Source organism: Electrophorus electricus, chromosome 4 (genome assembly GCF_041902795.1).
Source record: "Electrophorus electricus isolate QZ-2024a chromosome 4, ASM4190279v1, whole genome shotgun sequence".
NCBI classification, from domain to species: domain Eukaryota; kingdom Metazoa; phylum Chordata; class Actinopteri; order Gymnotiformes; family Gymnotidae; genus Electrophorus; species Electrophorus electricus.
In genome coordinates, this window is record NC_137500.1 from 23,684,540 (window position 1) to 23,810,000 (window position 125,461).

Consider the following 125,461-nt stretch of genomic DNA (forward strand, 5'->3'; position numbering starts at 1 on the left):
CTCGAGCTCCAAGCCACCTTTTGAGATAGACTGTGTGTGCATGCAAACATCCAGCTTGTTACACTCTAGGAGCTAACTGCTACCATGGAAAGGGATAAAAATATGTTCTATGAGAAGACTGAGGTGACCAAAAGCATAACATGACTTGCTGAACTTTAACAAATTCTAAATACATGGAATTTGAGCAGTATATCAGTTGACACAAGATCAGGAATGGGCTCATTAGGGAAAGCCTGTATTGGAAGTGTTGTCTGTTGGCTGTGAGCTAAAGATCGCTTTGATTCATCCCACTCTTGCTCTCTCTGTGTTTTTCTAAATGCATTTTTTTACTCCCCTCTCTGCAGCTGGTTGGGCTGTTGTTATAATGTGTGCTAGCCTGTCTTTCCAAAGGGAAGCTCCGTGTGTGTGTGTGATCTGCTACAGAAGTGAATATACAACATCCATGTGTGGGTGAAAGGAAAACTGAAGGAAATGTTAGAACACATTCCACGTAATCTGACCCCTGACGGAATTTTATAAGCATTCTGTCCTGAAATGTTCCCTCTGTCTTTGACTCCACAGAGAGTTATCAAAGTGGGCTCTGACTAAGCAGTGGCGTGATTTGACTCAGACGCATCCCGCTAGCGAATCAGCTCAGCCAGACCACCAGTGACATCCCCGGCTCCTGCAGATTTCACGAGGCTGAACTCAACGGGAGTCAGAGCTCACAAATGAATCAGATGCGTAACTGGTTAGCAATGAAACCAGCATGAAAAAGGGTTCCCAAAAAAAAACCCCAGCTGTATGTGATTCTGGGTGAAGCGTTAATAAAAGTTTAAAAGTTATTCAGATTCAGTGACTGTTTAAGTGTGAGACCACAGTGAACTAGAGTTCAGATAATAAGCTCTATCATTTAGGTGGTTGTGGTTGTGATACCCATGCCCGCTAAACCAGACTTCAATTCCCAGAATTCATCTGCCCAGCTACATCCACTGTCACCTTCACCCTACTAATCACCTGCACCTGTTCCCAATAACCCCATTACGTTGTGTATATAAGACTGTTTGTGTCCATGTTCCTGTGAAGTCTGCTATATTTAGTCTTTGTGACTCCAAGCTGTTACATGAGTTCTGTTATTTATTGTTTACCTATTTGCTTTTCCATTATCCATCTTTTGGACTTACACTGTTTTGGATTTGTTTGCTGGATGGTTTACTATTTGATATTCAAGCCTATGTTTGTTTATCTGCATGTGCCTTTGAATTGCCTTTGTGTCTTAGCATACTTTCACACGAACTTGCAGCACGCTTGTCTGAGCTAGCCTGTGGTTAACAATGTTGGGGCAGTTATTTAGAAAAACCAATCAGTTAGAAATAATGCATTTTTTTCTTCAGACTATAATAGGTAACCATACCTTGTTACTCCAAAGTTACTCTCTTCTTTGTACTTTGCAAATTACTGTGTTACATTGTATTTTATTACCCATAGCACTGCTGCTTGAAGGGTGAGTTAGTGATCTGTAATTAGTTAGAGCAATTAGGACATAAACTAGCATGAAATAGGGCTCTTATTATGGGTCGAAGCCATAACCAGTCTGACCAACAGTACCAAATGTGTCAGACACGTGGTGGTAAGGAAGCAGTGTGAGAAAGTCATGAGGAATACGGAGGAAAATCAGCCAAAACTGAACATTTACGTACACCAGAACACTCCACCGTATAATGGGCCTGCGGTAGGAGGTGGGGCTAAGAACCCAATGCATCAGAACCTCAAGAGGTTGATAATGACTGTGCTCTTGCTACATTTGATACCATAGACCATAGGATCCTGATCGAACTGCTTCTACCTATGCGATATTGCTAAACTGGGAAAGATACTATCTCTTAAAGGTACTGAAAAACTTATCTATGCCTTCACAACCTCAAGGCTGGACTACTGTAATGCTCTTCTGACTGGTTTATTAGTAAATCACTGTGTAAGCTCGAGTTGGTTCAAAACACAACAGCCAAAGACCTGTGTCCTTTCTCTGAACTGTTCCTGCCCTGATGACCTCGATTTCGGAATGCGCTCCCTGATTCAGTACAGGATTAAGTACGTGCTCTCGATCTGTACTGAAATGTACCTTTCACACACTTTTGGCTATATTCTTTGATATTTACTGCATTTACAAATGCAATTGTTCCCAGTTTTACAGCTATATTAACTCTGTTATCATCCCTACTATCCTATCCCGACTCTCTGAGCTGTTCCTGCTCCTTCTGGCTCTGTGATACAAGTGGAGGCCAAGGGAGGTCAGGCCTCCTTGCCCACCTGCCCCTGGACCATTCCCTACCACCATGAACTCTCTTGTTTGCAGCGTGCCTGATAAAAAAAACCCTCACCTTCCCTGAGTTGGTCCTGAACCAGACCTGGACCTTGGACTCTGACACACTTATAATCAAATCCAGACTGGACAAGTTCCTATCTGCCCAAGCGTCTGGTTTATCTTTAATGATATGTGCTATCCCTATAATCTCACATCATGTTAGCTGTACCATTTTAATGTTACGCGTTTTAGAGTACTGCCATAATCGTCCCAGACATAAAAACACTATTAGTAATATCAGTGTCATTGCCTTGCTTGTGCTTTATTTCTCTCTTCTGTTTTCTAGCTTATTATTGATTATTTCTGCTCGTAACATTATGCTAGCCATTATGCTAGCCAGTGTCTACCAGAGGTAGCTGGGTTCACCCTTTTGAGTCTTGGGTCTAGAGGTTTCTTCCTTACAATCTCAGGGAGTTTTTCCTCATCACTATTAACATTGTCTTGCTCCCTGGGGGCTTGGACTAACATGTATAAAGCTGCTTTGTGACAAGAGCTGTTGTAAAAAGTGCTACATAAATAAACTTGGATTGATCAATTGACACTGAATAAAAACACCAAGGATGGAAAGAGCACAAACCAACAAAATTCCCTGTTATTGTTTTTTTCTTATCATTCCCAATTCTTTATCCGAGAGTACTTCACTTTGTACTTCATCAAAGAAGTTTTGATTTTATGATTTAAATGAAAATCAACAAGACTGGAATATGCTGGGTATGTGTACTGAGGGACGAGGAAGTCTATAAAAGAGGACAAAGGGTGATTAATTAGAGAGAAACAGGTGTTGCACATTAGTAGTCAGGAGAAGGTGATCCACTTAGTCTGGGAGTCTTGCTGGAGTGGGAGAATCTGGGTATGGCAAACTCAGTGGGCTGGGAAGACTTCATAACACCCATCAGGAAAATGTTGGGAGACCAGCTGATAAATATCCCTTTTTGTATGTTTTGCATGATTTTTCTTATATTTACTTTAAACTTACAGTCAGTTGCTTGTAATTATTTATTATTATGGTGGACATAACGTATCAGTTCTCAGCTGAACTACATAAATAATAATTACATTAAAATGTTTTTTTTTTTAATCCATTGTGATTGATCCTAAATGGCTGTTCTAACTTTTTAAAGTGAATGGTTTCTTCAGAGGACGTCTCCCACTGCATCTCCATCTTTGTCTCCATCTGCATCTCCACCTGTGACTCCATCAGTGCAATATGGCTGCATCTCTCCCAGACGGCACTCAGCACTGCTGGCGCATCGTCCACCCTGCCCAGATGTGGATTACAATGAGAGCTTCACTGCTTATGAGAGTGTTTGAGTGGGTATGAGCACACCTGTGAGTGGGTGTGAGCATTTGTGTAAGTGGGTGTAAGCATGTGTGTGAGTAAATGTGAGCACACGTGTGTACTACTCTGAGAGGAGCAGGGTGAGAGCCCGCTGCAGGGGAGTGGTGCTCTCCTCCTTAGACACGCCAGGAGTCCGTGGCCGAGCTGTAATACTCCCACAAGCTTTAATGGTCCTCTCTTACTCTCTGGGGCTGTTCTGAAAGCAAACCTTTTTCAGTGCTTAATGTACGACTCATGTCAAGAGGGAAATAGAAACCAAGCCCAGTCACTCTCCAGGTCTCAGGTGCTGGTGAGAAGTCGCCTGGATTACAAAGAACAGCTGAAGGAAAAACTGGTGAGTCGTGGTTTTGCCTGCGAGCCAGTCGGAGTCTACAGATATGAATCAGCTTCAGGAGGTGAGATTAATCACAGAAAAACAGCCAGTGTTCTCTGGTTTCTGGTCCACTCCTGTTTTGATAGGGGCTCCAGCACATAACTCCTCCAGACTTGCCAAATCTAACAAACAGCGGATATAACTGGGACAGAGGGAGAAAAATAAATTCATATCACCGGGACACTCCTGTTACCTTCTAAAATGGAGAGGAATAGTGCCGGACACTCCCGCCTGCATTAGCAAATCTATCTGATCTGGAAGCACCTTTGATTTCTGCATTTCCGCATATGGTTCTATGTGAATCGGAGGAGGTGGGATGAATGATTCCAGAGAGGATTTTTCCCTCCTTCCAGGCTGGAAGTTATTGAGCGTTGAAGCAGCTGCTGGAAATTCTGAGTGCATCCAGCATGGTGCTCCATGTCCCTCAACCAAAATCAATAAATCACAGGCCTCATATCTATCTCTGTAGGCCTGCCAGACGTCATCTCATACACCCACCCATGGAGAAATTCCTTCAACATGAGGTGCACATCTTTGAGACATCTTCCCCTAAAAAGGTTGAGTACAATATATCAAAGAAACTCAATATCACTTTGCATCACCACTGTGTATTGCTTACAAGAAGGTGGGTGAAGATCCCTGTTCACAAGGAGGAGGGTGATCCATGTTCACAAGGTGGTGGGTGAAGATTCCTGTACACGAGGAGGTGAATGAAGATTGCTCTTGCAGAATCCAGCACAACAGTGGAGTGGAGCTGATGCAGTTATGTCTAGGACTCGAGTACATTAATTTTATAATATACAAAATCATCATCATCTTCTTCCTCCTCATCATCCTCCTCCTCCACCGCATCATCATCATCACCATCCTCCTCCTATTCCTCCTCCTGCTCCTCCTCATCATCATCAACATCCTCCCCCTCCTCATCATCATCCTCATCCTCCTCATCATCTTCTACCTCATCTTCTTCATCATCATCCTCTTCCTCCTCCTGCTCCTCATCAATCCACCTCCTCCTCCTCCTCCTCATCATCCTCATCTTCATGAATGTCAAGGTCACTTCGCAATATATAAGGAACAACAAACAACAGTCGTAGGGTATAAAACAACAGTCATGGGGTATAAAACAACAGTCGGGGAATATAAAACAACAGTCATGGAGTATAAAATCACAGGTATAGGGTAGAAAAAACAGCCATGGAATATAAAACGACAGGCATAGGGTATAAAACGACAGGCATGGAGTATAAAATGACAAGCATAAGGTATAAAACAACAGTGAGGGAATATAAAACAATAATCATGGAGTATAAAACAACAGTCATGGAGTATAAAACAATAGGCATAAGGTATAAAACAATAATCCTGGGGTATAAAACAACAGTGAGGGAATATAAAACAACAGGCATGGGGTTTAAAACAACAGTCGTGGGGTATAAAACAACATAACAATTGCTTTGTGAATATAATTGTAATTATAATGATTAAGACACAATTAACTGGGTGACAGCCTATGACACTCTAGTACTGGCTTTTGGATACCATTTGGATTTGGATACCAGAAGGGAAAGGAAAGGAAAGGCAATGCAAATATATTTATATAGCACCTTTCAAACACTGCGGCCACTCAACGTTTTCAACTTTTCAGCATCGCAGAAAGATGGAGACGACAGCCTAGACATAGGAAATTTTTGGAAGCCATTCTCCACAGGCCCGATTATGGAGCACTGCCAGCTAATCTGGAGCAAGACCATGAAGAGCTTTAAAAGTGATGAGAAAGGTCTCATATTTTACAATGTCATGCTTGAGATATGTAGGAGACTGAAAGCATTACAGAGCACGTTTTTCAAGTCAAGATCATAAGCCCTGAGACCAAGACAAAGACCAAGACCAAACCAACCTTGGCTTCAGACCGCCAAGACAAATCCAATAAGGAGACTTTTAAATAAAAACATTTTTTTTTTAATATTAAGGCTGTATTCCCAAACCGCATCATCTAAGATTAAAGACCTAGTCCAAGATTGTTTGTATGGTCGGGAAGCTGTTTTTACTTCAGGTCTAGCACTTCAACCTCAATCCCCAGCAATGCCATGTGCCTCGTGTGTGTGAGAAACTCTCAGTGCATGGGAGATATGGTGAGATTTATGGTGTGGTTTGATAAGGGAAAGACTTGCTACAAAGCATCTGAGGGAAGGTATGTAGCCAGACAGTGTCCTCTATTCACAGATGTAATATGCCCAAAGTTGACTACCCAGTGGAGCGCTCCAAGAGTCCTAGCTCACACTCTGCTTGTGTATACGCATTTTGATTATATATAGCTATTAATTTTGCCTAATGGGAGACCGTCATATCAGTCGGTCTGAATTAGGTCCCGAGAGCGTGCTATTATCCAGATGAGAACCAGCCTGGGTCTGTGCCGGAAGACTCCTTCTCCTTCTGCTTTCATGTTCCCTTCCTCAGAATGCGACGAAAAATCATTCTGAATGGTCTCACCAACATCTAAAGGCAAGGCCTCCATCTCCGTTACAGAGCCGCCGTCTTTATTTTCCAGATAAATTCATACGGCCCGCTCCGAGCTGCAAATCACATTAGGCTGCTGGGCTTGAAATAGCTTCCCCCAACCTACACCCACATATTTGGCCTCTTATCTGTCTTTTCCCCTACTTTTCTCTCTCTCGCTCTCTCTCTCTCTCTCTCTCTCTCTCTCCCTCCCTCAATCTCTTCCTCTCTCCTTTCCTCTCGCCCAATGTGTTATACAGCATTCCTGGAGCTCAGTGGTCCATGATGTGATTATGCAGTTCTGTCAGTTTCGTTATGAGAGTTCAGTGAGCATGCAGTCTTGTGCTTCTGTTCAGCGGGCTCTCCGTTCTCTCTCTCTCTCTCTCTCTCTCTCTCTCTCCTTTCTCATGGGTAGTGTGGCTGTACAGCAGTGATAGCAGTTGGAGCCACATTCAGGTCTCTGTGGAGCCATTTTGATTGTCTCTGTCCTCTTTTTTTGCTTATTTAGGCAGTTTTGTGAGTTTTACGCTGCCAGTCTAACAGTAAGAGTGCTGTCTACTGATTCATGCTTGTACAGCCATCTCTCTCTCTCTCTCTCTCATTCTCTCTCTCTCTCTCTCTCTCTCTCTCTCTCTCTCTCTCTCTCTCTCAGCCACCTGCTTTAACTCTCATTTCTTTCCTCTCTCCATTTGTGTCTTCCTTGCATCTCCCTCTCTCCCTATTTTTCTTCCCTCTCTCTCTCTCTCTTTGTCTCTCTTCCCTCTCTCTCTCTCTCTTTCTCTCTCTTCCCTCTCTCTCTCCCTTCTCCCCTCTCCATGTCTCTCTCTGTCCATCTCACTGGGGCCTGGCAGTAATTACAGGTGGTGACTTTTGCCATGTGTGCCCAGGCTTCCTGCATTCCACAGCTCTGATTTACCAAAGCCTTCCTTGTGTCTTTTCCATTCATGACTTCAGCTATTTTTATTCTGTAGTCATTGAAAGGTTCCTCCCCACCATCTAGTTTTAATCCTGGCACCAGCCTGCCTGTCTTTCAGCAGTTATTTCAGCTGTCAGTCGAGGTTTATTTACGAAATAGTTTTCATGTGTGAATCGTAAAGCTTTATATATGACAGCAGTGTACTTGTTTAATGGCAGGAGAAAGTTTAGCCTAAATGTGACTCCAGCTCCATAGTGTGTGTTTACATGGTGAGGACCTTTTCAAGTTTAAAAGGCTGTTGCTGCTTCACAGTTGTATGTGGGAAACCTCCTCCTGATTCTGATTTGAGACCAGTTTTTTCGCAGGTATAATAGTTAAGTAGGGGCTGGGAGAACTGACGGTGTGTGATTTATAGGATGGTGGTTATGGCTACTAGCCCCTGTGCTGCAAACCATGTTACAGTCTTTCAGTCAGGGCCAAAATTATTAGCAGAGGTCCATGGACACAATGGTGGATCTGTGGCTCAATGGCAGGGGCTTTTTCCTGCTAGCTTACCCCATGGCAGGGATCCAGAGGCCAGGTCGCGTGAGCACAAACATAAGCACAAATCACATGCACTAGCAAAAATCACGTGGACCAGCACAACCATGCACACTACCACAACCACAGATACTAGCGGAACCACATGCACCAGCAGAAGCCCATGCACTAGCACAACCATGTACTCTAACAAAACCACAAATACTAGCAGAGGCACTAGTAACACAGGTGCTACCGCAGCCAGGTGCACTAGCACAACCATGTGCACTAGCATAACCACAGGCACCAGCACAACCATGTACTCTACCACAAACACGTGCACTAGCACAAACGCGGGCACTAGCACAAGATGCAACAGCAGAAACACAGTCCCTAGCACCGAAGCAGGTACTAACGCAGCCACATGCACTAGCACATCCATATGCACTAGTACATGACAAGCACAAGCGCAAACGCAATCGCACACAAGTCGGTCCCCAGTACTGCTCGACTCCCATCTGCAGGACAGATGTTCTGGGCTCCCACCTCCCGCCTTGCCCCAACACTGACCCATTCTGACACCACATCCCTCCCCTTTTGCCCTGCCCTTATCCCTAGGTGGAGGAAACCAGATCTGCTTCAGAAGCACAGTAAAATGCACAGACATGAAAGCACAATAGCCACTCACTGATGTCTGTCCTGGGGGTTGTAGATCAGAGCTGGGTATTAATATGCAGCTCTGACTTTCCCATACCCTGCCGCCCCTTCACTACACTATAGAACAGGAGAATTCCCAAGGCTCCAAAACCAGATGCACACAGTGAACTACATCCTGGCCTCGTGCTGAACCTCTATAACATAACGTGTCAAAATATGACCATCTTATGAAGTTGCAGGAACCCCAGTGCAGGAGTGTCCCGGAGCATCCTGGTCTCTCCTGCTGGGTCTGGCATCCTTGCACTGAGCGGTCCGCTATGCCTTTCAAACACCTGGACTGTTTAAAAGCCATAATTGCTTTCAGTCCTGGATTGCCACCATCAGAGTAGCACCCACGATCCCCCCAGGATCTCTGGAGCTTCTAGCCACAAACTCCACTGACTCGTTCATGTTTAGCATTAGCCTTTTTTTGCTCAGTAAACAGTGTGAATCAATGCAAAACACAGAGGAGTGGAGACAGACATAACACCGCTTTCAGGGTTTTTATGTTAGCACATTCTCTCATTCGCTATCTCCACCGCTGTACTTTCCTTGTTTCTTTTTCTTTTTCTCCCTGCCCCCCCTTTATCTGGGCTATTCCCACAACTCCTGCTCCAGCAGTTTTATTGGCCACCATGCTACAATTCAGAAAAGGTGAAAGGTCAGGGTCTGGGCCTTGGTGCAGTGGTTAAATGCCAGGCACCTTCAGTGCAAAGAATCCTTAAAAATGCCAGCTAGAACAAAAGTGTTAACATGGCGTTGCGTATGAGTATCAAGTATGATAGATAGATAGATAGATAGATAGATAGATAGATAGATAGATAGATAGATAGATAGATAGATAGATAGATAGATAGATAGATAGATAGATAGATAGATAGATAGATAGATAGATAGATAGATAGATAGATAGATAGATAGAGTTCAAGCAGCTGAACTGAAACCTGAAATCTCTTTTGAAGTGAAACCGTGTAAGTTAGATCAAACAATTTATACAACAATAATAATCATATCCTCACTAAATAAATGATGTAAATAATCTAAAACAATGCAACCACAGTTTTAAGTAAACGTTTTACTTGAAAAGCCTTAAAAAGCACACAAATAAGCAAAGGATTCAAACCAAACCTGATGGTCCAAAGATAAGGTAATAATTCAACTTAGCATTAGCACATGAGCCCGTGTCTGCTTTGTCACACGGGCGGTGGCTCCACAGCTGCCCAGGTGCAGGAATCCAGGCACTTTAAATGGAGGAAGTGAAGTTTACCACAGGGCGAGACTCCACAGGAGCGCTTGCCATTACTCCGGGGTATGGAACGCACGCCAGCCACAGCCAGGGGAGGAATTTCCTTTGTTTCCAGAGGGGAAAAGGAGGCGTGTGGGAGTCAGGCTGGCCAGGCCATTTTATCAACTCTCATTTGGCAGCCATTACCCCTCCACTTCCCCCCAGTGCTTTTATAATGTGGATGATAAATTTGAGTGTTTGTAGGGAAAAAAAGGTTGTTATGGTTTGTCACTGCAACAACACTTTTTTTTTGTGGGAGTCATTGTTGCGAATCTATAAAAAGTCGGATGATTGATTTCAGATTGTAGTTATTCGTCACTTTTATAAGGCGGTTGCTTTCTGCTTAAATATGGTACTGGAGAACGAGTGTTGTGCTTTCTGTGCAAAGGAAGAAATGATGTATTGCTTAAAAGCTGGTCTGACTCAGGCTGAGAACTGTAAAATGACAGACCACAGCAAAATCTGATGCAAGTCTGATGCCAAGCATACTGACATGGGGCTGCACTCTGGCAGAGTCCTGCAGTGTGCTACAGTGAAACAGGAACTGGCTAATAAAGGCCAAACCTCAGCAAAGTTAAACATCCCAAAACTCAGAGGCTAATGGTCCAAAGTCAAATACCAGTGATTGAGTGCTGCAAACATGCAAGAAGGATTTCTTGACAATTCTTTGGAAAAACCACACCACCTCTAGTTCTGTGTTAAACTTCAGCTATCATTTGTCTAATATTATCATGTTGGGAATACCTCTTGTATAAAAATCAGTCACTGCCTCACTCTCAGACATGTGTATTCTGTTTGATGCATGTGTGTGTGTGTGTGTGTGTGTGTGTGTGTGTTGCTGGCATGTCCTCACAGACATGTCCTCACCCTGGCTGTCTGGATCGAACTTGCCTTTGGTGACTAAGCCTGTGTAATCACTTCCCATAAGATCATGCTGCTGATCTTCCCATCAGGCCCTGTCTCACAACATCAAGGTGACAACCCAAGCGAGGAGAGCCTGCCACGTAATGAGCCGGAAAGTCATAGCAGTGTGAATCCAGTACTGAACTCTGAAGTATTGAAGTCGAGCTGCTATGGGTTTGTAGTCATTCGAAATTAAAAAAGCTTTTTTGGACACAAATGAAATCTACAGTACAGAATATCTGCCATAGCATCAATAATATCTGCACGGTTGCACATGCAGATGTACAAGATTGAACTGAAGGGCTTTTGTTTACCGTTTATTGTTTACATAACCATACAAAAGAGATTTGGGAAAAACCCTATAAAATGATGACTTTAAAGCATGTCTTTTTCTTATTTGTTTTTAAAATTATTACACCTCAGCATACACAGTACCTTATATTAAAATCATATAGGTGTCAGATACAAAGTTGTAAGCGAGTGAAAGGGGTGCACAGATGAAAAAATACTGTCCTTTTTACCATAACTAACACATAAAGTCATGATCATATGTGATTTTTTACAGACTTATTGCATATGGTTTTGTAAAAACCGCCTGTGTTGTCCTGTCCAGCACTGGCGGCGGAGACAACGTCCTTGGGGATGAACTCTGGACCAACAGTGATTAGAGGCAGTGCAAAGTGACCTATAAAAACATGCTCTTCTGTCTCCATAACATTCCCAGTTTATTACATCTTCCAAAACCAGATGTTTTCTGTTTCCAAAAAACAAACAAATAAATGACAAGAGAAAGTGTCCTTAGTTCTGAAATCCCACTGTCTGATGTTGCTGTGAGTCTCACACAGTCCAGGCTAACGCAGGCTTAGCTGACCCCAAGCACACCATCCGATTTCTTTGCGTTCATGATAGAGATGCAGTTGTACTGCCTCCAGCAGTCCTGGGAGACTCTGGGAGACTCCGGGAGACTCCAGCTGATATAAAGAGGTCTGGACGTCACTGGGGTATCTGAACAGTACAAACAGCAGCAGCATGAGTCCGAGGTCCACGTGCAGGATAGACGTACTACAAACTTTCCCCAAGTTTTTATTTCTCTTTCTCTCTCTGTTCCTTTCTTCATGTGGTCTGGGCCTATCAGGTTGGATATGGTATATAGAAGTGTTTGCCTCCCAGCAACAGGTAGCTCTTGAGATTTGGGGGAGATAAAAAAAAAAGAAAAAAAGAAAGCACACCATAATACTATTATTATCCTCTAGTGCTTCATCCACCTTACATCATCGCCCTTTATACTCGGCTGAGGGCCTCGTGTGTTGTCCGGGGCAGCACCAGGAGTCATGGCAACTGCCCCTTCTCATTCAGGGCTGTCAGAAGGGCAGGAGAGAATGACGCAGCACTCCGCGTCATGTCGTAATCCAAACAGGAGTTCTTTCCTGCGTTCCGATGAACTTTGGTCTTTGGTTGAAAGGTGCTGTCGGATGCTGTCGGGGATACACTGTCTGGTTCAGCGCAGACCCTCTTTGGACAAAAATGGCGTTCTGTTGCCTTTGTACTTGTACTGAGCAATGACCGAAAAATTTACACCAAGATTCAATTTTACTAGAGCAGAGAAGTGGAGGCAAAATGCCAGATCAGTGGCCTCACTGCTTGGAATTTATTAGTGCTTAATAAACAACCCACTTGCCTGAACCTGCATGTCTATAGTCTATTTTAAAGCCTTAGCTCCTCTGGCCAGGAGGGGTCCATGTTTCACAGGTGAGAACTATTAACAATAATTTCTCTCTTTCCCAGCAGGGCACCTGTACAGATTTTCTTCATCTTCGTCTCTCCTCCGAGTTGCTGTGCTGGAGGACCTCCAGTGTAAATGTGCCAATCAAAGCTTGGGCATGGCCAGGGGAAGGAGGGAAAAGAAACATCGGCAAGGACCGTGCGGAGCATGTCATGCGCGGGAGTGCACGCTATCTGTTCCGCTACACTGAGCCGCATTATCGGAGCTTATGCCGGCGCCGCAGGTCGCTCGCAGACCCCGCGCAGCGGGGAGATGTCAGCGGGCAGATGTTAGCGCTAGTCCTAATGCCTGGGACATATGCAGGAAAATTCCAGTGTTCCTCGCGTCGCAGGAATTGTGTTTTCTCCCTCCATCTTCCTTTAATTAAATGCGCAGCTGAAGCCTATTACAGTCACACGTATTACCCTCCCCAACTGCCTAATGCATGGAAAACTAGATTCTTCCAGAGGCTAACTTTCAATTTGAAACCTTCTTTGTACACTGAGTAGTAGCTGTGATGGAGGAGGAGAACTCTTCACTAACACTCGCCATGCTGACGGTAGTGTTTCTGATAGCAGTGTTTCTGATGCCAGTGTTTCTGATGGCATGCTCTGTGCATGCTGCCTTTCAGCAGGTTTTTGCTCCAGAGGCTCCATGTGTCCCAGTGCTGCTCCCTGACGGTGCGGAATGCTGGTCTATTTAGCCTTCACACACAGGAACTCTGATGTAAAGTAATGTCTACAGGTTTACCACGAAATAACTGCCTCCGAGCTTTCTTTAGCCTTTAACTTCCTCTTCCCAAATAAACCGTGGTGTAAAATACAGACCCCCATGCAGATTAGAAGCCACGTACAAGATAGCCGTGTGCGGATTACATGCCTGTCATCTGAGGGTGCCTTGCTAATTACAGGGAATCGAAAAGGCACTTTTAACACACCAGCATCCACTTATGAAGACATCATCTTTTCTCTGCCATCCCACGCACGTCAAGCTCAAGAATGCGGTTTGATATCTGATGTATTGTAGTTTAATATCCCATCATTCCCTCCATTAGAATCAGGGAGTGTGGGACACATTATCTCCGCTGGGTACAATTTGTGGTGCAACACAAGACAATGACTGCCAGGGGCAGGCAAGAGCAGGGCTGGTGGCTGGCAGGCTGATGGGAAGTGACACAGTGGAAATCGGCGTAGCACCAGGGTCCCTAGCCCCACCAAGGCCCCACCAAGGCCCCACCAAGGCCCTCAGGCATGAGACGTGTCCAGGAAAAAGGCAGCGCTTAATCACAGCGCACGATGAGCTCAGGAGAACCTGTTTCCTGGCACAGCTGGGTCACTGGCCTTCTCAGTTATGACATAACAGCCTGTATCTACAGTACATCAGTCCGTCTTCCTCTGCTCGACTGGAATGCCTCTGCCTAATTGTACCAGAGTCATTTCCGTTTCCTACTAGCCAGTGTCACCGAGAAGGGGATGGGTTCCCCCCGGGGAGCCAGGCCTTTTCTTGCGGGTTCATCCTCCTTCGTCCTCCTTTCCTGTCACAGTTATAGCGACGAGATTTATGTTCACATTTGCAGCATTCAGCTCCTGCTCCTATCCAGAGAGACTTACGGCAGTGCCTAGCTGTCTCTGTGTAGCCCTTATGCAAGTACATCAGGCCTAAGTCTGAAGAGGTCATTACGATAGAACCTCGGCTGTCCCATTAGCAGAGTCATTCCACTGCGTGGTCCATTTTGGTACCCACACACAAAGTAAATCTACTTTGGGACAATGTTGTATATTTGAGCACTGGACAAATATTGTTTAATTGTTTAGATTAGCCTTTATTAACCTTAAGTATATCTTTAATGTATTCCATTTCATTTTCTGTTGTTCTTTTATCTTACTTTTTTCAATTTAATTTTAATCCTATTATATACTTCTGTAAAGTACTTTGTTTTTTAAAAAGTGCTACATAAAGTTTATTATTATTATTATTATTATTATTATTATTATTATTATTATTATTAATAAATAAAACTACATTTAAGTGAATTAGATCAAACATGACCATTCCAAACACGCTGTTTGTTATGGCCAGCTATTTGGAAACAGATCATAATGCCCATAATGGCTTGGCTGTCTGGATCAGGAGTTTTTTTACCCATCAGAACTTGGTCAAATGTTGTGTTACCAGGGACACCAGGCTCTCAGAGGGAGCACCGCACTGCCCAGGGCTCTGTTTTAGCATCACTGGCTAAAGTAGCCCAGAGCAGCCCAGAGCAGGTCAAACCAGACCAGACCAGGCCAGAAAAGCCCAGAACAGCCAACAGCAGACCGGATCAGACCGAAACAGCCGACCAGTCCAGAACATACCAGAACATCCCAGATCAGACCAGACCAGAACAAACCAGACCAAACCAGAACAGCCCAGATCAGCACAGTGCAGATCAGGACAGCCTAGAGCACCCCAGAGCGGGGCATGTCGTGATCTCTGCCAAGCCTTAATCGTCCGGCCCTGTGGTAAGCATAAATCAGCCCCTGGCATCCTTTCAGCAGACAGAAGCATTTGTGCTGCCCAGTGAGGAAGTGACCCACCCTTTCTCGTCTGCAGCACCAAGGCCCTTTCGATGGTCTGTAGCCGTTATATCCGAAAACAGTAGGCCCTCTGGAAACACACACAGCACACTGCACAGCAATAGTTCATCACAGACATTCACTTACTTATGTAGGGCAAGAAAACCCTGTATCCCCAAATCCACTAATAGCAGTCTATAAACCTCAGCTGGTTATGGCCTATGGTTAGGGCAGAGACACTGTTTTTTAAATACTCTTTAAAGACTTTCAGTAACCAGGTCCCAGACATATCAAACCTAGTCACAGACCAATGAGGATAGTTATGCTGATATATTTTAAATTAGCATTAGCAAAGTGTGGAAATGTGTTAAGAATGTCTTTGCGACGCAAAGACCTACAGTAATTACACTCTCTGGAGTCTGAGGTTATTCTCTGTTAAAATATATAGTTCTCTATTACGCATGACTTTCTAATGACTAATTACATGTCGTTTTACAGCATGCTTTTTCATATCATGGAGAGGTATCTGGCCTCGGGTTTCCATGCGAGCTGGGCTTCATAGTTAAGCAGTGTGGAAGGTTTTACAGAGTGCTGCAGTAGGACGATGTCACTCTCTTGCGACAGAGTCTGTCATGATGATGAGCCCAGGCGCTGGAGAACACAGGGAGTCCCTTATGTCACATGACTCTCCAGCCCATTATAAGGTGGGAAACAGAAGTCCCATTAGCGGCTGTCCAGACAAGGCGTTCATTTTAACAAGTGCTCCTTTCCGTGCATTTTGTTCATGCCCTCAGCCGTGCATGCTTGCTGCATCCAAATAAAACATGGGCCGTGGGTCTCCGCCCTCCCAGCGCCTGTTTTGCCGGACCGCCCTGATCCCCGCCGGGATCCTGTGCAGACGAAGCCTGGCTTCCCATCACGCCAGTCCAAACAGGCCCAGGCTGGAGAGGGAGGGAGCTGATGCCGGAACAGGCCAGCAGTGAGGGGGAGGTGGCCGTGGGTAGAAGGGGCCCGGGGTCTGGGATTAGTTAGCAGAAGTCTGACGGGGGTCCTGCACGGGCAGCAAGCTTCAAAGGGCCTCGCTGAGTGATGAGTGCGTAAGACGAGCCTCCTTGTGCCGGGTGTCGGCGTCTGTGGCACCGAACCCATTCCTGACGTTTAATGGACTGCCTTTTCATGCCCACACTTCCTGCCGGTGGAGATGCTGAGAAACACCAACACTGGCCAATCCATAATAACTAATTATAGTTGCAACAAATGACAATTCCAGGGTAAAAAATAATAATTGGTTTGTATATAATATACATTCTTCTTCAATCAAAGCTGAATGCAGCCAAACCTGACGATTAAAAAAACTTTGAATCTAATAAAAGATTAAATAAAGAAATATCAGGACAAAAACTATTCAGGTATCTTCACATCTCCATGTTTTCCATGTTTGATCTGAGAGCAGGACTTCAGTTTTTACAGGACAGATTTCACACAGGCCAGGCTGCAGGTAGGACCAGGGTAGGACCAGGGTCTGTGGCAGCGGTCCGCACTAGGCCAGGGCTTTGACCATCCCACCTCCCCTCCTGGGGAGACCCTGTACACGTGTGCCTCGACGGCTGACTGGGGGTCTGCCTCGGCCCACTTAGCTTACCCCGAACATAAATAGGCCCTTTCAACAGTTTTATCGTCCCTCGTGCGAGGTCTGCCCCGGGAGGTTAAACAGCTCAAACCCCCCCACCCACTACTATTTGGAGAGCCGGAGACGGAGGAACGTTTTGAAGTGTAATCCTGGAGGCTGACTCGGGCCGTCAGCTCTGATTAAGGACTGAGGATGAGGTGTTGATCAGGACCAGGTTGGGGCAGGGAACTGTTCTTTCTGCCATGCAGGAGACCCACCACACCGCTGCTCAGAATGTGACTGTCAGAGTCGGAGCCAGGAACCATTAACAAGGCTAAATTCAGACTTTTCACCGTCGCTAACACGTTTGAAGGGAAAAGCAAGCGGCTTTGTTGATCTCTCATTCCCATTTCGCAAAGTAATTAACTGCAAGCTGTTTAACTTTTTTACCTTCAAGCCAACCCTGAAGGGAGAAACAGGCAAACTATGTTGTGGAATCTCTAAGATTTTTCGCAGATGCGACGACAGCCTCTGGTGTGAAAGCAAACCTCGAGGCTTCAGAAGACACCAACAGCTTAAACAGACGGCCCAGACGACGTGTCACAGTGCGGCTGGTGTCATGCCACGACATGCCCTGATTGCTGCACGCAGCCGCGGCTGTTGCTCAGATGCGGAGCAGTGGGAATTCCGCGATGCCCCTTTTCTTGCCGTCCTGACGCATGCAGCGCTGTGACGGTTTGGCTCTGATTCACAGTCCCTCTTTGATTCCATGTCGCTTTATGACGTGCTGTGGTTTTTAGGGCAAGGTTTATGTGAATTTTTAAAATTGCCTGACTAATCACAACGTTGAGAAATTCAGTTCAACAAAGTGAAAAGAGTCTCTTAAAGTGACTAGTAAACACATTCCAGCAAATCACAATTCATCATTAAATTTGTTGTGTGGACTGGCCACCCTACAGGATCCCCGGGGCATGAACAGAGCATGGACATGGTGTGTGTTTAGGACATTGATTAGTACTCCTGCAAATGTAAAACTTTCACAGGGACTGACTGCATACAAATAGAGATTTAGATTTGTGATAGGCCAGTGTAGACCAATGGGGGAATAAGTGGGGTCAGGGGCGTGATGTGGGTGGGGCATGGGCAGGGCATGGATGGGGTAGGGTAGGTAATGGGTGTGTTGGGGGGGGTCTCACTCTCCTCTGCCTCCACGCACTGCTCACAGACATGTTGTTTTAGCAGGACTGAAAAGCTTTGTGAGAGAAGGGAAATCCCCTCTGAGTGACTCAGAGTTGCCCGTGTGTGTGTGTGTGTGTGTGTGTGTGGGTGTGTGTGTGTGTGTGTCCCACTTCACCAGAAAACTAACATGCCTATACTCACGCCCGCACACACAAACATGCACACACACAAACGCACACACAAATTTTCTCTCTCTGTCTCTCTCACTCTCTGTCTGAAATAAAACTTTATGGTGAACTGGCCAGTTAGTGGCGAGTGAAGAACCTTTGGTGGCGCCGCTAGTTGTGGACCGTCAGAACATATCCCAGCTGGCCAGTATACGGCCTGTTTAAAAACAAACTCCAGTGCATTAAAGGAATTAGGAAACAAAACTGTAATCGTAAGGACATAATTCACATGCACATGCGCACACACATACACACACACAGAGTTAAAGTGCAAATTCTTACAATTCATACAGCAAGCTGTCAGTCCTGCATGTGGAAATTTTGAGACTTGTATCGGACAGCTTCGGAATGCTTTGTCAGTGACACGTCCAAGAGGAAAGGCAAAGACATGGTGAATAGCAAGCACATGGGCAAATGAGCCAGTGTAGGAGACCTGGATCTAGTTCCAGGACGAAACAGCTATTACTGTGTTCACAAATCAAAGTCCTGGACAGCAGTGCTTTACTGGGGACACAGGCCAAGCTGCTTTTGGTGTCCTCGAGCTTACACGGTTGGCCATAGTGACATGACTAATTACAAGCTTACAGGGAGAGCCTGCCTCGGGCCTGACGCAGTTCTTCTATAAAATATGATAGATGAGGGAAAAAAAGCTGAAAGTGAACAGACTGTGAGTGAGGTCGTGCGACCTATCATCTTTGCCCCATCTCTGAGGTCTGTCTGCCAAAGCTCACAGCAATATTCTGGAATACAAGGCAAGCTACAAGACCAAAACAAGACAATCAAGATCAAAACAAGCCAAACAAGATAAAAACAAACCGAACAAGACAGAGAGAACACAGAACATGCGCGGAGACGTGACAGGGCAGAGACAGGAATAGGTAATTGCACCGCTAAAACTCTCAGAGAGGCACAGGCACCAGTACCAAGGGACTTAACCTGGTCTTCTGACTTCAAGCAAACTGGATTTCACATACCTTACTGAACCATGGTCCATAGAACGCGAAAGTGCACCTGTTCTCAATGAGACAGTAGCTGTGCTAAACCTTTGTTTAATACATGCCGGCCTGGTACGAAAGGAGCCAGTCTGTCTGATGTATGCAAAGAGACGCTGGAGTCTCTTTTTTGAATTCCTCTGTTTTATACTGTTATAGCTTTAATAATTTGCTGACCTCGTACCGTGAAAATTTAACTGTACTGAAATATAAGCAGGCTCTCTCTGTAGTCATGTCACTCTGTTTATTTGTTTTATCTTCCCTTAGTTAAATACTTAACAGTCTTTGTGGTTGACAGGTCTGCGTAATGTGTTAGATACATGTATGCTCTCACCAGGACAAATTCCTTGTATGGGTAACATACCTGGTGAATAAAGTGATTCTGATTCTACTGTCTGTTATCTCTATCAATTATAACCGTTTCATTATAACTGGCGACTTTATCGTCCAATTAGATAATACCAAGGACAACAATGCCAAATCGTTTTCTGCTTTATTTGACCATTTTGGTGTCTTGCAGCATAGGCCACGGTGCTGACTATAGATGGGGGAATGGGCGGGGCAGGGGCGGGGCAGGGGCGTGATGTGGGTGGGGCCTACACACACTCAGGACCACACTCTAAACATAGTCCTTACTCAGGCTCTTCACGTTTTTGACATTACTGTTTAGGGTTTCCCACTTTCTGATCTTTTTTGTTTGGTTTTGTTTTCTTTGACATTTCACTGAGAGCAGCTCTGTTTTGTTGAAAAAGGCACAGAAGTGAGATTATTTGCAATCAGTCTATGAAGGTTACAGCTCTGACACCATCCAGAAGGGCAAACTCTGGTACTGTACTTTTGGATTATTTCAGCCTATCATGGTGGCTGTCGTGGATGTCACAGTTGCTGTTGCACCATTAAAGACCCAGAAGACTTTGGGCAAACAGAAAGCTCCATGGAGAAACATTCTGAGAGTAAAAGCCCTGAAAAGAAAGTGCAGGAACGCCAAGTACAAGTACAGAAAAAACAAACTTCAAATCTGTAAACAAAGCCTTACTGCATTTAACATTGAATTAAACAGAGCTAGACGGTCTCATCTCCCTCCTGCTGTGCTATTTTTTAAATTACAGTCAAGTAATAACATAAATAATATCATTCTGTCATTATCCAGAAACAAAGTGGTGTTTATATGATAATTGAACAGAGTTTACAATAAAACACTTGAGGAAACAGTCTGACAATTGAAATCATCCACATGTTGTCCTCGTAATCTGCCAGCTGACTTTTTCAAACATACATTCAACTCAGTAGCAGGTGAGCAGTATTCAGTGGCTCAGTCCAATCAGATATTTTCCCTAAATCATGCAACTCTGCTGGCATTAAGCCCCTATTACATATTAAGCAAATCTTCCTTTTAGCAACATATTTGATAAACTAATTGAGTTTTTAAGGATGGAGAGGTTGAAAAATTCCATTCAGGTTTCCTGTCATATCGTCTGCCTTCAGCCCACCACTGTCAAACTACATTCCCCAGAATCCTCTGACTCACTCTTGATCCCCTAATTGCTAATATCACCTGTTTCTTGTTACTTCCTAATTTGTATGACTATATAATGCATCCTGTTCCTGTTTGCATTAGGGAAGTCTAGTCTTAGTGTTCCTCAGTGATCCCAGGCCTGTTTTATATACCCTGCCTCTCTGTTTGTTACCTTTTGCCTACTCCTGCTCTGTTGCCCATTTGCTCTGCTTCATGGACTTTGATTTTTGGATATTACTATTCCTAGTGGAAATTCCCCCATAACCTACCCACAAGCAACTCCGTTTCTGACTCCTGAAAACCTGAAATTTACAAACTTGCAAGACAACAAACTTTCTTATTACAGTTACGCAGATGTACTTGGCTTTCTCGCCTGAGAATCACAGTCCAACCAGATGCATTCCGTCTTCCATCTTTCCTCAGAAACTAGATGAAGCAGAATTTCCTTCAGTTAAATAAGAATTAAATAGAGGTAATGGTATTTGGCAGCAAAGTGGAGTGTCTCAAAACTAGCATGCATTTTAAACCTACGTCTCTGAGAACTAAAGACCTGCCGATTCTAAAAAAATTGAAGGCCTAGTCTGAAATCTAGACATTCTATTAGACTCAGATCTCACATTCACTGGCCATATCATAGCAATGACCAAAATAGCCTTACAACATCTTTAAAATGATTACTGGAAATGTCTTTTTGCTGGACTCACCCAAAAAACCGTTCAAGAGCTACAGCTAATTCAGAATGCTGCCGCAAGAGTTTAAACCAGGGTCAAGATGCCAGAGCACATCACTCTAGTTCTAACATCTCAACAATGCCTTCCAGTTAGTTATACAATAGGTTTTAAAGCAGTACTACTAGTCTAGGGATCACTGAACGGATTAGGGCCAAAACACATCTCTGACATGCTCAAATAGCATAAACACAGTAGATCCAGGCATACACATCAGCTAACAGAGCACAGAATTCAAATGGAAATGAAGCAACATTGAGCTTTTATTAATTCAAGAAGTTCTTCCAGAAAAACTTGAATATGGTCCCAAATATTTAGATGCTTTAATGTTTACATCCAGATTAAAAACATTTCTATTCTCTTGTGCCTATAGTTGACATCTAAGAACAGTGTGCTTCTGCTTCTTATTTTGGTATTTGATTGTTAATTTGTCTTTTAATATAGATTTAAGTCATTTTTTCCATGCTTCTACTAATTCTAATTTTTTACTTAATTTCATTATTTTATTATTATATTTTGATTCTGTTTTCTAATTATCCTTTCTATATATATTAATTGTCTCTTATATTTTCTTTTATTTATAAAGCACCTTGAGTTGCCCTTTGTATGAAATGTGCTGTGTAAATAAATTCAGTGGCTGCACTTGTATTATTTGAAAAACATTTGTTGTTGCTGTATTAAATTCCTCACTTTAAATACAGATCTTCAGATGTGCCTTCTCAGTCTAACCGTATCAGCTGTCCGACACAAGAAACCCTCACCAGGCTTAGAGATTTCAGTCGAACAGGTGCTGAACAGACCTGCAAGAATCCCAGAAGGAAAGCAACACTATCTTCTCCACTCAGACTAACCTTTCAGCCTGATGGATCTCCATACACAAATCATAATACTCTCGGTTGCATGCCGCATTATGACAGAACTTTGGCTTGACAAAACCATCCCACCAAAACGAATCACACTGACATGAAAGACACATTACTGCGAAGTCTAAATATCTGCAATGCTCCGCATACTTGGACAGTGTTTGTAAACACTGAGGATATTAATGGCCCGGCAATGTGGAGCATTTGGTGGGAACGCTGAGAAGGGCAGGGGGGAATGGGCCTGCAGGGTCAGGGTAGCCACCGGAGACACCTAACCTTGCTTCCCTGATGGCTACACCGGACAGACAGCAACGCCGCAGAGGAACCCAATGGCAAGTTTGTGGTTTTCTTCTCGCAGCTGAAAGCGCAGAGACCTGAAGGCGACGGCTTTCCTGCGCCCAACGTTTCTCTGTGGTGCCTGTGGCGCTCTTGCTCCGCACCGCCGCGAAAGTGCGCCTCACCTAGGAGCTGTTGCACAGCATGCTGGTTAGGATCGAGGCCAGCGGTGCCATGAATTCCACAGCGAGCCTCTCACATTGCACAGCTGAGACAAGACTGCAAACCCTTAGGGGTATAGTTCAGCAGCGATGTGTGAGCAAACGCACTGAAGGTCACTCTCGGTGTAATATCATGTTATCAGGAAGGAGAGCCAGCACACTGAAGTCTGGGTTTTGGAGCCGGGCTGGGATGGAGTATAAGGTCGGCCAGTCGGGGTGCTGTCACCCCAGCCAACGTGGGTCCCAGCGGGGGGGAGGGGCTAAACTAAATCCCCAGTGATTCAGTTTGTTGAACTACATGTGAGAACGTAAAAACGACCATGCTCCTGGGGGCTTGGCTGCTAGGGACAGATACTCATGAGCTTAGAAGCTCCAGACTTAGTTTCACTGCCCTGTAATTAGCCACGGGCATGACCAAGGGCAAAGTGTGGAGAAAGTAAGGAGAGAGGGAGTGAGATGGAGTGAGATGGAGTGAGATGGAGGCAAGTAGACAACTGGCTGAGTGGACAAGTGAGTGAGTGAGGGCAAGAGTATTCAAGTTAGGGAGTGAGTGAGAACATAAGGAATTGAGTTTGGGAGTGAATAAGAGTGAGAGGAATCAAGTTTGAGAGGGAGTAAGTGGGAGCGAGAGTGACATACAAAGTGAGTGAAGGATTTACTGAGTGTGAGCGAGTGAAAGAGAGAGAGAGACATGACTGAGCAAGCTGCAATGAAGAGTGAGAGGGGGTGAGGGATTCAGAGAAAGCGGAGGCGTGCTTGAGCACCAGGATAGAAGGACTCTCACCGCAAATTCCCCAGGAAGAAGGAATGCTTTGTTTTGCTGTTTCATAAGGTCATATTATGATAACCCTCCACGTGAAAATATTTATGTGCTCGGCAGACGACGGAAGAAAGGGTGAACAGGGAGATCTTGGCCAGTGGCTGTCCCCTGGAGGGACACTACACTAGTCAAAACCCCCACCCCCACCCCCCAAAACCTGGGAGGGAAGAAACCAGCCAATCTTAATATGGTAAGAGGTATTGGCCCCAACCAGACTCTCCGGAGAAGGGAAATGGATCCCAGACCTGTAATGATTTTCCCTTCCATTTTTGTGAAGCCCTCCAGCCCTGCTCTGAACGATTCCAGTGACAGTAGAGGCTCGGCATGGTTCCAGTCCTGCACACTACCCTGACGTCTCTGGTTTGTCTGCTTGGGTCCAGTTTCTCAGCTCATTCTCCAAACTGGATGGGTCCGGGTGGAGGATCGCTGCCTCAAACCCAAACAAGCCGCACAACGCTGAGACGTCTGTGAACGGACTGGCCCCATCGTATTCCAACAGCCACAAGAAACCTAAGCTTTGGGCTTAATTGAGAGGAAATGAAAGAGAACAACACTATTTGGGACAAAAGCTGCATGAAACCCAGGTGTCAGAACCAGGAACTGACACAGGGCCCAACACTGGAGCATGTTCACACACTCGAAACACTGAACGATGTTCACTGGTGCATGTTCACACACTCGAAACACTGAACGATGTTCAATGGTGCATGTTTACACTCCAAACACTGGAACATGTTCACACACTCCAAATACTGGACTGTGTTCACGTGTTCCAAACACTGGAGCATGTTCACTGCAGCATGTTCATGTGGGCTAGTTCAGAATCACTGCCCAAGCAGTTTACCACATGTATTCATTCCACTAATATACAGGCCTGTGTGCACCATCACTAACAGTAGCTAGCAGTATCAGACATGTCCGTTTTACATTCTGCATTTCAACCTGTGCACCGACGCACCCACCGTCCTGTAAGTTATTCTTATGGAAGAAAACAACAGCCTGTGCCAGTCTTACAGTGAGATGTAAACCCTCCTCAGAGCTCTGCGGAGCTCATGCATGGCTTGCGTTTCTGCATTGCACCATTTAGAATTGGCTTTAGTCTGTGCTGGCCATATTTGCACACCCTCAGCCCTGCGTTGCCCTTTGTCTGTCATCTCATAAGACCACAGGAACGGTCACGGCTGTCCGAATGACCTCGGATGTGCAAATTCTGTTTACCTCCAGCCATGATCATGTTTACAGTAGGTTTCAGACCCGAACTCGAGAGCTCATGTTCCTTTTATATGAATGAAGTGATCCAGTATTAATGGGTTCCTGTCTAACGGGTTCCTGACAGCCGAAAAGCTCTGCTGCTCACTGCTTTGAAATAAAATGCACAGATAAAAAAAATGTAAAAAACAGGCCCAATATAATCGTTTCTTGCCTTGCTGCAGTCATGGAGTGGTTTGGTCCTACGAAACATGTCATCAGAGTGAAACAAAAAGAACGCTGTATAAAAGAGGCAGTCATAGCTTAATAAAAGAGGCAGTTAGCTTAATGTGAGTGTCTGTGAAATCTTGTCGGGAAGTCTTCAGTGTGTCTGAAATCTTAAGTGTGAAATTTGATGTGAAATATTCAGTGTCTGTGAAATGTTTCTGGGAATTCCCTAGGGCCCATGAAATCTCTTCAGGAGGTCTTCTCCTGCATCCAAAGATGCACCCCTCAGGCTCAGTCCTGTCTGTACTGGGTTATAATTTATTGCTGAGATGTAGAACTGTGATCATTTGCCTTTTCGGTTCCTTCATCTGTCATTAGAGCAGTCCCCAAACAGTCATAGAGGTAAGAAGTCAATCCACTCACCACATTTAGAAAGCTATCCGTATAAATCACGCCTCTGTCCACACAATATATCACATCACACGACTGTTCGAAACATTTTTGATTATCCTCACAACATGGAAACACTTGATTTGTTTAGAATCCTACACAATTTCTGTTATAATTCTAATGTTTTATTATTCTAATGTTTCACCTTTTGCTTGTTCAAGATCCCCTTATAATCATTACACATAAAACAAACAGAAAGCACACACATAATAAGAGTGAAGATCAGAGGCATGTAGACATTACTTTCAAAAACAAGAGAACAGCGATGATAAAACAGACAAAACAGATATTTAAATGAAGGCAAGACAGGTAGGAGGCATAGCAAATAGACCTGGTAAGAGAGTTCTATAATTCGGGAGCTATTAAGTTCTATAATTCGGGAGCTAAATGATGCAAATTAGTGGATGGTGAGGTATAAGCAGAAGCATATGAATGGAGGAGATTAGCCAGGAAACCAAGACCCAAGCCATCACGAGCTTTGCATATAATGAGGAGCAGTTTACACTGAACTCCATAATAGGCAGCCAAAGGGCTGTTCTGGTCAGGTTTCTTAGAGAAGGTTAAGATCTGACCAGCTGCAGTCTTTATTTAATGCAACCTGTTGAGTACCAAGGAGGCCACATATTCTATCATGGACATTTTAAATGCACCTATGAGTGATTCTACATTTGCTAAACTAAAGAAAGTTCAGAGGTGTGCAATGTTACAGAGACAAAAAATGCTGTTTTAACTACAAAACTGATGTGCATGACGAATGTAGACATAGAATCAACGATAACTGCAAGGTGGCAAATTTTTACATTTTAATTATTACTGTACCATCAATGATAATACCAAAGCCAAATCAACTAGATATTTGGTGCAGGTTAAAAACATCTTTGTTTTGCTGGCCTTCAGTTTTGTAAAGTTTGTATTCATCCATGAGTTTAAATCAGGAATACAGACAGATTAAGAAGACATATTGCCTGTGCAGGGCTCATCTGTACGAGTGAAAGACCATGATGGCATATTATTTGCCAGTTTGCAGCATGTATTTAAAGAGTAGTAGACCTAGAACAGAGACCTGTGGGACACAATAACAATCTATTACAGAGGTGATGCAGGAGAGGGTGGGCATTGGCAATGTCTATGTTGCATGTATGACCAAGTAATACATCTTGAGATATGCTGTCAAAAGCAGCAGAGCTAAGACTGAGAAGCAGCAAGAATCCCAAAACATCTATCGATAATGTGCAAGATAAGGACTACTAACTCTGTCAGAAATTCCTTAATAAATGTGTTGGGAGTATAATCGAGAAGCATGTTAATAATGTCTGAAGTTTTGTTTTAGCCAGGGCTTTAGCCTGCCCCTATTCTTGACATTAATGTGTTTGTCAGCATGAGGATATGGTTTTTATCCAAAGTACAAAGCACTTTTGTAGGGCGCCCTGGACAAAGGTGTCAGCCACATGCTGTAATTGTGCATGCAAATATAAGTGTAATGTTGAAAGCAGCCTAGGTTTGCATGAGGTATACCGAATGGCTGAGGACAGATAAGCAGACTAAGCACTGATTAAAGCATTGCTGTAGCCAGACGTGTCAGAGTAGGCCAGGAACTGTACAGTATAGGGCCTGGATTTGTCTATAAAGCCGTCCCAGACATCCTCCAGTATCTTCCATAGCACGGACCTCATCGGTAAATCACGGAGAAGAACAGAAAGGCGGTACCATCTTACGTTTATTTGTCCGCCTATGTTTAAGCCGGAGATAACGGTTTATATAGAGAGACTTTGATAAGGACACGAGAGAGGAAAGATATCGGAGAGGGGAGAAGTCCAACATGAAGCAGAGACAGATAAAGGCTCCAGAGAGTCCAGTAAGAGGCTCAAAGTGTGTACCCTGTGCAGCAGTGCTGTCAGCTGTACAAAGTAAACCCAGGGCATGACAAGGCCTACATGTAGGGAACTTTACACGCTGCACAAATGCAAAACAGTCGAGCACTGATATAAAAATCATAAGCTATGGTATCGTTCACAGCAAACAGCTGCAGGCATTACCGCTCTCCCTTTTCCATACTCTCAGAGACTTAAAAGTAGTCTAGTGGGTAGATTACCAGCCAGCTAAGATCCAATGATTGTCTCCAGTGATTGTCCAGGCATTACGAGATTAACGTTTGGAAACATACTTGTGCACGGATGGCTCAAATCGACTTGGTCACACTGCTTAATCGGTCATTTACAAGGGGCCTGTCTCCATTTCTGCTGAAATCTCTGTTTTTCCTCAGGCTCTCCAAACACTCTGTTTTCACAAGCGTTATCCAGGGCCAAAAGCATCACAAGCAAGATGTCAGGTCATGAGGAATGCACCCGGCCCAGATTATGTCCAGTCCAGGTCATGTCTAGCTGTCTCGGTTAACTAACGCAACGCAAGCTAATCAAATACAACTCAAAAGCACACTCCTCTGCCATACAGACACCATTTCTGGCTACAAAGAGTCAAGGCACAAAATGTTTATTTGCACAGCACTCGTCATACGAATAACAATTATGGAGGTGAATTCAGTAACAAAGCTCATGACATCCTGAGATCTATCACTTCAGGAAGGCTTTAGTGAAAAAGAGTTTCATACAGAGCAACAGCCAAAATTACACATTGTTTACAACAAACACAAGAAAGCTGAACAGATGGAGCACATAGTGTGCTGCTGGGGGCTGGAGCAGGTCGGTGCCATCTCCTAAAGACCACCGAGCCCTGATCTTGTTCCCTGACTCTGTTTCTTATTTCTTGAGCAAGGCATGCAGGGTTTGGCACAGAGTTTCCCAGTCACAGGGCTGAGAGCTGTTCTCCATACAAACACCTGATTCCACTTTTACAGCGCAAATCGGACCGCGTGTGTCAAAGCTGCCCAAACGCTAAACTAAACCAGCTAAATCATGCTGTACAGTGCATTCCCAGACCTGCAACTGGAAAAGACTGTGCTAAAGAACCGGATATTCAGAGGACTGTTTTTCTGTTGTGTGATTAATGTGCAATTTAAACATACTCAGGTCCAGATGGAGAAAATCCCTTATTCTCCAGTGCCCCTCTGAAATGCACTCACCTATTAACCTTTGAATCTGTCATAATTTTAAAGGCACACTAAGTACCACACGTTCGTTAAGAAAAATTAAGATTAAAAAATTACATTAAAAAAAATATTTACTACTTAACAGTATAGGGTAATGACAATTTACACAGTGATAAGAAGCAAAGGCTCAGAGTTAAAATGCCTCCCTCTGATCCACTGGTCAGGGATTGCTACATCCGCACTTCCCAACACTCCTGACATGGACACCCATGGACGCCCATGGGCACCTACAACCCTCCGATCCATTCACAGTCCCCTGTATTGATTTCACCTGTACGTTTCCTCGTGTGATTACGCTATGTACCTATGTATGTTCCTTTTGTTTATGTTCTTTGAGAGTCTCATTCAGTTTATACTAGCGATACAAAGCCCTTCTGTTGTACCTGCTTACTCTATGCCTGTAGCTCCTTGCACGAGTATTCCTGACTCTAGCCTCTCTGTTGCTCTACATTTTCAGTCTGGCATCCTTCAATCCGCAGCTAAAGAACAAACATGAACCTTCCACGCACAGCTGGCTCTCGTGTGAGAACATCACAAAAGCCCCCTTCATGTATTATGGCTAAGAGGACAACAACAACTGAAACACGTGGGATTTTGGGATTTTCCTTAAGGGAGTATGAGGTGTAAGGGTAGGAGACATGAGAGAGTGTCCCTGACCCCTGGGGTTTCTGTGGGCCAAAGCAGAGGGTATGCAGCAATGGCTGTATCTCCGATTGTTTGTGCAGTTGTGGCCCTGTACGTATCACGGTTGCACGGAGGGGCTGGAGCAGCGAAGAAAAACACAGCATGGGCAGCTGTCCGCCAGCAGATTGGGCATGGAGAGAGGGGCGCTGCTTTCACTCCGAGTCCCTTTTCACCTCCGGCTCCAAAACTAACATTCCAGCATGCTGCACTCAGAGAGGGGGCGTGGGGAGAGAGAGAGAGAGAGAGAGAGAGAGAGAGAGAGAGGGAGCGAGAGAGAGAGAGAGAGAGAGAGAGAGAGAGAGAGAGAGAGAGAGAGAGAGAGAGAGATGAGAGATGACAGCAAATGAAAGAGTAAATCAGAGAGAATATTAGAACAAAAGGGATCAAATGTGTGAGATAACATGAGAAGCAGAGAGAGAGACTGAGAAAACAGGAGCTCCAGAAGGTGAAGCTATGGGTGAGGCAGCAGTGGAGGAGTGTAGGGCAGGAACCAGGCTTCAGAAGGATTTCCAGCTCTAGTTTGGAAGGCTGAGGACCACAGGCCCTCATCTGAGTAGACATCATCAATTAGCTGCAGTTAGTGAGCTGATGGTCTGGTGAACACAGAGGATGGGTCACTGCTTAACTGGTGATTAACTGGGTCGTCTCCTTTTACCACTAAACACAGCCAGGACACAGCCACTGGGAAACATACAGCACATCTTCATTCATCCAGCTCTGAGCTTCATGCATACTGACCACTTTACTGGAGTTTGAAATATTAGCCACCATCCCGATTACAGCAGGAATAAGACTGCTTACAGGGTGCCAACGCACTGTTCGTTTATGTTAGTTCAGTTACACACCAAGGCAATAATATGTAAAACCTGTGTAGATATTATAAACCATAGCTCTCTGTTTAAACTTTCAAGGTGAACTTCAACCTAAAACCTTAACCATGTTATGAGTAAACCGAATGAATACTGATTTAGCCAAAAGTTCTAACAGACACAAACAGATACGGACATCATAACATCTCTCAGAAAAATGACTCCTTCTCGGTCGTCAACCCTCTTAAAAATGCTACACAGTCAAGAACAATAAAATCAGTGGACATAACCTAGTCCATCGGAGACGAATTTCAGCATTTCAGGTTATAACGGCTACACGGGTTATTGGCTCTTTAGAAATCTGTTATGCTTATAATCCATTTCCATTTAGTAGAAAGAAAAAAGATTTAGCAGTGTGGGCTGTTTGCAGCAATGCTTTTAGATGATGGAGATTTTGTAATTGAGATTTCTGCATCAACTCTGTGGAGTATGAATCTTAAAGTCACACTAGGCCAAGCATTTGTGATGACAGCATCACACAGGCAAACGCAAACTCTGGCAGAAAAGAGGGGTGCAATCAGGGAGAGAGTGAGAGAGAAGAATCAACACAACACTACTCAATCATTCTTCGTTCTTTCATGGTAATCATGGTAATGACATGGTGAGAATGGATTTACTGCCTTGTTCTTTCATGTGTGTTATGCGCAATCAATCAGACGTCACAAAAACTCCACATTCTGCAACTAAACCAGATGCAGGCGTATTTCGCCATGGAATTCGGCACAGCTGGGCCGATCAAGAGTCTCCTTCCTTCCTGTTAAGAATAAACGATTACATGTCAGATATCCAAAAGTGCCCAGTGGTTAATCAACAGCGCAGCCATTTCAGGAGCTGGTAGCTGTTTTCATCTCCGTGTTAAAGCACACGCTCTCTGCGAGGCCACTGCTCACTCCCTGTCCCAGCCAGCAGAGCCCTGGAAGAACCAGGCCGGGATTTACTGCCATTTTTGGGTATGAGGTCACTCAGACACGGTCCAGGCTCCTGTCATCCTGCAATCTAATAAGTAATTCCTTGTGTCCTCCAAGGTAAAAACAAGATGAATTAACATCAGAGGTTTGAACAAGAAAACAGAAAGGAATCAAAGACAGGCCTGTTTTCTACTTTCCTACATTTTTAAAAATAAATCACACACACACACACGTCATCTTCATGACACCAGGTCTCATCTGGTCTCGGCAACGGAGGCAAAGATGACTGACAGCGAGGAAGTCTGACCTCACGGAACAATAACCGGAATGAGCTGCTTGGACAGTATAGTAGAGAAGTTCCAGAGTGGAGGAAAGAGCTTCATCAGGGCCAGGACCGAGTCTAGATGAGGGAGAATCATTCAGGTCTAAACACCTCTGAGCAGGCACAGCGCAATAAACCAGCCTGCTGGACAAACACAGGCTACCATGGCCCACTAATACGGCGCTCTTTTACCCTCCCCACCCACACACACACACACAGTTCTGGCATTTAATGTATCAACACTGTCTAGGAGGTAATAAAGGACGTGTGTTTCCAGTGAAGAGAAGAGCGGTCCCAGCGGCTGCCTCGCAGACGCATCCCGATCCAAAGGCCTTCTGACCAAGCCTGAGTTGACATGCAGTCGCAAAACCCAAACGGTCCCGAACCTGGCACGACAGCAGCCTGCATCGCACTCCTGTCACGCTGGAAAAACACCAATGCTTCCACCCACAATGGCTCTTTTGTGGACTCCGTGCCTCCATTCAGAGCGAGAAATGGAGGGAGAGAGACACGCGGCAAGCAAGACAGTCAGACAGACAGAGTGCGAGTACGTCTTTAGTCATTTAACAGAAGAGCAGAGCAGACGTTCGTGATCAGAAACCCGTCCCAGCCTTAATAGAGTCATCATGACATTTAGTGTAACTAGGCAACCACTGCTCTGCATCGAAACACTCTTCTTTTTTCTGGAAACGTAAACATCAGACTTTCCACACGCAAAATGCCAGCCCTTGGCAACCTGCCGCACTGACGAGACTTTCAGAATGGGTTCACAGATGTCACCTCATGCTAGACTTAGTTAAGAGCCCTGAGGTTTCAGCAGCATTTACATAACAGCTCCATACAACTTGGAACTCGCACGATTTTCTCATTGGAGATGGGACTGAAAATGACTGTTTGCAAACACATGACGTACTGACAGCCATTACTCTCAAGAGTATGAGGGTGCGGTAAAGAACTTGTGTGGTCTGTGCTTCCTAGGATTGAGCTCTCCTGGACCGAGATTGACGTCATCATTACTGCGATCTGTTGGAGGCACGCCACCATCTTAGGGGTCACCGTCCTAAGTGCCCCCCCACCACATTCTCTTTGTTTACTCTTTCCCTAACTTATTATCTTTTCATTTGGAGGCTTCCATCACTTGCGATAGCCATAACCGCTGCTGTTTTCTGCATCTTATCTACCATCAGGATGTCTGGTGGGTTCACAGCTACTTGCTCAAACGCTCATGATAATGGAGATGTAGCGAATTTAAGACAGTTGGTTATCTGCAGCACAGCGACACAAGAGGAACACACAAGCAGGCTGCTCTGAGAGTGCAACAAAAAACAGAGCTGGCCAAAGATTTCGAAAGCCCATGGGTGTAAAAGTGCTGCTCTGGGAGTTGTTTCTGTAGGTCCAATCAGTGCAGACGGGAAAGATTGTGATTTTAGATCAGACCCAATCGTATCTCGGCATGGTTTTTGTTACTTGTACTCCTGAATGCACTCTACGCAAAGTCTGGGGTTTTGTGTTTAGTTCTCAGGAAAGATGTTTTTGAATCCCACCCCTCAGATCACAGCTCAGACAGGAAAGCACCCTGAAATTCCATAAACTGGCAACTTCAATAGACAAATCCTATTGTACTGTGTTGAGGATAAGGAGGTTAGAAAAGGTGTCTGGGGTGACCTTTAACCCTAGGTCCAAAGTCTGTGCCTTCAGAGAACATGCCTCTTAAGGAAGGCAAAAAAGCAGAGCATCTTTTACATTGTCTTTAACAACGACCTGCAGGATTCAAGCCTGTTTCCTCACTCTGCTCTCCCAAGTTACAAGACAGTACAGCAAAACAGATCTCTTTAGCAAAAGCTTCTTCTCTTTGGCAATGTTAGAAGGGCACCCACTTCATTTTGGTGCAATGCTGCCACCTACTGGCAGAGGCTGGAGATGACCAAGCATCACTGGCTGATAAAAGTGAAACCATCAAAGTGCAACTGCAGTACTGGGGCCCCACTGCCCTGGAGTGTCAAGGTTTATCTGTTATAGCACACCCAATACTGATCTCATTAAAGGGCTCATAGCAGATGAAGCAGAGAGAACTGTGTAAGGCAATTTTACACACTGGACCTAAAGTCATGTCAAGCAATATCCAAGCAATCTCCAGTTTCTATATAATTTCTAAACAAAAATATGTTCAGGTTATTTTAACAAAGTACTTCTATCAAGATTTTAATTATTTAAATGGTCACAGACTATATTTATGAAAGTGAGTGATGTTCATTCACATCAACTTGTTTGTAGTCATTGCTCTGATGACAATTCATGACAACATGCCAGTAATTAGACAGAAAGGTCCAAATAAGTATACTTGTATATAATAAATGAAACAACTTTCACAGTGATCCTTTATTCCTGGTTTTATTAGTGAACCACACTGAAGTTCTGCATTGATCTTTAATTGATCTCAACTTTAACACAATTACTGTTTCACCACTAGCTTTGTACAACAGGTTAGTATTCAGCTCCAAGGTAAAAGCAACAAATAGCTTACAGTACGTCTATCAAGAACATCACTGGAATAGGAGATCAGCACAGCGGCAGAGAGCATCTACTTTGACTTCATGTGGGTCTACGAGTGGGTGGCACTGTACAGAGTGTGGAGAAGCCTCAGCATGAGGGAGCCTTCCGGAGGTGTGGAAAAGCGAGCAGCATGCAGGAAAAGACTTGGGACAGGAGAACATGGACGGTGAGGACATGTAGGACACATCAGAGAAGCCTAACTGTGTGGGGAGTCTGAGTGTAGTGTGTGGAGATCTGCCAGCAGTTGCGAATGACTGATGGCATTTAGCACTTTAGGGAATTATTAGGTTCTATAAGAAATCAAGAGACTGTGATTAATAGAGGTCATTTTAATTCTACGCTCGGCTAATATGGGACAGGTGCTGAGTGGACCTGTTTTGGTCTGACTTTGCAGGCTAGCAGTGAGCCGAGGCTTATGTCTGCATGTATGCGCGCGCGTACTTGTGTGTGTATGTGTGTGTGTGTGTGTGTGTGTGTGTGTGTGTGTGTGTGTGTGTGTGTGTGTGTGTGTTCAGGCTACCAGTGGCCCAAGACTGATCTCCACATGGTGTGTGAGCCAGATGACCTCGCTGGGCGTGGCCCCACCCTCATCGCTGGGCCGGATGGGGGCGGCCAGGTTGCGGAAGTCGTGCCGCATCTTAATGGCAACAGTGACGTCACCCTCCTCGCGCTGGGGGACCACTTTGATGAAGAAGCCGATTTTATTGGACTTCCTGAAGGCAACAACGCTGCAGGGGGAGTGGCAGAGATTTAAACACACCCCCACACCCACCACTTATTGTTTCTCAACACTGGATACCAGATGTACAATGGTGCTCAAAGGGTTGGGAACCCTTTAGAATTTCTAGTTTCTATATTTCTGCATAAATCTGACTTTAAAACTTCAGATTGTCACACAAGTCCTAAAAGTAGATGAATAGAACCAAATCAAACAAATGAGACAAATATATTACTTATTTATTGAGGAAAATTAATATTACATATCTGTGAGTGACAAAAGTATGTGAACCTTTAGAATTAGCAGGTCATTTGAAGACGAAATTTGCATCAGGTTTTGTCAATCATCCAATAGGGTAACAATCAGGTATGAGTAGGCACTCTAGCCAAGTCTGATCACAGGTTTGTGGAAGTGTATCGTGGCACCTCAGAAGAGTTGTTGATGCTCATCAGGCTGGAAAAGGTTACAAAACCTTTTGTCTGGGTTTGCAGGCATGTGGTGGGACCAAGGCTTATGTCTTAAGGGTTTGGATTCCACCAATCCAGTCAGACAGATTGTGTATAAATGGAGGAAACTCAAGACCATCATAACAGTCCCCAGGAGTGGACGACCAACAAAGCTTACGCCAAGAGCAAGGCGTGTAATAGTCTCGCGAGATCACAACGAAACCCAAGGTAACGTCTAAGGAACCAAATGCCTTTTGCGTGTTAGCTGAGGTTAATGTTCACAAGTCCATCATCAGGAGAAGACTGAACAACAATGGTTGCCGCTCTGCAGTTTGCTAAAGATCACACAGAACAATGTTTTGTGGATGGATGAGGACAAAACAGATCTTTTTGGTTTAAATGTTTAGTTGCAGTTATTGCTGCAAAAGGGGGTCATACCAGATACTGAAAGCAAAGGTTCACATACTTTTACCACTCAGATATGTAATATTGGATCATTTTCATTAATAAATAAACAGTCCATTTTTGTCTCATTTGCTTGATTTACTACTACTTTCAGGACTTGTGTGACAATCTGAAAAAGTTTTAAGTCAAATTTATACAGAAATATAGATATTTCCAAGTTCACAAACTTTCAAGCACCACTGTAGGCTTCTTCGATAAACCTCGATCACAAAGGCAGAGGCATGCATGCATGCTAAAATGGTGTGGTATTTGAGTGTTGGGTCTTGTTCCCGTGTGGTATTTGAGTAGTGCTTCTTACTCGGGGTCATCCTGGAAGTCCTGTGGCTCAGCCAGCTCATCATATTCTGCAGCTGCATCCTTCCCTGCTAGGACCAGTTCCTTCGCTGGCACCATAACCTGTGCGCACGAGCGTGCACCCCCCCCCCCCACACACACACATACATACACACACACACACACACTACTGTTAACCAACGCACCATGTTTAGCACCACTACCATTTTGCTCACTTCTACCCAGGAACACACAAACACAATCAGCAAACCATGTTCACCATCACTGCACTCGTTACTGATAGGCCTGTTCAGCACTGCTATGTCATTCTCTTTCTCTCTCTCACACACACACACACACACACACACACACACACACACACACACACACACACACACACACACTTGATATGGACATTAGCAGCAACTAAAGTAAGAATTTCTTGACTACAACTGGGCAAATGTCTCAGAACAAATGTGCTGTCGGGCCAGAGCACGCAATGCAGGCTCTCCTGTAGCTGAAGGCCGTCTGGTGCAGACTGGGCGCCAGGCCCTGAGGCCCAGGTTCTGCTTTCCTGAGAGAACCCTGCTGCTCTGGACTGGGAGGGACTCTTGGGTCGGACGGCCCCAAAGCGCACCTCTTCTGCAGTTATCTTTTCCCAGATTCTCATCCAACGATCTCCTGTGCAGGAGATTCGAGGCTCTGTACAGTGTTTTTTCTCCACTCGAGTCTGGCTCCAGGGCATGATTGGCTGTTCCCGCAGGAGTAGGCACAGCGGCAGGAAAACGGCTTCCTTTGGGTCATGAGCGTTCTACCCCACACACCGAGCTAAGGGAGCAAACGTCGTCTCTCTGCTTTTTCTGCTCAGTGTCACCTGCCAGAGGGCACCACTCTAATGGTAACTCTGGTAGTAGTTTCTTGCCCACTTTCCATGAGTTAAGCTCTTGGAGGTAGTTGCTTATAACCATTCCCCACTCTCAGCGGAGATTAAAAGGCAGTCAAGCTTTTTTCTGCATCAACCTCCAAATTATGGAACAGCTTACCTAGTTTTAAAAGATTGTCACCCATGGTAGACATTATTAAACCAAGCCTTAAAAAAATACTTATTTTCCCTGAGTCTTCAGCTGCCTAGAAGCATTTCCAATAGGTGTGAAATCTGACCTATACTAAATTCACTATCTACCAGCTCTCTTACAGGCAAGCAGACACATTGTTTAATTTTTGTTCCTATGGTATGGTACATTTTATACAGTCACAACAGACAATTCTCAGATTTTGCAGGAGGAAAGTTTTGCCCTCTGATATTTACGTTATGGCATTAGGATAATTATGATGTATTCACTTTCTCTTTTCTCCTCTACATAGCTTAATTTTTTGGGGGTGCTCATCTTTCGGCCCCTCCTGAAGTCAACGGTAATGAAAATTAGACTTTGCTGGCTAGTGTTTATACCTCGTGTGGTGGCTGAGTCTTCTACACTTTCACATGCAGCCTAACTTGACCTGCTATAACCCTACTAAAGCTTTAGTACCCATAATTCCATTGCTTTCAGCAGGCTCAGCAGCCGTGCCAGTAAAGGAGAACGTGCCGTCACCTTGGCCGTGCTGTTGACGTCATCGTGGTCTGCCTCCTCGCAGGTGAACAGGCTGACGTGGGTGATGCTCTCCACTGGGTTGGTCAGGGTTAGTAGCACCTGAGACTCCTGCCAAGCAAACAGTGGGAGAGAAAAACACATGCGCACACCATTAGTGGTGCAAGAATGATTGTTAAGCCTCATCACGACATGGTGCGCATGTCAATCCAGCACGGCATTCACGTCAACCGACCGCCGTAACATAATTCTAGTCATGGTGCTGGTCAGGACGAGCGCTTGCCTTCATGTGACGGAGGTTTGGAATGGACATGATTCTCACTTCAGGGATGTAGCTCCTGCCAAGCCAAATGTCATCATTACTGACTGCAGGCACAAATCACTGTTTGTGCAAAACATGAAAACCAGCAGGACCGCAACGAGACAAAGGGGATTTACTCACACTGCAACCAGCTGGATTTTGAACTTGATTGACGTCGGGTTGAACTCCGGCTTGCTCAGATTGTGCTCACATTTCTGACAAAGAGGACATGCAGCTGTTATAAGGCGCATTGAATTTATTTCCTTCTATTCATAAGCATATGTGCAAGTGTGTTTGTGAGGAGTGTGTGCAAGAGAAAGCATGTGTGTGTACAGACCCTGCAACGCAATGAGCGTTTCATTAGCAAGTGCTTGTGTTTGGGATGCAGCTGAGAGGCTCCCGCAGGTTGGAAATCTGGCAGGAGCAGCCTCTGGCGAAGTGTCGTCACTACACACGCACACACACGCACACACACGCACACGCACACGAGTAAGACTGAGTCTAGTCTGTACAATCTGAAACTTATAAATGTTAATTTCAGTTGTATTTCTATATTTTGTGGCATACCAAGACCACCCAGAAGTGCTTAGTGGTTCAGATTAAACTGACTGGTTCAGATTACCATGTAGGTAAGCCCTAGTGACATTTAACCACCCCGTCATGTGCTTTAGGAGGTGGGATTCAGCAGCCACTGTAATGAACTCGAAGCAGAGATGGCAAAATGTCAGTTTTTCGAATGCTACCCTATATTGAAACCTATCTGATATTTTTCCAGTAAAAACCACTGGGGAACTGTGTTGTTTCAGTTGTTTTGTGTGTGATATATTACATATGCTATTTTATAGATGTCATGCAATACAAAAATACAAATACAGATACAAAAATAACTAAAACGATAAGGTTTTGTTTAAAAGACTAAAGCATTTAATTTAATCTCTCGCTTACTGAATACTGTACTCACTCCTACCCTCCCTTCTTCTCTCCCACATTCAGACTAGCTGTCTCTACTTAGTACGGCTTCCTCACTCCCTCATGCAATACGGAAATTTACACTATAGTTCACCATTCTTCTTACTGAATGCAACTAATTCCACATCAACTTTATAATAACCTAAAAATGGTTCTTGTGAGTTTCTTGTAAATCGCTGTTCTACCCGCTACACACTAAACACACTTCAGGCACTGACTGAGTAGACATAGAGAGACTGCCAGTTCCACAAGTCTCTCTTCACTCGACCTCTGCTTAAAACCAACAGAAATTTGCCCTGATAATGTTTGCAAGGTTATTCATTATAGACAAAAAAAAGATTTACGCATAGTAAGTTGAAGTTAACTTATTCAAAATACTATCTACTTTAAAACTCTGCAGACTAACAAAAACAGCGTTTTTTTTCTATTTTTATGCAGTTTGAATATACTAAATCTAGAGAGTAATTTAACTTCATGAATTTAAAGAAGGCAAGAACTTAAGTCTGGTGGTTATTTCTCCTCTCTGCCTCCATTTCTGTCAGGTATTTGCTGTCTTTTCTCTTTTCCTTTACCTCGCAGTCAAATTGGAAACATCATCATTTGTTTTTTTAAAGAAGTGTAATGAACAAATCCCCGTTGGGCGTAGTGAACAGTGCTACAACAGTGCTATTTAGTCTCGTTTCAATGCTTTCACTAGATTGGAAGAAAACGCTACAGTTAAACTCTACAGTGATGTATGAGCTCTGCTCAAACTAGCCCAGCTGTTATCTTGTGACCTGCTAAAACTAACCAAGCTTTTGTCATGTGCTGCTGTGCTGTTTCCAGGCTTGATCTGTAACGGTATCAGACTGGATCCATTAAAGATGTCTTCACGGATATACAATCAGCATTTTTGCTGCATCGGACTGCTTTCCTGTTAGAGATGGCACTGATCTGATCCAAAATAATCGATGCCATCTCTAACAGGAAAGCTAGCCCCAAACTTGTTTGAGTATGGACAGCACCAACCTTCAGGGAGGCTGATCGGTCGGGTGTAGTAGTCTTCAGGTAGGGGCTCCACCTCATCCATGGCCTGTGCGGGGTCAATACTGACCTCCTTCTGCTCTTCTCCTTCCTTCAGACTACAACACCACACACAAAGACATACCCATGGACGGAAACGCACACAAACACACACGGATACACACACAAGCTTTTAGACTGCCCGATCACGACAGGATCCGTCAAACGTGAGAGATGTGAGTAAGTAAAGTGCGGATGAGTTTAGATCTCCCAGCACAAGGTTTAAGCCACAGCTAGGCCTCAGTGTCAGGATGTATGGTGCAATACACCTGTTTCTAATGGCTGACACAGGCAACACATCAAGATGTGCAAGACCAGGATGTAGGGTGAAGATATACAGTAACAAATGTTCCTCTGTATTAACAAGAACTATCATTTCAAGAACGACCAGTCCTGAAAGCCTGCCACCAAATTTTGTACAGGACATGCTGTCAAGTAAAAATATTTCCAATTACTAAATGATGTAATGTTTTTAAGGCCCAGGTCTCTGCTGCACAATAACACACCCATGACAAAACATATACTCACGATAAGCCATAGAGGGCGCTGATAGGCGCACCGGTTCTCTGCCGCTGGAGCCGGGTGCCCAGGCCATACTTCTCCTTCCACACAGAACCACAAACCATGTCATGCCAAACTAATCCATCGCAGTTCCAATCTCACTCAATCAATAAATGGACAGTGTGACCAAAGATAATCTGGCTAAGAACATATGAAAGCTGACAGCTAGTAACAGCATTTCTGTAATGGTTATATAATAGCTTTCAATAGTAATGATGTCAACCTTCTTAAGCTTGTATATTGAGAACTGTTATTGTTTTACCTCAGTTATTAGGCATAATCAGCAATGCTACACTGAATACAGCTACCTGCTCTAAAAGCAACAGAAAATAAGATAAGAAGCAATACTTAAATGCCTCCTGCCTTGTCATACAAAGAGCTCCTTTCAACATCACCCTCAAAACACAAAGCACCTAAATGTGCTTGTTAACAGTATGAAGGCTCATGTGATCGGCCAAGCCAATACGCAGCAGCTTGAGAGTGCTGAACTGAATGGAGGACAGAATGCCCTGAAGACTACATCCCATACTCCACAGAGAGAGAGAGAGAGAGAGTCAGTGTGTTAAACACAGACACACAGCATCACTGTCAGAGCTGGCGAATAATTCCCACTCACCACCACATGAATAGTGTGTTGCTGGTAGAGGGTGGGGGTGAGAGATGAACCAAAATATCAGCGTGCACAAGCAAAGGAACAAGAGAAAGAGAAAGCAGCAAGTGAAACAATCAGTAAGCAGCAGTTAAAGGCATACAGCAACACAGGACCTGCCCAGGTAATTAAGACAAAGGCGCTGTCACTAAATCAGGTGCACAGATCAATACAGGGTTAGAAATGAACCCACACAGTAGTTACAAGTGTTAATTAGAAAAAAAGATGAATGCTTAAGAGTCTCACATTAATTTACATTATGTTAATTTCACATCCTTAATAATAATAATAATAAATTGCAAAGCTGTGTAAAATTCAGAAGAGCTGTTTTAATGTTTTAGCATGTTAGCATGTGGGATTGTCATTAGTTTGCAAAACAAAAGATTGCAATGAAACTACAATACAAGCTTTTAACGAGCTCCTATAGGCTTAAAACCGACAGTGAAATTTTAGCTCTGTAGGAGTTAATTAAAAACAGGCGATTTTAACTTTTGCATTTTCTGGACAATGGGTGTGCTGGTGTTTTTGTGTGGGTGTGTACCGAGAAGGCCTGAGGCATGAAAGGACGTCTCCTGGCTAGTTTCTTCCTGTCTCTCTCCAGCTTCTCCCTCTGGGCCAGTTGCTGATAATACTCAATCAGCTTATTGATCTAGGCACCCAAAGGACAGAGCAAAACAGTGAGCATTTCAGGTTAGGACATAAGCCCATATATAAATACTTACTTCTTCATGTCTATACATTCTACAATAGGAATGTGAAAATATCATTTTTGCATCTTGTTGTTGTTATTATTTTGTTATTATTACTGAAGTCTGCTTGAGATTCATCCTGGTAACAAGCAGCTTTGTAGCTGCAGGGTTCTAGCCTTTCTTTCCCCCTTTCTCAAGTTTCTGCATGAACGGTTAAATATGTGTATTGACACTTATGCACCTTGTAACTCGATTGTTTATCCAGTAAGGCCTAATGAATAATGCACTTTTATGTATTGAGGTACTAATGAGTACTAATGAGATAAAGAGTTCTTTGTTTTCAATGGAAATGATTAGGGCTACTGTAAAAATTCAGGTCCTATCTATTACGTCCTTGAAAATCAGATAGAAACCAAGGTCTCCCAGACTTGTCATTTTAACAAATAATCTACAAAGCAATTTGCACTCTTTGCTGTCTGCTTTCTCCCCACTATGCATCAGAAATTAAGATCCACCACAGGAATTACACTGCTAATGATAAACAGATATAAAAGGTACAAGATACAATGACAAGTACAGCAAAGAGTAACACACTTTTTCACACTTTCCCAATTCTGGTACCATCATGATGCCACAGCTATCTGTGGTCTAAAAGCCAGGAGATAGCTCTCCCAATGCTGCATCCCAATGGGGGAAAGGGTCGGGGTCAGGATTAGTCTTCACTCATGGAGTAGTAGCAGAGGCTTTGACTCAGAGCACGAGCAGAGGTGGGAGGAGGCCAGTCTGAAACCTCCTGCCCCCCCCCCTCGTACCAGAGGAGTGCCTTCGTGGTGGCCAGGGTCTTGCACTTACCCTCTGAGTGTGAGGATTCTCTGGTTCCTGCCATCCTCCGCTGGCTATAGTACAGAAATGAAAAACAGAATTTCAGTATTTCTAACTCCTTTTACCCATCCCATAATGATTGCAGGATGCATGAATGCAATTGGTTTTCAAAGCCATGCCCCAGAACACACATGAAATAAATTTGCCAGTGTATGTATTTTGCAAATAAGTTGCATATTAGCTCATATTAAAAGAAGTGCATCAGCTATTTAAAAACTAATCTTTAATGTAGACAATTTCTTGGTTACAATGAATAAACCTTTGTACTCATTGGTAGTATGACAGTCTTTGCTTGCTCACACGCTATAATCTTTTACTGCTAACAGCAAAACAAGTACTTTTCAATATTTCTACCCTATTTATAACTTTAGGAAATATATAATTTTGCTTCATTAAAGTTAGCATGTTTAAATACTCAAATAGCAACAGATAAAAGATACAAAACCTAATGTGATGAGAGCATCTCCTTCCACTTTCTCAAGGCTGTCTGGGAGAAAAGGCCTTACCAACAGACTTGTCAGCCATGCCCACGTCTCGTGAAGTCCAGCGGCAGAACCCACATGCCAAGTAATAGGCCTTCTTCATGGTAGTCTTGGTCGGATCGTCGGGAAGCGGGGCAGGGATGTTGGTGGCACGTGTGGATAGGGTATGCATGCAACATGGGCAGTCAAAGCAGTTGGCACACCTATGAACATCGGCATCAAACAGCTGTCAGCGATGGCTTGACTACCGTGTATAAAGAAGAGACAAGCTGTCATTGCTGAGTTCTGAAGGCAGCAAAACGTTTTTAAAATTCTGAACCCATGAAAAATGAAAGTTTACCTGTTCTTTTTGAGCTTTGCCTCGGCTGAGGGCATGTTCTCTAAACAGCTGGGACAATAGTGCGAATCCACCTGCATAGACACAAAACAATCGATCTGAAGACATTGCCACTCGACAATTAGCTAACCTAGATAGACAGGATAACTCTCGTCTAAGTTAATTGAAACAGCAACTTGGAAACAAGAGCTAAGTGAAAAATTCGATAAATCAGGCTCTATTTCAAATATTTGTTGACCCTAACTTAGCAAGACATCACAAGCTGAGCTAGCTAACTGGCAAACTCAGTAGCTATCTTTTCGCCGGGTGTGGTGATGCTGGTCAACATCACAAGCTCGTTTTTGAACAATCAAAAATAGCTTGTTCACAAGCGAACATGTTTATTTAGATTATATTTTCGTCAAGTAATACGAATCGTTTTCTGTCGAAAACAAAAGTTTACGGGAATCATTTTCGAAAACAAACCAAATGTTACTTGAACGTTAGCTAGATAGCTAACTATGTAGCCATCATAGGCAATAAGACAATAAGAGGCCAAGTTACAACGGACAAATGTCAAGGCCAATCGGATAGCGAATTTCCTACATATTGTGAGAGTGACACATAAAGAAACCAATACAATAACAGGACAGTTCAAATGTAGGCGGGCCAAAGCTGACTTTGGCCGCTAGCTTTCAAATTAGCACGAGCCATAACAACCTCGTAAAGGCATCATTGTCGATCTGAAAACCTCAATCACAATACTTACTTCATGTGACACGCACTCCAGAGAACGTAATTCACTACAATATCGGCAAAAATACAATTGAGAAAGAGGAGCACGAATTTTCTTTTCACCACGAACAAGATAAACCACCCGCTCTGGCTGCAGAAGAGACGCCATCTCTGAATGAGGCCTTGTCGCCAAACAGCGATCACGTCCCGTTCTGTTGTCTTTCCCGCAGTCCAGATCCTATAGCGCCTCCTACTGGTTCGTGTCCTAAAAAAAGGTATTCAGTGTGCTTGCACAGTTACGTGGCATGTTTCGGCCGCGCAAAATACAACATAAATATCGTTCAAATATAACGTTATTACAACATATTGTGTATAGGGTACAGCATTTCTAGTCTCAGTCACACGTGCAGTGTCAGGAACCACATAAGCGAGTCTATCGTACTCCGAGCCGTGGCTCTTTGAGTATGTTTGGGGTAAAACGGAAAATGGTGTACATTTTTTAATGTTATTTATTTACCCAACTATAATCAGGAGTTTATTAAAGAAAAATAAAAAAGTGGCGTAGACTGTTTTATGTGCATTATCACAACCAGTTTACATTTGTTAGTTCAGTCCCGATAAAGCCGGTGTATGTGTGTGTGCGTGTGTATGTGAGTGACTGCGAGAGAGAGAGAGAGAGAGAGAGAGAGAGAGTATGAGAGCAATCCTACTTTAATACATTCAGTGAAGAATTATTATACTTGGCAAGCTTTTTATCAAGAACAATTTTATTAACACTTTTAATGGTAATGTATTAATGTACTTATATGTTTGTTTTTTGGAAAGAACACATCGTATGATGACTTAAGATCAGTCAGTGTAGTGGAATGATTTGTTCCATAAACATACGACGAGAACAGACTCAAGGTGTTGAAAGACGATAAAACAGGCTGAGCTCGCTAATGTCTCTTCTTTGGCAACACAAACCTTTTAAGCATTATTATTATTATTATTATTATTATTATTATTATTATTAATGCGTTATGCATGGTGGGGTTTAATTCATTCTCGCTCTAGCTAGCAAACGCACGCACGCACGACCCCTGAGGTACTATTGCTTATTGCTAATGTGTCACCGAAGAGACGTTGAAAGAATTGGCTAAGGTACCTTATATTTCCTAAATATATGCAACGTTTTAAATGCTATTTTAGCTCATTGTATTTGGCATGTCGGTTTACTGAAAGACTAGACCAGGAGTGCCCAAAGTCCAGTCCTGAATATCCATCACCTTGCGGAGTTAGGCCCAACCCTAGTCTTGCACACCTGTATCAGATAGCTCTATTAAGATGCTACCGAATTACTCAATTATCTTGATTAATTGAGTTAGATTAACTCTGCAAGACTTTAGATCTCCGGACTCGAACTTGAGCACATTTGGATTTGGCTCTCGTTGTTATTATTAATTTAATTTCAAATTAACCTAGAAATAATTGTTGGCATATTTTATATCAGGGAAAACAGACATTCAAAACCTTAGTAAACGTGAGTGAAACTGCTGAAATAACACTCATTAAGTGGATAAGGTTGGAAACATCAATCATGTTAGTTCCAAGACTACAAAAAGTGCGTCACGAGCTCCTGTGGTTTTTTTAGGAAGCGGGGAGTCGTATGAGTACAAAAGGACACATCATCTGGATGATTTAGAGACGCGGGCTAGAGCGAGTGTTCTCCCAATGGAGACTCAGAAGCAACTCTGGGTCTCTTTTCTGATCCTTGTGGGTTTTCTACAAGTTAATGGAGGATCCAATATGCAGGTATGGAAATGTCTAGGATAAACTGATGTTCAGAGTATTCTAATGAATGTTTAGTTAGCCACACTGAGTATAACTAATGGAATAGGTGTTGGAAATGGAGTGCTGATAGAGAAATATAATCGAAAACTAAATCTTATATAGCGAGTTAAGGGTTAAAATGGTTTTTTTAATACTACGTTGATTTCACGTTACAAAGCTTTTTCTCTTCGCCTTAGAATTATCATCTGACGACAGATGTACAATTTTGCGCGCATGATAACGGTGCAGCGACTGGTGCGCCACTGTACGTTGGCACAGTAGCTGTCTGAAAAAAAGGACTGCGTGACTAGAACGGGAACATACTATCAGTTTTCATGCCAACTATGTCCAGATAACGCAAACCTGCTCGAAGCCTCTTCGATTTTCGTACGTCTCTTACGTAAGAGGTGTTCTAACAAACATTTAAACGAGCATTTCTTGGCACTCCCCACCAATATGAACAGTTGACTTTATTTTTCAATAAGTCTTGTCTTTGTGAAATATAGGCTACCAGCCACCGCTGACCAGTTATTAGATATTTGTACCAATAATTGTTATCCAGAGGTGCATCTGTCCTTGCTCGGCTGGGACTGCTTGAGAATATTGACCAAAGGTTAGCCTATCGCAACGTTTGGATACGCCCTTTTATATTTATCTTGGATAAGGGTCATATGTGACTGGATTAATAAAACTCATTTTAACTGGAACATAATACTACAGTCGTCATTTGGTGTGTTTACGTCTGCCTCAAAGGATCTAGTTCATGAGATGTATACATTTAGAGCTTCAAAATATGAAATATTGTTCACTACTGGTTCCTACACCCAGAGGTGTGGAGGTAGTGAAGCTGCATAGAAAATAATGGGTCAGGGATGAAGTTTGTTGCTCTTAACTTATTTTATTATTATTATTTTTAATCCTGTTGGTGGAATGTCATGTTCTCTTACAGAGGTGTGATTACAATGTGAATGGCTCCATATTCGAATATGGGGCGAATGCTTTAAATAAGAGCCTGTACATTCCTCTGCATCAGTATGCTGGGAAGTACATCCTCATCGTAAATGTGGCCACTTTCTGAGGACTCACCTTCCAGTATGTGGGTAAGTGCAACTAGGAATGTCTTTCAAAAACCACAAGAGCCTCAACAAGAATGTCAGGCCTGTTTCCATGCCGATATTTAAGATAGATAAAATGTTCTGTAAGTGTTTGATCTTGAGACTCCCTTTGTGGGGTGGTTATAGTAATAGAAAAATGACCAAACTGAAAAGCACAAGACCTAGTCTTTTCCCACATGTCCATCTGATGCTGTCCTCATGTCCCTTTCAGAACTGAATGCACTTCATGATGAACTGAAAGACTTGGGATTCACCATTCTCGGATTTCCTTGCAACCAATTCGGGCTTCAAGAGCCAGGGAACAACCATGAAATCTTGCCAACTCTAAAGTGAGTAGCTTTAAACGTAAGTTGGCGTGAAGGGACAATTCATGACTCCCAACTGAAATGCCCTGCACCATCAGTCAGTTAGCAGTCTTTAATCACAAAAGGCAGGTCACTGACAGGAAGGTCATTTTAACAGCCATGTGTCATTGCAGAAGCTGGTCATCTCACTCACTCCATCCTGTCTAAGCCCTGTTGAGTTCTTCACTCATCACGTCATGGTTAGATGACATTCCAGGTTATCTTGCAGCTAATGCTGTTCTTAGCATAAGGAGATGCTTAGTTTAATTACATTCTGATGTTGCTTTAGGTTCAACTGGGCTGTGCTGACCAACATGGCATTCTAAGGGCCAGATTTTCAGGGCTAGGAGTAGTCTGTTTACCAAGACACACCTTTTAACACTTCAGCAAGGCATTTGTCTGACTTTTACAGGTACGTGAGACCAGGCAATGGGTTTGTTCCAAACTTCCAGCTCTTCGAAAGAGGTGATGTGAATGGGTTAAACGAGCAAAAGCTTTTCACCTTCCTGAAGGTAAAAGGAAACCTGAAAACCGAGTCTTAACCGCATTCAATTTCACATGACTCATGTCCTTTAATAACCATTTCAGTGAAAAGCCATTAGAGCACAACTATGGATGTCCATTCACACAGGAATTTAACTCGTCCATTAGTGTGGGTTAGAAGTTAATTCTTTGTGTTAAGATGTAGAATCATGGCTTTACTGTACCTGAAACCAAAGCTGTCAGATCAAATACAAGTTAAATTAAGATGGGATTAACATAATCCTTCTCTTGACCCCTTTAAGAGTGCCTGCCCACCTGTGGGTGACAGCTTTGGAAACCCCAGCAAGAGACTGTTCTGGGAGCCCTTGAAGATCAATGACATCAAGTGGAACTTTGAAAAGTTTCTGGTGGCTCCGGATGGGAAGCCTGTGATGAGGTGGTTTCCCAGGGTGAATGTTTCTGAAGTCCGAGCTGACATCTTAAAACACCTCCGTCAGCAGTATTCCAAACACTAATCGACTCCTGAATTGTGATTGTTTTTTACAATGGCTCCATAGAAGTCCTACCCTATCAAAGTAGTTGATGTCAGTTTAAGGGAAATTGTATTTAAATATAAACCAAGTGTTCTAGATCAGTATTCTTTACTACTGGTGCTGGAGGCCCACAGAATGGAGCAGTTCACTTTCTTCCCTAATCCCACCTGATTTTATAAAGGGCTCGAGAATGATCTAACTGTCTTAAGTTTGTAGGGAAAATGCTAAACTGCACAGTGCAGTGGCTCTCCAGCATTGGCACGTGACTGATGCTGCTTCATGCAGAATGTTCATGGAGCAGGGTGCACTGGTGGATCTGGAGACTGGTGTTTCATGAAGGTGAGGTTTTAAAGCAGACCCTCTGCAAAACCTGACTGGAGGCTGGGTGACCCAGAGCGGTCTTTTAGTGCATTCAGGCTGCTCTGAGTCTCTGGCACACCCACTCTCCTGAGACATCTGCCAGCCCTGCTCAAGTCTGTGTGGGTGTCTGATCAATAAAGCATTCAGCATAAGCTGCTGGGTTCTGTCCTCTTTTTTGCCTTCTCTGAAAATGTCTTCATCATGGAGGGACCTTTCACCATCTGAAGTACAGAAGTTTGAGACACAAAGCTGATTTGGCAGTTTTCCAAGTGTTCAAGCAAGGGTCCTTTTTTATTTCCTGTTTCAGGAGATCCACCTGCCCTAAAGACTTTATTTCCAACCATGCCATAGCCCTCAGATGAACTGGGTTCTGAACAGCTGGATCAAACGAGGTTTTGAGTGGCAGGGTCTGAACTGTAGTAGTATCCTTTCAGCATTGGAGGAACACTTCAGCAGGAATAAAGGAACACTAGTCTAAATGGTCCCCTCAGGTTTTGGGTTTGTTTTTTTGTCAGTAACATTTAATGCTTTTGTGTGAGGCATTCCATCAGATTTGTTAGCAGGGTTCCCCTCACTGTATTATAGGCGGGGCAGTACAGTAAGCCCATTCCATCCACAGACATACCCCTCTGTACTGCAAATTAACTTTTTATTTTGAGGGAGACAGATATACACCAATTCTACCCAACTTGCTGCTTAAAATATGAATCAACTTTAATACAAATGATCATGTAACACATTCTGAAGTAGTGTGGCCTAGAATCTGCATACTCAAGTCAACCTTGTTAAAGAATGCTAAGAGTTGCTATAGAAACTAATGCTGGGTCAGCTGAAGGATGTAATGAACATAGTGGATGCATCCATCTCTGGTAAACAGAGGTGGTAGACCAAATGAACCTATGTTTTAATTAGGACAACTGTCATCAATTTATTATCTTATTACCACCAGTATATTTGTTTTTGCAAACATCTGATTAGTATGTTCTGCAGACCATGAGGTGCCAGGAATGAGCTTTAGTAACCTCAGCTGTGACAAAAGCCTGTTTACTGTATATGAATATAGGCCTATGAATGTATACACAGAAAACTCAATATAATGCATTCAAAAATGTGATTATTTATTTGGTTGGTTGTTTTTTTTTTTTTGGCCTAAGCAGTCCCCTGGGGGAAACCCTACTTACTAGGCATTACAAAGTCCCACATAACTTCACGTTTCAAAGACATCGAGGCATTGTGTACTGACATATCAACCACATAACGTGTGCTGGAAAATCTTAGCATTTCTGGAATACATTCTGGATGTTGGGACATTTAGAATATATTTATTCTGCTAATCAAATACAAAAGATTAACATGAGATGTGCTTTCACCCTAATTGGAGAAATGGGGACAGGGAAGGAGAAGGGGAGGTGTCACTCCAAAAGCACAAAACTACCAACCAGTAAATTACAGTGATAAATAATAATATTAAAAAAAAACAAAGTTCCATTCAGCTCACAGAACACTTCAACTCCTATGCACTGACAAAGAATCCACTCAGCTCGATCTACTCAAGCATATAGAAAGGCCTGCCCAAACCCACTTCTATTTACACAAGACAAAACACTGCATTTTGTTCTCAGCAAAAAAAAACACACAAAAAAAAAACGGTATTTTTGCAATTCAGATTGTTAAAATGCTTATTGTGGCCAACCGCATCAGAGTAATTGGGTGATCGCTGCCGCTACACAGTGCAGACCGTGGCCTGCTCATAAGCTAGGGCGTAGGGACCATGTCTAACCTCACACTTGACCATCGACACTACAGTAGGGTCATCCAGCTGAGAGCCCATCTTTGGACCTAATCGCCTTTTAAATGAGCTGCTATGGGATAAGAGCTCCTCTCCTCTGGTCTGCCCTATATAGCAAGAACATGGATACATGGATGGATTAATGGTTGGACAAACTGCTTTCACATGTAATCAGGTACTTTTTTTTTAGGGGGGGGGGGCAAATCTGTGGATTTGAATCAGCACAACAACCAAGACACTCACTTTCACCACCCTTCTTCAAACAGCTACAGCACACAGGGGAGACACACACACACCATACACCAAGAACATCATCACTATGACAACGAAGCACACTCCATCACTGCACCAATTTTAAAAAATTGATTATTAAAGAATTTGACTGCCATCATGTTCATTTGCAACAGCAGGAACATACTCCAGAACCAACAACTAGTATGAACAATAATAAAGAAAAAAAAAAAAAACATTTTAAAAATTGCTTCAACAGCATTCATTAACTGGGCCCTAAACTGGCAGCCTTACGATAGTTATCCAACTGAAAAATCATGTGACCACATGACTCCTGGCTTAACAGATGATAGGATACAGATCATTACCGTGATCCTTTCATTTTCTTTGCCATGCAAGTCCCCCAGTGGAAAGATAATACTGAAGTCCCAACATGGAAAGGTTTGAGAAGTGTTGCGTATGGCTTTTGTAAATGAGGGGTGTATGGTTATTAGAGTCGCTCATGACTGGTACGTGGGTGTGGAAAAGAAAGACCAGTCATCGCAACCATGGCGACGGAATAAATAGATACATTCTATTGTAGTACATTTTCAAGACAATTTACCCACAGAGTTACCGGACGACTGTCAAATTCCAACATTCTGTCTTCAGTTCACATATAAAATCAGCATATGGGTGTGAAAAAAAAAAAAAAAATCCCAGTGGCAGAATGCAGTTGCTTGGAATAACCATACCATTTATTTGTCAATACAAGGAAGTTAACTCTTTCTCTGTTAGTAAATAAACATTTAAAAGTTTTAACAACAATTTTTCTGGTCCTCATTTAACTCTGCAGGTATATTGTCTTAATTTTTTTTATCCTTTCATTCATTAAATAACCGACTTCAATTCCTGCATAGAAGTACTGTATATAAAGCAGAGTTTAAACCTCAATAATATTAAAAAGGTAAAATAATAAATGTGTATATATATTTCCAGAATTTGACAGAACAGTGTTTCACAAATAGGCTTATAAAACTTAAGTATAAACAACAATTTATCATAGAGATATATACACACGCACACACACACGTGCTCGCACACGCGCACGCACGCACGCACAGGGAGGAGGGGGGAAAGAAATAGATCACACCATGCCTACTGAAAGCTAAGCTGCATCATGCTACTAGCCAGTGCCGGTGGAGAGGGGCTGAGGTGGTTAGTGCTTCCCGGGGTCCACGTTCTGACGCTCACGCTTCCCGAACCCAGCCGCACCTGTTTCTGCCCACAACATTAAAGGCCTTGTTATACACAAGGCAACAGCGCGGAACAGTGTTTTCACATCAGAACAAGTGCAGATGAGTGTTTCCCCAACTCAGTCCATTGGGACTGCCACGACGGTCCACGGTTTTGTTCCATCTCGGCTCCGAGCGTGCCTGGACCCCTCGGTACAGGCGTGCTGGGAGTTGGGCAAGAACAAAAACATGGAGGTCCCAGGAAAAATGCCTCTTGACATTTTTGCAAAGACACAAAAGCAAGTGTAAGGGGGTGTGTGATACTATATCATATGGGCTGGTTTCACATTTATAAATGAGGATGCAATTGCCAAATCAAGAGTTTTCCAGAGGAGCCTGAGAAGAGCTCAGAGCTGTGAGCTACATGGCGAGTCCAACATTTCTTAGTAGTCAGGAATATGTTAAGTGTGATTCATAAGAACGGGGAAGGGAAGGACTTTATCTGCGACTGGCATACTGCCCCAGAGTGCCAGCAGAGAAACTTAACATTTTTTAAATTTTCCCCCAATTTTAGTTGCTATGCCAATTCCCACCCATCACCTAGCTAACCTTTTTTAGTTTACTCTGACCATCACATTTTGTTTACAAACAAGAAATCAACCCACCATGTGCATACAGGCTCAAAAGCACTTTGTCCTGAGTTTGTGTGTGTGAGTGAGTGAATATGAGTGTGTGTGTACCTGCGTTTTCTGGTGGGGCTCTTGCTGGGTCTGCCTGCCCTCTAGAACCCCGGGGCTGAGGGAATGATGACTGCCAAGGAAAACCCTGCACACACAAACACAGACAAACAGTCACAAATACAGATACAAATGTGCCACACACACACACACACACACACACACACACACACACACACACACACACACAAACACAAAGTCAGACTGACTGTGCTTCTTCTGCCACTATTCCAACCATCTAGTCATGCTGGACAAGAATGACAAACACCACACTCTTCACTTTGCTTCAGGTAAGAACTGCTTTAGAGTCAGTTTTGGTGGAATCCGTGTCCTGCACACGGTGTCTTGGCAGGCAGCAAGCGTTCAGAGCAGGTGGCTCTCACCGGGTTGACGGGCTGGAAGTCTCTCCCAGGCGCTGCACTCAGCGTGGGCATCCGTGGAGGGAAGTGGATGGGCCAGCCCTCCAGGCCCTGGTGGCCCACCTGCACAAATGGGCCACAGTAGGGTGGGCTCAGCGGGCCGTTGGCCGAGCCCGACGTAGGGTCAGACGTCCTTCTCTCTGGCTGCCCCTCCAAAATGCACACGCATGAAATACAAATAAGTAAACAAAAAAGCGCGCAGGCCGCAAACCTTAGGTTGGAGGACGTGGAGGGACATGTAACAGGACTGGCCTTGCAGTACTAATCTTAACCAGCAGAGGGCGAACATGTCCCATGGATGGGGTTACCTGCTTATTGTGTTGCATTTGCAGTCTCTCCAGTTTACACCTCTCTGCCCTCTCTCTCTGACACTCATTCTGCGCCTGATGGAGCTGAGTCACACACACAGACAGTAATTTGTGTACAAAGGTGAAGAGAGTGGCATCTTCTATGAATGTGTGTTGTATCTGCTGAGTCATTCTACAACTTGACAGTGAACTAAAACAAGCAGCACAATCTGTGTACCCTCTCTGCTCCTTTATCATACTTAAAACAATCTGTTCATTAATGGGAAAAAAATGAAGGAAAGACAGGTTGAACGAAAGAAAGGGGGAAAAAAGGGTCTAAGCAATGAATTCAGTAACTACACCACCACCAACATTCCCATGATAATCACAGGACCTGATGGCTTTTATCAGTGGATGCACTAGATCTCGGCCCATGCTGAACGGCGCGTGTTAGGGGATGAGGAGCGGCTCACTGTGCACTACAGAGCTACCCTTCCAGCACTGAAGGTAGGGCTCACCCCGACTGGCGACTAACCTGATTGGTCAGGTTGGTCATCTGACCCTGTAACCTCTCCACCTGGCGCCTCAGGTCTTCTTTCTCCTCGTTCATGCGCTCCCTGTCGCTGCGCTCTTTACGGAAATCCTCCTCAAAGATCTTCACCTGAGACAGACACACACACATACATTTAGGGCATTCCTGTTGTGACTGACACAAACATGTACACATATACACATGCATAAACACACACTTGCACACCTAAAGTCACTACTCAGGGTCTAATGAAACACAGGGACTTATAATACACAGCTAAGACTCAGTTAGCTTTCAGGACCAGAAAGTCAAAAATATTGCACCACAGTATTTGAGTGTGCAGATAGAAAGGATGTTTCTATGGACAAAGGCAGGGCATGTTTACATCAAACTACTGTAAAACAACAATGAAAATACACATAAGAGAGGAGTACAGAATATATACAGAAATAACTCAGGCATACAAACGGACTCAAACAGCCATATTTTTAAAGGCTTTTTAAATGCTTGTAAAATGCCTTTACTCCTGTGTGAAGTTGTGGAATATCCTCCCTGTGTAGCTCCACATACAAGCACCTCAACGTCTTGGCAAGAATGACAAATTCAACCATTACACGTTACGCCCAGAGAGATGATTAAGACATACACAAGCCCACACACCCCCCCACCAGACCGCCTGCAGTAAAGGCAGCTCCGCCCTTTCTCATTCAGCCCAGCACTCAAATCCATTGGAGGCAACCATCTATTTTATCATCCTCCTCAGTTTACCTGCCTCAGGTGTGCTCAAAGAAAACTGCAGACTGCTTGGTAACCTCAAGAAGTGAAAGAGAAACCTCAGATCTCACCCATTTCATACTTTCGCACACAGACGCGCACGCAGACGCGCACGCAGACGCTGAACCTCACCTGCTCTTTGAGCACAGCGATCTGTGTGTGGAGTTCCTGCTGGCGCAGGTTGAGCACTCCCTCTCCCAGATTCATTCCAGCCCCCGAGGTGGGCGAGTGCAGGTTCAGCGCTTCCTCCAGGGCCTGGAACACACATGCGCACAAAATACAAAGAGCTTTAATAAAAAAAGAAAAACTTGCTGATGATAAGTGTGAAGTGAGACACAAAGGGGACTCATTAATGAACAAAAATGAGGGGGTGTGGTGGGGGTAGGGGTGGGAGGGAGAGGCTGCACCACACAAACCCGGTTTAGTCTCTGGATCTCCTTCTCCTGGTACTCGCGCTGCTTGGTGAGGGGCAGCAGCTGGTCTTGCAGGTAGCGCACCTTCTGCTTTAGTTCACACGTCTCTGATGTCAAACACTCTTTTTCACCCTGAGGAAACACACACGAGCACACACACACACACACACACACACACACACAAAAACAAACACTTAGTAAAGCTGTGTAGTGTTGGCGAAAAGTGGACGTGCGCATTTGTGCGCAAACGAAAGCTTTTATGCAACAGCTTTCACCCCATGTTCCAAGAGAGCAACAGCAGGTTTGAAATGGGAGTTTGAAAACGTTTGGCGCTTCGCTTTGTGCGGTCTCGATGCAGTCTCACCCTGGCGGCTCTCGCTGTCCTTTTGGAGAGCAGACTCTCCAGCATAGACTTGTGCACCAAAACAGCCGCCTGTGTCAAAAACTCGGTGTCTCACAAAACAAACAACCCCAGCAGTCCCGACAGGGCGGAGACTCCTCTCCTCTGGCTCCGCCTTTATACCATCTGTGAACTGGTAGCGCGGGCCCATGCCACTACGTATGCAGGGGTGGCCATTCTAGCTTCTTCCCCGCAACCCACATGGCTCTGAAGAAGACAGTAGCTGCATATGGGATGGAACCAAAAATCTCCCCCAGGACTTTTCCACCAGAAAGGTGATCTGACGGTACTGAGCATGGGAGGTTCTGGAGCGGTGCTAACCCTTAACTGACCTAAAGCGGTCAGCTTTGCTTTGGGAAAACAAAATAGCTTTCAGTAACATTCACATTAAAACAAAAACAACTGATTTTTCAAGCAGTTTTAGGTACCGCAGACTAATTTCACTTACACTTGTATTTCAACTTTATTGCTGTCTGTTAAAAAAAATTCTTCATCTCAGTAAATGTAAAGAGTTCATCTCGTAAGTAAAAATGGCAACAAAAGGTCCTAAAACATTACTAGCAAACTTTTACCAAGAGGCACCAAACAACATCGCACTGGCCCACGCTATTGATTGTAAATCCATTTTTTGTAAACACTGACCTACTTATCACTTCTAAAATCTAGAAATGCTATAAGAAATAGGGGTGACAGGGAATAGAGAGGGATGCAGAAGTGCCTGTGGGTAAGTTTGCGAGTATTTTCTAGACCCCACACTGTTAAGTCGGCAGGAAGGCGTGACATCACTGGACTCAACCCCTTCACGTGCAGCTGTGGTTGGTGCGCTCACGCTGAGCCTTGGATGCTAAAAGCCCTCTATGTTTTATTTGCCTGGTAATGCCGGTTCCTCTTTTGACTCCTGGTTCCTCTCAAAGTTTTCTCCTAATTACAAGTCAGGGAGTTTTTCCTCACCACCCTCACCTCTGGCTTCCTCCATGGGGTCACAGTTCACAGCTATGTAAAGAAAATGTGTAGTAATATCTACAGATATAAAACTGAACTGAGCTGTGCTAATTGTGTACACACACACACACACACCCACACCCACACCCACACAACCACACACACACACAACCACACACCCCCTCCCATTTATTTTCAAGCCAAGTTTAAATGGAGAGTCTACCAGATAAAACAGAGCATGTATACACACACAGATTAATATACACATTAAACATTTGGTGTTGCTCCAGAAAAAAACTAAAATTCTGGTTCCTTTAATGTAGCTCTTGACAAAAGGTCAAGATATTAGTTATTCTGTTACCTTGACTCAAGAGAGTGATGGTTTACAAGGTCAGATACCAGGGGCGCGATATCACATGTCGCTACATACAGTGGTGTCCTTTTGGCAAAATCTGGGTGGGTCTTAATCTTGGTAAATGCTTATTTAAACACACCCACTCTTACTTTAAGTACTGTTCTTTGGGAGAACATCTATTTCAGCTCAGGAGGGTAAAGCACTTCTCCAGAAAGCCTCCATCTGTGGTGGACAACCTTACATGAGGGAGACTATCATCTTAACACTCAGACTGCCGCACACTGTGACATAATGCAGGCCCATGTTTGTGTCACGCCATTGGTTCAGCATGCACACTGTCATGGCAACAATATGTAATTGGCATTATGTAATTGGAGGCTGGTCCCTGAATTACCTGCACATTGTCGATCTTGGATTTGGCCAACAGCAGTTTCTTATCGTAGTCTCTCTGTCTCTGCTCCCGCTCTGCTTCCAGCTCCAGCACGGCCTTCTGGGAGTCGGCCAGTCGCTGCCGCAGGTCTGTGATCTAGACACACACACACACACACACACACACACACACACACACACACACAGGAACCCAATCCCCAGCCCCCCCCACCCCCGACACACATACACAATCCCAAACAGACACACACACACACAAAAACAACATAAGCAAACACACAAACATACCCAACATAAGCAAACACACAAACATACCCAACATAAGCAAACACACAAACATACCCAACACACACACCCACAAACAGCCAAACCCCAACCCAAATACACAGACCCCCACACACACACACACACACACACACAGCCAACCCAACAGACACACAGACACACACACAGACACACACACACACACAGACACAAATGAATGCTATATGAATCATCCATCTAGGTACTAATTCAATGGCACAAAGGTCAGGTCATTGTGTAAATCAAGAAAAACCCTTAAGCCCAGTACAAGCTGATAAACCTGACCAACATGTTGGGTTTTATATGTTTTAAGCGTGCTGGGTAGAAAAGACGACACTAGGCTTCTCCAGTTTCCTCACGCATCACAGTAATGCACAGTTCTGCGGCTCAGGCCGGCAGGGAAGGCCCCGCCGCCTCACACCGAGCCACACGCAGACGAAGGCTCTGAACTCCTTGCCGCCACAACCTCATTCACTGAACAATGGTAATAAACAACTTAATGACACAGGCAAGACATGAAAGCAATAATGGGTCACGTATGTTTTTGTTCCATTGCTCTGTGCAGCGAGCCGAGTGACGACAGAGGATGTGCGGTGGGAGGGGCAAAGACAGCACGAGAGAGAGAGAGAGAGAGAGAGAGAGCAGCAGCAGCAGGAAGCCTGCTGAGGGGATTTCTGCGCCGGGTGTGACAGAGGGGCCACTGTGGTCTGTAAGCAGCACGGCTGAAGCGCAGCGATCTGCTTTTCCATTCGCCTGCCCCGCCGGCGTTTCCACCCGCTGCACCGCCACTCTCACCCGCTGGTTCTCACGCAGGGCCAGGCTAACGCGGGCTGCCGCTCGGCCGACCCCGCCGGGCTCTGGTCGCTTTTCTCAGTAAAAAATGAATCACTGTGTGCATGCGGGTCACGGCAAAGAAACGAGGACGGCTCGGTGCAAGTCGGAAAGGTTATGAGGTCAGATATGGGGTGAAAGGATAATGACATGGGGCTTGGGGTGGGGGGAGGTGTGGCAAGCATACCTTCTGCTCAAACTGTGCCTTCATGGCGTTCCACTGCACGTCCCACTGCTTGTTGACCTCCAGCACCTGGAAAGGTGAAAAGAGCAGTAATGCGCTGAGCATTAGAGAGATTACACGGCAGCACTACCGCCAGAGCTGGGGTGAGAGAAAAAACTGCCCCTTACATCTCTCCTCTGCTTCTCCAGGAGTCTGATCTTCTTCTCATACACCTCTGGGTCTAGCGTCTTAGATGGAGTCTTCTCTGCAGCCTTGCCGGACTGTGGTCACAAACACAAACCTTTTTAAACAAGAAACATTTATAATAATGACCCAAGTAAACAAAAGTGGGTTTTCTCTTTATTTTATTTATTTTTTTTAAAGAGTTGTCCAATATTCGTAATGACCAAAGATCTACAGTTTGACATTTCTGGTATGATTCCCCAAACACTGTGATTTAGCCTGTATTTTGTGAACTGAATACATACAGCGACAACTTTAAACAGATATCAAACATAAGAACGCCACTGATCACCATTTAAAGCGCTTTCCAAAAGACAACAGTAGCTGTCACACGCTAGTCGCAACACACACACACACACACAATGCCAAACGTCATCTGGTTTGCATATCCCTGGTGCAAGCAGCACATAGTCTATCATTCCGTCAGACTACAGAGTAGCTATTTCAGTTCAAAGACACCAGATGTTTTCATCTGTACAGCAATTCCACAAACTGGAGCTAGCACTTTGGGAATGACTGCCAGTGATTAGTAATACTGTTTTAGGAAACTGACTCATCACCATGATTCTGTTTACTCCCAAGAGACAAATTTGCCTTAAAAAAAAAAAAAAAAAAACAAGAAAAATCACCTACGGCTTTTTTTCTCAGTAAGAAGGGAGTGGGAATAAATGCAAAGCACTAGTTATAAATGTCCTGATGGAATTCTCCTAAGAGGGCATGACGCAGGCAGAGGAGGGCTGGGGTGTACCTGTTGAGTCACAGCTGTCTCCAGTTTGGCTTTCGTTGGTTCCTCTTTAGACGCATCTTCTTTGGACTCGGGTGACTCGCTCGAGACAACAGGTCCCGCCCTGCCATTTACCAGTTCCCTCAGCTTAAGGTTCTCCTGTCTGTTTGCACACACACACACACACACACACACACACACACACACACACACACATATATACATACACATACGCCCACAGCACACACACCCACAGCAAACACAAATATCGAAACTGAGAGGCCAGTTTTAGAAATACACAGGGCTATCAGGCTGCCACACAATCATTCAGAGCAAGACACAAGCAGGAAAACAGTACTTAGTGGAAAGGCCCTACTCTTCCACTACAGAGGGAAATACACACAGCCACCTCCTTTCCAAATGAGCAAAGTACTAATTGCCTTCATGACCAGACAGTAAAGGGGAAAAAACACCACCTCTTCCAGGACATAATGCGTACGTCAGGTTCTACTATAACCCCTCAGATTTCATACTGAAATGCTCGAGCACTGTGAAGACTTGAGAGAATGCGACCGCTTACCTCAGCTGCTCCAGGTCCCGATTTCGATACTGAAGGTCCTCCTCCATTTTCCTCCGTAGCTCACTGTTCTCACGCCTCAGCTGCTCACAGAGTGTCTGTAAGGGGAGGAAGAGCAAGCCTGTGACCCACCACGTGGCACGGCTCCCAAAAACCAAACTCCCGCCCAGCAAACGCATGCCACGCTCAGCCCACGGAATGGGATCAGTAAATAGTGCAACAGAAGCAGGTGTGCTAGAACAGAGCCAGGGCCCTCCAGGCCTGTAAATACAGAAGCAGACCAGGTAAGGGTGGGGTGGGAGGGGATGCCCTGCCTGCCTCCCCCCTCTCCCTCCCTCCCTCCCTCCCTCTCTCTCTCCCTGTCTCTCCCTCCCTCCCTCCTTCCCTCCTTCCCTCTCCCTGTCTGTCTCTCCCTCCCTCTCTCCCTCCCTCCCTCTCTCTCTCCCTCCCTCCCTGTCTGTCTGTCTCTCCTTCCCTCTCTCTCTCCCTCCCTCTCCCTGTCTGTCTCCCTCCCTCCTTCCCTCTCCCTCTCTCTCCCTGTCTCCCTCCCTCCCTCCTTCCCTCTCCCTGTCTGTCTCTCCCTCCCTCTCTCCCTCCCTCCCTCTCTCTCTCCCTCCCTCCCTGTCTGTCTGTCTCTCCTTCCCTCTCTCTCTCCCTCCCTCTCCCTGTCTGTCTCCCTCCCTCCTTCCCTCTCCCTCTCTCTTCCTCTCTCTCTCCCTCTCCCTGTCTGTCTCCCTCCCCCTCCCTCTCTCTCTCTCCCTCCCTCCCTCTCCCTGTCTGTCTCTCCCTCCCTCCCTCCTTCCCTCCTTCCCTCTCCCTGTCTGTCTCTCCCTCCCTCTCTCCCTCCCTCCCTCTCCCTGTCTGTCTCTCCCTCCCTCTCTCCCTCCCTCCCTCTCCCTGTCTGTCTCTCCCTCCCTCTCTCCCTCCCTCCCTCTCCCTGTCTGTCTCTCCCTCCCTCTCTCCCTCCCTCCCTCTCCCTGTCTGTCTCTCCCTCCCTCTCTCCCTCTCCCTGTCTGTCTCTCCCTCCCTCTCTCCCTCCCTCCCTCTCCCTGTCTGTCTCTCCCTCCCTCTCTCCCTCTCCCTGTCTGTCTCTCCCTCCCTCTCTCCCTCCCTCCCTCTCCCTGTCTGTCTCTCCCTCCCTCTCTCCCTCCCTCCCTCTCCCTGTCTGTCTCTCCCTCCCTCTCTCCCTCTCTCTCCCTGTCTGTCTCTCCCTCCCTCTCTCCCTCTCCCTGTCTGTCTCTCCCTCCCTCTCTCCCTCCCTCCCTCCCTCTCCCTGTCTGTCTCTCCCTCCCTCTCTCCCTCCCTCCCTCCCTCTCCCTGTCTGTCTCTCCCTCCCTCTCTCCCTCCCTCTCCCTCCCTCTCTCCCTCCCTCTCCCTCTCCCTGTCTGTCTCTCCCTCCCTCCCTCCCTCTCCCTCTCCCTCTCCCTGTCTGTCTCTCCCTCCCTCTCTCCCTCCCTCCCTCTCCCTGTCTGTCTCTCCCTCCCTCTCTCCCTCCCTCCCTCTCCCTGTCTGTCTCTCCCTCCCTCTCTCCCTCCCTCCCTCTCCCTGTCTGTCTCTCCCTCCCTCTCTCCCTCCCTCCCTCTCCCTGTCTGTCTCTCCCTCCCTCTCTCCCTCTCCCTGTCTGTCTCTCCCTCCCTCTCTCCCTCCCTCCCTCTCCCTGTCTGTCTCTCCCTCCCTCTCTCCCTCTCCCTGTCTGTCTCTCCCTCCCTCTCTCCCTCCCTCCCTCTCCCTGTCTGTCTCTCCCTCCCTCTCTCCCTCCCTCCCTCTCCCTGTCTGTCTCTCCCTCCCTCTCTCCCTCTCCCTGTCTGTCTCTCCCTCCCTCTCTCCCTCCCTCCCTCTCCCTGTCTGTCTCTCCCTCCCTCTCTCCCTCTCCCTGTCTGTCTCTCCCTCCCTCTCTCCCTCCCTCCCTCTCCCTGTCTGTCTCTCCCTCCCTCTCTCCCTCCCTCCCTCTCCCTGTCTGTCTCTCCCTCCCTCTCTCCCTCTCTCTCCCTGTCTGTCTCTCCCTCCCTCTCTCCCTCTCCCTGTCTGTCTCTCCCTCCCTCTCTCCCTCCCTCCCTCCCTCTCCCTGTCTGTCTCTCCCTCCCTCTCTCCCTCCCTCCCTCCCTCTCCCTGTCTGTCTCTCCCTCCCTCTCTCCCTCCCTCTCCCTCCCTCTCTCCCTCCCTCTCCCTCTCCCTGTCTGTCTCTCCCTCCCTCCCTCCCTCCCTCTCCCTCTCCCTCTCCCTGTCTGTCTCTCCCTCCCCCTCTCCCTGTCTGTCTCTCCCTCCCTCTCTCCCTCCCTCCCCCTCTCTCCCTCCCTCTCTCCCTCCCTCTCCCTCTCCCTGTCTGTCTCTCCCTCCCTCCCTCCCTCTCTCCCTGTCTGTCTCCCTCCCTCTCCCTCTCTCTCCCTCCCTCTCTCCCTCCCTCTCCCTCTCCCTGTCTGTCTCTCCCTCCCTCCCTCCCTCTCCCTCTCCCTCTCCCTGTCTGTCTCTCCCTCCCCCTCTCCCTGTCTGTCTCTCCCTCCCTCTCTCCCTCCCTCCCCCTCCCTCTCCCTGTCTGTCTCTCCCTCCCTCCCTCCCTCTCTCCCTGTCTGTCTCCCTCCCTCTCCCTCTCTCTCCCTCCCTCTCTCCCTCCCTCTCCCTCTCCCTGTCTGTCTCTCCCTCCCTCCCTCCCTCTCCCTCTCCCTCTCCCTGTCTGTCTCTCCCTCCCCCTCTCCCTGTCTGTCTCTCCCTCCCTCTCTCCCTCCCTCCCCCTCTCTCCCTCCCTCTCCCTCTCCCTGTCTGTCTCTCCCTCCCTCTCCCTCTCCCTGTCTGTCTCTCCCTCCCTCCCTCCCTCTCTCCCTGTCTGTCTCTCCCTCCCTCTCCCTGTCTGTCTCTCCCTCCCTCTCTCCCTCTCCCTGTCTGTCTCTCCCTCCCTCTCTCCCTCCCTCCCTCTCCCTGTCTGTCTCTCCCTCCCTCTCTCCCTCTCTCTCCCTGTCTGTCTCTCCCTCCCTCTCTCCCTCTCCCTGTCTGTCTCTCCCTGTCTGTCTCTCCCTCCCTCTCTCCCTCCCTCCCTCTCCCTGTCTGTCTCTCCCTCCCTCTCTCCCTCTCCCTGTCTGTCTCTCCCTCCCTCTCTCCCTCCCTCCCTCTCCCTGTCTGTCTCTCCCTCCCTCTCTCCCTCCCTCCCTCTCCCTGTCTGTCTCTCCCTCCCTCTCTCCCTCCCTCCCTCTCCCTGTCTGTCTCTCCCTCCCTCTCTCCCTCTCTCTCCCTGTCTGTCTCTCCCTCCCTCTCTCCCTCTCCCTGTCTGTCTCTCCCTCCCTCTCTCCCTCCCTCCCTCCCTCTCCCTGTCTGTCTCTCCCTCCCTCTCTCCCTCCCTCCCTCCCTCTCCCTGTCTGTCTCTCCCTCCCTCTCTCCCTCCCTCTCCCTCCCTCTCTCCCTCCCTCTCCCTCTCCCTGTCTGTCTCTCCCTCCCTCCCTCCCTCTCCCTCTCCCTCTCCCTGTCTGTCTCTCCCTCCCCCTCTCCCTGTCTGTCTCTCCCTCCCTCTCTCCCTCCCTCCCCCTCTCTCCCTCCCTCTCTCCCTCCCTCTCCCTCTCCCTGTCTGTCTCTCCCTCCCTCCCTCCCTCTCTCCCTGTCTGTCTCCCTCCCTCTCCCTCTCTCTCCCTCCCTCTCTCCCTCCCTCTCCCTCTCCCTGTCTGTCTCTCCCTCCCTCCCTCCCTCTCCCTCTCCCTCTCCCTGTCTGTCTCTCCCTCCCCCTCTCCCTGTCTGTCTCTCCCTCCCTCTCTCCCTCCCTCCCCCTCCCTCTCCCTGTCTGTCTCTCCCTCCCTCCCTCCCTCTCTCCCTGTCTGTCTCCCTCCCTCTCCCTCTCTCTCCCTCCCTCTCCCTCTCCCTGTCTGTCTCTCCCTCCCTCCCTCCCTCTCCCTCTCCCTCTCCCTGTCTGTCTCTCCCTCCCCCTCTCCCTGTCTGTCTCTCCCTCCCTCTCTCCCTCCCTCCCCTCTCTCCCTCCCTCTCCCTCTCCCTGTCTGTCTCTCCCTCCCTCTCCCTCTCCCTGTCTGTCTCTCCCTCCCTCCCTCCCTCTCTCCCTGTCTGTCTCTCCCTCCCTCTCCCTGTCTGTCTCTCCCTCCCTCTCTCCCTCTCCCTGTCTGTCTCTCCCTCCCTCTCTCCCTCCCTCCCTCTCCCTGTCTGTCTCTCCCTCCCTCTCTCCCTCTCTCTCCCTGTCTGTCTCTCCCTCCCTCTCTCCCTCTCCCTGTCTGTCTCTCCCTCCCTCTCTCCCTCCCTCCCTCCCTCTCCCTGTCTGTCTCTCCCTCCCTCTCTCCCTCCCTCCCTCCCTCTCCCTGTCTGTCTCTCCCTCCCTCTCTCCCTCCCTCTCCCTCCCTCTCTCCCTCCCTCTCCCTCTCCCTGTCTGTCTCTCCCCTCCCTCCCTCTCCCTCTCCCTCTCCCTGTCTGTCTCTCCCTCCCCCTCTCCCTGTCTGTCTCTCCCTCCCTCTCTCCCTCCCTCCCCCTCTCTCCCTCCCTCTCTCCCTCCCTCTCCCTCTCCCTGTCTGTCTCTCCCTCCCTCCCTCCCTCTCTCCCTGTCTGTCTCCCTCCCTCTCCCTCTCTCCCTCCCTCTCTCCCTCCCTCTCCCTCTCCCTGTCTGTCTCTCCCTCCCTCCCTCCCTCTCCCTCTCCCTCTCCCTGTCTGTCTCTCCCTCCCCCTCTCCCTGTCTGTCTCTCCCTCCCTCTCTCCCTCCCTCCCCCTCTCTCCCTCCCTCTCCCTCTCCCTGTCTGTCTCTCCCTCCCTCTCCCTCTCCCTGTCTGTCTCTCCCTCCCTCCCTCCCTCTCTCCCTGTCTGTCTCTCCCTCCCTCTCCCTGTCTGTCTCTCCCTCCCTCTCTCCCTCCCTCCCTCTCCCTGTCTGTCTCTCCCTCCCTCTCCCTCTCCCTGTCTGTCTCTCCCTCCCTCCCTCCCTCTCCCTGTCTGTCTCTCCCTCCCTCCCTCCCTCCCTCCCTCTCCCTGTCTGTCTCTCCCTCCCTCTCTCCCTCTCCCTGTCTGTCTCTCCCTCCCTCCCTCCCTCTCTCCCTCTCCCTGTCTGTCTCTCCCTCCCTCCCTCCTCTCTCCCTCTCCCTGTCTGTCTCTCCCTCCTCCCTCCCTCTCTCCCTCTCCCTGTCTGTCTCTCCCTCCCTCTCTCCCTCCCTCCCTCCCTCTCCCTGTCTGTCTCTCCCTCCCTCTCTCCCTCCCTCTCCCTCTCCTGTCTGTCTCTCCCTCCCTCCCTCCCTCTCCCTGTCTGTCTCTCCCTCCCTCCCTCCCTCCCTCCCTCTCCCTGTCTGTCTCTCCCTCCCTCTCTCCCTCTCCCTGTCTGTCTCTCCCTCCCTCCCTCCCTCTCTCCCTCTCCCTGTCTGTCTCTCCCTCCCTCTCTCCCTCCTCCCTCCCTCTCCCTGTCTGTCTCTCCCTCCCTCTCCCCTCCCTCTCCTCTCCCTGTCTGTCTCTCCCTCCCTCTCTCCCTCCCTCTCCCTCTCCCTGTCTGTCTCTCCCTCCCTCTCCCTGTCTGTCTCTCCCTCCCTCCCTCTCTCCCTGTCTGTCTCTCCCTCCCTCTCCCTGTCTGTCTCTCCCTCCCTCTCTCCCTCCCTCCCTCCCTCTCCCTGTCTGTCTCTCCCTCCCTCTCTCCCTCCCTCTCCCCCTCCCTCTCCCCCTCCCTCTCCCCCTCCCTCTCCCTCTCCCTGTCTGTCTCTCCCTCCCTCCCTCCCTCTCCCTGTCTGTCTCTCCCTCCCTCCCTCCCTCCCTCCCTCTCCCTGTCTGTCTCTCCCTCCCTCTCTCCCTCTCCCTGTCTGTCTCTCCCTCCCTCTCTCCCTCCCTCCCTCCCTCTCCCTGTCTGTCTCTCCCTCCCTCTCTCCCTCCCTCTCCCTCTCCCTGTCTGTCTCTCCCTCCCTCCCTCCCTCCCTCTCCCTCTCCCTGTCTGTCTCTCCCTCCCTCCCTCTCCCTGTCTGTCTCTCCCTCCCTCCCTCCCTCCCTTCCCTCTCCCTCTCCCTGTCCTGTCTCTCCCTCTCCCTCCCTCCCTCTCCCTCTCCCTGTCTGTCTCTCCCTCCCTCCCTCCCTCCCTCCCTCTCCCTCTCCCTGTCTGTCTCTCCCTCCCTCCCTCCCTCTCCCTGTCTGTCTCTCCTCCTCCCTCCCTCCTTCCCTCTCCCTCTCCCTGTCCCTGTCTCTCCCTCTCCCTCCCTCCCTCTCCCTCTCTCCGTCTGTCTCTCCCTCCCTCTCCGTCCCTGTCTCTCCCTCCCTCCCTCCTTCCCTCTCCCTCTCTCCCTGTCTCTCCCTCCCCCTCCCTCTCTCTCCCGCCCTCTCCCTGTCTCTCCCTGTCTGTCTCTCCCTCCCTCCCTCCTCCCTGTCTGTCTCTCCCTCCCTCCCTCCCTCCCTCCTCTCCCTGTCTGTCTCTCCCTCCCTCTCTCCTCCCTCCCTCCCTCTCTGTCTCTCCCTCCCTCTCTCCCTCTCCCTGTCTCTCCCTCCCTCTCTCCCTCTCCCTGTCTGTCTCTCCCTCCCTCCCTCCCTCCTTCCCCTCTCCCTCTCCCTGTCCCTGTCTCTCCCTCTCCCTCCCTCTCTCCGTCTGTCTCTCCCTCCCTCTCCGTCCCTGTCTCTCCCTCCCTCCCTCCTTCCCTCTCCCTCTCTCTCCCTGTCTCTCCCTCCCTCTCTTCTCCCCTCCCTCTCTCCCCGCCCTCTCCCTGTCTCTCGCTGTCTGTCTCTCCCTCCCTCTCCCTGTCTGTCTCTCCCTCCCTCCCTCCCTCTCCCTGTCTGTCTCTCCCTCCCTCCCTCCCTCTCCCTGTCTGTCTCTCCCTCCCTCCCTCCCTCTCCCTGTCTGTCTCTCCCTCCCCTCCCTCCCTCCCTCCTTCCCTCTCCCTCTCCCTGTCTCTCCCTCCCTCCCTCCTTCCCTCTCCCTCTCCCTGTCTCTCCCTCCTCCCTCTCCCTGGCTGTCTCTCCCTCCCTCTCCGTCCCTGTCTCTCCCTCCCTCCCCTCTCTCTCCTTCCCTCTCCCTGTCTGTCTCTCCCTCCCTCCCTCCCTCTCCCTGTCTGTCTCTCCCTCCCTCCCTCCCTCTCCCTGTCTGTCTCTCCCTCCCTCCCTCCCTCCCTCCCCTTCCCTCTCCCTCTCCCTGTCCCTGTCTCTCCCTCTCCCTCCCTCTCTCCCTCTCCCTGTCTGTCTCTCCCTCCCTCTCCGTCCCTGTCTCTCCCTCCCTCCTTCCTCTCCCCCTGTCTCTCCCTCCCCCTCCCTCTCTCTCCCCTCCCTCTCTCTCCCGCCCTCTCCCTGCCTCCCTCTCTCCCTCCCTCCCTCCCTCTCCCTGTCTGTCTCTCCCTCCCTCCCTCCCTCTCCCTCTCCCTGTCTGTCTCTCCCTCCCTCCCTCCCTCTCCCTGTCTGTCTCTCCCTCCCTCCCTCCCTCTCCCTGTCTGTCTCTCCCTCCCTCCCTCTCCTGTCTGTCTCTCCCTCCCTCCCTCCCTCTCCCTGTCTGTCTCTCCCTCCCTCTCCGTCCCTGTCTCTCCCTCCCTCCCTCCTTCCCTCTCCCTCTCTCCCTGTCTCTCCCTCCCCCTCCCTCTCTCTCCCCCTCCCTCTCTCTCCCGCCCTCTCCCTGTCTGTCTCTCCCTCCCTCTCCCTCTCCCTGTCTGTCTCTCCCTCTCTCCCTCCCTCCCTCTCCCTGGCTGTCTCTCCCTCCCCTCCCTCTCTCTCCCTCCCTCCCTCTCCCTGGCTGTCTCTCCCTCCCTCTCCGTCCCTGTCTCTCCCTCCCTCCCCCTCCCTCCCTCTCCCTCCCTCCCCCTCCCTCCCTCTCCCTCTCTCTCCCTCCCTCTCCCTGTCTGTCTCTCCCTCCCTCCCTCTCCCTCTCTCTCCCTCCCTCTCCCTGTCTGTCTCTCCCTCCCTCCCTCTCCCTGTCTGTCTCTCCTCCCCCTCCCTCCCTCTCCCTCTCTCTCCCTCCCTCTCCCTGTCTGTCTCTCCCTCCCTCCTTCCCTCTCCCTCTCTCCCTCCCTCCCTCCCCTCTCCCTGGCTGTCTCTCCCTCCCTCTCCCTCCCTCTCCCTCTCTCCCTCCCTCCCTCCCTCTCCCTGGCTGTCTCTCCCTCCCTCTCCCTCCCTCTCCCTGTCTGTCTCTCCCTCCCCCTCCCTCCCCCTCCCTCCCTCTCCCTGTCTGTCTCTCCCTCTCTCCTTCCCTCTCCCTCTCTCCCTCCCTCCCTCCCTCTCCCTGGCTGTCTCTCCCTCCCTCTCCGTCCCTGTCTCTCCCTCCCTCTCCCTCCCTCTCCCTGTCTGTCTCTCCCTCCCCCTCCCTCCCCCTCCCTCCCTCTCCCTGGCTCTCTCTCCCTCCCCCTCCCTCCCTCTCCCTCTCTCTCCCTCCCTCTCCCTGTCTGTCTCTCCCTCCCTCCTTCCCTCTCCCTCTCTCCCTCCCTCCCTCCCTCTCCCTGGCTGTCTCTCCCTCCCTCTCCGTCCCTGTCTCTCCCTCCCTCCCCCTCCCTCCCTCTCCCTCCCTCTCCCTGTCTGTCTCTCCCTCCCCCTCCCTCCCTCTCCCTGGCTCTCTCTCCCTCCCCCTCCCTCTCTCTCCCTGGCTCTCTCTCTCCCTCCCTCCCTCTCCCTGGCTGTCTCTCCCTCCCTCTCCGTCCCTGTCTCTCCCTCCCTCCCCCTCCCTCCCTCTCCCTGTCTGTCTCTCCCTCCCTCCTTCCCTCTCCCTCTCTCCCTCCCTCCCTCCCTCTCCCTGGCTGTCTCTCCCTCCCTCTCCGTCCCTGTCTCTCCCTCCCTCTCCCCTCCCTCTCCCTGTCTGTCTCTCCCTCCCCCTCCCCCTCCCTCCCTCTCCCTGGCTCTCTCTCCCTCCCCCTCCCTCCCTCTCCCTCTCTCTCCCTCCCTCTCCCTGTCTGTCTCTCCCTCCCTCCTTCCCTCTCCCTCTCTCCCTCCCTCCCTCCCTCTCCCTGGCTGTCTCTCCCTCCCTCTCCGTCCCTGTCTCTCCCTCCCTCTCCCTCCCTCTCCCTGTCTGTTTCTCCCTCCCCCTCCCTCCCTCTCCCTGGCTCTCTCTCCCTCCCCCTCCCTCTCTCTCCCTGGCTCTCTCTCCCTCCCTCCCTCTCCCTCCCCCCCTCCCTGTCTCTCCCTCCCTCCCCCTCCCTCCCTCTCCCTGTCTGTCTCTCCCTCCCTCTCCCTCTCTCTCCCTCCCTCTCCCTGTCTGTCTCTCCCTCCCTCCTTCCCTCTCCCTCTCTCCCTGTCCCTCCCTCTCCCTCTCCCTCCCTCTACCTCTCTCCCTGTCCCTCCCTCCTTCCCTCTCCCTCTCTCCCTGTCCCTCCCTCCCTCCCTCCCTCTCTCCCTGTCCCTCCCCCTCCCCCTCCCTCCCTCCTCTATCCTGCATCTCTTCCTCACCTGCAGCAGCGATGTCCTCTGCTCATTCTTCTGCACTTTGGACGAGAGGTGGTGGAACTCGACGGCCATGCGGCCCAAGTGCGCCAGGAGCTGATTGGGGTTGGACTCCTCTGCGAATACACTGAAGGAGCTCTCCAGCCTCTGCAGTTGGCTCGCCAGCTCCATGTTCTCCTGCGGCAAGGGCACAACGCTGGCCTGTGTGACACACACACACGCGCGTGTCAACATCATTCACAATAACTGCCACTCCCCATCAAACACCTCCAGAAACCCAGTTTCTCAACAAATTCATAATATTAGCACAATTTAAAAGGACTATTCTGGCAGACAATATCTTTAACAGAATAATTTCTACTTTCTTCATTTTGGCCAGGAACACATTTTTTTTCTAACTACAAAAATTGCTTTTAATATCTAAGATGTTATTCACTTTTGTTTGTTTTAAAGACAATTTATAGACATATAAATAAACTAAGTAAGCCAACAATATTCACTTTACTTCTAAAATATCCTTCCTCTAACTCTGAGAAAACACTACATTAGACACAGAGTTCCCTCTCAAATGTCTCTAACCTTACCACAGTAAATGAATGGATAAATAAATAAATTTAAAATTAGTAATAAACAAATAAAACTAAAAAGTTCCCTCGTTAAGTGTCTACAACAGAAAAATTCCTGCAATTACAAGTGTCCAAGTAATCTGTGCGTTCCTGCTTCAAGTACATCCTGGAGTTTCCCTCATGAGTCAAGGCTGACTGTGCGTTGTACAAACCCACTGAGTCACAGCAGCTGAGAAGTATGGCTCGTGGAAAAGCTTCATGGAGCGAGCAGTGCACCACAGAGCCACACAATCAAGAAGCAACTTCATCTTTTCTCATGTTTAGTGACATATGAAAGAATACACTGTTCTTTCTAGTTTCGAGTTTTCGATTTCTGAACTCAGGAATTCCAAACATCCCCAAATCTCACCGTCTGATTTTCGGTAACGGTCTTGTCCTCCATGTTCGTCGGATCTAACTGCAAGGAGGTCTCCTTCCACACACAAGAATGCACAGAGTTACAACACCCTCGGGTGACAGAGATCTACTCAGCAAGGATCTTCTGCTGCCATGATACAGCAGCGCCGCCAAGCAACTCACATGACAGAAGCTACAGATTTGTCCCGTGTACTCACAGTGGTTTCGGGTTGCACGGATTTTGTAGTCAAGCCCTCACAAGGGTCAGGTCTGACTGAAGTGGGGTGACCATGATGCTTCCTGTGCCCTGAGGGGAGGAAGAGCCATCTTAAAACTCAGCTCATCACCAAACCCTCCACCAAAAGACCAGCTGTCACCTTGGCACAGCTGTGCCATTTAAAACATTGACCCCTCACACTCCTAACAGTGGCTCCAGACTCTTATTCCTCAATCTTATAATCACACATCTTGCTGTATATGATTATATACTAATAAGCAGTTAGTTATTGAATAATGGAAAGTACTCACTTATTTTACAACAGTTGTTCGATTAAAACAACTATTTAAAAAAAAATAAATAAATCAACTTTATGGCCTCTTCAGATTCCTTCTGATATACACCAAATACCACCTACTAACATCTCACATCAACAGATCCATATGATATAATACTGAACTGGCTGCCCAAACTTCAGCCACTTTAGTAAGGCTTACCTTGTGTATCTGTCTGAACAGGAGTGCCCACACACACACTAGAGGTGAAACCAGAGGTAGAGGACTTTAGAGCTTCGTTGTCCCTGACCAGTTCCTCCACCCGCTTGCGAAGCTTAGACGCCTCTGTCTGGGACTCCTCCAGAAGATCTCCTGTTGGTGACGATCAAAAACTTAGTGGATGGTGACTACCTGAGCAAATATCTCGCAATATTTCCTTGGGTCACATGCTGTGTTTGTTTCCCATCAGTGAGTCATGCCAACAAAATATGCAATCAGGAAAAGCCACATTCTGACTGTACCATACAACCTGTCTAAGACATCCTTGTTTAATAATGACTTGTATGTAAACAATTGGGATATTTCAGGGAAATAAAGTGGAAGCTTCGGTACTCCCCAAATTTCCTGCAGTTGCTGCAACTGGTTTGGTGTGAATTCTCACAGTTCTAGCCAGGTTTTCCTTGGAGAAGTCCAGTTCAGTTCCTGGACTACCAGAGCGCTACAAAGTTTATTGTTTCCCCATCACTTACATATAAATTCAACTCATTAAGGGCTTAGTGATTAGCTATTTATACCAGGTGAGATGTTTAAACCTAAAGCAGTACTCTGACCCTTCAGGTACAGGATTGTAGACCCTTTAGGTACAGAGCCTGACATTATTAATCTGTAATGACGCACAACAGGATCACAAGAATGGAAGACTCACCCAGACTCTTCAGGCCTTTCATACGCTCTCTCAGGACAGAGTTCTCCTCCAGGAGCTGCTGGTAGCTAATGTTGTCCTCTTTGGTCTGACTGTCGTTCCCACCTGGGTCATAGATCCGATAAGGGCCCTTACTGTCCATATCTGTCTACTCACTTACCAGACATGCTTCTCTGCAGTGAAACAAGAGACAGCAGAGCGGCTTACCAGAATGACAAAAAAAAAAATCCACTGTCATTTAAAAGAACACGAACAAGTTCACGGTATATGACAAAACTAAACCACGTCTTGACTCGCAGCAGTCCATTTACAATTCAAAAAGAACTATTTGAATAATCCTGTGTTGGGGATTTCTGTTTAGTTATTTTCGGAGACTTTAATTTGAATGCTCAAGTCTGATACGCTAACAAAAACAAACGCGCTGAACGACGTTTTTTATTAAATTGCGAAACTGAAAACATTCCAGTTGATGTTGCAAACGCATCTAGCTAGCTAGGTTATGTTATTTAGATATTTAGCAAGCTATAGCACTCAGTAAAAGTGATGGAAAACCAGCAAGCATGAGTAGACAAAAAGAAAAGATAAATGGTGTAATTGTGATAAATTACTAACTTCTTAAAACACAGAGCAACCACCAAGCCTCTGACATGAATCACTTCCGATGTACACTTGCTATCGAGCTCTCTATTCAGGTGTAACCAGACAGCTAGCTACTGGCTAAGCCGTTTCACTCTCCTTTCTATGATCACTTGGAGGTCTCTTAAGGGATCAGATAACTTATTAACTATCAATTACGGGATTGGAAAATAATATTAGCTAGCCAGCTAATTTACTAAGATAAGACGCAGGTTACCTAGGTTAACAAGATAGCTAGCTACCAAGATAGCCAAGCTAGCCTATTATTTGACAGCATGACAATGTAAGTCCTCTAGGAACACATTTTATATCCATCGAACGTTTGTTTCCTTGCTTTAAACACAACATCTCCTCGATAATGAGTACACTGAGTGAAATAGGTGGGTAGACGTTTAAACAGACCGACATACTAACAAATTACTTACACCAACGTTAGCTAAATAGTAAACAGCAAATTAGCTTAGCATTCGGCTAACAACAGGTGATCTGTTTACCATGCTAACCTTAGCTACTTTACAAGCACCTAAGCAGTGCCTTATTTAAATCGTTATAACCAATAAATACACTGAATCTCAAAGTAAGGACATTCTGACATATAAACGGAATTGACCACACAAGAAAACATACTATTAATGAACTAATTTGCTACCTAGTTGGTTATCTCTCAGATAAAGATGAGTCTTCGCTCGGTCAAAGATGTGCGGAAGTGGTGTAACCAGGGAAATTCCGTATAACACTGATGTAAACAGCTGTGATTGACAGATCAGCGGCCCAATCACATGTGGGCTTCTCCAGCTTATTAGCATTTTTAAAGAAACAAAAGCCAACTGTGCAAGCTTTTACGGTACATATATACATATCTACATGTATATCTAGAGCTATAAACATATATGTACATTTTGAGAGAGAGAGAGAGAGAGAGAGAGAGAGATTCAAAACAGTGAAGTATTGAAGTACACATGGTTTCCAGAGAAAATGGATGTTTTGGACAGAGGTCCTTGATGAGCTGTGCAAGCAAAGTGCCTCTGAATTTCTAGGAAGAGCAACCAGTGTATATTAGAAACTGAAGATAATAAAATAGATTTTTAAAAAACAACATTAATTCCATATAAAGTTATGGAATTTATAAAGTTCACAGAGTGTAGGTCAGAAGCACTTTGCTTGTGCTGTCTGGAAACCTAGTGTACTACAATCTTGACTCTCTCTATCTATCTTCTGGGTGTTTCTGATAGAGATGGAGCACTTTCTTTGCACAGCTGATGAAGGGCCTCTGTCTTAAATATTCCGTTTGTCTTTGGAAACCCTGTTAACTACAAAGCATTTTTAGGTTAATGTTGACATAGTGGGATGTCCAAATTGCTAGAGAATGAACAAATATTTAAATGAAAAGACGTATTAAGTAATACTTGAACAACAGTTACAAGGTTATCGTGTTAAGTAATACTTGAGCAGTAGTTATGAGGTTGTCATTACAGGCTACAATATACCTTGGTCTTGGGAAACATGTACAGCATAGTATATTGTTAATGCACAATATATCTTTGGCAATCTGTATCATATCAGATTATGATTTTGGTCATTCTGTTTGAGAATTAAGATGATGTTCTTATTCAACAAGCCCATGAGTCAAGAGACAATTTCCTAAAATGAAAGGTTGAAACCATCATAGGGTGACGTGAATTATGTGATAACAGTCTACCTGTTCATTATTCTTTCTTTGGTCTGTTACTGCATCATAAATAAGTTTTTACCCTGTGAATTATGCATTTTATATAGACAGTCATAGACCTATAGAATGTCACTTTTTATTAAAAGTAAAAATTTCTTAAAATACTTTCTGCATATTATTTCGATAGCCTCAGTGTATTTATCTAAACAGCTATGGAGACAATGCTCTAATAGTTTGAATTGCAAATAGCAATAGACAGCTTTCAATATGCAGTCAAAGAGTAGACTATAAAAGAACCCCTGAAAACTTTCATCTCCTTAAAATGTTTCAATTTTCTGCTTTTCTATTGACAATACTGAATTTTACCTCTACACTTTAAAGAATTCTACACTTTTACATAAAAAAGTGAGGAGAGGAATCATTGGTTTACTTTTCATTACATAGTATTTTTAATTTTACTCTTATTATTTATTCTTTGTGTGTGTGGGGGGGGGGGGGGGGGGGGGGGGATCATTGTATCCACCCTGACTGGTTGCATTATCATTTTTAAAACATAATCAGCATCCAGTTTAGAGGGTTCCATGAATGTTAAGAAAAGATAGAAAACAGGGGTCAGACTAGCTTCAGCTGGGAGTGATGACTCTGGAATCAATCTGAATAGGTACATGATTTGTAATGGACTATTTTATACTGGACACCTGAATAACTGTTTGATCTGTTAAATCTATTTACTTACTTGTATCTCACTTGTATCTCTTTTACCCAAAGATAAAAACACGCCTTCCAATTAAAAGCAATTCATATCTGTTTTTGCAATTTTATACATAAGTAAGGCCTATAGAATGTGAGAGGAGATAAGTTGGAGTGCCAAGTTGCATCTGAAATCCCTTACAATAGTGCACTGTCAATCTTAGAGCACCATACAATAGACTAATCCTATAAAATAAATATGCTTTTGTATGTTTTATATTTATATTTTCATTTACATTTCCAGCATTTGGCAGACACTCTTATCCAGAGCGACTTACAAAAGGTTATATATATATATATATATATATATATATATATATATATATATATATATATATACATAGATATATATTGATATATATCAATGTCATTACAATGACTATTCCCTGTTTGTTGATTCAACCCATATATTTATTGAGAAAATAAATAGTGACATCTTGTGGAAATAAAAAAAGGAGATTTGCCAAAGGCATAAAACTGCCACTGTGGAATATGCATTAATATGAATTTTACATATTTAATACAGATGTTATAGTTTTCCATTTTAAAAGAAAAATGCAGCAACTGAAAAAGTTATATGTTGCAGTGAATATTGATATGGTTGTAGATGGCTGTAATCTGCTACCGGTTTATGTGGAACATACTTACTAGCAAAGCGCACCAAATACTTAAACACAGGCTCAAATCACAAGGGATTATCGCAGTAGTTTGTAGTAGACCAAGTACACAGAGAGTACACTGATGTTAAGCTAATTCGATACATTTAAAATACTTTTCTATTAAACTGAAATAAATTCTGTTCTGTGGCTCTGCATGAAAGTGTATGAATGGAGAGTGATATGCAGTGGTGTATAAATATACTCCATTAAACTTTGTCAAATGTTTAACACTAGTGATAACAACAGACTATTTTATGTTGCTTTCTTTTACAATGGCTTTCAAGGCAAGTAAATCATTTGTACCTCAAAAAGCACAAAAGGCAAAGATAATTGTATCTCCATATATAAGTAACACATTTTAGAAGAAAACTTGACACAGTTTCATATAAAACCATAGCATGTACGGACTCACCTAGTCATGATGCTTGTGTCCGTGTGGTATTTTTTAAGGAAAGTGGCACAGGGGGAAGTCTTAGCTGTGTTCTTTAAAAGAAGGGGGAATTCCCGCACAGTGAAAGGCCCTGATATTTTCAGCTCTAAAGGGGGGTATGGTAGAGCCTGCCTAGTTAAGTGTTCCCACACAGCAGACGTCTTTAATAGTCATTAGAGTTGTATAGTTGTGCTATACACCGTGATATGTTCACATTGACTTGAGAAAAAGGGGAGAAGTTTGTACACAAGTCACCAAAAGTGTATGTCATTTTTATCTCAGTGCCACCCACGGATGAACACTTGCTTCATGGACACTTGTGTAAGTGGATTAAGCAGGCTAAAAAGCATAATGATTGCCAGTTTTTTACAACAGTAAAAAAAAATTACAACATTTTATCAGTGCAAGAAATCAAATGAAAGGACATGAAAGAAGGTCTACAAAAAATAAATACATAAATAAATAGGCAATATAAAAATAGGAAAAATTAAGACTATAACAATAAATATAATCAATAAACTAAAAGTGTTTATAAACTATTATATACTACTTTTACAACCAAAAATATTTTTAAAGTTATGCTGTTTTACATCCAGTGTATTTTTAAGTAACAGTTTTTCTGAGTTTGTTTATCAGGGAATCATATCCTACTATATCTACAGAGAGCACACAGTCCCACTTATTTTGCATAAACATTTAAAAATTTCATGAGCACATTTTCTTTTGCATTCTATGAGACTGCATTTGGTATATTAACTTGTCTATGTCATTATTTCAGTCAACTAGAGCATGTAAATTCCTTTTGTACTTTCCCCCCTCTGCTCATGTGATGTGGTTGCAGACATTTAGGTCGAGCTAGAAGCACAGTCTGATCATTGACTTGGATGTTTTTCTCGGGGTAGAGCAGTGTTCTTTCTGCCGCTGTATAATCAATGTTGTCTGGGATGTTGGCCTAGTGCAGGGGATTTCCTACCCTCGCGAGGTTTTTTTTTCTTCTTTCCTCTTTTAACTCAAAGATGGCCTGACAACAGCTGCATACATACATGCATGCATGCACGCACACACATGCGTGCACACACATGCACACACAAATGTGCATTCAAGCAGTCTTGCACACACGCATGCAGTTGCAGTGGTCTCATATAATTGGTAATAGTCATCTTTAGTCGAAAGTGAGAAGCAGCACAACTACCAGGGAACCCACTCACAACCTAACATGAATGCTCATAAATATCTTTCTCACTTGACCTACCGGCAGACAGATCATTTGCACTGCAGCACTTTCAAATTTCATCCTACCACTATTATGCTATGTAATGGTAGGCTTTTGCACATTTAGAAATAAATGTAATAAAAAAGATTAATTGCAGCAGGGAATTTCCTCAGGTTCAAGCAGTTCTTCAGCTTCCTCTGTCAGGTGCTAATAGAGGTAGTGATTGAATAGCACTGTTCAGCTACTCTTGACGACATGTGTAGATAGCAACAACCCCCACTGCTGCAGTCTGTGTGCCATTATGCTTATGAAAAACACACAGTGAAATCACTGTTAAACTGAGCCGTACAAAATGGCAGCATATGAGTTTTTTGGCAACTCAAATGCAAGTTATTTCCAAGATGATGTAGCTGTGAAGTACTTACATCTAATACTTAATCCATATATCCATATCTACTACATGAGTACCATGTAGTTAGTATATTTTTTTAAACTCGTTTTGCTAGGGCTGCTGTCAGTGAGGAGCAGATAGCTTTTCAGAGCATTTGGTCAACAGTGGAAAATGAGGAAACCTGCCACAAGACAGCATGATCAGACTTTTTTATTTAGAGGCTGTTTCACTTTAATCACAAACTGTTATGTTTGAGCTGAACCTCTGACAACAGCAGTGATGGACATGTTTTCAAAGCCAAGCACATTTGTTACCTTGCATATTAACAGCAACCCAAACAGTAAAAAAAAAACAAAACAACAAAAAAAACCCTTTATAATACACAGTGTCTGTGGCTGACTATGGCCAGGTGGTGAGAAGATCATAGGTCATAGGTAGTGGGTCATCAGCTTTGGCATTGGGCGTGGTAGCGGCAGTGGCAGCAGTGCAGGGCGATCGCAGCTTGTGACTCTCGGGCAGAGAGCTCAGGTGTCACGGTGTGTAGCCCAGGTGACAGTTCTAGTCCTCACCACCACAGAGCATTAGCAGGGTCTTACGGTAGTCACCTGATGTGTCTCCCTACAAACACAACACAAACCATATACGCTAAAAGCAGAGTCCATCCAGGGAAATGCAGTACACATATAATATGTTAATGTTGTTCTTTCTTATATCACAATACATCACCTAGACAGTAGGACAACACACAACTGATAATTCACAACAGAGATAGAGATATATAGATATCTATATCGATATGAAACTATTTTGATTAAGCCATGCAAAAGAAATTGCCATTTGAAATAATGTTGATTATATATTCACTGATTATATATTCACATGAATATTTTATTTTCTACACGAATGATTTGTATTAAGAAAGTGTATAGTTTGATACCAAGATCGTCAGCTCAGTCCTGAAGCTCGCCATGCATACACATACAGATTTATCTGTAGAAGAGAACTAAATACAAAATGATATCTAGAAGTGTGGGATCCTTGCAGTGTCAATCGCACGGAACAAGTTCAGGCACCAGTTGCTGGATGCGGTGTTGAACATGGAGGATCAAAGTAATGATGGAAGTATTTGACTTGAAGGCCTCTGCTCTCCATGCACTTTCAAGCAGGCTGGAAATAGTCTTTAAATGTGCAGCGGATTCATGTGCATACCATTACACCTTTGTAACACAGCCAGTAATTTAAAAAATTTAAATAATAATTAAAAAAACAACAAAACACAGCGTAGACTGAGTGAAAAGATTAGCAGAGTGTGTGTGTGCAGGGTACGATGCATCTTGAAAGGGAGTTCTGCTTGTGCAGGCAGTGTAGACCTGCTGTACAGCACTTCCTGTTTCAGTGTTCTGCACCAGGCAAACGCTGCAGCGGAAGAGGAAGCTGGGTGCAGGGGAAATTCCTGAACAGCTGAGCAGAGAGCGCATCCCGCAGAGGCCCTGGGGGCCACATCCTAACCAAGCTGGTAGCGCTTGCAGCAGCAGGCCGCGAAGTGGGGCGGCACTAGTCGCGGGCGCACGCAGCTACTTCATTCATGCATACCATTGAGTGAAGACAGGAGGACACTTACAACAAGAGTCTCTACCTGGATGAACTCGTGGAGAGAGGCATCGTGTGTCTCCTTGAACTCTTTTCGGATGTTGAAGAGGTCGATCTCAGAGCGGGACACCATAATGCGGATCAGGGCTCGGTCGTCGGTCCCAAGGCCCTGGAGAGGGGGCAGCATGGAATACAGCAACCACAGCCAATCAGGACATATCCAAACACCCACAGCCAATCAGGACAGATCCAAGCAACCACAGCCTATCAGGAGAGATCCAAGGACCACAAAAACAACATATATTTATATGTACCATATAGCCAGTTGTGATTATACAAAGGCCAAAAAGTTATATTAACTTAAGTTCAATCAACTTCTAGTAATTATAAAAAAGTAATGGATTTGGAATCATGATCCAGACTGGAATACCTCTGGACAATGGGTTTATGTCATTCTCTGGGGGATCCGTAGCACAGTTTCATAATTCTCCTGGCCTAGCACACCAGGTTGAACTTATGAAGGGCATGATAATAAACTGATGATAAATCATAGGGATGGAACAGGATAAACATTCATTACAGACCTTTAATTATATAAGAACAAAGAGTCCCCAGATCTACAGCATGCAGTAAAGTCCGTAATGTCATTCAGCCACTCAGGAGTTATTTGGGAGACGGGTTCTTTGGTAACTGCCTCATCTTATGGTGTCTTTTTCTAAGGTGTTTAGAAACAGACCTCACTTATTCCTACCCTCTAGACACCTGTAATAAGAAAATGTCTAGCTGACACAGTGGGGCTGTAGGCGTACCTTCATGGCTTTGTACAGACGGTCAGCAAAGTAAGAGGGCTGGTTCTTCACGCTGCATACTAAAACAAACAAAGCATGTCCATTACTGCGCAGTACTGACTTTTCCACTCCATTACTGAGCAGTACTGACTTTTCCACTCCATTACTGTGAAATAATGAATTTTTCAACAGTGTGTGGCAGAAAGAATAGCACTGCCTTGGTTAGATCTTTAGTGCACTGACTGAAGAGGTGCTTACCTATAGCATAGAAGACATTTTTAACATCTCCAGACAGCTCCTTCTTGATGATCTGTTCAATGTCCTTGTTGGTACACTTGACAAACTCCTGGAGCACTACAAGGAACATTCCAGGAGTGAGCTCTTGCATGCCAGTGCATTTCTGAGACGTTAGTGTATGATTTTATCTCACCATGGATGAAAAAAACTCAACAGGCTTTTCGACTCTCTGGCTTGAAATCCTGTTAGCAACCATTGGCATGAGGAAAACAACACTGCTCTTTTGTCAAAACATAGGACAGGTACTAACAAATCCAAAGGACTTAGCTCACACGAGCACTCCTGATTGGTGTTGATTTGTCTCAGACGTTGGACTAGTCTTATCTAGACCTCATAAACCATGATAGAATGTTCAAGAAATGGAGGCCAAGCAGCGTGTGGCTGTTACCTCTTCTCAGGTGTGGGAAACTCCGAGCACACAGAACACTCATGAAATTATCGATCATCTCATCAGAATCTGCGTTGCATGCATTGGCCAGAGTCTGCCAATGGGGAACAGATACAGTTGGTCTTTGCCAACTGTAAACAGAAAAACTCAGTAGTTACACAAAACTTTGAAACTTGCTGTCTGGGGAAGTGTCTCACTTACTTGGGCATCTTCTGCAACTCTGGTCATATCGGCAGGTCCTTCTTTGCGCGCTCCCTGAGGTGTAGTGCGAATTGTTTGGCTTGCATATAAAAATAATAAAATACAGCAAAACCTAAAAGAAGCACATACGTGTTAACTTACCTGTGCCAGGGAAACCAGAATTCGGCAAAAATGTCCTGAGGTGTCAGAACGAATGGCGTCCTCCAGACTCTTCTTAAAAGCTTTGGGGATGGAGGGATCATAAACATGAACAAAACAAAACACCATTATATAAAGAGATGGCCAATACAGTATAACTTGTAGGACTCTCTGAAAATCAGCTGCATATCACAGTGTCTGGGAGTAAGTGGGCCCTTATCCAACTTTTAATAAAAAGGTTAAAAAAAGGCCCCACCATTTATTAATTGTTCTCAACTTAATCTCTATCTACCATGTCAGACACTTCCAGTGCAGGAAAAAGGGCAGTTATTGAGGAAGCCTTGGTACAACTGCCCTTAAGCTCTCGTTATAAGCATAACAGCACAAGCAATTAGTCCTTCTGGTTGTAACATACTGATGTTGCCCCCTAGAGGATATAATTAGTATAACACACTATGTCTTTCAATAAAACAGAATGTATTGGATTAAATGTAACTCATGTTTTCCTTATTAATATTGCCTGAAACTTTGTGAGTGCACTTGCTTGCTGTCATATAAATAAGGGCCAAATAACACACTAATGCTCACTACATACGGTGTAAGAGGAATGACCTACTTAGGGGACATGAAGCGATTTTCCACCTCAGCCTTTGCTGATTTTTACCTGCCACTGATCACTGCAGTCATCTCACCTTTTAGATAGGCAGTGCACATGGCCTGAATCTCCTCATTGCTCCTGGTCACCAGAATCTCAATTAAAGCATGCTCATCTGTTCCTGCCCCCTGTGCAAATACAAAGAGTAGCATTACACTGTTGGAGGTGACCCTTTAATTAGGGGTTCACTATTTTTTAGATATTAGAGTCAAAACAGCACCATCAGACCATAGGAAGATACACTAAAACCTTCAGGCCATAAGGGGATACACCAAAAACAGATACACCAAGAATAGTCATCTAAATTGCTTTTGGGTGCACTCTCGGCGTCTAACACCTGAGTTAGAGAATCCAGGTACGGAGATTCCAAACCAGTAGAGTTTACACCATCTAGTAGCCATTTTTAAAAGTAGGAACTGGAAAGAATTCCTCTGCGGAAAATAAGCAAAACAAACAAACCACCCAACCCTGAACTGTGTCACATGCGTATTCTCTGTTTATAGACATGTGTAGGCACATGTAGGCGCTTGTTTGCTCAGTTTAGTTTTTGGCGTGGTAGGAGAGTCTGGAAAGTGTATGACCCATAAACAACACTGCACGTCTCCCCCGCTGCACTTCTGACTCGCTATTGCTTCGCAGTCCACCAATCAGAGCAGCAAAATAGGATCTGCAGAGGACCCGCCCAATGGCCAATATTTGCCAGGGAGTGCACTGGAATTGGGTATTTGGATATGCCAGGATTTGGGATCTTCCCAAACACCTTATGGACGGCATATACTGGTTCGGAACTGCCATCCCATGACTCATGGGTTTGTTGGGAAATTGGGAAACTGGCCCCGGACCAGTCAGTCCCTGTTAACATGTGCCACTGGAAAGCAGGACGTTAGAGACATGCACATCTCCCATGAGCCAATATTGTTCTGAGTAGTTTATTTATAGCCTGTTGCTGTCTGTGCACAGTGCCTCTGTCTTTAAAAGCAACTCTGTGGTGAATGGCATATGGGTGGTTAATGCAGTGGGGTTCATGTAACACAGTGGGTCTCGCTCACCTCCATGGCTTTTTTCATCATTTTGGCATCAAATTCTGCTGGGGTCATCATCAGGCCCATGATGAGGCGGCACAGGTTCTTAGAGAGCTCCGACTTCAGATCTGCCATGAGGTCCTGGTGGGTGAAGAAGAGGTGCGTCAGTGCAAGATGGCGTGGTATTGGGGTGAAGGGTGAACAACTGCACTGGGGATGAGGAGGGGCGTACAGTGAGGAAGCGCGTGCAGTGAGGAGGAGCCTGAAGTGAGAAAGAGTGTGCAGTGAGGAGCGTGCAGTGACGAGGAGCGTACAGTGAGTGTGCACTGAGCAGCAGTGTACAGAGCGGAAACAGCCTGAAGTGTGTACAGTGACGAGCAGCCTGAAGTGTGGAGGAGTGTGTAGTAAAGAGTGTAGAGTGAGAAGCAGTGTGCAGTGAGGAGAGGCATACAGTGAGGAGAAGCATACAGTGAGGAGGACTGTGCAGTGAGGCAGAGTGAGCAGTCAGGAGTGTGCAGTGTGGAGGTGTGTGCCGTCATGAGTGTGCAGTGTGGAGGCGTGTGCAGTCATGAGTGTGCAGTGTGGAGGCGTGTGCAGTCATGAGTGTGCAGTGTGGAGGCGTGTGCAGTCATGAGTGTGCAGTGTGGAGGCGTGAGAAGTCAGGAGTGTGCAGCGAGGAGAATCTCACCCTGCCCAGCAGCGATTTAAACGCCTGTCTGATGTCCTGCCTCTGAGCATTGCTCCTCCTGGCGATGATGTTAATGATTGTGTCTTCGTCCGTCCCTGAAAAAACACGGTGGGTCATTCAGGTGGTTGTGTTGGGTCAGACTGGACCAGCTGTTCTAGGATCTGTCAGTGAAAGTCCTGTCTAGCAGGCACAGCTTACCAAAGCCTTTCATGGCTTTCCTCAGGTCCTGAGCGTCACTGGCAGGGTCAAAGTCTGCGTAGGGAACAATTGTTCCCCTCAGCTGGAAATGGACCCAAAAAGAGAGTCAAATCAGAGATGGTTACACTTCCGGAGCATCTTAACGCCCAGTTATTAACACGCACAAACATATACAAACTCTTACCCACCCATACACACACACACACACACACACACACACACACACACACACACAAACAACATGCAGCTTTCACACACACACATGCCACACACAGACATAAGATCTTGAAGCAGAGACACAAGCCGAAGCACACGCACATAAATACACACATTCAGACTCACAATCACACAAACACGCATGCACACACTTGTGAAGGTAAGTGCTACCTTCAGTGCTCAATATTATGTTCCATAACAGGCATTATCCAAGCAGCTATGTATCGCCACACCTCCATGTCTCTGTGTTTTGTCAGTCTACAAATTTGATGTGTGTGCCCAGGAGAGAGGATGGATGGTCTAAATGTTCCTGAGTACGGAGTACCGAGGACCTCTAGTGGTGACAATGAGGCACAGTCATTGTCAAATAGCTGGCAGCCAACCAGGATGCTAGTTTGTAAAATTAATGGCAATCTGATGTTTTCTGCACACAAACAAAAGACTTTTTTGTCTCCAAAGAGCATGTCTTATCAGGAGCCATGTGGCCACAGCAATCAGCAACAGGTCACAGGAGCCATGCGTGTTTGTTTGTTTGTTTGTTTGTGTGTGTGTGTGTGTGTGTGTAAGGAACCAAACCTGGACTTTGGTCATGGCACTGATCTCCCACATCTTGTATGCAATCTGTGCAGCTTCAGGGAAAAACTCTCCTGCAATACTGAGATTTGAACAGACTAATTAGAGTGGATCTAGTAATTGCTGAAGGATAAAACACTAGAGAATGTTTTGATAGTGTTCTGGACAGTATAGGATCTCTGTAATTAGTTAATTTAAAATACATTTGAATATATATAAACATATATTCAAATATATAACAAAATGTGCTATCAATTGCATACATTTAATAAGAAAACAAAACAAAACAAACAACCAGACAAACAAACCCCCCAGATATTATGCACAATATCTCCCCCTAGTGTCCACTTACATATCCATCTTCTAACATACCAGCCATTCACTTATGTGGGCTCCATTCCTCTAGATAAAGTGTACTGTATACTAGACACTTACTCATCATCTCCACCACAGAGTTTCAGTAGAGTGCGTTTATATTCCCCGGATGTGTCATCCTGTTGAAGTTACAGCAATATTATATGGCATGAGGTTTGATATAAATGATACTTCCTTCTACTGATCTGCTGACTATCACTGCCAAAGAAATATTTTCGGTTTTACAGCATGAGCCCAATATTCCCAGTGTGGGTTAAAAGGGTGAGGCCAGGGCTTTAACATGCTGGATGGTACCTGAATCATAGTGTACAGAGATTTTTCATAGCGTAGCCTGAAGCACTCTCTAATGTCCAACATGTCGATCTCAGAGCGGGAAATCATGATCCTGATCAGAGTGTTATCAGCTGTCCCCAAACCCTGAAGACAGAGAGACAGAGACAGAGATGAGAGAGAGAGAGAAAACAGGTTACAGTTAAAATTACAGTTTAACAGTTTATAGGCTACTGTTAAGGTTAAATACAGTGGATAGTAAGATACAAGAGGTATTAGTAACACTAAAATATTTACATACAGAACACTGAACCAATCACACTGAACCCCATAGGGAACCTTGGAGTCTTATTACTACACACACACACACACACACACACACACACACACACACACACACACACGTGACTACCTTCATGGACTTGTACAGGTGTTTGGCGAAGAACATCGGTCGACTCCTGATACACTGCACTGGGAGAGGACAGTAAGGTGGGACGGCTCAACTTTCAGTCGGCTTTACTCTGTGGGTGCGCGCGTGTGTGCACGCATGCGTGCGTGTATGAGTTTCAGAGACTGGCTCATAGTGCATATGCCAACATACCAACTGCCAGCATCAACCTCTCGAAATCCCCTGACAGCTCACTCTTAATACTGTCCTCAATGGACTTCTCTGCAATCTTCTGGTATTCATCAAACACTGCACAGAGCAAAACCCAAAGCTAACGTCTAGTTATTGTTGAACATTATAGGTAATAAAGGTGTATAGAACTAAATGTTCTATGAGGCCTCTGTGCACATGCATGTGTGTGTGTTGTGTGGTAACTCTGTACCCAGCTGCAGGTGGGTCACACTTCGGTTTCCCAACACCATGATGAAGATGGCCTCATCTGTACCCCACTGCTCCTCTCCTGCAGCATACAGCAACTGTGTACACACACACACACACACACACACACACACACACACACACACACACATACACACACACACACACACAGAAGAAAGACGATACAAGTGAAACCTGAGAGGTCTGGACTTCACTAGTCAGCATTCCCAGTGCTTGGTTATGTCCAGAACAGCTCTGCGTGCGAAAATCATCATGTGCAGTTGCTCATGACATTACTTCAAATCTACCTTATGGTTTTATATGAAATATTTTTGCATTTATAACTGGGCTGCTAACCCTCAGCTATCTTCTCAGTAGGGTTTCCACAGGTAAACAAGGACTTTATTGATTGAAAGAATTAATTAATAATGTTATTAATTAAGTACTAACAAATTAATTAATTAATAACACCAGCAGTAGTGGTTAGAACGTTGTAGCCCCTCCACTCCACTGCTTACCTGTGCATCTTCCTCCACCAGATCTGTGTGTACCACATTATCATCGTCTCTGGTCCCCTGAGGAACCAAGACATATTTAGCACCAAACACTTCACACACACACACACACACACACACACACACACACACACACACACACACACACACACACACACACACACAACCGCACCCACATATGCACACACACACGCACTACCACCACCATTCATGAGTACAAAGACCAGTAGTCATTATTACTATACAACAGGACAAATTAAAGATTCATTCACAAATTAGAGTACAAACTGTAGAACTCAATAGAGCAAGTTAAACAACGTATTATATACTATATTACTAACTTCACTTCCACATAACAAGCATAAAAGTTAATCATATAGGACAACAAACTATAGTATCATAAACCCCTATGCTGTAAGTAAGGGAAAGCTGCTGTATCTGAAGACTTTAAAGTTTTCAACACAGCAAAGAGTAGAACTAGCAGTGGCGACTAAAACGGTACGCTTATCACGTGGTAGGGCCCGCCCTGTGCTGTGGGCGTGTCTGCCCTATTAATTGTGACCACGCCTCCCTTGTTTTCGTCACCTGCACCTTGTTTCACAGCCTTTATGTGTGCATATAAACCCCTGTGTGTGTAGAATTAGCTGTTGGCCAGCGTTAGTGTTAGCGATCACTATTGTGTTTCGTGCTTATGTGCCTGTTGTCGTTGATCGTTTACATCACGCCGCACTAGCGTGTGATACGCGAGCGCGTTTGTCGTTTATTGTTTCTCCGTGTTTCGTCTTGTCCAATAAACGCTCGTGCATCCTTACAGCTTGCCCCGCGACGCTCTGGCCGTCACAAAGACCAGCTGAGTATGCTGTGAATTCAGACTCTAAACGCGCCCACTGGTGCCCACAGGTTTATTCCTCGTATCTACTTCCAAAAACTATCAACGTTGTCATCATTATAAAGCACACTTCCTCATGAAGATCAAGAGAGCGCAATAAGATAACCCATACTACGTTACGACTACACAGACAGTACATCTTAGTAAAGAATTTTTGCAGTCATTAAGACCCAAAAACTAGTACTTGTAGCACAGTTTTGGAAACAACTAACTTATGCAGCTATCTATTGATGTGGTACACTAAACCCTAAACATATTCTCTGCTGTACACTCATTTAGCAGTTCTAAAACACACTTCTTGCAACACTATACACAGTACACTATACACTATACACTATACAGTTCCCTACGTTGGACACATCGTTCAAAATTGAAAACCCTGTGTTTCTTTTCAAAAACACTGCCTTGCAAATGACGAACCCATATACCAATCACGCAAACCCAGTCCCCACAGGCGAAAACACTTACGGTCAATTTTTACAAATCTTTAGAATTCAGAGTCTGAGCTCTATAAAGAGGACACAGGTTATGTATTTTGGTTTGCACATCAATACTAGACAGAGAGGAAGAGGAAGACGACAAGCAACCATCACAGATCTGAACCACTTTGATTGACTATGTGATCCAGCACAGGAGGAGTTTTTGTGCGGCTGGGCGGGGTCCAGCCTAATCTGAGCTGCTTCACTGTAGCAAACAGTGTCCAGGCATTCAGAAATGAGAACAAGTAAGTAGACCTATCCTCTGTACCATACTACTGAACTCACAAAATCGAACTGTGTATACCACTCTACTACTGTAGTGTGCTACCATATCAGTAATTACAATAACGTTTCATTTCATCCTGAAAACCCATCATGTTTTTGCAGAACTGTTGGACTTCCCCTTGCTGGAGGAATAAGACGGCTGTTCAACCTAGAGCAGAAAGAGACCATCGTAAACATGGTCAGAGCAGACAATAGCATACATTTACTATAGCCGTGTCACGTTCAGCAGCATCCATTCAGTGAGTTTATCTGCACTGGGCCGTCTCCTGAAAAGACATCAAGTATGCATGAAGCAGCTATACAGGGTACTGTTTCAGCACAACTGCACTGTGAATATGTGCAGGTAAGCTATGCTATCCTCTCACTGGTACTGTATTCCAGTGTCCTGCACAACACCATATTGACTACTTTATGCCTGTTTCATACTGTCATACAATACTGTAATGTTCGGTTTCAGAGTGTGATGGAACTAGATTTTGATGCAAGTTCCTTTACAATGTTGAAGCTCTCTCTAGACAGTACGTCCCCCCGCTGTCTGGCCAGACATCACCTGTGATGCCAATGAGATCTTCTGGCCAGACCCAAACAGGAGACAAGAGGCAGCATAATTTTGTATGTCAGAGTTATAAGACTATTTAGTTATCTTTTTGGCTTTTGTTATCTATGTATTACAGTTGTTCGCATTTGAACACACACTGTCGCTGAATTAATACCTCAAGAAATTGATTCTTTATGCTAAAATCCCATAATCATACAATATTTCTTCACAACTATAAACACATTCTTATCGAGTCAACACAGTTTACAGTTCTTTCTGCACTCATTTTCAAAACTCTGCACACACTTCTCAGCACACTATTCAGTTTTCATTTTCACCTGTCTCATTTTCCTAAGATCTGGCATCTCCAGTCAAAATTCAGTGTGCCAACAAACGAAACCATAGTCCCACATGTGAAAACACAGAACATCATAATTATTTACTGAGTTCTATTAAATTGCCTGGGATGTATAAATTCACTCACTGATTCGGGAAAAGTTTGAACTTACATAGCAAAGAGAAAACACAAATGCAGCAAGAAATACCACAGAGAGGCAGAGGACGATGAAGAGGACAGGAAAGACAAATAAATATTTCCAAATAAGACAAATAAAACATTTGAGCAGTTCTTGTGGATAGTGTCATACTGTAAACCATGGAGTGAGCATGAAGGAAGCTGGGTAGATTTGTGGTCAAATCCTCAGGATCAACACGATGATGTCTGACATTGTGGGGTTTTTTTTGTTTGTTTGTTTTTACGGTAACAGCATTTGTGTCAGGAATGACTGCCCTCCTGGTATCCCTGTTTCCGTGGTTTCCCAGTCGTGTCTGTTTTCCTTTGCGTCCCTGCTCTGTTCCTTGGTTTCGTTTTCGCTGCCCCTCATCTGCTCCTTTGTACCGGTCCGCGTTTTGGTTCTCCCTGTTCCTATGTTCACCTGAGTCTGTTTACTGCCTAATTGTCCTGGTTATTTGTACCCTGTGTTTTATCTTTTGTCTAGTTCATCGGTTATTTTGGTAAGTCTGGTTTGTCCGTCGTGTCATTATTACGCCTGCTATTATTGTCGTCACCCTTGCCTTGTAAAATTGCCTCGTTCATGTGTTACCTCGCCTCTGTATTTTCCCCTTTGCATCTGTTGATTTTGCCCTCCGTGATTGGTTCCCTCACTTAATAAACCGCCTCCCTGCGCATGCATTCTGCCTCTCGCCTGTGCCTAAGGGAGAATGTTACGGAATAACCGACCAAAATTTAAAGAGAAGCTTCAGTCCGTCACATCATGTTCTATCCTCTTCGGTTCTGAAACCCTAACGCTACCCAATGAGGGACGCTGGATTACTCCCCGAGACGGAGTTGGATTATCTCAAGACTCTGCTTTCCACTCTCAAGGATGGGAAGCCCCTGGTTTTGCCCTCACTTATGGCAACTCCAGGTGAGTATGACGGGGAGGACCAGTTGGTGGGGAGATTCGATATGCAGTGCTGCATCTAGCTCCAGTGCCTGACCTGCCCTAATCCCCCTGAGCTAGTGAAGGTGCTCTTCATGAAGACCTTTCTTTGGGGTAAAGCACAGGAAGCCAGGACTGTGGAGGGTATCTTCTGACTGTTAAAAAGCACAGTTTGTGGCAAAAACCCCAAACCCACCTTCTGTAGCTACTCCCCACCCACAGCCAGAGGCGCGAGAGATGACGCCGCCCGGCCAGATCCGGTCCCCGGCGCGAGAGATGACGCCGCCCGGCCAGATCCGGTCCCAGTTCCCGGCGTGAGGGATGACGCTGCCAAGTTTGCTCCGGTTTCAACCCCCAGCGAGAGAGACACTGCCAAGTCTGTTCCAGTTCCAGTCCCCGGCACGAGAGACGCCACCAAGTCTGTTCTAGTTCCAGTCCCCGGCACGAGAGACGCCACCAAGTCTGTCCCGGTTCTAGTTCCCAGCGCGAGAGATGCCACCCGGGCCCATCCAGTTCCTGTTCCTGGTGCCATGGATGCTGCCCGGCCTGATCCAGTTCCTGTTCCTAGCACGGAGGTCACTGCCCGGCAGGATCCAGCCCCCGACGTGAGAGACGCCGCCCGTCCCAAACAAGTCCCAGTCCACGGCACAAGAGATGCCACCAGTCCTGTTCCTGTTCCCAGCCTAGTGGTTGCCTCCTATCCTCGCCACCCAAGAGGTCTCCCAATCTGTTCTTGTTCCCTGTGTCAGGTCTGTGCCTGTAGGTGCACCCCTGGATCTCCCTGCAGCTCCGCTGACGGCCGTAGCCACGCCTCCAGACCCTGTAGTGCCGCTGAGCAGCGCAGCCCCATCTTTGGGCCTCCCAGACCCGCTGCTGACCGGTGCAGCCACGCCTCCGGACCCACCGCCGCTGAACGCGTTAGCACTCTGTGCCTAGAGTAGAGGACCCTGCTCTGCCGGTCCCTGTTTCTGGCACGGAGATCATCGCTCCGTCAGCTCCTGCTCCTGGACTGGAGGAGGTCACTCTGCCCATCCCAGTGCCTCGCACCCGGCCTGCCCCCGTGGCCCGACCCTCGAGACTCCCCTGTGGCCCCTGTAGCTGCTACAGCTGTGCCTCCAAAGACATTTGGGATTCCCTCAACCATGAGGCGAGCCAGTGACCCTGGAGGCCCCTCCGTCAGCCTCCCGGACCCATACGGATTTTGTGTTTGGGCCTGGTGTAACTCCTGCAACTCCTCTGCCCCCTGAGGCTGCTGCGCCAGCCCCCAATATTGCTCCCTTATCTGCCTCTGTATCCTCTGTTCCTGTTTTGCCTGCTCCTGTTACTGCTTTTGTCTGTAGATCCGTGCCTGTTTGAATCAGCCTAGTGAGCCCCGTTACCCTGCCGTGTGGCGTTAGTGTTTCCCTGCGCGTCCCAGTGCCTGTATCCGTGCCAGTTGTGTACTTTCTTCTTCTTCCCGTGTCGGTCCTGCTAGATATACTCCCCTCTGTCTTTGCTTTTGCGTCTGTCTGTTTCCACGTCTCTGCCTGTACCAGCATGTCCCCTCTTCTCTCCCCTCCTGACTCCACACCCACCTCCCGTTCAGGCCGCATTACTAGTCCGCCTGCTTTTCTCCATCCTGCTCCTGTTCCTAGGTCTGCCCCGACTCCTGTTCTGGCCCAGGGTTTGGCGTTGGATCCCCTATCTGCCCCAGGCCCTGGCAGTAGTCCTGCCCCTGGACCTGTCCCTGCGTTGTTTACTCCATGTGTTTCCCCATCTGCTTCCGGTCCGGTCTTGTCGTCCCTAGCTCCTCCTTTTGGAGGAGTCTCTGCCTCGTGTAGCCCTGTGGTTCCTGCTCTCTGTCTAACCTGAACTCCTGTCTCTTCCTGTGTCTAGTCCGGTTCCTGTCCCCGCTCCTTGTCTTGCCGGTTCTGTGTCTATCAGTGCCTTGTCCTAGTCCTGTGTTTCGTTTTGCACACCCCAGCGTTGTGCACTTTAGTGGGGGGTTACAATTTGGTTGGTTTTTGTTTTGTGTATTTATGTAAGTGTACTGTAAACATGCCATATTACTGCAGTATTGCGTTTCCCTCGTTTTTTGTTTTTTTTTACTGTAATGCAGTAGTTTTGTTTTTTTCAGCACAGTGTAACTTTGTGGTTTGTGTGCATACATACATGCTGTGTGTGTTGTATTCTGTGTGGATTATTTGTTTTTGAGGAGTGTGTGTGTGAAATTTTTCAGTCAAAAGTGAGTTTTCCTCTGCTGGTGTAAAGTTTTGAGAATAGTTTGTATGGTTAAGAGCTTTGAGTTTTTACTTTTGGGAAATATGTGTTCAGAGAAATGTGTATAACCAGTCAGAAACAGAAACAGTACTATGTGTGTTACAGTACTATTCATGCAAAACCAATTCACCCTGGACAGTTTTTTCTCATTTGGATACACACTGTAACTGAATTGTAGTTAACTTTTTGTTTTACTTTATGGCGTATATGTACTGAATATGCAAAATCAGCATGTAGATTTGTGAAAATACATATACATATGGGTACTGATGACAGACTTTTATAGCACAATGCTGTGCCCTACACCCTGAAAAGTCAAAAACACAAGCTATTGTTTTCCATTTATCGCATCGTTGTGTGATTTGCTGTGTAGTAAAAAGCTGTTCATTTGATATTTGTGTGTAGAGTCTGGATGCCAAAATACCATTTTGGCAAGAAATGAAAGAGTTTTGGATGAAGTGTTTACTTTTTCCAAACATTTTACATGTTGTGTGTGTCTTTGGCTGCTGTATGTTGAGTTTTGACAAAAAGAGAAACTGGGTCTTAGCCACTGCAAAACAAAACCCTAAACGTTCACTCTAACAGTTGCTATGTGGTATAACTTAGTTTAGATTCCAACCTGGAGCAATACAACCAGCATCTTCTTGAAGTGTCCTGACGTGTCTCCTATGATGTCTTCCTCAATCTCTCTACCGTATGCTGAGATACAAGAACATGAGCATCATGAGGCATTGTTTCAAACCACATGGAACATTTCTGTCCCTTCTCATTTCATTTAATAGAAAGGCCCTACTTAGTAGGACTCACCATCTTTGTATGCTGCCACTAGGCTATGGATTTGCTCGTTGGTTCTGGAGGCGAGTATTTCAATCAGACATTTCTCGTCAGTTCCACCTCCCTGAAAAAACAACAGCAATTAATGATTCAACTCAGAAATTTAGTGTGACGTCTCTGCAGTGCAGATTATATAGTCTACATGAACTGGGGCATGTAGTGGGGCATAAACCTTATTCATTGAATTCAGGTGTTTCATTCAGTCCCGTAGCCACAGAGGTGTATAAAAACAACCACCTAGCCATGCAGTCTGCCTTTACAAACATTTGTGAATGAGCATGGTACTGAACCGAGGTTGCAAGCCAGGCCCTCTCGTCCAGTATCAGTGTCTGACCTCACAAGTGCTCTTCTGTATGAATGGGAAAAAATTCCAATACACACTCCAAAATCTTTGTAGAAAGCCTTCCCAGAAGAGTGGAAGCTGTTATAGCTGGGGGGGTCTCCATATTAATACGTATATTAATGTACACTGACATGTAATGTGTAGGTGTCACAATACTTTTTGTATAAATGGGAGGGAGTGGGACAGCACTGTTCATTTAATATTGAGCAAAACAGTATTGCAGTATCTGCTAGGGATTTAGAATGATTTCTGTTTCAAACAGTGGTACAGTTCTGCCACAGTTCTAGTGTTATTCTACAAATATTAAGGGGCAGTTTCAAATTACATTCTACAACAGATCTTGTGGTATTCTATAAGAGTTCTGGGCCAACAGAACAGTGGCACTTTATAAAAAAAATGCTAATGGCATTCTACAATTGTGTCAGTGGCATTCTGTAACAGTACTAGTGGTATTCTACACTAGTGTCAGTGTCATTCGATAATAGTGATAGTGGCATTCTACTCTAGGGGCAGTGTAATTCTATAACAGTGATAGCGGCATTCTATAATAGTGTGAGTGCCAAGCTATAACAGTGTTAGTATCATTCTATAGCAGTGCTGTTGGCATTCTACAGTAGTGTCAGTGACATTCTATGACAGTGGTAGTGACATTCTCTGACAGTGTCATCTCTATACAGCATATACACCTGAATTAATGCATCATAGCTTGTTATAAGCCTTGGTCATCAGCGCTGCACAAGCTGCTTTGCAAACCATGCAATGCCACAGAATGCTGTATATAACTGGACTATGACATAAAGTGCTGTATATAACTGGACTATGACATAAAGTGCTGTATATAACTGGACTATGAAATAAAGTGCTGTATATAACTGGACTATGACATAAAGTGCTGTATATAACTGGACTATGACATAAAGTGCTGTATATAACTGGACTATGAAATAAAGTGCTGTATATAACTGGACTATGACATAAAGTGCTGTATATAACTGGACTATGACATAAAGTGCTGTATATAACTGGACTATGACATAAAGTGCTGTATATAACTGGACTATGAAATAAAGTGCTGTATATAACTGGACTATGACATAAAGTGCTGTATATAACTGGACTATGAAATAAAGTGCTGTATATAATTGTATGATGCAATAGTGTATTGTATATAAATGGACAAAGCTCCATTGTTGTCGTTTTGACTTTGTGTTCCTGCACAGTGGCTATGTTCCAAATGTGAAGAGTCCTCCCTTTCTGTAGGAACAAAGGTAACTGGATATTTGCCTACTCAGTTGTTTGGAGGCCAGCTGTACACAACAATAACCATATAGCTGGTTATAGATGTGGCATTTACATCTAAAGTTTGATGACACACAAGTCAACATGAATCTGAAAATTCAGAAGAAAATATCTGCATAGCCAAAACATTTGATCTGTCCAAATCAACTGCTCCACTGTTCTAACATAATAATTGACTGGGGAGCTTAGTAATACCAAAAGTCATTTTTAGATGACAGTGAAATCAGGCAGATGACTAAACAGACATTCAGAAAAAGTTGCTTAACACCATTCAGACATAAATATATGTTAAATACTACAATAAAAAGAAGCCTGTCTTGATTTTACCACAAGATATAAGCTACAGGTAAATCCTAAGGACAGAAAGATCAGGTAACAGTTTAATAAAATATTAATTGAAAAGCATGCTGGAGAAGTTGTTGAACAAAACCTAATGAGACGAAAAGGCTAACCTCATTAAGCTGTAACAGAGTGAGGGAACCAGAGGAAGCAATGATGAGGCCCGGTGATGTCTAGCACTCACAGTAATCAGTCAACATTTTTCAAGTACAAAACATACTCTTTGTTTAGGTTCAATTTTATTTAGGATGATGATCATTTGTACAATTATTCTGTATCCCCAGAAATGGGAGACTGAGGTTCTGAGGAGAAAGAGGCTGTGGTTCCTCTATGAGTCACTCAAAATGAATGTAAATACATAAATATCTTTGAGTAGACATTATGCAGTTGATCTTCAAAGCAGATGTTTTATTTCAAATTCAATATGCTGGAATACAGTGAATTAATGTTCTCCAGCCTAATCTGTCCAGTTATTTATGAGCTGCACTGTATGTAACTTAAAAAGCCTTTTGTGAATAATAATCTGTTCTGTAGTATTTAAGGTTTGACAAATCATTTCTGATTTATTGTCATTGCAAGGTAATGAAATGCAGTTCTACATATCCCCACTTCTTTAGAAGCTGGGGTCAGAGCATAGGCTGAGATATTATACAGCAGCCATGGAGCTGACAAAGCCTAAGGGCCTTAATCAGGGGCCCAACAGCAGAATGACAGAGCTGGGATTCAAACCACAACCTTCCAACTGATAGTCCAAATTCCTACCCACTTGGGTACCATTTCACCTGTAAGTTTGCAGATGGTTGGTTATTTCTAAGGTTGATACTATAGCTGCCCCACCTGATGAAATTCACTTACCGCCCCCTAATGCCAGCATAATGAAGCAGACACACAGAAAATACAGTCAGTAATAGATCAGAATCAACACTCAGATACACATAAATACCCTGCTTGATTCTAATGGGCAAATATGCAGAAATGTATGAAAATACTACATCATTTTCATTAATACCAAAGAAACATTATGATCAAAACTGAGCAAAGTGAGTGTTATGTAGAAGAAAGACTATGAACTACTAAAGGAAGTGGTCAGGAATATTCTCAGAATGTCTGTTGCCTAACTATATGAAGCTGCACATCTAAAGAGTCATTTCTTCCCGCATGCAAGCCAGGCACTTGAACATGCACATCACGCAAAAGCAATTGTGCTTGGCATGTAGCCCCGAGTAAACTGCACAGGAGCTGCAATGCACACTCTCTGTCTGGGCGATGCAAACTCACACCTACCTTGATTGCATCCTTGATTTCTTTGGCATCGTGGTACGCCGGCAGTCTCATTAAGCTCACAATCAGACGCTCAAACTTGCCTGTTAGCTCATACTTAAGATCCTCAATCAAATCCTATAGATAATTAATAAATATCAAAAAGACATCAAGCAGAGATTCAGACATCACGTAAATATTATGCAGAAATCTCATGTTTGAGCTTTAAAAAAAATACTAAAGATCTCATGTACTCTCAGACTGTGTAAAGTAAAGCGAAAAGCATCCTGACAGATGAGTGGCTTTTGCTGCCGGAGATGTTCCCTACCTTGCCATAAAGTGATTTGTAGGCAGAGCGGATCTCCTGCCGCTGAGCATTACTTCTAGAGGTGATCAGGTCTAAAATGGCTTCCTTGTCACTTCCTAGAGCATGTGAATAATGTGAAATATTTTAAAAAGAATCGTCTGTGTTTCAGGGAATTATTTACATAAGAATTGTCTGTAGTTCAGAGAATGCCTGGCTATTCCCCTTTTCCACAAAACCTGTCCAGTTCAAACTTGCTTTTCACATCATTAAACTAAATTAGTTGAGGTGATTTTGGAAAAGCTAGCTCATGGAGAAAGGGTCTTTTACATACCAAAGCCTTTCATGGCATTGTAGAGGGTTTCAGCATCACTGCTAGCATTGAAGTTGGGAAAATCAGTCACTGTGCCACGGAATCCCTGAGACAGAGATAGAGGTGGTGGGAATGGAGCTGGGAATGATATGTGAGATTGTCCATGGCTGCTTCAACTAAAGTTAAACTGCAGAATCAGTGAATAGTGTTGTACTCAGGAATAAATGCTGAATAATGCAGAGGTTTTCCTTTGTGGGAGGTAGGAGCTAGCCAATGTGGATTTCACACAAATGTTTAATGTTCAGAGACAGTGGGACAGTCATAGCCATGTGGCAAACACCCTTTCCTATATCTTTACAGTGACCACTCTGACACAGGCTCATAAACACCCTCAAAACCATCCAAACCTTAAAACTATAGTTGCTTAGCAACCATAACAACTATTCTGAGCCAAACAAAGTCAGGAATTCCCACATGCTTCTCTGTGCATTTGTTACACAACACCGGACAACTGCGATCTGAGTTTCTCTGATAGTCTGTAGAATGGTGTAGAGACCTTCAGCACAGGCTTTGGTGCTACAAGCAAAGACTGGTGTGTAGACAGCTGACACCTGTCCAAGTCTGCAGCTGCCTGGAGGCCTCATCAGTTAGGCGAGTTTTGTGTGTGCGTGTGTGTGTGTGTGTGTGTATGTGTGTGTGTGTGTGTGTGTGTGTGTATGTGTGTGTGTGTGTGTGTGTGCATGCATGAATGTGTGTGCAACTGAGACAGCAAGGGTTTCACATTACAGCTCCATTCACCCTGTAGGGATAGCGTTCGCCCCTTTAGGGGCTTTGACTCTGTGTCCCACATTGCATAAATGCTACATTACTGTGCACTTTTACTTCCTCTTCTTCTTCGGTCAGGACCTGCTGTCCTCATGAGGACACTTCTGCACATGCTCGGAGCTGTCCTGTCACAGCACATCTCTGAGACCATCAATCGATAGGACAGCCGTGCAGCTCAGTGCTCACAGCAACAGACCCCCTAGCAACAGTGACCTCAACAAAAACAATGCTTCAGTAGAGAAGGTAAAGCATCTTCGAAACCTCCCAAAAGAATAAGTATTGTGCTGGAATAAAAAAGACCTCAAACGCTTTATACGCAGACTGTTCTAGCAGACTGCAGAGAAGGTTTAAAAAAAATGAAGCATGAGTTCACAGTTTTGTTCCAATACACCATCTGTAAAACCACTCTAAAAATGAAAATTGAAAAATGTGTAAAAGTCCTGATAGAGAAACACTTTATGTTCAGTAAAACTGTGCAGTGACGGGTGAGGCATGGAAGCAAGGACAACCCCAAAAGTTCTATGTCATTATCAGCCTGCTGTTCGTCCACTCACGCCCACTCCACGGGGAATGCACAGACGCCCAACACTGCATGCAATGAGAGAGCTGAGCAATGCAGTGTCATGGGCTGAGTCCTTGGGTCTGGTACCACCTCAGCAGAGAAGTACAGCAGAAAAAACAACACTCTGTCTTATGTGTTAGGACAGAAACACTGGATTACCTTGCCCATGTTTCTTTTTTGTTGGATGCTGTCAGTGGAATGATGGACTTAAACTGAACCTGTAAAAAACAAAATTGTAGAAAAAGCTTATTTTACACCACAAAGTTCAGTTACTGTATAATGAGAAAGGAGAAGTAGAAGAATGAAAAAAAGAATGAAAAAAAATGCATTTCTTTTCTGGGTAACAGCTGCTCTTATACCTCTATGCAGCTTATGATTCAGCTGCAAGGAATGAATCTGGAAATGTAATGTATATAACTGCATCTAACATGGCAAAATATTCACACACAGTGGTTTCACAAAGGACATCTGGTATGGGTTCAGTCTCAACATCCATTCCTAGCCTTTCTCTATACACCCACAGTAATTTATGCAATAAATACAAACATACAGGACTTGCCATTAGAGAGGCGGACTCTCGAAAATCCACCACTCTCCCTCTCCCCTAACATGCTGCAGGTTAAAAGGCTCTTTGACTACAGGCCTGGCACTTTAAGATTAATGTTTCCATGAGATACTCTTACCATCTCCCTTAATGCCTACACAGTCTACTCTTTCTCTGTGTCATTCAGACAAAATCAGAGATGCAGTATATTCAGTGAAATTATAGAAGCCTGTGCTAATCTGAACTGCTATAAAACTGTATCTTTCCCTGTTCCACTACATATACAGGGAGAAGACAAGAACTTACAAGTTAGAAAAGCAGTGCCATTTAGAATATGACCCTCCAATTATCTTTCTGTAAATTTTCTCTCATTTTGTAGTACTGTAGAAGACATTGCTTACGTACTCACTTGAGATAAGCAAAATATATGTAGTACATTAAAGATATTTTAAAAATAATAAAGATGAAAAAAATATCTACTCATTACAGCATCGTTTGAAGAGTAACGTGGTGACCAAAAATAGAATGTTCAAAAGGGACAGTTCAGATAGCGCAAACTCTAAGAGAGAGAGAGACAAGACCAACGCCACACCCAGAGGGGGTTTTAGTAAGGTTACAGTATGCACTGTAAATTAATGTTGTATTTAATCATTCAGAAACACTTACAGATATGCACTGGATCGTTTCACAAATGTATATTAGGTGTATATTTAGAATCGTTTTGCACATATGGTGCAAATAACTTTCTCTTGCCTAGTGATAATGTATTTGTAGACTTTCCGTTATGTTATTGTAATCAAACGTCATGCCAATTATACGTATTGCGCAGTTTAAACTCGTCAAAGAAGTCAAAATGAGCAGTGTTTAAAGAGCAAAACTCACCTTCTGTAGTTTATTGCCCTAGAGGCGATAGTTGCAGTTGTGAGTGTTCGGAGGCGTCTCGGTCCGGGTTGGGAAATGACCGATGAAATAGCAGCTGTCCTCTGCGCATACGTTTCTGACGTAGTACATGGACACGCAAAACTCGGGAATAAAGTACTAGTAGGAGGACAATTTAACAGCTATGATGTAATATCCACAGCCGACCTTTTGCAGGACACAATATGTGTGAACCTAGCGAAGTCGTGTCGCTCGGAATACGACCATGAAATCACATGATTTCTCCTCCTTTGCACCAACCAATTTGGCGTAACGTGTTCTGCTGCAACAGCACAGCCGTGTATGCAATAAAGACACCTATTTCTCAGAAATGGTTTTTAAACAAGAGGAGCTTCGCTACCACTAATCCAAACTTACCAGCAACAAACATTTATACCACCGATTTCTCATACCATCAGATGCCGTCAGGCCGTATAATAATGATCACGTTTATTTTACACTGTTATCGAAAACGTAAGGAAATCTGACGAGGGACGCTGGAACATAAGGGTGATAGATCTTTTTCTGGTCGTCTGGTCATCTGAAGAAGTGTAAAAATAGTTTATTTTTTAATTTCATGAATAAATGTGTAAAATTGCTTTGTGTGCTCATGTGGACTTAAAGAGCGAGGTATGAAAAACGCACTGTCATCACTGCTTATTCTGGGTCACAATCAGCTACACCGGGAAAAAGATATCGACATAAACAAAAATCAAATGTGAGATAAGACTAGACTATTGAAATATATACAGAAATAGGATAAATATTAGTCCTTGGAACATTCTTGTTAAGATAATTCAGTTTGTGAAAAACACGAATGCATTTCCTCAGGGGAAGGTTTTCCTTGCTATTACTTTTGTACAATGTTGTAATGTTGTTTCATGGAGCAGAACCAAAAACACATTACGCATAAGAAACAGGTCATATTTCCAGCATGGACCCAGCAGGTTTGAGTTAGAGATATAGGGATGTCTCCCTCATTTACACTGCCCATAAACATATTAAATTAGAAGAGAAGCTTAAATTGCAGACAATAGTAAACACATCCCTGTATAAATCAGCACTGAGTGAGGAGTGGAGTCCAGTCTATGTGGGGTGTGTACGCATGTGTGTGCCTGCACGTGTGTGTGTGTGTGTGTGTGTGTGTGTGTGTTTGTGTGTGCGTGTTTGTGTGTGCGTGTGTGTGTGTGTGTGTGTGTGTGTGTGTGTGTGTGTGTGTGTGTGTGTGTGTGTCTGTGACTGAGAGAAGTAGTTCAGCATGTCCAGCCTGGCTTGAGATCCTGACAGAGCTATTTCTGTTCCAGTGGAGGCCGAGGAATTCAGGCAGTGCAAACACCAGTACAGAGAGAGAGAGAGAGAGAGAGAGAGAGAGAGAGAGAGAGAGGGAGCGAGCATGGGGTCTAGGAACATTCATAGTAAAAACACCCATGGTATCATAATTACAGTTCCCCGAAAAGAAGCCTTGGGTCTATGACCGACGAGGCCACTTTAACATGAAGTGGTGCTTCCACAATTGGAGTTTAAGATTTTAATCCTAACCCTAATTCATCCCTAGCTCTAACCTATTGCTTGAAAAATTAGAAAATAACTTATCTACTACAACACATATAATAATAGTAATAATAATTACTAATATTATTACAAATTGACCAACTTATTATAAAAGAAATTCCCTTATATTTCACACTTAACAAAGATAATATGGTAATAACCATTTTGAGTAATTTAAGAAATTACCACTGAAGCAGTAAAGGTAATTCCTGGGACAAGTGCTAAAAAATGAAGAGAACCTAATCTGCAAACATTCCTTAACAGTCCAGTTCTGGTGCTCTTGTATTCAATGGAGATGTGCTTTCTTGTTTGGGTTTTGGCAAAATTGGCATTTGATTTGGTCTTCAGATGCTGTAGCCAGTCTGAAGCAAAGATTGAATAATAATTTATTCTAAGATGATATTCTTCTTCCCACTGTTGAATTAGGATGTGATTTGATTGTCTGTGACCCATCTGTTTGCTTGCAGAATTCCTGCCATGCCAGTGACCGCATGACAGACCCACCCCCACCAATACATGTCGTGAAGCACAGGCAGGACAGGCAGGCATGTGAAAGACAGGCAGGATGGAAAGAGATACAGCATGAAGGGCCTGGACATGGGTGAGGCAATATGTGCAGCTGATGAACAGGAGGTAACCCCAGCATAAGGAGCAGCAGCACTAGTGATCTGAGGGTCTCCTGAAGCAGAGACTACTGAGGCCAACTCTGCTGAATGGTCTGGAGTGGAGCAGCATGGAGATTGGGAGTGGCAGTAGCTCAGTGGTTTGAAGTGGTAGTAACATAGAAGTTTGGAGTGGCATTAACATGGTGCTTTGAGTGGCAGCAGATTTGGAGTGGCAGAAACCTGGCTGTTGGAGTGGCAGCATCTTGGAAGTTTGTAGTGGCAGTAACATGGAGGTTTATAGTGGCAGCAGCTTGGAAGTTTGAAGTGGCAGCATTTTGGAATTTTGTGTGGCAGTAACATGGAAATTTGGAGTGACACCACCTTGGTGGTTTGGAGTGGCAATAGCATGGAGGTTTGGAGTGGCAGGAGTCTGGAGGTTTGTTGTGGCAGTAACATGGAGGTTTTGTGTGGCAGTAGCATGGACATTTGTGGTGGCAGTAGCATGGAAGTTTGGAGTGGCAGCAGCTTGGTGGTTGGAGTGGCAGTAGCAGGGAGGTATGGAGTGACAGTAGCATGGAGAGTTGGAGTGGCAGTAATATGGTGGTTTGGATTGGCAGCAGATTGGTGGTTTAGATTGGCAGCAGCTTGGACATCTGTAGTGGCAGTAGCTTGGAGGTTTGCAGTGACAGTAGCATGAAGGCTTGGAGTGGCAGCATTGGGTAACCACAGAGGCTGGATCAGCAGATGCCAGTACAGGAACATTAGAACAATGTTATTTAGACTATCTGACTTTCATTTTTATCTAATTTCATTTTGATTCTCTGTTTCCATTTACTGGTTCCATTTACTAATACTCTTTTTTGTAGTGTACTATCCAAAGTTGCCCAAAGGAGGATGGGTTCCCTGTTGAATATGATCCTACCAAGGTTTCTTCCTTATGACTGAGAGAGCTTTTCTGCACCTTGGTCACCTTTGGTTTGCTCATTAGGGGTCCACACTTGGTTCCTGTACAACTGCTTTGAGACAATATCAGTTGTTAAAAATGCTATATACACTATATGTAAATTTGAATTTAATTGAATGTTACCTTTGGTATAAATGTGTAAAAAAAAAAAAGCCTTTAAAACTGTGCACTTACTTCTAAGCATGAGATAGATGGTTGATTAGTTTTAGATAGGTGCAAGGCTATGTCAAATGGTCTGGAGTTGGTGACAAATGACTGTCTCATTGTAGACATCACATATCATATCATGTCGGAACATCATGTCTGAACATGTTGCACCTGCATCATTTACATATTTCCACTTACTGATCTGCTTTGCCATCTATATATTCTCATGTATCTGTGAATAAAGTGTACATGCCAGTTCTCAGTTTCTCTGACTCTATGTCACTCATTCTGAGAGACATGCCCTGTAGCCCTGAGGAAGATCAACCAGACACAGGTGAGGTAGACAGTGGGACCACAGGGTTACAATAATGCTTTAGTGTGTGATTCTGAGGGTCATTCAACAAAGGCCTTCATGAGGCCCTTTTCCTCTGTCATAATGTATGAAATACTAATACTATCTTAAATGTGAAGCTATGCATATTTTAGTGAGCAGGATACAATAAATCACAGATGTAATTTAAATTTAGAAGCAGCCACTAAGATTATACAAATGTAAAAAAAAAAACCGAAACAAAACAAAAGAAAAAAAACCCAATGGCTTCTTTATTATAGCCTTTTTATTTTTTAAGCGCTACCTAATGTCCTCTGCGCAGCATCCACACTGACACAGTAGATCAATAGCTGTGCTTTGTCCTTATGACCATTACATGTCGCTAATGTGCAGTATAAGATGTAGGCCTACTCAGTCACCCAAATACTTAGAACACAGTGGAAAAGTATTTAAACAATAACTCATTTTGCATTATTATTATTATTAATAATAATAATAATAATAATAATAATAATAATAATAATTGTTGTAGTAATTGATATTAATAGATAAATAATAAAATAAAACTACAATGAAATATAACAACAAATATAATTATAAACAAGAAAAATGCTGTACTTTCTATGTATTGTTTCTATACCTAATTCCTGCCTCTGAAGAGGCCTTATCATGATGGCATCTTTGAGCCAATTTGCTTTAGCACAAGGTTGTGTTTTCCAAAGAGTGCTTCTGTGTGTCACTCTGCACACCTGCAGATGTGTGCAGGTGTGGTTACAAACAAAACAGTCCTCTCACTGCACGTGGCGGGCCAAACCACATGACTCGGGGGAGGCGAGCGTTCCATTACAGTAAATAAATAAAATAAATAAGTAAATAAATAAAATTGACAACACAATAATTAACAACTACGGATAAGAAGAGAGATTATAAAAAGTGTTGGGAGAAGAGATTTGTTTTAAGTTGAAATTTGAAAGAGGAGAGTGTGCAGTAGAGATGGAGAGATCAAGAACATGTGCTTCTTATTTTCTTAGGTTTGGAACAAGTGTCATTTTGCAATGCAGTGGAAATGTTTCATTAAAAGTCGTATCTTGTATATACTAACCCCAACCCTAGTATTCTGTTTCACCTCATATTATATGGCATTTAATGGGCAATATTACACAAAATGTGAGCCTTTATAAGAAGCATCATGACCCTAGAATGTTCTTGGTCAACAAAATTACAATTTATTTAAAATATGTTAAGCGTGCAAAAATTCACAAATATTATTACCATAGGAAATTATGAATTATTTAATGTTATTCAATAAAACCCATCAACAACAAAAATAAATACAGGAAGAGTTTTGATAACCTTTGGAATATAAAATGCATATAAACATTAAAAGGTGAGCTATGGATACAGCCATGCATGATTGCAGGATTTGCAAAGGTTAGGATCTGCCAGATAAAGTAGAAAACTATAACAAAAATTACACTGGAAAAAAAGGAATATATGAACACAGAATTGAAAATAGTCTAGAAACAGAATAATTATAGAGAGCCATATTTGTATAAAATGATATAAAACCTTAAACCAGTAGCAATACTGAAACACTAAATCGATTATAAAACTAAATACCAAACTAATAAAAACTACACATACTTTTAGGCAATTCTTTTTGAATGTCTTCAGTCAAGATGCACCCCATGAAAGCAGTTTATGGGTGTGCAAGATAATTGGTACACAAAGGCATAATACATGATAAATATTATGTCACTGACAATAATCATCACACTGAGACAATGGAGGACTTTTACTATCAGTATTTCTCAACATTTACCAAAAGAAATCTTCAATTAAAAGATTCAATATTCAGTTAAAAACATATATTCCGATTAGAAATAAAGATTGTTCATCATTGCCACCATCTTTAAAGAGTTTTTTAAAGATGTGGTCCTGGGTGCACTCATCACTTTTTTTGCACGAGGGACGAGGACCGTGACCCAGATGTCACAGGATAGCCCATAGCTTGTTATAAACGTGTAACCTAAAAAGCAGAAATAATGCAGCATTTAAAACCACTTAAGGAATGAATGTTACCATGACAGAATTTTAGCCTTCAGCACCAGAATGTAGGCACATCCTTTATGTACAGTCCTCTGCCACTTTTAAGAGCATTCCTATACAATAGGCTATACTGTCAACACTATAATAGCAATATACCATTTATTTCCTAAATATTGCTGATTACCAAGACTAAATTATAAAGAAAATAATAATTATACCGCAGGTAACATACTTTTGTAAAAGTAATGTCTCAGAAGTGGTTAATGTCTTAGAAACTGTTGCATAATCTAAAGAGAATAGGCAACAATAGATAATGATGATTGCATTTAGCTCCAGAATACTCCTTTGTATGTAATGGTAACTAGACGACTAGTTTGCATTGTTTTCATTTAGTTATTGTATCTGATGGTACAACATACTTACCCTGCTATATTGCCTTCTTGTTCTTCAGGAAAGGACCCTAGGACCGTGTTAGTTGATGCTGGTGTTCAAATTAAAGATTAGGCCTAATCTAGGGGAAGAATTCTTATTAGTTGTTTGCCCCACTTAAAAGTTGAAAAATAAAAAAAGAACATTTTTCACTTCACACACTGGCATATGCCACTGACGCCACTCCATGTTATTACTGCCTCGGTTTTCCTCTGCTTGAAATGAGCGAATGAAAAAATAAAATCGGAAACACACTTCAGTGCTACAGCACTACATGCTTTGGGTTATAAGTGCCCTGCACTTAAAGTTTCATCTAGTACTTTTTGCAGCATCCTTCGACCTATTTGATAACTAGAGCATCCTGAGGTCAGTCTCGGGACCAGTCAGTAGCTTATGTACAAAAAGCAGGTGTCTGTCCGAAATCGCAGGCTTCCTTGCTATACAGTCTGAGAAAGACTACCAATTCTTGTGTACTGCTGTCCTAATACCTAGATTCCATTAAACAGTACGCCAAACGTTCCTGGATGACGTACTGCATGTGGAGACATTTGGAAGTATGCGACTGCAGCACTCTGTCCTATCCCATGATTCACCTGGAGCAGCGGAGACGTTCGAAGCTAAGGAGGAAAAAACAGCGGAAAGTGTAAGGAAGATACAACCAGGAATATAAAAATTAAAAATATTATGGCTATGTACAAGCTCAAGTAACGTTACGAGTGGCGTTGTGGAGAATGAGAAACGTATTTTGTCTTTGTGATTTGTAAGTTATTAAGGCTTAGCAATGAATGCAAGCTGAGGTAATCGTGTTAGCTCGCTAGTTAGCCAGCCAAGCGAATTGTGGTACCGACGATCTCAGTTAACTGTAATGCAAAAGTGTCGGGGAAGGAGGCTTTTAATGAACAGAGGGGCTCTTACGCTCCTACTGAGGGCCTACTGCCTTAACGGTTGGGCAGTGCGTACTGAGTCGCATCGAGTGCGTTCTGCTTAAATATGCCATTTGGGACGCGTCCCAGGTCTTAGGCCACACCGAAAGTGATGTTGTGCTTTCCCTAACCTGTTAATGAGTATAATTGGTCCTCACTGTCACTATGTAAACATCACATCCAGGTTTTTGCATAATAAAGCCACAAAGGAACATGGGAGATAATGTTTCACATAATGTTTGAAAATATTTTCAAAAGTCCAATGTGTGGAAATGCTTTCCATTATTTCCAGTTACGTTGAATTTGCGATGCTGCGTTGTGCTGCACTCACAATTCTCTATAACGTTTTTCTTCACCATCTGCGTGAATAAGGAAGTCACGAGTGACTGCCCGCTATTGCAGGCATGCAACTCATACTTACCTGACAGGGGAGATACAATAATCAAGAAGGTGGCTTACCCAGAACGAGGCTCAGCCATTGCATTCAAGTTGTACCTACCCCTGCGACAGTAAGTGGGAGTTTATTCCACTAGTACTTGAGGTACTGATCGGGCTTTGACCATTGACCTCATGTATGAAGGGGCCGGTCCATTTTTTGGCTTTGTAAACATGCATCAAGGTTTTAAATCTGATGTGTGCAGCTACTGGAAGCCAATGATGGGAGTGCAGCAGTGGAGTAATGTGTGAATTTCAGAAGACTGAAGACCAGTCATGCTGCTGCATTCTGGACACGTTGTAGAGGTTTGATGGCTCTTAGAGGAAAATCAGCAAATGGCAAGTTGCAGTAGTCTAGCTTTGAGATCACAAGAGACTGCACAAGCAACTGGGCAGCTTCCTCTGAGAGAAAGGGCAGAATCCTATGTATGTTACAAAGGAGGAATCTGCAAGACCGGGTTAGATTAGAAACATGAGTTCAGATGGTGATGGTGGATGGTGATACCAGGGAGTTCTCGAAGGAAATTGTGAGGTCATGGTAAGAGTTGGGAGTACATGGGATAAACAAAAGCTTGGTTTTACTGGGGTTGAGCTTCAAGTCGTGAGCTGTCATCCATGACATTATGTCACTCAAGCGTACGTTTCAAGACCTGCGTGTCAGAGGTTGGAAAATAAAGAAATAATTGAGTGTCATCAGCATAGCAGTGGTAGGAGAAACCATGAGAAGATATTACAATCACCAAGAGAACGAGTATACAAAGAGTAGAAAAGGGGGCCTAATACTGAGCCTTGTGGAACACCAGTGGAGAGTCTACACAGTTTGGATGTGGATCCTCTCCATGTCACCTGATAGGACCGTCCCTCCAGATAGGACTGAAACCATCTCCAAGCAGAGCCAGTCACACCAAGCCTGGAAAGAACAAGGGGGAAGAATGTTGTGGTTCACTGTGTCAAAGGCTGCTGAAAGGTCTAGAAGAATCAAAACAGATGACTGTTTGGCAGCTTTAGTGGCATGATGTTTCTCAGTCACCGTTATGAGAGCCACTTCTGTAGAATGTGCTGGTTTGTAGCCAGACTGATTGGGATCATGCAGCTGGTTCTGGGTGAAAAAAAGAGACAATTTATTATAAACTGCTCGTTCAAGGTCTTTTGTGAGGAAAGAGAGAAGTGATACCGGTCTGGAGTTAACTCTGGAGCTGTCAAGTGTGGCCTTCTTGAGGATTGGTACCACCTTGGCAGTTTTGAATGCAGTAGGCACATATCCAGAAGATAAGGAGTTGTTGATGATGACAGAGATGAAAGGAAGCAGATCTCTTGTGATTGTCTGGAACAGAGCAGAAGGAATTGGATCCAGCGGAAATGTAGTCGGATTGCGGGAAGTCAGGAGTTGAAGAATTTCATCTGAGGAGAGAAGAGAAAAAGAAGTCAGAGTTGGATGTTGGGGAATGCACATTGGTTGGAGGAATGGGAACAGAGGAAAAGGACTGGCAGATTGCTGCAACCTTCTCCTCAAAGAAGGTGATAAAATCCTCAGGAGTATGAGATGAGGAAGGAGGGGAGGGGGACGATTAAGGAGAGAAGAAAAAACAGTGAAGAGTTTGCGTGGATCAGATGATGATGATTCAAATTTCTCTCTGTAGTAGGATGACTTTGTAGATGTTACTTACAGTGAGAACTTGGAAAGGAGAGACTTGTATGAGCTGAGGTCTGAATCTACGTGAGATTTCCTCCACCGCCTCTCTGCAGTCCTTAGTTCTCTCCCGTGGCAGTGAAGTGTTTCTTTTAGCCAGGGGGCAGGTGGGGAGGACTTAGCAGGTCTAGAAGAGAGAGGGCACAGAAGATTCATTGATGAGGAGAGTGTAGAAATGAAAGTATTTGTAACTGTATCCAAAGAGAGAGAGGATAGAGAGTAAGGGTGAGGAAGGGTGGACAAAATAGTAAAAGTAAGGGAAGAGGGAGTTATGGAGTGCAGATTGCGATGGAGGGAGGAGGAACATGTTGGAGAGGACTGGCTGGAAAGAAGGAAGGGACAGGGAGAACGATAGAAAGTGATGGTCCGAGAGGTGGAGGGGGGTGACTGCGATGTACGATGTTGTGGTGGTATGGGTGTAGATCAGGTCCAGAACATTGCCCGCTTTGTGAGTTGGAGGAGAGTGGTTGAGGGTGAGGTCAAATGCTGTCAACAGCGGAACGATGCAGGAGGAATGCAGCTTGTCTGATGGAAGGTTGAAGTCACCAAGGAGAATGAGTGGATTTCCTTCAATGGGGAATTGACTCAGAAGGATGTCGAGCTCATCAATGAAGTGATCTAGGGAACCTCGGGGGCAGTAGATGACAATGATAAGAAGTTTGGTGGGGAAAGACTGGCATCTGTGGACAGAAATTGTGAAGCACATTTCAGATGCTTGATGTGTGGATGTATGAGATAAAGGATTGAGATAATGTGAGAAGATACTTAGCTGAGTTTGTGAAGTCCTGTAGATGAGATGTAGTTGAACTGATTGAGAGCACCACCAAACCTTCTCAAATGTTGATTACCACTACAGACACATGTGTAGCAGAGTAACTCACTTCAATAAGTGCTGAGCCCGCCCCTCAATTCACACCTAAGGTCAGGGCAAAACTACACCTGTAGTGAGTAATTACAGCTAACAAGCAACTAACAACTAGGTTTCGACATCAGGCCTTGAATTTCACAGAATCTAAGGCAAAAGTAAGTGAACTCAGAGCCTACCTTAACCAACTAGATGATAATCCAACGAGACAAACCAAAGCACATTTTAATTTAATGTTTCCTAATCCCAGACCTTAATGACTGCATTAACTGCCCTATTTAGTATGTATACAGAGAGAAGAATGTTGTGGTTCACTGTGTCAAAGGCTGCGGAAAAGTCCAGAAGAATCAAAACAGATGACAGTTTTTCCATCACTGCTATGAGGACTGTTTGTGTAGAATGTGCCGGTTTATAGCCAGACTGATTGGGATCATGCAGGTTCTGAAGGTTCTGAAGGATACATACATTCATAAGGCAACTGTATAAATACAATAAAACCATAAACACACGACCAGTTTGCCTCAACAAAAAGGTGTCATTTATTTTCTTGTTCACCTTTAAAGTACACTCATACAACATCTGAATAAATAATTTATATTTTATAAATTTATGATAAGATAATTTAAACCTGGATTTGTCTGTGTGGTATTTGCCTAAAAGAAAAATTCATTTAACATCATTATTGATTACAGACAAAACAAAACTCTTACGTGATCTGAATTAATCAAATTGTGAACATTTAAAAGAAACATCTTTCTTTAAAAAATGTCTTGATAAAACACAGCAGGAGTGTAGCAATAATCTTTGGACTGGATTAGAAAAAACCTGGGTAGGCACTGGAACAGCATAAAAACTCCACCCAGATGTGCATTTCAAACTTCTTACATAAAAAGGTCTCTCAAATAACATTTAATTTAATCAACTAAAGCTAGCTGATGGTAAAGCCTAACCACCGAAATTGCCATTTGAAAAACAACTGAGAGGAAAGCGCTTCACTTTTAGAACCATTGATAAGTTTGGAGTATACAGACTGAAGTGGTAAATAACACAGCAGTGCCATTCCTTAACCAGAAGTGTTAAGGTTGCATCAGTTAGGCTACATGTTCTGCAACACAGCCATGTCTCATAACATTTTCTTAGATTTTTTATAAACTGATACTTCAAATTCTAAAGACTTTTACTGATCAACCTTCAAAGCACTTGTAAAACAGACTCTATAGCCTACGCACAAATATGATAATATGTGCACATTAGTTGAATTTTGTTCAGGATGTTTTTACTGGTTTTAATTCTCCTTTGATTTTGAATTGTGTTTATTCTGGAATACACCCAGGATTTGGAAAGCACCATCTTACCCACGTCCACCGTACACTCACGGCTTTTGTCCCAGATCTACAGCAATAGACAATTGCCAACTTTGTCCAATTCTACACAAAATAAACTTTTTTTCCCCCTATAGGTTCTACAGCCACAGTATCCTTTTCCCAGATTTCTGCAGATGTAGATGGTGTGCTTATTGTGTAAAGCAGTTATACAACTACTGTGTCAAGTAGTTATACATCTCAGAATCTTACATGCTTCATAACTAGCATTTGAACCCCATATTACAGCACTAAAATAGGTCATTATTTATCACTCATCTGTAGCACAGAACTATCAGGGAAAAGTGAGGCCCAAGAATTGATCAGTCCATCGTACTGGTTTGCCAATGTTGATATATTTATATGTTTCTTATAAACAGAATGACATCTGCACAGCTTAGCTGGGAAAATGGTGTGGGTTATCTATCAAACACACTACACAAAGACAGTAAAAAAACTAACAACGCATGCTTAACTGCCAAAAAACAACAATGGTTTATAACAAACACATACACACAACTCAATTAGAAATAGATTTTAAACATTACATTTACATGTATATGTATATGTCTGGAGAGGCACATAGCATCCTGGAAGTATTCACTGGGCTCGGGTAATTTGTCTACACTAAGAAATATATGTAAAGCATCCTTGAGTTTGAGAAAGGTACTATATAAATGCAACTAATAATAATAATAATAATAATAATAATACACTGGGATTTTAGATGTAAGCTAAACTACTTTTTCTTTAGTCAATCTCTGTTGCTTCGTGTCTGTGCACTGGAGAACTCACCCACAGCCATCAAGACTGCATAGCAGATCCAGGTGTTCCCTTCCATCTGAACTATCATATAAATGTTAGTAAACACACTCACCACAAATAACAAAGGCAGGATCGGCACCTGCACAAAAACACACACATGAAATCAAAACTTGATGAGTTCTTTGTGGTATTGTTCTGTTAAAATGGAGCATAGCATTTATCACTTCAATAAGTGAGTTATCACTTGATAATATGAAACCATGCCTACCAGCTGACCTACATGGAGGATGTGACGACCATGTCACTGTTCCAAAAAAGGCTAGAATGGTTTCCAGATTTCCAGGTTATGTTCTCTAAGATCATTGTATATGCAGGTTGAGGATACCTGATTTATAACACTAAGTGTTGCCAGGAAGCTTTCAGTAATTTAACATGAGGTGCTTTCCAATGTGAGTTGTGCAATACTTGTTCTTGCAAGAAGAAAAAGAAGTAAAGTAGAGTAAGAGAAAGTACTTCCATGATCATGTGCTTTGCGTGTTTCAATCCTTATGAAAAAGAAGTGAGAAGAATGGCAGCTGCGTTCCCAGCTCTGGCACCTTTCCTTCAGAGTGGGTGAGCCATTAACTCCATCTGATGTCTGGAGAGAAAGATTTGTTCACTACGTGCTCGCTGTAAAAGATGCATGACACACATGGCCTGATGCAAGGTGACCCACAGATCTCCTGCATGGTTGAGGCATGGGGGAGACAGAGGTCGTTTTACACTCTGCAAGACACTGGCTCAACTTTTAATGAAGCAGTGACAGTACTGGAATAGCTGTTCCAAAAGTGAACGTGGTAGCCTGCCTTTACAAGGTCAGACAGTGTGCACAAAGACCTGATGAAATCATGGCGCAGTACATTGCAGCTCTACCCAACTTCAATGCACAGTGACAGTTCAGAGCCATGAAGGCTGAGATGATCTGTGATGACAAAGTGAACAAAGACATTTACTTCTCTCACGTGGTTCTTCAGTTAGTAGCAGTGCTAAGTAGCCCAGTACATGCTGTTGCATTTAAAAACCTCAGGCAACTCCACAGAAAGGGCAAAGCCACAGGAAGGGCACTATATGCTGACTGAATCTTCTCCAAGGCCAGAAAGAGTTCAACTTTGTTTCATTGTGAGTCAGTGTCTCACATAGACAATGCAAAGATGTGAGCAGATATCTGACTGCATTCATAACACATTCTGGATTTTCAGGTTTACGAGAGTCATGTATGCACTAGCTTTAATCCCATTGGCTTTTCAAAAGATGAGGCACTCTCTGCTGGGTGATTTGTCTGATATTAGAGATATTTATCCAATGTGAGTGGCTATAAAGCTACTAAGGCAGAGCATGACCAAACACAAGGCCATTCTACATCATCTAATGAGAGTTCTACATCATGGTATGAGAGTCACCTGGTAGCTCCTAATCTCCACTCATTGACAACTCCATTGCACCTCATATAGAACAAAGGGATAAATATGAAAAAAATCCAATTTAAAGGGGCAGATGCTTTTAATCCGATCAGAGCAGTTCTGCTAATGTTATGTAAGGGAGTTAGAAACTATTGGATATTGGAAGATAAAATTATTTGATTTGGTCATGATTTGTAAACTTGACTGGATTCATGTTGTGTACATGGTATGTCTCACACAGAGACATACAGAAAGAAGTCAGACTCATGGGGTGTTATTTTTGTTCTCAAGTACTGATCAGTTTCAGTTCAGGCCTTTCTTAGAATGAACAATTTTGTTTATTTACTGTACTTCCTTACCATGTACAAGCTGATATTAGGTTGTAATAAATGTAAGCATTGGATGCCATACAGACTTCTACTTTATGTTTACAGTTGATGTTGTAGAACATTTCATACTGTATTGTTTGTGTGATCCATGTGTTGTGTGTTTTCACCATGAAGGGGGCCTTGGTGGGGTTCTGAGGCTGTCTCCAGATAAGGAGAGTAATGACCAATATGATGAAGGTGATCACAGACACACACACCAGGCTCCAGACCTCCAGCAGCAGCAGAGACTCGATGGCCTTGGTCAACAGGATGACTAAGGTCAACACCATGACAACTGCAGAGACCAGACAGAGAGGAGCACAGCTAAAGTACCACAAAAGTCAGTATGTTAGAGCAGGTTATAAACATAGCTGCTATAAAGCAGGGTATTTTGGAAAGAATTTCTTGAGTTTACTCTTATGGCTCTGGCATGGCTCCAGGCATGAAAACTAAATGTTTGGATTGTTTACATTTACAAGGAACGTAGAATATATAAAACCACTATAGCAATTAGTACTGATAATCTGTAAACAGTCACAATAGGCATTTGCAAGAGGCTTTACAACAGGCTATGGCTTTATTGAACCTGCACATGTCCTCTAGCTAAACTGGGTCTGTCAATGCTGCTGAACATAAGAGGTGTTTTCATGGTTGTATGGCATGAATGGGGAAGAAATGGTTAGCTAGTGGGTGAAACCGGAGACAACAAACACTGCGACAAAACGGGGCATAAGAAAACCAAACAAAAAACAACAAATGCTGAGACAGACTGCCAGGTTTGCCGATTATGTTAAGTAGCTGATCATGTGTTTGTTCTTTCTGTGTCTCCACATCCAGAAGACTTAAAGGGATTAGTTATGCCAGACGGCAGAACTATGCTACTACTGCCACAACCTTCTGCTCCCAACATAAAATAGGAAAGTTTGTAGGCTGTTTCCAGCACAAAGACACAAAGAAACCAAATTAGGACACCAAACATGTTTTTTTTTTTCCTGGTTAACTACATTTAAGATAGGTGAAAATTTAGATTTTATGGGTAAGCATATAGTGGTTTCCCTGAATGATTGCTTTAAAAAAAAAAAACAGCATAGATGTCTAATATCAGCTCATATTCACCACACTAAGCCACAATAATGTTACTGTTAATTGCTCAGTATCGAGAGTGCTCTGCGCTCCTGCATGTTATTTCAAAACATTGTTTTTTCCCTCCTTTTTTCATCTTCCTTGGTATCCCCTCATAGGTCTGAGGAAATGGACTGCTCAGTGGAGCTGAATACATTCTTGGCTCGCTTCGAGGCTACATCTAGCAGCGCTAATGCTAGCCGCGCTAATGCTAACAGCGCTAATGCTAGCAGCGCCAATGCTAACAGCGCTAGTGCTAATGGTAATGGTACTATCGGCGCAGCCAACGGTGCATGCGCAGAGCCCACCATAGAACAGCGCCCTCTCATCATCACGGAGAGTGACGTGAGGAGAGTGTTTAAAAGGGTGAATACCAGGAAGGCGGTGGGACCAGACGGTATCTGCGGGAGGGTCCTCAAAGCCTGAGCAGATCAGCTAGCCCCGGTATTCACCGACATCTTCAATCTCTCCCTGACGATCGGTATCGTCCCGTCCAGCTTCAAGCGATCCACCATCGTCCCCGTCCCGAAGAAACCTCGACCCTCCGACCTCAATGACTACCGCCCTGTTGCCCTCACATCGGTCGTGATGAAGTGCTTTGAAAAGCTAGTCAGAGACTTCATAACTGCCAGCCTCCATGGACCCACTGCAGTTTGCATACCGCCACAACCGCTCCACTGATGACGCAATTGCACATCTGCTCCACACCACATTGACCCACCTGGACGAAGGGAGGGGAAATTATGTTAAAATGCTGTTTGTCAACTACAGTTCAGAATTTAACACTATCATCCCCTCCCTACTCACTACTAAGTTGGAGGATCTAGGACTGCATACATCCCTGTGCAACTGGATCTCCAACTTCCTAACAGACAGACCACAATCAGTACGGGTGGGCAACTGTGCCTCATCCACCCTCACCCTCAGCACTGGAGCTCCTCAGGGTTGTGTCCTAAGCCCCCTGCTCTACTCACTGTACACCTACGACTGCACAGCCACTTCCAGCACCACCATCATTGTCAAGTTTGCTGACGACACCGTCGTCATGGGCCTGATCTCGGACAACGATGAGAGGGCCTACCTGGAGGAGATTAAACACCTGGAAAACTGGTGCCAAGAAAATAATCTGCTCCTAAACGTCAGTAAGCCAAAGGAGCTGATCATGGATTGCAGCAAGAAGCAGGAGCGGCACTACCAACCTGTGAGGATCAGTGGAACCATGGTGGAGAAAGTAGATAGTTTCAGGTACCTTGGTGTTCACATCTCACAGGACCTGTCCTGGTCCCGCCATACCAACTCCCTGGCAAAGAAGGCTCGTCCGCGTCTTTACCACCTCAGACGCCTAAGAGACTTCAGACTGCCCTCCAAGGTACTGTGGAACTTCTACACCTGCACTATCGAGAGCATCCTCACGGGGAACATCACAGTCTGGTTTGGGAATAGCACCAAGCAGGACAGACAAGCACTCCAAAGGGTAGTGCGTTCAGCAGAGCGCATCACTCACACGGAACTTCCTGACCTGCAGACCATCTAATACAAGCGGTGCCAGACCAAGGCCAGGAGGATTGTGAAGGACCCCACCATCCCAACAATAGGCTCTTCTTGAGGTCAGGGAGGCGCTTTTGCTCCCTGAAGACCAAGACAGAGAGACTGAAGAGGAGCTTCTTCCCACAGGCCATTCGGGCCCTGAATCAGGGAAACTGATAACCACCATGTAACATAACTGTATATATATATATATATATATATATATGTAACATAAAAACAAAATATGTAATTTTACAAAATGGATCTGTACATTCTGTACATCGTGTACATATTGTGTACACAACCATATACATTGTACATTGTGTATATAAACATAATATACATATAATGTACATACATTGATAATATATTTTTGTACATATATAGAATATATATTTCTCTATGCACCCCTGTTTTCTTTTTCCTCAGTTTGGACAGAGCACTCTCCACCATTTCACTGCGAGTTATACTGTGTATGACTATGTATGTGACAAATAAACCAAACTTGAAACTTGAAACCTCTGCGATGCCAACTATAGAGCTATGCCAAACTCATGTGGCTAGCCCACTATTATTGATGCTTTCCTCTATCCTGCCACGCCACCCACCAACCACTACCACCTCTCAGTCTTATAAATAATCATGGCCCGCAAGGTGGGATTACAAACTATTTTTGTGTCACTTATGTGAACCACTCAATGACTCTCAGATATCATACAGGCATCTTACTGCATCATACTGTAATGGTGAACTATGGTTGTATTAAATAAGTGGTTCTACTGGTAATTGCAGTGCAGATGTAGACGGTCTTTGAAGTCTCTTTGGTTGCTTTAGAGGGAAGTTTCAAAAATCCAAATTTTGAACTTTGTGTGAAGTGTAAAGCATTTTCTGCAGACTCACTCTCCTGGTACCTAGAGAGAGAAAAAAGTGGTGAACATGAAAACATAAAATACAAACAAACCACAAACTATAAACCAATAAAGGTTGCTATTGCATCTTCCACAGAATTCATTCTCAAACAATTCAGATCTCTGCCTTTATCAGGATTTATCATTATTTAAGCAGAAAGTAATAGAACCACAAAAATATATTATTTTTGTTTGATCTTCAAAATTCAACCTGAATGCTTCAAGATTACATTCATTATTTCCTCTAGGACCTATATTGTCTGAACCAGCATATATCTTAATTATGGTGCTAGGAGCATGATGTGAGGCTAGAAACACAAACCTTAGTATTAGAAGGCAAATGGCCACAGTGCTATAGTGGAAGAGAGTTCCGATTAATATCGTGTTAACCAGCATATTCAGGTCGATTAACAATGTCAATATTACTACAAATAAAGCAAAACACATTGTATTACTTAGAGCTTTCACACAACATACAGAACTCAGAAAATCACTATGGGGATGAGTTCGCAAGATTTTTTAAGCAGAGCCTGTCATTACACACTGAGTAAAGTTCGTTAATAGATATTACTTTATGTCACAACAGATCCTAAGAAAAGGTTACTAAGAAGGGTGTTACAAGAACTGATGAGGAGATTAGCTCCATATCTCTCTCCATACCTGCTAGAGCAGCTGATGAAACAGTGGCCACCACAGGACTCTTTCTCGAGTTGACTTTACATAGCCATTTGAAGAGGAGGCCATCTCTGGCCATGGCAAACACCACTCGAGGCATTGATAGAATGCATCCCAGGAGACTGTGGATGTTTAATACCCAAATAAATAAATTAGTCCAGTTCACGTTCAGTCCCAGTCCTGAAGCATTACACTGTTCAGTGATTTTTCATCTCTAGACCCAGTTTGGGTCAGGAAGGACAGGAATTTATGAGAGTGATTACTACCTGATGATAATTTATGGGAATAAGTAAAAGGCAGGAGTTTTTCATGCTCTTCAGGAGTGGTACTGACAACATAATTACATGATTTTTTTTTTACCTAGTAGTAAGTGCACAGAGGCATCCTAAAGCAACTGCATACTTGGCTGGGGCCCAACCAACGTAGGTGAAGATGGCAGGGAGAGGACTCTGAACGTTGAGCATGTAGTACGGCATCATCAATGTGACAGCAGCCGACACGCCGAAATAAGCCAGGAAGCAGATGTGCAGTGAGATGATAATGCTGAGTGGTATGGACCTCTGAGGGTTCTTCACCTCCTCCCCTACACCGCAAAGTTTAGGAAATAAATTCCGTCTGCATTCAACTCCATATTTTTTAAGCTTAGTCCACATTTTAATTCAACATGTGACATTGAGCTTTTCTCAGTACAGTGCTTACAGAGGTCAAGGCATATTAAAATGGATTCAGATGGTTTTTCAGCAGTGTTTTTATCATGTTTTCCTACTTCTTTTTTTCATGCAAACTCTGCTGAATGTTTAATATAACACTGAAGTTTTGTGTCCACTATTCAGTTACACTGCTACCCAACAATACAAATACCTTTGAAAACATCTACCAACCCACCCTGCCTGTCCACTACCATCATTCAGTTAACAGAGAAGTTAACAAAATCTACCAGTTAACAAAACCAGTCTGCTCATTCCACCAGAAACTGTCATTAGACCTTACCCTCCTCTGCCCAAATACCCAAAAACTTTCACTCTTCTTCCTCCATAAGAGATTTTGCAGCTACCATTGTTTAGCAACCTCTTTTCCTGTCCACTTGACCCCACTCCTTGCTCCACACTGCCCTTGAAGATCTCCCCGTCATCACATCCAACTCTACATCGAATCACATCATTGGCCTTCAAGAACACCAGGGTTATAACCGTTTTAAAAAACTCTCTTAATAACTCCAGTGTCAACAGTTATAGACTGGTATCGCTCCTTTTTTGAAACTCTGACATGTGCTATTTACAATATTTACAGTGGTTTCTCTTCCTTACCAAAATGGACCCCAGAATCCCAACCACTCTGGCTGTAAACCAGCACACTCTGCAGAAACTGCTCTCAACACAGTTATTAAGGAGACCTAATGCTCCTGCCTCAGCCACACTTATCAGTCCTGATCCTCCTAGACCATCTAGTTACCTTCAACACAGTCAATCACACTATTATTTGATCCATCCTCACTAGTCTTGGCATCCCTGATTCTTGTTGGCAATGGTTTGCATCCTAGCTAGAGAGACCTTACCATTAGGTGTCATAGGGTGAATTTACATCAGCTTTCTTTGGCAACAAGGGCTCTGTATTTCTTTGTTTTGGTTTATGTCTCCGCCCTGTCTTATTTAGTCATTCCCCGCCCCTGATGGTTCCTAAGTATTTCTTGTTTTTGTCTGATTCCTGTGTATAGGTATACCTGTGTTTTCCTTGCTTGATTATCATTAATTGTTGTTTTGGTTCTCGTAAGTCTGCCTGTGTTGTTATTTCCCCATTGTTGTATTTTATTTTGTTTTTTTCTGTTACATATCATGTCTGCTTTTGTTTGTACTGATTCTGCCCCTCTTACAAACAGACCCAGAAGGTCTGAATGGGTCAATACCTATCAGCCTGTCAATCTATCAGCAAAGGCATCCCACAAGGCTACCTGCTCTTACCTAGCCGTTACTCTTCGTATACCAGTGATCCAATGATCCCTAAGTTATTTTAGATGGTGCCACCCTAATCACAATCATACCAAAAACTACCAAATGGAAGTAGGCTGTGCCTCAATTAACCTAAAGCGCAACCCTACTAAAACTGAAAACTATGGAACAGACTTGAGCCTCCTGCATCCCTGCCCATTAGTAATGGAGAACATTGCTGTCAGTGTGGAGAAATCCTTCAGATTCCCAGGCACTGTAATCTCCAACACTCTTGGCTGGGATGACTTCTACCACAAAGAAAGCATGTCTATTTCTTGGGACAACTTTGCACTATTTATCAATTTATTTTTACACAGTTCTACAAAGCCTTTAGCTTCTTCTTTGATTGGTTTGGCTTCACTACTGCACAGTCCATAAACCAGCCACTGCAAATTATCAAAAGGCCTGAGAACATCATCAAATGTAACCTTCCTTCCCTTGCCGAGCTTCACAGATTGCGCTACAAGAGTTTCTGCAGATCCTTTCCATCGTAGACACTTATTTAAAGCTCCATTTTGGAAAATGCTTTGTCAGTCAGAACCAAGACAACAAGAACTTAATTGGCACAGTCTATCTGAAAATACAGAACTGTATTCACTGCTGAAGTGCTTCACACAACCTGTACAAACATGTTACAATTTTTAATTCATTTTGTACATAGAAATATATATACTGCAAAATGTGTATTGATTATCCCTGCATCTTGTAACTTTACACCAAATGTTGCTTATGTATTTAATTGTGATTTGTGCTGTGTTCATGCCTTGTGTACTTGTTTATTAGCTAGTCAGTAATATCAGTGCACTTGTTTTCCTGACTTAACAAGTATCAAAAAAGTACTGGCAAATAAAATTAAATAGATTCTGATTACCTGTAGTGGTAATGCTGGCAAATCCAATAAAGGCGTAGAAACATGTTGCTGCTCCAAGTAGTATGCCTTTAATCCCATAGGGGAAGAAACCACCAACCCCAAATTTTGAGGTCACATTCACTGTTGATGTCAGGTTTCTGAAACGATGAACTTTAATTTTAACATTTTAAGATGAATTAGGAGTGGAAGAGAACATACTAAGTAGGACAGATAATGTGGTCATTAAGGTCTGGGATTAGGAAACATTAAATTAAATCTTGGGCTAGAAGTAGGAATGTGGACTTACTCAAGTTCTGCTGTTACATTCAGCAATGTTTCCTCAGTAATGTACCAGTTTTCCAGTTTCCCTTTGATGAAGGCAGTGATGATAATAAAAACCAACACTAATATGTTCATACTTGTAAAAATTGTATTGACTAGTGCTGATTCTTTCACACCAAAGGCAAGGAGGCCTGCAACAAATATGGATTACATAACATCTTAGTTTCTAAATTCAGTGTAAAAGTATAGTCAAACTAATGTAAAATTGACATTGATGTAGCAGTGAGAATCATGATAAGACCAGTTGCAAAGACGTCTGGGTAAGGAGCTAGGCCGGGTAAGTCCATTGATGCGTGTGTGCTTAAATATTTCCAATGAGATCATCAAAAGTGCTACTCCATGTTTTGGCAGAAATGGAGATGGCTAGATAAAGAGGGAAAAGCTCGTTACAATAATCTCGTGCTTTTGCAAACAGGTTTTCATGTGCATTTTGTGTCAAACTACTGTAAGTTATGTCATAGCAGTAAGCTTCAGTGCAGAGTATGTTGTTTGATGAAGGGCTTGAATTGGCATTAAGTACATTGCACCAAGTGTTTCTTGACCTCTGTTATATTTTTCTGTATGCAAGCAGTTCTGCAATTCTGCACTCTCACTCTCACTCTACGTCTCACTCTTTTGTTCTCTTTTCTCTTCTGGCTTTGTCTTAAACATGCCCGAGTTATTTCTGATCATATGAGCATGTTATGATCATATGATCATATGCAACTATGGGGAGCAATATGAGGAGCAACTATAGGGTATGTAAGTCTAGGTGTTCCTGTATAAATCATTACACAGGAGTTTGCGTATTTAGACACCCTATCTAAATAGGCAGGTACCACCCAATCAACTGCCTACCTACATTGTTAGGAAGGTAGGAGATAAAACAACGTAGGTTAGAATTGGGGCTGTTTTGTTTAGTGCTTTCTTTTGGTAGTGCCTTTGTCCTTTTGCTGTCTCTCCAGTACTAGACAAAGTGTGTTACTGTGCTGAGCAAGTCATTAACCTGTTTTTGCTTTGCCTTGGATTCAGTCTGGATTGCATGTTTTCCTCGACATGGCCTGGGTACAGGGACTCTTGCGTAGCAACACTGCAGGCAATTTTGCCCTTTATCTTATGTTTCTGATACATATCAAGCAGGGACCTAAGGTTATTTGGGGGCTTATCTGGAAGATTGATTTGGCCTGTGGTGAGTTCTTTCCCTGACTGTGGGGTTACAGCACTTGTTACATCACTTCTCCTGTTGTGAGTTTGATGCTTGTAGTAAGGTCACAACATTATGTATTTTTATAATTGATAGAAAATTTCAAATTTTACAGTAGACAAATATCAATTTGTAAAATCATAAACTAAAATATAAAAAAATAGAAAATATAAATATATAAAAATATTTTTTGCTAATTCAAAATAGCTGGGGCAAAGAAGTCAAAACTGACTTTAGTCCAAATGAACAGCTATAAGACCTATCTCCTACTTTAATTAAACTGTAAAATCTGAGCTATCATCTGACTAATGTTTTCACAGCAGTAGATTCACCCAAGTTCTCTCAACAAACTTGCAAAAGTGGACATGAATCCTGAAACAGTGGACATAACTCCCATTACTGGACTTCATCATCACAGGGATGATTCCCAGTGAATCGGGACAACGTCGTGTTTCATCCACTGAGGAACAAGTGATAATTATCTCTAAATTCCAAAGGAATTCAGTGAGGGTAACAAGCTTAGATAATGTTCAAAAATATCTAGACCATGATACTTTGTAAACATCTGGGCATAGTTTAATTAAAGACTATTAGCTAATGAACATAAAAACATCATTCTTAAGGTTAAACACAATTTGAATGTGTTTGTCCTTTTTAGCTAGAACCATCTTTGTGCGATGTGTACAAGGAATTTCTCTTGGTGCAGGTGTAAGCATAAAATGAAGTATAGTAAAGTAAATAAAGAAAGGTACACTATATATAAACTAGGTATAACTATATATACTATATGCAACCTATATACACACACTATACATAAATTATATATAAACATAAAATACAAATATACAAACAACACATAAAGTGTGTGCAGTGAGAGATAAGTACAGATGAGATAGATACCTCAGGATTATTGTTGCCTTTACAAGGCTAAAACACACCACTAGCATTAATGTTAGCACACCATGTTTCAAATTTGCTGCCATTGTTCTATCATGCTAGAACAAGACAGAGCCACATCGTACTGCTGTTCAAATTGATTTTATTTTCTTGATTCTCTTATTCAAATGATAAATCTGAGCCTTGAAATGAAATATATTGCATATATCTAAATGCTGAATGCACCCAGGGGTTATTTTAAGATTCATGATTTATTTTTAACATTAAAAAATTATTTTAAAAATAAAAATTATTGTTTGTTATTTAGTATATTATAAAACAGAAATATTTATATTTTAGGCTTGTTGTTTTTAGAATGCATGTATTTATCAGGTTATTTAACCTAAAATTACAATGACAACTGTATCACATTACTATATAGCATTATCAAAAATAAAACCAAAATGTATATTTAGATAATAAAAATGTTTAATATTTGTTTAATTATTTACAATTTATGATTATTTATTTAATTATGTATGTTTAATAAATTAGATATGACATTTACTTTACTATTTGCGAATTTGTAATGTCCAAAATGTAATTAAATGACCAGAAAGTCATGCTTACCTGTACTTGCTTTATACTCGCTTCATAAGTATCTGAGAAGAAAAGAGACGGTGCCTCCCTTTTCCAGTCCTGATTTATACAGATCATTCTGTGCTGACATCATTAGGATCAGGTGTTGGCTAAATGCACCTACACTGAGAACTGGCATGAAAGGTTTTAGCAAAAGTACTTCTGATGCTGATTCACATCTTGTATTTTGATATTATCCGATAAGTTCATTTACTTTGATCATTTAAATGAATGTTCAAAATAACATCACCCAGTCATATAGTGTTTCGGAATGTACTGAATGTTTACACCGGACATAAGGAGGACAGTGAGGGAATGTTTCACATAGAGCAAATTGACTATTAAATCCAGGATTAAATAAACGATGAAATCCAACGATGACCATGTTTGTGATGGCGTAGAACGTAGGTGCTCCTCACCTGCTAGCACACGTAGAGCATGATGCTAGTAACACCCCGGTCATGGGCTTGACTTCGAGAGAACCCACATGTCAAATTGTTTTGACAGTTTTATTGCCCCCAATAAAAATACTTTCTTGCATGCAGCGCCCTGACAGACACACATTTTATCATTTGGGAGTCATTTTTGGTGAGCAGCTTGTCTGTTAGATTATAAATTGGCATTTATTGGTATTTCTCCTTCCTACCTCACTGAACATATCTCTCTCTTTTTTCTGTAAGTATGTATCAGTATATTTACAACTCTGCTGAAGCAAAGTGGGTTTTTTTTTGTAAATGCAGTAACAAAGAGGACTGGTTGACCCTCTCACTGCATTAATGTATCAACAACAGGGATTTTCTCCCTGAACTTTTCTGCTTCAACCATAATGTGTCCATTCTTGCTGAGTATCAATGCTGATTTTGTAACACCTTTTGCTTATGTTATGTCCCAGTCTCTCCTACTTTACCTTGAATATGATGTGTGTGTGTCTGTGTGTGTGTGTGTGTGTGTGTGTGTGTTTGTGTGTGTGTGTGTGTGTGTGTGTGTGTGTGTATGTGTATGTGTAATGATTACATGTTCCATGAAAAGCAATGGTTTTGGAGTTGTTTTCCCAAATATAGACTTGCTGCCAGAACAGCTACTGAGAGTGTGCAGTGTAGTGTACCAAAGCTTTTTTTGCAAAACGTTTTGTAAATGTAATTTTGCTCTAATTTAAAAACCATGCCTGATAAGAATTTCTAAAAGAATCAAATTCAGCATACAAAGAACTATGAGGTCCATTTACTTTTAGTTTGTGGGCAAATTTAGTTGTCCAGTATTAATGACTAGTTTAATGAATAATTAATGGATTATGGATCTATACTTTGTTCTGTTTATGCAGCATCAATTAAAAGACTTTAAATCTTATTAAAGTGTCCTTGTGGGAATTTCTTGGTGTGGTGTTCTATGAGGCCCATGCGATCAGGCGGAGGCAAAAACACGTCCACAAATTTGGACTGCAACCGGTCAACCTCCATTTTCTGGGACAGAGATTGATGGTCACTACAGAGCACCAGCTACCAACTCATCTCTTTCAGAAACCACCATCACGAGAGCAACAGGGACCGCCTGTCTCCCTGGTTTCAGGAGGTTAAAGTGGTAAATTTGGAGTCTTTTTGCCTTACCTCATAGTTATGCTCCCCTAGTCGTCATGTGATCTCGAAGGATCCTTGCCTCTTGATGAGTAAATTGGAGCTTGATGTGATCAACAACATGAGCATTCATGTATCTGGGTACTTCTGGTGTGTGTGCGAGATTGGCATTCTTGAGTCTGCAGCAATTTCTCTTGAATTTGATTTTTGCGGTTTGAAGGTTGGTCCTTCCCAGTTGTCGCAG

General features: G+C 44.2%; 4 protein-coding genes and 1 pseudogene across 10 annotated transcripts; 1 reads left to right on the top strand and 4 right to left on the bottom strand.

The window, feature by feature from the left end:
- Positions 1–33,752: 33,752 nt before the first annotated feature.
- Positions 33,753–44,283, bottom strand: dctn4 (dynactin 4). 3 transcript variants are annotated; one of them, XM_027027332.3, is made up of 14 exons: positions 44,102–44,283; positions 43,357–43,427; positions 43,041–43,219; positions 42,505–42,548; positions 41,505–41,612; positions 40,931–40,951; positions 40,282–40,355; positions 39,700–39,812; positions 38,060–38,169; positions 37,864–37,937; positions 37,705–37,759; positions 37,425–37,532; positions 35,858–35,955; positions 33,753–34,658 (listed from the first exon to the last, which is right to left on the bottom strand). In XM_027027332.3, the coding sequence occupies exons 1-14, from the start codon at positions 44,234–44,236 to the stop codon at positions 34,442–34,444; spliced, it is 1,407 nt and encodes a 468-aa protein (XP_026883133.2). In that variant the 5' UTR covers positions 44,237–44,283; the 3' UTR covers positions 33,753–34,441. The 3 variants fall into 3 exon arrangements, with proteins under 3 accessions (XP_026883133.2, XP_081568938.1, XP_026883134.2); XM_081712812.1 differs by having other exon boundaries at positions 43,041–43,260; positions 44,102–44,171; XM_027027333.3 differs by lacking the exon at positions 40,931–40,951 and having other exon boundaries at positions 44,102–44,282.
- Positions 44,284–45,702: 1,419 nt separating this feature from the next.
- gpx3 (glutathione peroxidase 3) lies at positions 45,703–48,866 on the top strand. The gene is made up of 5 exons (XM_027027321.3): positions 45,703–45,861; positions 46,829–46,979; positions 47,206–47,323; positions 47,751–47,850; positions 48,124–48,866. The coding sequence occupies exons 1-5, from the start codon at positions 45,781–45,783 to the stop codon at positions 48,334–48,336; spliced, it is 663 nt and encodes a 220-aa protein (XP_026883122.1). The 5' UTR covers positions 45,703–45,780; the 3' UTR covers positions 48,337–48,866.
- A 945-nt stretch (positions 48,867–49,811) lies between these two features.
- Positions 49,812–75,946, bottom strand: tnip1 (TNFAIP3 interacting protein 1). 4 transcript variants are annotated; one of them, XM_081712813.1, is made up of 18 exons: positions 75,823–75,946; positions 71,700–71,869; positions 70,997–71,146; positions 70,501–70,589; positions 70,296–70,358; positions 69,327–69,521; positions 60,039–60,133; positions 59,483–59,621; positions 58,680–58,772; positions 58,516–58,581; positions 57,202–57,333; positions 55,114–55,242; positions 54,830–54,952; positions 53,927–54,052; positions 53,412–53,496; positions 53,069–53,256; positions 52,689–52,773; positions 49,812–51,994 (listed from the first exon to the last, which is right to left on the bottom strand). In XM_081712813.1, exons 2-18 carry the CDS (start codon positions 71,836–71,838, stop codon positions 51,933–51,935), a joined length of 1,959 nt encoding a protein of 652 aa, XP_081568939.1. In that variant the 5' UTR covers positions 71,839–71,869; positions 75,823–75,946; the 3' UTR covers positions 49,812–51,932. The 4 variants fall into 4 exon arrangements, with proteins under 4 accessions (XP_081568939.1, XP_081568941.1, XP_035378181.1 ...); XM_081712815.1 differs by lacking the exon at positions 75,823–75,946 and adding an exon at positions 72,982–73,133 and having other exon boundaries at positions 53,069–53,248; positions 53,413–53,496; XM_035522288.2 differs by lacking the exon at positions 75,823–75,946 and adding an exon at positions 72,982–73,133 and having other exon boundaries at positions 53,069–53,254; positions 53,413–53,496.
- A 1,692-nt stretch (positions 75,947–77,638) lies between these two features.
- Positions 77,639–99,839, bottom strand: anxa6 (annexin A6). Of its 2 annotated transcripts, none has more exons than XM_027027326.3 (25): positions 99,582–99,839; positions 98,315–98,373; positions 96,790–96,874; positions 96,480–96,574; positions 96,176–96,289; positions 92,884–92,974; positions 92,696–92,775; positions 86,188–86,244; positions 85,674–85,767; positions 85,445–85,540; positions 85,256–85,314; positions 84,868–84,990; positions 84,634–84,692; positions 84,202–84,280; positions 83,410–83,491; positions 83,212–83,306; positions 82,551–82,664; positions 81,539–81,629; positions 80,850–80,929; positions 80,709–80,762; positions 80,508–80,601; positions 80,081–80,176; positions 79,844–79,902; positions 79,081–79,203; positions 77,639–78,062 (listed from the first exon to the last, which is right to left on the bottom strand). In XM_027027326.3, exons 2-25 carry the CDS (start codon positions 98,321–98,323, stop codon positions 78,003–78,005), a joined length of 1,989 nt encoding a protein of 662 aa, XP_026883127.2. In that variant the 5' UTR covers positions 98,324–98,373; positions 99,582–99,839; the 3' UTR covers positions 77,639–78,002. The 2 variants fall into 2 exon arrangements, with proteins under 2 accessions (XP_026883127.2, XP_026883125.2); XM_027027324.3 differs by having other exon boundaries at positions 79,066–79,203; positions 99,582–99,838.
- An 11,882-nt stretch (positions 99,840–111,721) lies between these two features.
- Positions 111,722–121,599, bottom strand: LOC113568872 (cationic amino acid transporter 2-like; annotated as a pseudogene).
- Between the last annotated feature and the right edge of the window lie 3,862 nt (positions 121,600–125,461).

Coding starts and splice junctions, on each gene's coding strand:
- anxa6 (XM_027027324.3), bottom strand. Junction 92,975..96,175: donor AAATCAAGGATGCAATCAAG/GTAGGTGTGAGT, acceptor TTGTTTTTTCAG/GGAGGTGGAACTGACGAGAA. Junction 79,903..80,080: donor AAATGTCTTCTATGCTATAG/GTAAGCACCTCT, acceptor TGTTTGTTTTAG/TATGCAGCGTGAAGAACCAG.
- dctn4 (XM_027027332.3), bottom strand. CDS start 44,236: ATGGCGTCTCTTCTGCAGCCAGAGCGGGTGGTTTATCTTGTTCGTGGT. Junction 43,220..43,356: donor GCAAAGCTCAAAAAGAACAG/GTAAACTTTCAT, acceptor CGATGTTCATAG/GTGTGCCAACTGCTTTGACT. Junction 42,549..43,040: donor CATGGCTGACAAGTCTGTTG/GTAAGGCCTTTT, acceptor TCTGTACTATAG/CCAGCGGAGGATGGCAGGAA.
- tnip1 (XM_081712813.1), bottom strand. CDS start 71,838: ATGGACAGTAAGGGCCCTTATCGGATCTATGACCCAGGTGGGAACGAC. Junction 70,590..70,996: donor TGTTCAGACAGATACACAAG/GTAAGCCTTACT, acceptor TCCTCCCCTCAG/GGCACAGGAAGCATCATGGT. Junction 57,334..58,515: donor AGGCACAGTTTGAGCAGAAG/GTATGCTTGCCA, acceptor GTGTGTGTCTAG/ATCACAGACCTGCGGCAGCG.